Source organism: Pteronotus mesoamericanus, unplaced genomic scaffold (assembly GCF_021234165.1).
Source record: "Pteronotus mesoamericanus isolate MK-2021 breed Mesoamerican mustached bat unplaced genomic scaffold, CSHL_Meso_final contig_52, whole genome shotgun sequence".
NCBI lineage: Eukaryota > Metazoa > Chordata > Mammalia > Chiroptera > Mormoopidae > Pteronotus > Pteronotus mesoamericanus.
Genome location: NW_026555189.1, coordinates 10,599,257 through 10,743,435, shown reverse-complemented (window position 1 = coordinate 10,743,435; position 144,179 = coordinate 10,599,257).

Genomic DNA, 144,179 nt, shown 5'->3' with positions numbered 1-144,179 from the left:
ACTCAGTGTCTTCAAGTAAATCTGAAAGAAATAAGAGAAAAGAGAAATCATGTTAGGAGATCCATGGGGAATCTGGTGATAGTCTTGGAAATACGTAATATGTTTTTCTTAATTGCTCTAGAAAATATTCTAAAGAAATAAACCTACATCACCATTTATTATTTCTCTATTTTTCCATTTTGGGAAAGCCACAATAAGGATACTTCTCATTTGCTTCCTCTTTCTTTGTCTTTCAATAAACTGAGAATCAAATAAAAAAGTAGGGATAACCTCCAAACTTTATTCTCAGCCTATTTCTATGTATTCTAGGACATATTGCTTCCAGTACCTTCTCTCCATATTAAACACTTTTCTTGAAGTCCCAATAACTTTACCTTTTAAAGATAAAATCCTTCTGCTGACCATGAAGTTTATTCTTAGCAGAGCATTAGAATTATTATTGGTTTTTGACATGTAGCATGATATACCTAACATCATGTGCCTCTTTTGCCTGAAATAATTATGAATGGGTTGAGATTAAGCCACTCTTCTAGGATCAGACAATTTCCCATGGGTTTCTTTGCTGCCAGTTAACCTTGGCACATCATGAAGTAACCCATGTCTCTCTGACCTGCATTTCTCTCTTGAGTGATTCATGCTTTAGATAGCCTGCCTGACAATTCTATTTCTATTTACCTTTTTATGCATCCTGAGCTTGCTGAAATTTCCCTCTTTTCCTACCAAACATGTCTGTGCAAAGTTGCAGCTTGCTTCATGATCAAGTTCTTCTTGAATCATGTCAGTTGCTCAGTTCTTGCTTTATTCCCATTAGTACTTGCTAGATTGAGATCCATTGGTGGTGCCAAGAAGCATGAGTGATACTTACAAGGCAGAAATATAGTACAGATATCAGGAGGAGGATGTTACCACTTATGGATGGAGAAGGGTATAGTGGGACTCAAGAGATTTAGTATGTCCTAAAGGCAGTCACCCTGGTGTATTAGCTGAAAAAATAAGAAATTTTAAGTTAGAGTATCTTAAAATAGTGTGTTGGGTTGGCCAAAAAGTTCATTGTTTTATTTTTCTGTAAGATGGCTCTAGTAGCAGTTAGTTGTCTTTAACTTCATTTGAAACAATTTTGTTAGATTGTATTGTGCATTTAAAAACATAAAAATTGGCAAATTTTTGTGTAGCCATTTTAATATTGAAGATGGAAGAAAATAAGTAACATTTTTGGTGTATTATGTTTTATTATTTCAAGAAAGGTAAAAGCACAACTCAAACACACAAAAAAAGATTTGTGTCATGTATGGAGAAGGTGCTGTGACTGATCAAACATGTCAAAACTGGTTTGCAAAGTTTTGTGCTGGAGAGTTCTTGCTGGAAGGTGATCCACGGTTGGGTAGACCAGTTGAAGTTGATAGCAATCAAATCAAGACAATAATTGAAAACAATCAATGTTGTACTGCATGGGAGATAGCTGACATACTTAAAATATCCAAATCAATAAAGTTATTGGTGAAAATGAAAAACGTGGCTTTTATTTTTACAGAAAAAAATAAACAGACTTTTTGGCCAACCCAATACAATGAGCTCACAGTTTTCTGAGGAGAGATATGGGTTTCATTGGAGAAAAAGCTGCTGCTGTGCTGCTGCGTGGTTTTATTTTAGCTAATTTTATAAAACTGAATTTTATTCATGCTGTCACTTTAGGGGACTAAAGTGACATTGAAAGTGAATGCTTTTTCCATAAGAGATTTTCTTAGGCAGTGCAAGATTGGAGGTTTTTTTTTTCAATGTCATATGATGCACTTGTGAGAAGAAATTCTGCTGTAGGGACTAGATAAGTCAGCAGCTTTAATTTTTACTGTTCCATCCAATTTCTAGAAACTTAAACCATATAGAATTGGACTGAGAGAAACCCTAAGGCTTTATTCTAAGCACCATCCATAGGGTTCAGCCACACCAGCCAATTTTATATGACCCTCCTGGCCAGAGCCAGTGTTGTGGTAAGGGGTAGGGGAGAAACATGAACTGTTCTGACCATTCAAGGACCTTGAGTTGGCATTGAACTTCTTTCACAGAGAATTGTACCAAAATTAAAGTCATTATCTTCCATGGAACTTAAACTAGACCTGCTATTTTCTGCTCTATGTGGACCAAATAATTTGGGCAGTGTTTTCCCAACTTAGTTTGAACTGGTAACTGGCCTTGAACCAAAAATGAACTGAATTACTCTGGTCATGATTGAAATGAAAATATAACTGACTCAAGTCCTAGATGCCCTTCCCTGATTGATTTAAAGTCTAAATTAAGGCATTTGGCTCACTAGCCATCATCAAGTGTCCCTCACCCCAAATCCCACAACTCTGCCTTCTACACTTTGTAATCAAGTATGTAAATCACACAGTTGTCTTCATGGGTAGTTATATCAGTATTTAGGATCAGAATTGTTATGTTCTTTACCAATCTGTTATTTCCCCATATATACACATTTCTTTAAAAAAACTGGTAAAGAGATTTTAGAAACTTAGTAAAATGGTTCCCCTTCAAAGAGACACATTTGCATTACAAAAGCTGCTACTACTCTGGCTATAGAGAATCTTTGTCTTTTTAACCCTTCTTTAGTGACTTGGGTTGCTTGGGGAAACCAACAGATAAATTAAAGAATGTGGACCAGGTTTAAAAAAAAAGTTTCCCTGGGAGTAGGAGGAAAAGTCTAGGATAGAAGGGAAACAAAGATGGCTTTTCTGTAACTTTGAGAAGGGATCAAGAGGAAGGAATATCAGTAAAAGGGAAAGAGGACAAAATAAAGAAGGTTTGGGGTAATAACCTGGAGAAAAATGGGGTTTGAAGAAGGGTCTTGAGGATAGAACTGTTTGTGCTTTCTGATTCAAGCATTGAAGTTACCCTAAACTGGCAAGATATTGACGTCTGGTAGACCCAGCAGGTGAATACATCAAGCCTAGCTCTTTTTAAAATAATATATCAGGACATAAGAGCTGTAGATAGGGATTAATTTGGTGAAAAACAGGGTGCCTTAAAGTTCCTGAACCTGAGGACATTCAAGCCACTGAGGTGCTCATTTTAACCTGAATTTAGGTTTGTGTGTATGTGTCTACTGTTTACTTTTCCCAGTTGTTGTGTAGATGCTCCTTCTGCATGTTCCTTTTCACCAAGTATCCTATATGGCAGGGCTGCCTGAGAACATAGAGGATTCTCCTTCCTTCTTATCCTGAGCCAGAGATCATTCCCTTTTGTATTGGCTGTTTTCCTTGGAAGTGTGAAGCATTAGCTTTAATTAGTTTATAGAGCCCCTGACCTAATTTTACATCTGCAGTAAGATCACTATGAATTCTCTGCTTCCCACGGAGGATAAAGCTCTGCTTTTCCCCTCCCCTCTGCAATCTTTCTTTATAATGAACATTAGCCTGGAAGGTTCTGTTCCACACTGCATTGCTCCAAGAGCAAATTTATTTATATATTAATTTTATATAAAAAAGATTTCTCCTAGGGAGCCAAAGATTGAATCATAGGCAGAAATCTGATTTGAGGTTGAAGGCAGGATGGCAGCAAGCGATGTCAAAGAGCAAAAGCTTTGGGGGTGGGAAGTAAGCAGGGCTTAAAATTTTGCTTCCAAAGAGCTCTGCACCTCTCTCTGTCCCTTCAGCACATTGGCACATGTTGAGCATACACATTTTGTATTAGTTTTCTGTTGCTGTATAACAAATCATCACAAATGTAGTGGTTTAAAACAATATCCATTTATTAATGTACAGTGTCAGGAGTCTGGACTTTGCTTAGCTGGGTTCCCCGCTCAGGGTTTCACAAGGCTGAGTTTGAAGTGTTGGCTGGGCTGTGTTCTCATCTGGAAGTTCAACTAGAGATGAATCTGCTTCCAAGCTGTCCCAGGTGGTTTGCAGAATTTTCTTTTTTTAGCTGTAGAATTCATGGCAGCTTGCTTCTTGAGAGAGAGAGAGAGAGAGAGAGAGAGAGAAGAGGAGAGTGTGGGGGAGGGGAGGAGAGAAGAAGAGAGGAGAGAGAGGCTGCTATAGACTTTTACCTCTAGATACTTTTTTAAAGAACTCTGATTAGGTCAGGCCCACCTAGGATAATTTCCCTTTTGGTTAACTTAGTTAACTGCTGAGTGATTTTCATTAAATACATCTGCAAAACCCATTCACTATTGCCATGTTATATTAGTTAGAAGCAAATAATAGATTCCAGACCCACTCGAAGGGAGGGTATTATATGAGAGTGTGGTTCATCAGATGTCATCTAAGGATATGTCCTCCATATCTCATCAATTGTCCAAAATGCCCTGGGTCCTACAAAATCTCATCTTCAACACCACTCTATCATTTTAAGCTAACAATGTGGTCAAAAGAACAGCAAGATGTATCTTTCATAAGGGACGGTATGTCTTTCTTGCCTGGCAGAGTCATTTGTGAGTTTATTTAAATGGGTTCATGTGAATAATAACCAAGAAATGGGAAGGAATTAATTAGGGTGTATTTATAATTATATACCTAACTCAAGCCCATTCAATACACTCTCTGTTTTTTAAAATTGCTTTTATTTTGTGAATGCCTTGGACTTTTAAAGATTTGATAAGATTTGATATCAGCCTTCTCCCAGGCCTAAATCTATGTCAAAAGGGGTAATTTTTTATGTAGTTAAGAAATTATATTTTAAAACCTTGTATCCCGAACATAGAAGACTTCTAATTGTTTTTGTAAAAATTTCTATTTTTAAAGACATTGTATGAAAACTTGAAACAAGGTAAAGAGATTCAGGGGCATTTCTCTTTTAATGTATTTGAGAAGAGGTATTTAGGGGAGGGAAGTCTACTTTCTACTTTTTTTCCTATGAGACTGAGACAAACCCAAATGTCAATTATGCTTTTGGTAATCAAAGTTCTCAAGGTTACTCTGCATCCAGAAAGTGAGCTCTACCTCCCTTTGGTGCTCTTCCTTCAGTCACAAAGCTTGAAGGGCATAACCTAGAGAATTAGACCCACAGTACAGAAAACCATAATATCCTCCATTGAAGGGTTCATGAGAGTCAGGGGTCCCATTCCAGAAATAAGCCCTCAGGAAAGTTTGGAAGACCAAAGTCATTAGAGAGAGCTGGAAGATGGGTTTAGCTTACCTATCTATACTAGTTGATATTTCTGCTTCCTTTTTTTTAACTACTTTCTTTTTCCCCCTTCTACTTCACTATATCTTCTCCCACTCTTATTAATGGGAACTCGTGTATCTTGTATAAGTTGGCCTAACCCATATGGTAGCAAATGTACCACTTCAGAAAAGACGAATCACTAATGGTGTCAGGGGACAACACAGTGGTTGAGAGGAAGGCTCTGGTTATCAGGTGGACCTGGGTTAACCTGCAGTGTCACTCCACCACCCACATCGGAGACTGAGTCCCAATTTTGTCTTTTGTAAAATAGGGATAATAGGAAGTGCCTCACAGAACATCATGTAAAACTAGGGGATAAAGGTTCAAGGGTGTACAAACTAAATATGGTTTCTGCTCTCAGAGAACTCAAGATGCAGATACATAAGTAAACAGATGCATAAATAATGCCAAATTATAAGCAGTGCTGTGGAAGTGCTAAGAAAAATAATGAGCAGGGGATTCCTTAGAGGAGTCCATGAGAAGGGAGCAGCTGTGTGGAGCACATTTCTATTGAATATGGCTACATGTTCAGACCAGTAGGAGATCACTTAACAAAATTGCAATTAAAATACTGGCATTTTGGATTGGGCTGTCCCTAGCAACTAGACTGTATGCCCCACAAGGGCAGTGTGTGTGTTAGGCTTGCTCATTGCTAAAAACATGGGATACCCTGTTATTAACCGAGTGAAGAATGGCTAATGATCATAGCCTGGGTTGCATATTTTCTAAAAGAGACATTCTTATTATTTTCAAAGACAACTGGGTTGGTGCTTGGCTGGCAAGATGTACCTCTGAAAACTCTATGATGAAGTTGTTTTATATAATTAATATTCACACTGAATTCTTAGCACCTAGCACAACACATGACATACAGTAGGTGTTTAATAAATATTTGTTGAATAAACAAATATGTTTCTAGTAACGTTTCAGTTATCATGGTTAGAAATCTCAATCTGTTAAACATTCTAACAACTAGGGCTGTGCAAAAGTTGAATGAGCCCCTTTGGGAATCATTGAGCTCCCTGTTGTTGGACAGTTCAAAAGAATTGTTAAATTTTAGGGGGAAGACATCACACTCTGCACAGAGGGCCACACCTTCTGAGTGCCTGCTAACTCTGAGAGTGCATGCTCCCTAAATGTGTGTGTAGTTCATACCTAAAGTATTTGAAACTTACTCTTAAGGAGTTTTAATCACTTTTATTGAAATAATCTCTGTGCTCCAAAGTTACTTAAAGTCTGAGTTCTCTTTGAGTCAAAAATACTGAGTGGCCTCAAGTTGTCCTGTGCTACTTGGACACACATGGAAACACATGGAAACTGTTGAAAACATATGGAAGCCAGAGTCAATCAAGGTTCATTTCACATGTGTGTGTCCTTCAGGGACACTCTGACTCTGTGTCCAATAACAGTACCCTTTACATATTTTCATCATGAAAGTACTTATTTTCTAGTATTATGATCTCTTTTGGAGTCTGTTTTCACCAGTAAACTGTGACTTCCTGGTGGGCATCTACTCATATTTTTTCTCAATGCCCACCCAACACCATGCCCAGCCTTGATGGGTGCTCAATAACTATTTCTTGAGTTGAAAAAATTCTCTACTATTTTCATGGGAAGAGAAAAGGGGAAATAGTTCTGATTTTCATGGATGAATAAACTAAATTATAGAGAAAGAAGAAATTGCTACAGAACTGACTCTCACAGCTGGCATTCCAGGTATGCCACTTTTCTGGGTAGTTCGCTGTGGATTTCCAATCCACGATGGAAGCTTGTGCATACATGTGAGGGGGAATTCCACAGAACTTATGTGAGATGAAGGTGTGAAACAGATGTATTTTTGTACACTTTTTTCCTGTCCCTGCACTGGCATACCAACTTGTCTCTTATCACTTTCCCTCCTCCTCTTTCCAACAAAGTCCTACCCATCTTTTCTCATTACTAGCTTTCCCACCTGCCCCTGCCCCTCATGGTTTTGGATTCCCACATCTATACTTGGAAAGAGATACTGAAGCACCTGTGAGCCAGCGTTTGTTCCTGCATTTCCTTATCGTGACTAATGGGGAACACCTGTCCTGTGGATTCCCTCTTGCACCCTTACGATTGGATTTATCACTGCAGTAGTTTAACCATAACTAGAAAAATGTAGCTCTCTAAAGTCCCTATAATATGGTGGTTCCTAATGTGGTTTAAGTTATTCCTTGTGTCATAAATAATATAGACGGCACTATTATGGACCAATACCCTGAAAAGAAAAGGCACTAAGATCATAAATAACACGCACAATAGGGGCTTGAGGAGACTCATGGAAATGCTTTAGTTTCTGATGGAGGATGGGGGAGTGGATGACTTCGAGGAAGGCTTTGGATTTCAGGTCTCAGTCTTGGAGGGAAATGTCATTTTATCTGTGATAATCTTTCCAATTCAGCTAACCTAATTGTGCAGTCAAAGAGTCTCACCTGGTCAGAGGCCAAGGTCAGCATGGCTTCCTTTCCTGGGAAGGATGAGAAGAGGATTAATCTGCTTGTGCATATTTCTTGTCCTGTATACCCCCTGTTATAGCCAGGAACGGAGAGAAGGGAAAAGCAAGTCCATGCTGCAAGAGTGACCTCAGTCCCCACAGGGACTAAAGCTGCCTTTTGTGATCACATGTCTTTCCATCTATTCTATCCTGTGTCAGTCATCCTGTTGTGAGTAGCTGCCATTTTTACTGGATTAGGGCTATCAGATTATGCTCTAAAGATGAAAAAAAATGCTGCCTCTCCAACAAAAACTGTTTCCGTTTTACCTCAAAAGCCTCTCATTCGTTTTGCTTTGAGAAAAAGAGAAAGAGAGAGTGAGAGAGTGTATGTGCAATGCCCTTTATTTGGACTTTTATCTTAACCTGGGAATACCTGTTCTTCTGTCTCTTTCCTTCTCATGTAACTCTTCATTGATTTTCTTTAAATCAAACAAGCCACCATCACAGGCTCTTACAAAAGAAAGTCAGCAATGAAGGAGCCCTGGGCTTAGAATAGAAGCCAATCTAATTTTAGTTGCTGGTGAGCCCCTTTAAGTGGTGGACAGTGGTCAGAAGTTCATCTTGGCATGTACTATCTGGACCCAACAGCAGCCTACCATTGTCACCAGACACCCCCTCCTGGGCGGGGGGTAAGGAAGTCCTCACTGATGGCAGTTTCTGCCATAATTTCTTGATGAGGCAGCTTGTCTGCTACAAGTAGGTCTTTCATTCTTTTCTAAAATTAAAATTGTTTCTGATTTATGGATTAATCACTTGCTGATATCATGGGTGGGGAGTGCTGTGACTCATACTGATAAGCAGCTGAGTCCCAAGCTCCTGCTTTTCTTCACTTGAGGTTTGAATCTTTGCCTTTGGCTGAAGTCAGGGGCTTGGGCTGACTGTGAACTGTCAGGAGAATTCCCAGGACATGTCTGAAGGAGCCTCAGCCTTTATAGACCATCCTTTTAAATCTTATTATGAGGATACTGCTTTATTTTTTTTGAAAAATGAATTGTTTGATTTGTTCATACTAATAAGTTCCTAAAGTTCTTGTAGAATTTTTTTTTTTAAAATAAAAGTGTGAAAAATTACTCACACATTATGCTCTGTCTTGAAAAATAGTCCAGGCCCTATCTACTTATTGATATAATTAAAACTGGATTAGTAGAATGAATTACAGTTTCTAAGACCATTAGGGAGTTCGAGCTCAGAATTTTCCTTTTTTCCCTCTTCTCTACTCCTTTTTCTCCAGTTTAAGTTTATATATGTCATTACATCCAACTTAAACAAGCCAGGGCCTTAGACACAGGACCTTGGCTGGGACAAATCTTAGGAAATGGCATAAGAAGTTTGAAAAGGGAGACCTTAGAGATTAATCAAGCAGTATAGACAAATGATTAAACAAGTGAAGATGACTGGATTCAAACCATGACTTTGGTAACTATTTCAGTGTGAATGAATTCATCAGTTGGCCACACACTGCACCTCTGAAGTGCAGCGGCCTCACATGTAAAATGGGGATGGTAGTAGCGTCTCCTTTGTAAAGGTATTTTGGAGATTAAATGAAACTGTGTATGTAAAGTGTCCACATAGTAAACATCTAATGAAAGTTATCAATGCCATCATAGTTATCATCACCATCATCAAGTCAAAACCCCTGGGGTTTTGGGGGACAGGGAAACTGGGTTCTGAAAAGTCTACTAAATTTGTCCAGCAACTCAGAGCTAAAAGCAGAAATGATCACAGGTGAACCTTTTCTTAAGTAAATTACATATACTGTGTAATTTTTAGAAACTCTCACTAATCTTGCCTCACTTTTTTTATCTTGATATCAAATTTACCTGTTCCTTCAACGGAAACAAAACATATGTAGAAACGCATACTCCAAATTCAGATTTATAAAGCCAAAGCTGATCAAAAGTAAGTCTTGTGAAAGCACAAAAGTCAGATCAAGGAAACATTTTCTTGTCTTATATAATACCTCTTTCTTAATACCAACAAGATTCTGGTGCACAGGGCAATGTGTGGCACCTGATTTGGCAAGGTAAGCCAGAGATAAGGTGCCATGATTCGCAGGGGTATCAGAGAGATGTCTGTTCAGCAGCAGTAGCCTGTAACTGCTGGGACATAAAATGGGCAAACCCCTCTCTACCACAGTTGAAGAACTTGGTCTTAGCAGTAAGTTCTCTTACCACTTTCACTCCTCTTTGCCATTAAAATGAAAAATGGTTTGGGGTTGATACCATATTTGAATAGAACTGTAATACACCCAAGAAGGGAGAGCCTATAAACAATGAAATAGTAGATTATGCTCTAGGAATTTTCAAATGGAAACAATTGAATGAGTTGAAATGAATTGATGTCGGTTCTGTAACTGAACAATATATCCATATATCAGTAAGTTTGAAATCCCTACTATGTGCCTTGCTGCATGCAGGGTACATATGGTATGAGTTTAAAGGAGTTTACAGTATGGTTAGAAAAGACAACATACATGAAACATTTGGGGAACATGCCATTTATTCTTGTTATTTGTGGTAACTTTGTCCTTCAAAGTCACTGGAAACACTGAACTAATAAATATTGAACCATTACTTCTGGGAAATACAGGGCTAGGGTCCTGTAAGACGCTGATTACATTTTGTTAACTCATCTATGAATAATCTTGTTTTTTGTGTGTTTCTGTTTAAAAACACCTTATATTATGTATATTGCTGCTTCATTAACATTGAACTCACAGCCAAGAACACTGTGACTTATGCCTGAACCAAGCTTATCTACACATGCATTTTCTTCATAAGGCACATCACAGCCTTTGTAGGCTTAGAACACTAGACAGCACTTCAGCACTGTGCTTGGGGCCATTTTAAAAAGCAAAATCACTAACCAAAAGACCCACAAAATGGCAAAGAAAGAAAGAAAAGAAAGTGGTACTAAATAGTTATAAAAAGGATACTTATTTACAATATGAAAATTGAAACAAGGAGACAGAGCATTGTCTCAGTCGACTACAACTGCAAATATGCATAAAGTCGATTAAAAAATTCTCACCACTCTGCTCATGTCTATGAATGGCCATGAGAGCACCACACGTATTGAGTTTGGACTTACAAATAAATATTAGTGAGTAAGCAAATCCACAAATGAGCATTCACTGTACCTTCAGATGTTATTTGATATCATTGAGGTTCTATGCTGCTATATATGCTGTGGAAAATAAGAGAAGGAAGCCATCTGTGAAGCTTTGCTGGAATAAGAGAAGATTTCATGGAGAAGGAAGGACTGGAATTGAACTTTTAAAGATAAAAGATTTTCAGAGAGGAGAGAATGCCCCAAAATATGCAGAGATCAGAGTGAGTTTGCATTGATTGGGATATAAGGAGACTGCCCTATGGTTCAAAGAATGTCCTTATCAAAGAGTAATGGGGGCCCTGGTCCAATTGGTAGAGTGTCATCTGATATGCTAAGGTTGAGGGTTTGATCCCTGGTTAGGGCACATACAAGAATCAACCAATGAATGCATCAATAAGTGGAACAACAAATTGATATTTCTCTCTCTCCCACACTCTCCTGCCCTCTTTCTCTCACCTCCCCTCTCTCTCTCTAAAGTCAATTTTTAAAAAAAAAAAAGAGTAATGAGGGATGAACTTGGACTGGAGTAGAGGACATATGTTATTTTTTCTCTTCCAGCACCTATCCCACTTTGTTTTGGTATCACCTCAATCTTCCTTTAGGAAACTGTTCCTCCTACTCCACTTATATTGGGTTTGCATGGAGCCAATACTTTCCCCAGCTTCAGGGTGGTCTGTGACCCAGGCTTGGACAATTCAGAATGTTTTGTCACTTTGAGCACAGTGATTATAACTAGGTGTTGGCACATGACCCAGTGTTAGCCAATGGGTGTCGTTTCTGAAAGTGTTTTCCTGCTAAGAGTAATAGTTGCAAAAAAAAAGAAAAAAGAAAGAAAGAAATCAGAGCTGTTGGGGACCACCAGGAAGATAGAGCCTGTGTGAGAATAAAACCAACACAGAGTAAAAAGAAGGAGAGAAAGAAAACAGAGAGAAAATGAAACTGGATTTCTTTTCTAGAAAGAACCTAGATCCATCCATGACTGAATGAAATATAGACTTTTTAGTTGCAGGAGCCAATCTATTTTAATGCATTTTTATTTCCTTGGATATTTTGAGTTGGATTATAAACAGAAGGCCAATATAGTAAATAGGTGTCCATGAAGGGATTTTGAGTGAGGAACAGATACCCTCTAAAATTAGCTTAAATAAATAAGGAGGTGGTTATAAGCAAGAGAATCTCAGGTGGAATCCAAGCACAAGAAATTTAACTGGGCCTCAGGAAAACTGGAATTGGAAACTGAAAACTCAGGAATTAGGGTAATTCCCCTGTGCATCAAGGGCTGCATGGCTCATCATCTTTCTCAATGGATCCTTGACTTTTAACATTGTTCCCAGAGTCTTAACTAGTCCAGGTTTTCAGAATCCTAGTTTGCCTGTTTCATCTTTTCTTTTAAGACTGGCCTATAGATTCTTTCCTCAGATTGGACCTCAGACCCTTCTCAGGTCCAGTTGCTGTAAAGTATCCGAGGTGGCAATTGTATGGATACAGTAATAGAGATCTGTGCTACAGAAGAGACTAGATCAAAGAAAGTTCCCAAAGTCATATGGGGGTATTTGGACTTGAGGCTGTGGCAGGAAGAAGCCAGAGAGCTCAGAAGATAGCTTAATTTTTACTTTTCTCTCAGGACCCCTAAATTCCTATTCTTGAACATGAGTAAATGGGGCTACAAAAATATTCATGTATAGTAATAACATTATTTTATTTTAAAAACATTTAAGTATATATAGACATATATACAATTAAATGTGTATATACACATATATGTTTGTATGTATGTGCATATATATAAAATACACACCCACCCACGCACTCTGCCTATGCCTTTCCTCATATTTCAGTCCCTTTGATTTGTTTTATTTTCTAAATTATTGTTGATGCATCACATAATGTGTGTATGTGTGTGTATGCATTAGTTTGCAATTTTGCAGATGCAAGGGCAGACATTTTGAAAGCTGATATGCAATGTTACCCATTGATTGAAAGTATATATGTATGTTTTTAAAAACCAGAATGAATTTATGATACTGTTGCTTAAAACCCTTCAACGGTTTTCCATTATAGGTTGCTTTTCCTATTCACGACTCTCTAATCTAGCATAAACTATATATTGACATTATTTATTTAAAACACTGTACTCAATGCCGAATACAGTATGGGTGTGCAATACTTGTTCAGTAAACATTTGTTGGATGCAATACTGAATGACTTTGTGTCTCTTGATTCAAGGACCCTCTTACAATAGCTCTTGAGTTCCTCCCAGAGGTTCTCTGTCCACTGATTTTGAAAAATGGTTTTGAGGTATACTTAGCTTCTGGGAACCCAGGTCTGTTTATTATCCATAACTGAGTCCCTGTGCTTCAATTAGATGGATGCAAAATGTTCCTTTCTATTGAGTTTACTAACGGGTGTGATTATAGATATTTCTCAGAACAATGCCCAGACCAGTAGACCTTCAGGCCCTATTTTGGATTTTTACACTCTGTAGATGGTTATCATAGTCCCCTAGGTTGTTATTTAGTCAAATTATGTTCATTTTATCACCTATGCCTTTCCTCATATTTCACTCCCTTTGATTTGTTTTTCCTTCTTTTCTAAATTCCCACTGAGGCATCGCATTACCCCTAATTGCCTGCAATGTTCCAAGTCTGGGCTCATTGCTGACACACAGACACAGACCCTCAGCTGTGGTTTGGGATCCCCCTGTGTGCAGGGCTGAAAATTTTACTAGCTCAGAGAATTGCTGAACTGCAGTATTTGCCTAACCTCCTGATGGCTCTTTACCACTAACTCACTATTTTGTTGTTTGGTCTATTACTGCCATCCAGGAATCCCCTTCAAGTTAAATTCCATCTTTAAGTTTATTCATCCCTAGATAGACCATCTGCGTTTTTCAACCAGTGCCTTATTGTGTTCCTCTTGACATCTATTACTAAGATCCATGTATAGCTTGGTATTGTGTGCCAGTCTTCAACTGCTGTTGGGAACACCTCCCAATTCAGTGTCATCTGCAAGTGTGATTATCATGATAATAGCAATAAGATCTTCCGCTCTCTTTCTTGATTCTTAATAAAGTTGGTAGAGTAAAGCTCTGTATCTTTGCAAATCATACATTCCAGACTTTCTTCTCACAGCTCTGTCATTTCCACTCATTGCTGGGCTTGGTTTGACATCTGTTTTTACTCTTTGTGACAGTGTTGAAGGATCCACCCAGACTTCTCTCTATAAAAGGGATCTTAAAATGCAACTTATCAAAACTAGGGGAAGCTGTCAGCCTTGGCCTCTCTCCCTGATGGGTTCCTTTTTCTCCAGTTCCATCTCAGAGGTAAGATACATCCCCTGACCACCCCCGCAAAGAAAATTGTAGATTTCTAATTGTCAAATGGATGGATGGATGGATGGATGGATGGATGGGTGGATGGATAAATAAGTGAATGAATGAATGAGGCTTTCAGACACTAAGCTGCTTACTGCCCTGAGGTAAGTAGATGAGGCTTGGGAAACCAAGGATATGGTTACTGTTGGCTTGATGTACGCCACAGTGATCTTTGGGTAATCCAGTTTATTTTTGTGTCAGGCTGCCCTTTAAGTAGGAAGATTATGCTATCTTCAAGACCAAACCTTGCATTTCTGCTTTTAACTCAGCCCTTGCGTTTATCCACCATATGAAAAGTCAAACATTGTTATCCTGTAATGCTTTCCAGTGCACATGGCACTGCTACCCTGCCTTAGGATCCTCATCTTTTCCCTGGGACTCTCCCACATAGTCACGCATAGCATAATTGTGTTCCACATGCATTTCAACTGTGTTAGTAAGATTTTATTTCTCACTGGTTGGTCTTTGTTGTGTTAAAATAAATATATTTATTTATTTTAGTGTTTTAAATGTTTTATTATAACTTATGAAAATAAAAGATTTTCATTTTTACTTTCACTTTACTTTCCCTATGCCTTTGTCTTTCCTCATATTTCAGTCCCTTTGATTTTTTTTATTGCAATCTTCCTTTAGGAAACTGTTCCTCCTACTCCACTTATATATGGTTTGCATGGAGCCATATACTTTCAAAAGACGTCCCCTTTTTTAGGGAAGACTCACAGTAAATAGCTGTAACAAATTATGGAAAGCACTACAGATGGGATATGTCTGCAATACTGTGGCTCCAGATGAGCCTTGATGAGATGAGTTGGAGGTGATGGTGGGAAGGGAGTGATATAAACATAAAAAGCTCAGAAACTATCTTTAGAATAAGCCTTGAAAGAAAAGTAGAGTTTCGCCAGGCAGACAAAGCAATAAGGATATTTTGGGCAAATGGGATGGACAGGTAAAAACAGTGCATTTGGAAAGCAGTAAGCGGTCCAATATGGCCAGAATGAGTGTGTTAGGGAGACTGGGAGATTTGAATGAGCAGTTTGGAAAGGAGACTTTGGGACAGATTATTTACATCATTAATGCCAGGGAAAAAAACACATTTTATTCTGTAGGTCCAAGGGCTTTTGAACAGAGGAGGGGATAGGATCATATTTTCATTTTAGAAAGACTAACTAGACAGCAACTTGATTGTGGGTTGGCCTGGAGGCAGAAGCAGCTGATCTTGAAGGATGTAGGTAGAAATGTTGGGAAGAACATACTAAGCAGAAGGAACAGTATGAACATCTGTATAAAGAAGGAGGATAACATGAATTTATATGAAAGAAGTATTTTTTTATCAAGTTCTTATACACTATCAAATTCATAGGCTACCGATATAGCCTATGAATTCACAGTCACTCTACAATGAAGCATGTACATTTTTTGATATAGAATACGGTGCAAGAATTTGTAAGATCTTATGTATTTATGGGACTTCTCTGCTATGCCACATTTGCCCTTGGTTTAAAGCAACTAGTTATCATTACCCATCATTAAAACATTTTAAATAGGGAACTAAAGCAGTAATAGCCTGAAATATTTTTTAAAAAATTCATAGAATGACAATGAATGGATGAGGTTGGAGAGGGATTTTGAAAGCCAGACGAGGAAATCCAAACTTTGTTTATATGGTATCAAAAAACTATTTCAGGTATTTTTTTGTGGTGTTATTTTAAAGATTTTATTTATTATTTATTTATTTATTTATTTATAGAGAGGGGAAGAGATGGAGAAAGAGAGGGAAAGAAACATCAGTATGTAGTTGACTCTCACCCCCCTACTGGAGACCTAGTCTGCAACCCAGTCATGTGCCCTGACTGGGAATTGAACCAGCAACCCTTTGGTTCTCAGGCTGGCCCTCAATCCGCTGAGCCACACCAGCAAGAACTGCTGCTGTTGTTTTTAAGAAAGGATGTCCTGCATAAACTCTAGCTTTAGGAAGATTTAATTTAAATTTATTATTGATGGAAGCAATCAGAGAACAGATGCAGAGAGACCTGACTCATTGTGATTGGCATGTGGTTAGCTTCTGTATTTTGGATTTTTTACTTATATCACAAAATAGACAATAGTTCCACATTGCAAATGATATTATCCTTTTGTACATTGTTATATGTGTCTATCGCTTTCCATTTCATGAAATTAAAAGGTCCTGTGAAATTTCCAAACATTAGATTTTGAATTTTTCCAAGAATATTCTGAAAAAATAATTCTAAGTGATTTCTACAACCCAGTTGATACAATATTATACCTATCTTCTTTTCCTCTTACTGCATGTATCTGTAAACAAAGAATAGGAACCTCCCCAGGAGAGATTTGACAAGTCCCATTCATCTGTATGATACCAAAGTAGACAGTTCATTTGCCAGATTAAGAATCTTGAATTCCAGATTCTTCTCTGAGAAGTCAGTGATTACTACCAGTTTTGGAGGTTGAGCAACTGGGTGATACTGTCATTTAATTAGACGGGAAAACTAACGAAGAAATACTGTGGTATTTACATGTGCACATGTGTGTGGTTGGTGGAAAAGAGGGGATTTTCTTTGGCAATGTTAAATTTAAGATGCCTATTTGCCATCTAGGTGGAAAAATCAAGTTAGAAATGTATATGTGTGTTGTGCGTATAGACGTACATCTCTGTCTATATCATCTTTCTCTTTCTCTATCTATCTATCTATCTATCTATCTATCTATCTATCTATCTATCTATCTATCTGGGGCTGAGGAGCAGCTGGCCTGGAAGATATATTTGGGAATAATTAACATAGGATTTTTTTTTTGTTATTGTTAATCTCATAAGACTTGTTAGATTACCTAGAGTATTAGTCAGGGTATGCTAAGCTCTGCTACAGAAACAAACCTTGGAATTCTTAGTGATTCAACATTGCAAGATTTATTTTTTTCCTTACTAAGAGTCAGATACAAATGACCTGGGAAGGTGGCTCTTCTACAAGCAAAGATTTCAGGAATTTCAGTTTCTGCCACTGTAGCAGTCTACCAGCTGCAGTGTCAGGATCTACCCAGATATACTCATTTGTTTTCTCTTTTTCTTTCTGTTTTCGTGATTTAAAAAAAAAGATTGAATTTTTTAAAATTATATTTTAGAATTTTTTGAAAGGTAATCCAGAACTGAAACTTTTTTGGAAAAGTATGTACTTTGGCAATTTAAAAAAAAGCTTATCTCTTAATAATAAATAAGTTTAGACCCTGGTTAATTGGATATATAATGGATTTTGGTCTCTGTTGTTTTCACATGAATGATTATGTCAGGGCATTTGTTATCTTGCCTATGGAATGATTCATAATGCTAGGTAATTTGGTAAATTTAACTTTGATGTTGGAGGAGCCCAAACAGAATCATGCCAATATCTAGATAACTGCCCCTCCATTTTGTTGGTATTTGAAGAAAATTGACCCTCAAAGTAGGAAATAGTCTCATTGGTGAAATCCCACTCAGCATAGGACATAAATCTCATGAGATTGGAAATAAGCCATGTGTTCTCTGGAGGGACTTGGCCCTAAAAGTTGACTGTATTAATATTCTGTCAAGAGACTACAAAGCACTGTTTTTGCACGTTATACCTGAGAATGGTTTAAAACTAAATGCTATCCACCTGCTTTTGTTCTGCATATAAGAGATTTATAACAGAAATAATAAATAAGAGACAAAGGAAATTTCAAATTTTTTTTGTTCTGCCTACCTTTCCCTGCTCATTGCTAGAACAATTTATGAATCGGATACATCCTCCCCTAGATAATGGTAAGAGTAACATAGTGTTCAGCTAAGTAACTCTAGGCCACTAAAGTTTATTAGACTGTGAAACAACAACAGTAAGATGGATGCAATAATCAAATGACATGCTTGCTTTGGGCGCTCCCTGTCTCTCTCTCCACCTGAGCCCCCGTTTTCCTTCCCTTCCTCCCTTCCTTCTGCCTGTACTCAAGGAAAACTAAGTGGAGGGAATTCGAAATTGAATAGGTTGGCAGGGGTAGACTCCCAATTTCCACAAACAACACTCACTCAGAAAGTATGAGAAGTCTGTGCCAAAAGTTTAAATGAAAACAAGGAACATTGTTGTAAACATGTTTCCACTACATTTTTGGTTTGAATCCTAGTAACCTAAGAGGAAGGAAGAGAGACATATATGTACATATTACCTCACTCTTAAGCCAACCCTGAATTGTTGGGACACCAGAGACATCATCAAAGGACATCAATAACTGAGTTAAACCAACATTGATGGATCAGAGTTGGCAAGAAGGCAGAAATGTAGGCACTGGAAACAAACCCCACTGTGCTTTAAAAACTGTGGACTCCATGGGGTATGTTCACTGTAAAAGCAGATCTTTTAAGAAGGCCTAAACCAGCATTTCAAAATGGCAGCAGAGGGTGAATCTGGCTATACATTTTCTTGGTTTGGACCACACTTTTTTTGTAAAGTTGAATGTTAATGCATTCAGGGCAGATTTTCATAGTCCAGTGCACTATAGGGCTTCACATCTTCCTATTATCTTTTGCTTCTTCTACACATAATGTACCTGAACTCCTAGACCATGAGGCCTTTGTGTTTGAACAATAAATCCAGTCCCCTGCTTTTAATAGGAACATGAGTGACTCCCAATTGGAAAGATGTGAGAATCTTAAACTAGTCTCCTCATACTTTGATCTTAAGAGGATGAAATTTAGTGAACATTGGTAAATGTCACCATTGTTCAGGAGACACTGAAGAAGTTAACATATTAGAAGAAAACCACCAGGACTAATACTCAGTTTACAGACCTTCAGCTTTTTCAAGACAATGAAAGAAAAAGGTCTCTCAAATATCAAGAAACGTACTTTATAACCAGAATAGTCTGTGATGAATGGGGTAATAATATTCTACCCTGACTATAAAGAAAAGTGTTATGGACATTATTGCTTTTTTTTTTTTGGACACTGGAGCAACTGTATCACTCATTTCTGAGAGGTTGTCAAAAAAAATTGAAGGGTTTAAATATATGACCTTTTACAGGAATTACTTCAACAATAGCTTATTGTATGGAGTCTCCTGAAGTTGCAGTTGCAACAATGAATTCCTCTTGTGAGATGCAAATTGTGGGTTAATTGCAAAATTTAATCCAATCTGTTTAGGGCAGTCCTCAAAAAATGGTGTTCCTGCAACAGTCTTTTAAGGGTCAATTCCAAATACTCTGTCATGAAGAAGAAATAACAGAAAGAAATTTTTTAAAAAAGAAATAGTAACATTGGGAATGCAAAAGCTGTCAGAAATATAAACTGATCTTGAAGCAAATGGGTTTTGTGTTGTGAATCAAGGTAGTAATGAGATGAGAGAGCCATCTAGATTGATGCTATTAAAAAAGGGACAGTAAAGATGCTAGCCAGATATTTAGAATAAAGCAAAATAAGGAAAATGAATGTACATTTGTTCTTTGGTTAGTCACTCTCATATGAGACAGTACACTATTATACCTGTCTAGACCATGCACATGATCTAGCAGGAATGAGAGCATTTCAGAAATACCAGGGTGAGTAGCAGAGAATGTTTACTGAAACAGATAATTGAAAGCTCCACTTCTAGCCTGTCACTTTTGCCAGCTGAATAATTGTGTCTGAAGCCCTGAGTAAACTTCATCTATAGATAAGTTGTTTGAATTAAATGGTGTCACTGGTAGTCATTGGCAACTCCCTGGATCTTCTCTGTCAAGCACCGTATGTGCACACCCGAGATGTATCCGAAGGCTATGGGGCAAGCATCTTTAGATAATGAGTGAAAATTAATAACTGCTTTGGCACATCAAATGAGATCATGCCATTTTTAATGTTATGCCCTTTGGGTGAACAAATGGGACAAATATCTTTTAGATACTAATGAATAGTGTCTTATGAGGAATAATTTGCCTAACTTGTTGCTGAGTTGATGTCACATGCAACATGAGTTGATTTGTTGGGTTTGTGGGTTTTGGGGTATGTGGGTGGGTGGGGAGGGTATAGGCTCTGTGGAACTAAGAAAAAAATGAGTTTTGACTTTGAGCTTTAAGACTGTTATTTAAGAGTGATGTCATTATGAATTCTCAATGAAGCAGTTTCTCCTGGGGTTACTGTGTATAGCTGTTCAGGCTGTACCCTCATTCATACACAGTGTAGACTATGTGAATGGTGTCCCCTGGAGTTGTGTCTGAACAGCCAGTTCCACTGTTGGCAGTAGCCCTGATAGCTTCTCATGACTGCCTGTCATTTGTGTCTGGAAGACAGTGTGTACTAGTAATGGTGAGTATGATACTTCCCTGGATTAACAAAAATTTGGTTATCCACAAGGATTTATGGTCATTCTTTTTAGGAATGCAATGGCTCTTGTTTTTGTGTTATATGAGAGTTAGGTATATATGTGTGTGTTTTCTAATAAAAGATAAGATAGAATATTGGAACTATCAAGCTTTCATATATTAAAAGTATAAATAATTGCCATTGTTAGCTAGGGAATAAGGAAGTAGGCAATCTCTTAAATTCTTACTTGGTAGCCTACATCAACAGAGCTTTTTAATTTTTAGGGAAATTTGGAAATAGAGCTGTTATGTAAAAACACACATTTCCTTTGGCCAGTGACTCCCTTAAGGACTCTAACAGAAATACTTTCGCAAGGGTGCAATATGTGTCAATATTGTCTGTTGTAGTTTGTAATGACAAAGACAGACATTCCAACAGTTGGACACATCCCAACATAGAAAGTTGATTAAATCAACTGTGGGCTGTCTGTCTTTGCAGTGTACTACTATAAAATGGTCAGTGAGTGAAGCAGACATGACATTTGCAAACATAAGAACTGACCTAGAAGAGACCCAAGATATATCATTGAATGGAAAAAGCAAGTTGTAGTATGGTATTTAAAGTATGATCCCATTTATATAAAAATTAAGTAAATAAAAGTGAGAGACATACACATATGGAAACAATTCTGTATGAATAGACATGGAATCATTACATGTGATTATCTTTGGTTATAAGGGACTCTCATTTCTTATGACATATATTTCTGAATTTAAAAAATGTAACAGTGACAAAAGAGAGACATTTTTAAAAAAATTGTAATTATACAAAAAAAAAAAAGGCTGTAACATCAAAATTCTCATGATAATGTGTATCCCATCGTCAAGAAGAGACTGGATGCTGAGACCAGCTCAGACCTAATTTCTGGCTCTGCAGAAAGAAAGAAAACAGACTCTTCTGCAATAATCATGGTCATAATCTCTTACAGTTTTATTTGCTGTATATGCTTATACCCAAATTTTGACAAGGTGCTGCTATAGACTATGTTCTGTAAGACAGATATTTCAAATAAATAGTCATGTCTGCTCTTATCCTCCCAGGAAATTCTTGTAGTCTTTGTGTGTCCCTAAAGGATCAAAATGACACAATGTGGAATAATTTTTCCTTGCCCTTACAGAAGGCCAGAACCTATATAGTTGTCAAGGGCTGGTGGTGGTGGGAGAATTCTTAATCATTTTTGGTGGTAGACACTTGTGAACACATAATGGAAGCTGTGGAAACAGTACTCGGTCTACTCACATAAACATCATCTTGTACATAATTTATAGGCTATTTTCCATTTTAGAGACATTCCACTAACACTATTCTTATTGGTGTTTAAAACTGGTGAACTGGAGAAACTATGTTGGCAAGTAATATGTGTTTCTGTTCATATGCATGTTTAAAAGTGGTTGTAACTTCAGTGGGAAGATGGTCCTAGGAAGGTAAAATTCATTATCCAAAAATGTGAATAATGAAACATCAGTCCAGGTAGATGCTTTGAAAATTTGAGTTGGTTATGGATTGGCTATCATGGTATTCTTGATACATATGTGCTAAATGGGGACCCTCTTAATCTCAGCGCCTGGAATTCCTTCACTTCTCCTGGTTTGTATTTCCTTTGTGGATACTGGGGGCTTGGTAATGATTAAGTTTTCCTTTTGTTGGCTTTGTTGCTAGAAAGCCATAGAACCAAATCATAGGTCCATTCAGAACAATACATAAACCTCAGTGACATTTTGCATTCATCTATTTCTGGGTCCAGTTTAGACCCCTTGTGTTTTTCTTTCTTCCCTTTCCCTCCTAATTTCTCACTTAGGTTGCCTTGTGTCATTATGTATCATTGTGAAGCAGGTGTATGTCTTAAGAATAAGGAAGGATGTGAGTAAATATAGAGATAAGCAAATGAGTGCAATAGTTCTGAAAATGGTGGCATTTTGTCTCACTTGAGGCTCAAGGGCCAGATTTCTCCTTTGCTCCCTGGAGTGTCTAGGGCTGTTGTAAGAAACAAAGCTGCCTGCTACCCAAGGCTGCTTGGAGTTGGCTGTGATACAATTGGGAGCAACTGGACAGTTTCTTCCACCTCTTCCATCCACATCATAAATATGCATGGAGCACAAAAGGAAGAAGCTATGGAGACTCTTGCTATCTGTGAGAGGTTATAGACCTGCTTTTGGGGCATGGAAGGACAAGGAGTTTTCAGGATTCGGAGAACTCAAGTCTTGCTATTTCTTTAAATGCCACTTTGGCAATAACAACATTCTAATTTGATTTTAAAAGTGAATATTTTTATAAACCTGATTTTTTTTCCTGTGGTCACTTCTTAAATAACCTGGTGAGACGATGTCCTCTTTTTACTCCCTCATGTCCTACCTGCAAGAGTATTTCAGAAACCAGTATAATGGAAACCCCTTTATAATTTGTTACTTTACAAAAATTGGTTCAACGTCCTAATTACGTAGATACAATAGCCATCTCATCATCAACCATACACACAAGGAGGCAAACTCAGGCTGTCCTTCCAGGGCAAGCTTCTCTCTTCCCAGTGATTTGACTTCTCAACCCCCTTGTATTCCATAATCAGGGACATGATTGAAGGCAGGGGGCTGCTTTTGTCTAGTAATTTTCTGTGTGCTCAGGTTTGCTGGTTCTTTGTCCTTCAAGCACCATATCGCTGGACCTCAGCCTAGAGAAGACCAAAAGAAGTATGTTGTTTAACCTTTAAATATAGTAACCTTTAAAGTATTTTGCATTTATATTTTGCTTTTGTTGGAGGCATTCAAAGCACAATAAAATGACTACTATGTTATTATGGATAACATCTTGCTAAAGGAAGTGAATGGCATTTTAAAAAAAATGATTTGGGAAGTTAAAACCCAAAGAGAGACACAGAACAATTAGCTAGCAATGGATCTGGGCTAGAATAAAACTCTCTCATCTCATTCAAAGCTCTGAGGAACAGCCCCCACTCTAGCATCCAAAGTCCAGTTTAAGGGACATTCATTTTAATGGGGAAAATCTCAACGTTTAGACGCAAGACTTCCCTAGTCTGCCCAGCGAATATCAGTCACTTCACTGTTTTTGACGGTAGTTAGGAAAACAAAGCAAGCCCAGTGCCCAAAGGAATGTGTAGAAGAATGTTAATTCTAAGAGTGACTGTAACTTGATTTTCTTGATTTCCTTGAGTTTAAAGTGTGAGCTACAATATTTCATTGCCAAGTTATCTGCATTTGAAATAGTGTGTGTGTGTGTGTGTGTGTGTGTGTGTGTGTGTGTGTGTGTGTGTGTTTCAGGGGGGCATGTTGACATTTAATTAAATTGCAGGGAACCAGGCTGGCATGCTGAGTTGACAGTGCTGGCAGTACCTTTGTGCCCTGCCTGAAAGAAGGAAACTCCAGTGGTCACCAAGCACACTGGGACCAAGCACACACAGTTGGCTGGTTTGCACTTAAAAACGTGGGATGGAAACTAGACGTGCGAGAGCTCAGGGAGCATGGAGAAGAACGCTATTTTTCTTCATACCTGCAGGCTCTGGTTTCACATTCTCTAAATGTTCTTAAGGAAGGGAAATGGTGAGTGAGAATCCCTTGGCCTTATCACAGCCACAGCCCAGAGTAGGCCAGCATTTCCCCAGTGAGAAAAGAATCCAGTTTTTATTTAGTCTTCTGAGTCAACATGGATCAGGATAACTGGGTTAACTGGTTCTCTTTCTCCCACTCTCTTGGGAATCCATGATGATCATTAGAGAGATGAGGCCACCAAGGGCCTTGCTGATCAGAGCTCCTGACTTCCATGGCCCCAAGTCTCCATTTACTGAGCTGGTGAGGGCAGGAGTAGTCAAGGTATATCACAGAGCTCTAGCCATTGTATTGCCAACAACATCAGTTCTCAAATGGGGGAGATTTTTTCTTTCCCAGGGGACCTTTTGCAATGTCCAGGGACATTTTTGGTTATTATGAGTGGGAAGGTGCTACTGGCATAAGATAGCCTCCTACAACAAAGGATTATCCAGCTCAAAGAGTCAACAGTTCTGAAGTTGAGAGACCCTGTTTGTACAGAAGATGAGATCACAAAATAGTGGATTCCAGCTACTGATTCAGTTGTCTTGACAGAAAATAATCTGTAAAATGCACTGCCCCAGTGTGTCCATCAGGGTTCAACCAGAAAAGTAGAAACCATGTTAGTATTTAAGAGGGAGCAAATTCAATTCAGAGATTCAGTTGTGCAAGGTGTTGGAGAAGCTGGGAAGCAGAGAGAAGAGTGAAGCAAGATTAACAACAGCAGGAAGCTACTACCATTCCTCCACAGAGGAGGTGATGTTGCTGTTTAGGGATAATGGTAGTTAGAACCACAGTAGGCCTCTCTGGGTAGGAGCTAGAGTTATCAAGATGAGGAAGCTCCTGGAGGTATAGCTTGAGAAAGAGGGGGAGAAACACTTTGATTTCCCTTTCCTTCCGTCTTGGAATCTCCCATCAGTGCCTCATAGCAGCTGAGGCCTGGCAAGAAGGCAGCTGACATGGGAACCTGGGAAACAGCAGGGAAGAGGGATGAGCAGAATGGCCTGAACTGGTACACACAACCTCACAGAGCACCAGGAACTTTCCAGAACACCAGAGCTGATGGAACTATGGCATCCTTAAGCAATCATCCTGAGTATAATGATCTGCCCCTGACAATGTTCTACCATGGAACATCATCTTAAAAATAATAAAACATGTCCTTAAGAAAAAGAGGGCAGACTGATGTGAGTGGCCTCACAACATGATGGGGAATTTTGTGTCTGTGCAGACAGCAAGGTTTGTTGCAAATCCATGTGAACATGCAGAGCACAAACTGTTAATTTCACTGTGTCTTTGGCAAACTCATTCCTTCATTGTCAGGCTTTGGCTCATTTTGGTGGCAGTGATCTTGCTTCTTGCTTCTCTCAGATGTATTCTCTCCACAGGTCCTGCCCCTCTCTTAGCTGGAGTCAGGCTGAAAGGAGAAGGTTGTTAGGGAGCTAGAGAACCTGCTGTGATGGGTTTTATTTTTCCTTACAGTGCAATTTTAAGAATCTAGACAAAGCAAAGGAAATTAATTTATTTGTTTTCTGTTTGAACTGCCCAACAGGTTGCCAAACTTACAAGGATAAAAGTGATAGATTTTTAAATGTCTTTAAGAAAGTACTACAGATGCTTAATTATTTTTGCCCCACTTTTGATTATCTGCACCGATGGAGATGTAGAAGGCACAAATCAATAAAAATCCCTTGATGATCCAAAAAAATCTCAATGTTGCCATTAGTTTTGACCTCCTCCCCCACCAAACCTTTTATCAGAGCTACTAAAAAGTGCCTCTGCACCCCCTGGGCTCTCAATATATTCAACTTGTTGACAGGCTGACTGATAAAATTGTCTGATTTGAGTTTTATCTCTTTTTCCCTTCTCCTGCCCACTCTCTGGGGGAGGTGCTAATGAGCAGCACAAGAACAAAACCACAGGAAAAAGAGACAGCAGAAAAGCCAGGGTAACACACAAAATGATTAAATAGCTCCTATATCCCTGAAACTTTACTGTATAATGTCAGCTTTGTGGGAATTCTTTTCTTTTTTCCTAAAGCAAATTGAAATAACTCAAATGAGCCAAATATATGGAGCCTTCACAGAACCTTGCTTTGAATGGCTTTGAATAGTTTTTATGTGGTATTACATTTTCTGGGGAAGATTTTTAATTGTTAATCTTTATAAATATTGTTGATGTTAGTCCTCATACTGGTAAAGTGCCCAGGAATTTTCTTAAAAAACTTCAAGGCAACTGAGAATTGGGTGGTGATGTTTGTCTTAATCCCATTAGGGATGACTATAACAAGAAAGAATTTGGGGACTAGGTTAAATTGATTTAACCTTGTTTTCTTTTGTATTTGCCAAACATTTTTCTCCATTGCCCAAAATGGAGTCACAGGTACCATAGAAGAAGACCAGAGCATAGCGAGCTGCCCACTCTTCCCTCTATCTCCCATCTGGCAGGATTGACAATCAGTAAAGCATATGTTAGTATGAACATGAGATATTTTAAAAACCCCACCTTGTATTATTCTTTAAGATCTACAGTAACACACCTGTTTTCATCTATTGCCTGCTAATGATGACTAATTACCTGTCTTCCCATTGTACCAGAATGAACTCCTAAATGAGTGGTCTGGCTGGTAAAGTATGCAAAGGTGCAATGAGGGGAAAGGTTCTCATAAGGTGGGAAAATTGAACTGGCACCTGATTTGATCCCTGTGACAGAGCCAGAGACCCTGCCCTTTGGTCTTTACTCTTTGTGGATAAATGAAGTTCCTTCTTCCTGAAGGAGAAAATCAGTGCATTTTCTGATTTTCCTTTCTTTATTTCCTTCACTCATTTTTATTTCACTTTGCCAGATATCATTTGAAAGCAATTTCATAAACATCAAAGTGACTATGAAATTCAGTGTTTGTATCTCACAGGTGGCTTATAAAATCAAACTCAGGAACCACCTGGATTTGGAGAATTTGGATGATGTGCCAAGGTTCAATCAGAGAAGCAGAACCATCATGAGCAATTAAAATATGGGATTTGTTATATGGTTTAGACCTTACGTACGTGTAGGAGCTGGTAGATTGATCCATGCAGGCTGTAGCCTCTGAATCTAGTGTTGGAACTGAAGTTACCATTGGTCACACCAGCAGTTAATAAGAAAAGCTCCAAATGGACTGGAGCGAGGATGAGCTAGAAACTCACAAGGGTAATTGAATCCATGAAAATAAACTGAATTCCCTTTCTGTCTCTGACAACTCCCAATCTCAATACTGTGGATGCCTGAAGAGAGAAGATGGTGCCATGAGCTGCACCATGCATCTGGCCAAGGACTGTGAAGTTGAAGGAGCATATCCAGCAGGAGCTGGTGGAATTGTGGGTTCAAGTGCTGTGGCACATCACCTGAAGAAGCCAGGAGATCCCTGACAGCATATATGAGCTGTCACTATGCCCGCTGCCCTGCCAGATGCATTAACCCCCAGAGCATAAAAACAAAACAAAAACAAAATAAAACAAAGGCTGCCCCTTCACTCCTGCCTTAAATCTTGCACAAAATATCATTTGTGGACAATGCTAACTCTTAGCCATGCAGAAAAGGAGATGCTGGGAGAAGCCATAGTTCTTGCTTAGTTAAGTTGACACTGTACAAAGCCACACAATGAAGTAATTCAAAAGGGAATGTCTCCTGGTACACAGACGTATAGTAGAGACCTCATACTTTGGGGAAAGGCATCTTTTCAAGAACCTCATTTCTTAGTTAATAGCAAGGTGTCACTCTTTGATTATATCACTCAAATGTATGTTGATTACATATAATTTGTGTTGCAAATTAGGATATTTTTCAGAGTGAAAGAGAAAGCTATATTGGACATATTTATTGATTGACCAAAAGTTGTTTTATTGTAACTGAATGACTCCACTTATATGAGGTGCCTAGAAGAGTTATACTCATGGAGACAAAAAGTGGAATGATGATTGCCAAGGACTATGGGGATGGGAGAAATGAGAAGTTATTTTTAATTGGTATAGAGTTTCAGTTTTTTAAGATGAAAAGAGTTATCAGAGTACAGTAGTAATGGTTACAGTGCAATGTGAATGAACTTAATGTTACTGAACTGTATACTTAAAAATGGTAAATTTTGTTATTTGTATTTCACCATAATTTAAAAAATAAATATCTTAAAAATTACAGTTTTTTAAAAGAGGAATTGATTATTTTGGTGGTCTCCTAAACAGTTCTACTAAAAATTATGTTTAAAAGTATAAGTCTTAAAATATTGAAATAATGTTATAGCAAAACAAAACTTTTTATATTACTATGTGAACATTAAAAACAAGTATACAGAATAATTATTCTTAGTATATATTCACACGTTGTTGTAAGTATCTTAGCCCTGTTTGTAATAAAGTATCATTAGTATTCTTAAAAATGTACTTTTTCCAGTGTTATTTTTAATTTTTTTCATAAAGTTTCCTACAGCTTTCAAAGTTGCATATATCTCAGCTTGAAACAGTTAAGGCATTTAACTGACTAATCTTTGAAGTATAATACTTTTAAGAGGAAAATCCTTCAAAATGGAGTATATCTTCAATTTTTTTTTCATATAGAAGAATGTAAATATTTCAGCTAAAATATTTTTATGGTACTATCTTATAGCTTTAATTCAGGGACACATTTTGTGATAAAAATTTATAACATTAATCTCATCAAATTATCCCTTTAAAATTCTTTTGAAAGTTTGCCAAATTAAGATGCTTCAAAATCATAGACTTCCTCATTTTTAGTTTATTCCAGTAAAAACATAAACGTATATAATTTTTAAAGAAGAGTTCCATCAGAATATTCTTTGTATAATTTGAAATATTCTAAGGCATATTTATAACATTTAAAAATAAAATGTTATACACCATTTGCATTCTCATCATTTAATATGTTTAAATTCATTTCTTGCTTTTTTGGTATAAATTTTATTAACATTATATACAAATTTTGTTTATAGTAACTGGTATTTTCTGAATTCTTCAGGCTATAGCTTTTGTCTATGTGTGTTTATTTGCTGAATACTTGATTAATAGTGTCTAAGTGATTTTTTGAACAAAACACAACAAAAGCTTAGAGGACTTATTTATTTACAAAATTAATATCACTGTACAACCTAGGTTATTTATAAAATAGTTCTTCAGTGTTCCAGATTGAAAACCTAATTGATAAAAACATTAATGATGAGCAAAAAATAAAGGAAAATCATACAGTCATGGTAAAATGTTTTGTAAAAAGTTAATTTTAGATCAGTTTAGTCATAAAATGTTTGTACTTCAATTAATTTAATTTTGAGTATATAAAATGTAACTTTTAACATCTATTTCAACTAAAATCTATAATGAATGAAGTTAAGAATAGAAATCTAAATGAAATCTAGTTTGATGGAGTGATATGCAGTTGAACCTTCTACAGCTTTATGTATTAAACTATCATTTGCTGATATAGTCTTCTTAGAATAAGTACTAGCTTTTAAAGTAGAAGACAATATTCTTTCAGCTGATCTATGCCTTTTGCTTTTCTTGTAGTCAATGATAAACACTATGATCCTGTCGCTGTGCATGGTAAACATGAACATACATTTTGTGCAACTACAAGCCCTCATCAACTTTTTGAAGTGAAATCCACAGCTTAAATTTCCTTTAAACATATATTTTTGTTTTGTGCTCATTGCTGCCTAAAGAGTTTATTGCAAAATTAAAAAGCATTATCAAATATTAAACTAAATAGTTGTTGATTGTTATCATAAAGTACAAAATCCAGTAGCAAGAGCACACAGACTTTCTGTATGATCCATGACAAGACTGCTATAATTTTCCACAGAAAGTAGCACTCCTTAGAGAATTCTTTTCTTTGTAACAAAGCTTGTGTATTAATAAATAGATGTTGAAATTCTGAGTCAGCCTTCCTTGACATCCTTAAGAGAGTTGATCCCATTTGGTTTTATATTATCAAACTTGAGATTATTCTGAATATTACTTAGTCTGGAAAGCTGTGCATATTTCTCTACACTAACCTAAATGATGAAGATGGTTGTTGAATGGAAATCATTTTATTCAGAGTTAGAATAATTTCTAAAATTTTGCTGCAACTAAAAACATATCAAATCTTGAAAACTTCAACTTAGGGTTCACATTTTTAACAAATCAGCAAGCACTGGAAATGGAGAAACGACTATATTCTGCTAGTCAATTTTACAAATTGTTACAAAATATGCTCAGTTCTCTCTAGTGCATTATTTCAAAAATGTGTGTCTTTAACCCTTTAGTCTTCTTATGAAGAATGGTTCTTCTCTTGCAATTTAAGCCTAAATGATCCTTGCTTACAGGAATATGTTTTGGGTTTAAAAAATCTTGTTTGGCTTTATTTTTAACATAATGCCCCATTTGCAGTTTCTTATTGTAGCCTGTCACTGGTTATTTCAGAAACTTTCCTCGAGGAGTTTGTAGTAGCTTTTTTTCACTCTGAACATCATTGGTTTGTGTGTATAAGCTGCTGTAAAGTGCAGTGACTGCTTAAAAACACTGTAGTTACTTAAAAAAGATGACTTTGATTGTGTGTTTTTTGTTCCCATCACAATAACACGTTGCAGGTGATTATTAAATTAGAGATTTTCTTTGTTTTTCTAACAAAAAAAGCCCCTTTTTATGTCAGTGCCAATTATGAGTGGTAATTTTTCTCATTTTACAAAAGATTTTTCTGTCCTACCTCCACGCCCCTCCCCCAGATAAAGAAGGGCTTTGACATTCTATGACAGGAAGGATTTTTTTTTTGCATACACAGTGCTTTTGACTTTTCTTTTAAAAAAATCTGTTGACTCTATTGAAATGTGACAGGACAATATTTAACCTGAATAGAGGCATGTTGACTCCTCTTATTAAAACTGACAGTTAAGGACGTTTCTCTCTTTATTCCTTCTGATACACGCAGACAAGTCTTCACTGCTAACTAGTATACAAAATCAAAAACAAAAAAATACGGAGCGAAGAGATGACTACCTTATAAACAATATATGAATGACAATCGCAAGTTTAATCTAGCAAAGAAACCTTTTTTTATCCTTTAAGAAAATTAAAGCCCTTTCAAATTAGCTTGATATATGAAGAGAGGCTGACATCATTAATTTTCAAGTATTCACTCTTCTTCCCCAGCTGCCTTTCCTCTCAAAGATATGGAATGTTCCGCTGAGCCCTGGACAGGACCACAGCGACACCTATGGAGAGAGTCTGGGGCCTCATCTGAGTCTTGTGTAGAAGCTCTGTGTCTTGTTTCTTGCAATTCCTTTGCCTCTTTTGCTCACATGGGACACAAATGGTAGCTATGGATATCGTCTTTGAGCTCCCTACTAACTGGCACTTGGTCTCTGTCTAAATAAAAAAAATGGCTGGAAATATCAAGCTTTTGAGTTTTTTCCATCTTGTTGGACCAATAAAGAGTCTCATTAGCATGAATGAAGCTTCAGTTCCTTTGAGTTGTGCATGGAGTTGGCCTCTTGGGAAGAGTACAATTGGGAACTTGTTGCCAACTTTTGGAGATAGACAGAAATGCTATGGAATTGAGATGTCTTTGGATACTTGTCCACTGTCCTCAGCTTCCAGGACTCAAATCTCTTAAAAGGAACTGTTGGTTTCTTTATGTAAAATGCACTTGGATATGCACTGGACATGCACTGGATATTCATGTGACATAAGTAAGCTGCCTACTGAGACTCACTTTTTTTTTTTTGGTAAGGAGGGATATTATACAAAGATTAATGGTGGAGTAATTTTTGTTGTAATTACATTTGAGCTGTATGAGAATCATGAGTGGAAACATTTGATATGGTGCAGGCAAAGTTCTTTCTTATTCTCATTTCCACACTGAGAAGTCTCTTCTTTGCATATCATTAAATAAGGGTCCTTTAAATGGTCATCAAGTTTTCTTTTTAACATTTTTGTTGTGGAGAGTCAGAAAATAGCAATTTGTTCCATGGCAGCCTTCTATGTTAACCATGCAGAAGAGTCAGCCTTTTGTGTGTTGATACTGACCTGTCTAGTTTGTCTCTAGAAATTACCCTATTTTTATTTCTCTGGTTATTCTGAAAGGGGCCATGTGAAACACCTAGTCAAGGCAGCCTATAGATTATACCATGGGAACGATTCTAACCTCCTTCTTTCTTGAGGAGAAGGACCCGATATGGGACCCAATAGTTTCTATAGTAAAGGATAACACCCTCAGGTCTTCAGGTATAAATGTGTCAGAAAACATTAAACACTGGTGTGTGGAATTCAGTTCCTCTTCCTTGGTGTGTCAAAGCTGTGCAAGAGACTACCAAGTCAGTTATGGTGTCTTAGTGGGTTTCCCTCCAAAACAGGCACCAGGACAAGAATGGTTCAGTTGGAATACCAGACAATGACTTATGATCTGGGGGTTTTTCACTTCAGAAAGAACCATAACTCTTTGGTAAACAGTGAAATCCAAGGCTGGAAGAGAGATAGGAAAGCAGATCTCAAGGTTAAAGGTCTAGAGCAGAGCCACTAGCTGAAGTCAGGAACTGAATCCTAGAAGCTGAATGGGAGCAGGAGAAAATCTAAAGTGCAGAGGGTTCTGGATACTTGCCACAACTCTGCTTACAACTGGTCCTATCTCATTCTTGAGCTGCCACCACCCTTGGTTATATTAATTCTCTTTAGGGTAAATATTGTGTTAATGTAGAAGTCAAACATCCTTTCAGGGAGGGTTTTTCCTTCCATTTTAAACTGTCTAATCCTACCATACTTCTATTATCCCAGTAGCTTCTGAGTACAGGGGGAAAATATGTCTTCTCAAAGGAACCAACAGGAGAGGTCCTTGGTCTGTGGGCTATTCTTGAGTCTCTGTGGCATGGGTGGTTTGGTAGGCCCTGGTAGTCAGTGTAGATATTCATTGAGGTTCAGTTGGATCTAGCTGGTCTTTCCAAGTGTTCTGTTGGTCTGGTCATTGCCTCTGGTCCCCTCAATGTGTGGTATCTTCTGGTCTACTATTTTTCTCACCAGTTCCACATCCAGTCCTTTGGAGGCATCTGGTCCTCCTTGGCTTGCTTATATTCTGACACAGGCTCTGATAACTGGGGTGCTACCTCTAGTTCCATGATTCTCAACAGGGAGTTATATTACCTCCTGCGTAGGGGACATTGGCAATATCTGCAGACATTTTTTATTGTTCCACTTGCGGAGGGGGGTTCTGTACTGGCATCTAGCAGGCAGAGGCCAAGGATGCTTTTAAACGTCCTATAATGCGTATGATAACTCCCCATAGCAAAGAAGCATCTAGCCCAAAATGTCATATTGCTGAGTTTGAAAATCTCCTTCTAGTCCATCATTTTAAGCACCTCCTTCAACCATTTCCAACCAATGCTTTGGCAGTAGCAGGTCCTCTTAGCACCATGCTTAAAGTAGGTATTATTGAATACTTCAGGAGACTTGCAATTTGCTTGCCCTATACCCTGAGAATCAAGAAGTAAGCCCCATCATATTGCAAAGACCAGCGCCCTCAGTGAAGGTTTATATCATCCCTGATTCCAATCTTTCTCTGGAGTTTTGACCCCAAAGGGAAATTCAACACACTTATATCTGATCTGTTATTTGCTTCCTCTTTATCATACCATATGTTTACTCTGCTCCATGGCTAATGGATTTGGGTGCCCTAGGCTTAGCTCTGTTAAGAGAAGCTTTTACCTATCTATCCTTCCCTTGATACAATGGAACCCATTTGTTTAATGGATGGTGAGAGGAATCCACTTAATGGAAGAATTAAATGTTTTAATATTTTCAAAATATCACCCCCATTGTGCTATGGCTAATGGGGTTCTACAGAGTTACTGGTGAGCATTTGGTGCAAGGGTATGTCAGGTACAGAAAAGTATGGTGTCTGAGTAGCTGTCCCATTCTGTACCCCAAATCATTTCATTCTCAGCACCACTGCCCATCCCTACTTCCCAGTACTTTGCTTAACTCATATCCTTAATCTTGTTCCTAATAGCTGCTTATTTGGAGAGAATTAGAATAGAGGGTGAAGGGAGAGACTTAAGTAGCTACTCAGTTCTTAACCATTTCTTTCTCTTACCCCGATCCTAAGCAGTCTATACTCTACTTCACTCCCGCTGCTGCCAGCCCAGCACACACACACACACACACACACACACACACACACACACACACACCATGCAGCTATTAGAAACTTGGGGCTCCCTATTGCCACTTTGGCCCCTGTCGTGCTGAGGATCATAGTCAGTACCAAACTTAGCACCTGCTGGGCCATCCTGGGTGCGTTTCCTTTGGCACTGCAATGCAGGAGAGCTGTCAGCCTGCAGGCCTGAGCACACACCTCCTGCGCTGCTGCCTGGAGGAAACAGAGCCTTGTGGCTGGGGCCTGGCAAAGTGTGGAGCCTTAGAAATCAGGCTGGGCAAAGAAATGCAGGTCTAGTTTTCTTTTTATATATAAAAGCTTTTTAAAAATCTTTAAATTTGTTCTTCAAGAAGAAATAAAGCTTTACTAGACCCTATGTATTGCTGTAAATTTGATTGACCAGATGTTTGTCAGATTTAATACACACTGTTGAAAAAGTTGCTTTCTACATCTTGACTGGGGTGCTTTCTGGTGAGAAAGGAGCCAGTTTATAGGAAACAATGAAATCATTTTTTACACCTTACAGATGCTCTAATCCTATTACAGACTGAGGTGTTTAAAATTCTTGGTGTTTCCTTGCTCTGTTTTTATGGTGTGAGCGATTCTGAAGGAGAAAGCCAATGCAAGAAAATATTTAAATGAGTCATCCCCAAGAGGGTAGTGTGGAGCAGAGGTAGGGGAAGAATACCAGGAACAGTTGAGATTTGTTTTTTGCTTTCTATTGCTGGCTATGGGCTACAGCGGAAAGACCACTACTAGAGCTTTGATCACAGAAGCCAAGCTCTAGGACCAAAATCCAAGAAGTTGCTGTGCAGAGAAATTAGGGCTGGTTTCTCCACAGTCCTGCTAAACAGAACATGGTCTCTATAATCCCCTGAAGTTTTCTCCTGCAAACAGACTATTAGTGTGCTTCCTGAAAGGGTGGCAGAGACACGTGTTTGCAAGGACCAGCCAGATAGCAACAGTGCCCACTGTGGCCAACCGGGGGACTCCAGGCCCGGTCAAAGGAACAGTGGGTCCTCAGTTACAGCTCCTTGTTGCCTCATGGGGATGTTAGTCCAGTAAAAGGATATTTATTAGAAATTTTCCAATTGTTAACAAACAATTCATCAATGGGATATATTCCGCCTGAGGACCACAGGTTGACAAATTTTGTTCCAGCAAAATGTGTCCAAATAGAAATGTGCCATTTATAGATAAGTAGTCCCCAAATTTGAATGACCAGGATTAGTAAGAATGGTTTTAAGATTTGGAAGTTGATACAGGAGTTGTTAGCCCTTTTTTCTGTTCTGTAAGGATATTAAACAGACACTATTTATTATTTACTATCACTAACATGTTTTATAAAAAAGGGATATTTAAATAATCTTACCCCTACCCCCCACACTCTCCCAAAAAGAGTTAGGAAGGATACCATCTGAGACTTAATGACAGTTTTTAATGTTTATGGAAAAATCTTCAAATTATCCTTCTGTTACTAGTTTCCTAGTGAACACTTCATCACAGACCAATGGTGACCCATAGACTATTGCCAAAACTGTCCTACTTATTGGTACTAGCATACATTTTTTTCTTCAACACTTACACCATTAAGTTATTCTTAGATTTTATCATCTTCCTTTTCCTTCTTGCTGTCTGTAGCTTCTGTTCGTTAGAAGAAGCATAGCTCATTAGAGTGGGAGGAACCTTAAAGATCATTTAATTCAGCCAGTTTATCCTACATTTGAAAAAAATTGTTTCATGGGTTATATAGCTCATTGACTTAATAACTGGGACTATAATTATTTGCCACACATGGGAGAAGAAAAATTTAATTATAAAAATAATACAAGCAAAAAAGAAGAAAATAACGATTGCCCCAGTTCTATTTCTATGTGATACCACTATACATATTTTAGTGTACATTTTTATCTTTTTTCTAGTCATGTATTTGTTTGGGATCCTACTGTCTGTGTTGTTTTTGTGTTTTCACTTCAACAATAGATTGTGAGCATTTTTCTTTACTCATTAATCTTAAAAAGAAATTTATAAATGGCTAACATACTGTGTAGCACAATTTAGTGTTTGTGGTTATACATTCTATTCTTCCTCATTTTGAATTTTCTGAAGAGCACTAGGATGAATATCATTATAGCTACAGAAACTACTTTCTGAATATCTTATTTTGCTTATTCTATTTTTTAATTCAAGTATAATTGGTATACAATATTATATTGTTTTCGGGTAGACAGTAGTGATTCAATACTTTTATACCTTACAATATGATCACCCTGCTATTTCTAGTAAGCATATATCACCGTGCAAATATATCACAATATTATTGACAATATTTCCCTTCACCTTTTCAAGCATCCCTTTGGTTTCTGTTTCTATGAGACTGTTTTTGTTTTGTTTTGTTTGTTTTTTAGATTCTACATGTAAGTGAAACCATATTGTATTTGTCTTTCTCTGACTTGTTTAATTTAGCATAATAAATGTTGCAAATGGCAACATTTCCTTTTTTATTGCTATGTAATATTGCATCATGTATATATCATATATGTGTGATATATGTATGTATGTATATATCGTATATGTGTGTATGTCTATGTGCATATCTCATCTTTTATATACATTTATCTATCAATGGACACTGAAGTTGCCTTCATGCCTGGACTATTGTAAATAATGCTGCAATGAATATAGATAGGGGTACATATATCTTTCCAAATTAGTGCTTTGGGGTTTTTTTGGATAAATATCCAGAATTGACATGGCTGGGTCATATGGTAGTTTTATTTTTAGCTGTTTGAGGAACATCCATTCTGTTTCCCATAGTGGCTGCACTGATCTGCAGTCCCACCAACAGTGCATGAGGGTTCCCACATCTTTGCCAACATTTGCTGTTTGTTGAATTTTTGCTAATAGTTGTTCTGACTGGTGTGAGGTGGTATCTTATTATGGTTCCAGTAAACTCCTTACACATAAACACAAATTCACTTCATCTCTATTCCCAGTCTAAACCATTTATGAGCTGTTCAGGCAATCAACAGTAAAAGATAAATTCTGTGGCCAGTTGGGGCTGTTTCTTGTAGTGAATGTTATTAGATAATCAGTCAGAACCAACATTGAGCCACTTTCGTAAAGTGGATGACAAGGATTGGTCTCATCAGTGGGAGGGAGAACATTTGCACCATGTCATTTAGCTTCAGCATTTAGCTTTGTGTCAGGAAGTCAGTGAGTATTGACAAGTCCTATACTTGAGACAGTTGGAAATGTAAGTACCACATAGTTCAACCAGTATGTTTGGAAAGAAATGGGAAATACCTGGTTTGGGTTGCATCTTCCTGTATTCTTTAATAGATTTAAAACAGTTATAAAGTGTATCCTTTTTAGAGGTATTTTGTACATCTTCCTTGTGAGACCTTCTTATTCAGGTTTATCGGAGGCAATCATAATTTTTATTGCCCTTTAGGATTTTCTCACCACATGGCCCACCTTTACACTTCAGTTCTTCCTTAGAGAGAAAAAAAACCCCTTTTCTGAAGATTTGAGCATATCTAATTTTCATGCAGTTGTATTTCATTGAGTACTCTGCTTATTGCACTTTGAACTATCTTCTTTGAATAGGAGATGAGAGAGAACAACTTATGCATTGAAAGAAGTTTAATTTTGTGCCAAAGAATCAGAACCAAGTGTGAGAAGATTTTTTTGGTTCACACAGGCAAAGTTAATTTGGGAAAATAATGTTCGTGTCCCAGATAGCTTGAAATTGAATTCTGATGTTTGGAACTTGCTTAATTCACTCTACTTTTTAAAATTCACTCCACTTTTTTTCATAAATTCTAATGGGCAATCTCTAAGACACTGTCACTCAGTTGAGTATGACATCATCCTCCTTGGTTTTTTTGAATTATTATCTCTTAGCAGAATGTGAATATTTGTTTGTTTTCTGTTGCTAAATTAGCATGTAAGTTCCATGAGGGCAGAGACCTTAGTTTTTTTTTGTTAACAGCTATAAGCTTAGTACCTAGTTGAGCCCTAAGCTTATAGGAAGGGCTGAAGAGCTATTGAATGAGTGAATGAGTGAAAGAACCATCAAAACTGGATAATTTACTAGTAGCATTATTTATACCAGCTAATGATAATTTCCTTTGGTTATGCACAGTTTCCAGAATCAAGTTATTTTTCTCATAAAGACTGGAGAACCAAAGAGCATCTTCAAGATCACTAAAGAAATAAAGCCCTGGAAGGAACTAGTGGGAACACCTTGCCACGTGTGGCTTGAAAAAGAGCTATGTTCCAGAAGAAAATGGAAGGCTGTCTAGGTATCCAGAGACACTTATGCAAACAGCTTTAGATACTAGAATAATTCATTGTCTTTATGATTTTGAGGGTATCTTTTATTATTGACTATTTTTATAGTAATAGTAAAATTGTCTTCTTTGATAATTTTGTTCCCTTTCTCAATTCTTTCATGTAGTTAGCAATTATAAAACAAGGAGGGCATAAAAAGAAAAATGGTGTGTTTTCCTTTAGATACTGTCTTACAAAAGGGATTGTATATCCTGCATTTATCCCTAACCCAAATCTGATTCCCCCATCATTCTTCTTAGTTAATATTGTTCCAGACCTATTTAAGAATTACAATAAATTAATAAGTTAATTAGAATTGAATAGAAGTTTATTGAGCCATCCTTGAACGAGGTTACTGTTATTGGGAGAGGTGAAGTGTCATAAAATAAAGGACCTTCTGTGGCAGAGAGCAGTGCGGTACAGAGGAAAGAGCTAGGCTTTCTCACGGTAGACTTTGGCCCAGGGCCTGGACGTAATAGGTGCTCAATAAGTATTTGTCAATTTAAATTATCTAATCTTTTGTGCTTGTTGGACCATTTCCACAATGGAAGTAAAAATAACTTTCTATGGTTTTTAGGAGGACTAAAGATTTTTATAAACACTTAGCATGTTTTCTAGCATATTCTAGACATTCAATAAACAGCAACAGCTGCAAGCTATATGTTATGGATTGAAACCCTATCCCCCAGATGTCATGATATTAGGAGGTGTGGCCTGTGGGAGGTAATTAGGATTAGATGATGTCCTGAGGGTAGAGCCTTTTTGAAGGGGATTGGTGCACTTACAAGATTCATGAGAAAGCTTGCTTCCGCTCCCTGCTCTCTGCCGTGTAAGGATACAAGGAGAAGTAGGCAGGCTGCAAACAGGAAGAAGGTTCTTGCCAGAACTAGTTATAAAGCACAAGAGAGCTTTTTTAAAATCCCTGTAAGGCCTGATTTCAAAGAAACCACTGGTTAAAGAGTATATATAAGTAGGGGGAAGATGGTGTGCATGTGGATGCATCTATTAGGAAGAATGCTAATGGGAACTTCACATTCCAGTTAGGATTTCTGTTCATCACAGATGGCAAACCTAGTTCACTCAACAAGAAAAGTACTTTGGAAAATGGTGAATCCAAGGACTGGGAATTTAACGGCTGATATAGGATTATGTAATACAATATGGAAGAGTGAAGACTGTGGCAAATTTCTAAAGATAGATCCTGCCCAGGAGTATTCAAATTCAAAATTTGAAAACACCATGTTCCAAACAAAACAGATCTGCAGACTATATGTGGCTCTCACACTGTTAGTTAAAAAAACCAAAAAGAAAACCAAAAAAACACGAATCCAATGTCCTATTTTCCTGATGAGAAAGGTAAAAATATTAACTTAGAAGGAAAACGAATAAATTACCTTTTTTTCTCTGAATACTCAGAATAAAAATGAACATTGTACTCTAGATTTCTTATATGTTTCACATTTTTATAATATTAAAAATCATCAGTAAATATTTACAGAAATAAGTGGCTCATTTTAGAAAACTTGAAAAAAAAATGGAAAAGTATGGGAGAAAAGAAAATTACCTATAATAGTATCATATGGAGATAAATCCTCTTTATATTCTATGTGTAGCTTCCTAGAGTTTTTTCATGCAGATATATAGACATCACAGGATTGTACAAAATTGAGATCCTGCCATATAATTTGTTTCGTTTAACTCAATATAACTAGGGTATTTTCCTGTGTCATTAAATGCTACTTTAAAAGCATGGTTTTAAATGGCTACATGACATTTTATCATATGAATGGACCAAATTTTATGTTACCATTTAACATTTAACCACTGAAATGGACATTGAGATTATATATTATTTTTCTCTCTTTTAAATGATATCGTGATAAAAAAATCTTCATATATAACACCTATGTGTGATTCTCCTACATTTAGTATCAATTTTCAAACACTAAAATTTGTAGTCAAACACTATGAATATTTTTAAGAATGTTAATAAGTATTGCCAGATGGTCACCCAGGAAAGCTATACCCTTGCATTCTGCGTGTGCATCCCTTCCCACACTGGAGGCTGCCATTAAAAAATGAAGCTGCCAGTGTGTTAGATAGAAAATGTTATCTTTTTGTCTTATTTTCCATTTCATTGATTATTAGTATTTATTGGTGCATTTATATATTTTTTAGTTATTATATTTCTTCTTTGTGAATCTTATTTTAATGCTCTTGCCCATTACTCTCCGTATTATTTATCAGTTTCACAAATATTTATTATACAGCTACTGTGTCCCAGGCACTGTTCTAGGCATTGGTGAAACAGTGAAGGAAACAGCAAATGTCTGTTGTAAGAACTAAATGAAATTATGTCTCTAATATCCTTAACAGAATAATGTCTGACTCTTACAAGACTTCAGTAAGTTGTCGTCCAGTCATTCTTGGTGTACTTGTAAGAGTCCCTGTGCCAGGAGCATAAGCTATTATTTGGGGAGCAAGATGTTTCTGAAATTTTTCCAATTTTGAGTTGGCTAGCAATGACTTTTGTGCTTATGGACATGACTGTGAACCACGGATAAATATATTTCTCTGAATATATTTATCTAAATTGTAATCAGATTCCAACAATGCTGGTGGCCACTTAGGTGCCATCTGACATGAAAGGACATGTGAAAGCGTCAACGTGGAAAGAGACAGCAGTCTTAACTGATTACCTGGTGTATCTCATTTTTGCATATTTCACAAACACAAATGACTTCACCATGGTCTCTCTCAGGGCCTCAGTTATTCCTTTGGGTATCTAGAGCTTGAATAACAGCACTCAGATCCCATGTTCAGTGGGATAAGTGAAATACAGTTAAAAAGAGAAAGTTCAAAATTGTTAAGATTCTTGTTTCTCCTCTTTGGTACACAAGGATATTTTAATCTGGTGTGCACTGCGATGTTGTAGTTGAGCATGTGGCATCAAGGGTGACAAGGAATCTGGCAGCCACAATCAGAATTACAGGTTTTATGGGACTAATCCCATTCCTTACCCTGATTTCAATGTGTTTTCCATATGGTCTGATACAGGAGGGCTGGTTTTGTTTTTAAACACAATTCAGTTCATGGTCTAGCCACAGAAGGCCAGTGTCCAAGTGGATTCCAGATCTGCCTATTTCAGCTTGACCTCAGTCCCTCTGACTGTGTCTGTTTGCAAATATTCCTGCCACATAGGAGCTGCGAGAGAGCGAGGAAGGAACTTGCATGCTTTTAAGGGTTGGTTCTTGTCCTTGGAGGATGGAGAGGCTGGGGGCTGGGAAGAATGGAGAAAGGATAACATGTTAGGTGTCAAATTTATATCAGAATACGCGTGTCCTTTCAAGAAAGCACCAATTGGAACAAAATGTCACCAGATCCTCACCTTTTACCAAGAGCAAACTGGCCGCTTTTCATTCTGCAGCTTGATGGCTGTTGAGCTACTTAGGTCTGAGCCAGAGTCTGGTGGGCTGTATGCAAAGTGCTGTGTAATTGTGCAGTTTTCTGTGGTCCGCCTTTGGAACAATGTCTCATAAAAATCTTAAGCGGCTATCACTTTTCATGGCTAATGAACTGCAGAACTGGGAATGAGATCCAGAGCCAATTCTTGGATTAAATCTTCTGAGCCTCCAACAAGGCTGTGTGTAAGAGCTGGAGGGAGGGGGAGGCCTGAACCATGGAATGAAGGGCGATAAGCTCTGACCTTTCTCACCGAGCCTAGAGACCTGCTTGAAGAGCACACCAACGACCAATCAAGTCGGGAAACGAATATCAAAAGGCTTGTTTGAGCATCAGCAGTGCATTTAGTGTGATTTTCCCCCCTCTTTGTTTTCCGAGTGGTTTATAAGAGGCTCTTTCTCATTTTAAGAAATATTTGAAGTGAACGCATTTACATTGTGATCAGTAACCAAATGGTTATAGCCTCTGGTGAACCGTGGGTGTGGGTGAGTGCAGAGGGGGCCGGGAGGGGAATAGAAACCTCTGGCACAAAGAAATGAAGCAGAATGGAAGGTGGTGGTCTCTGTTAAAGGTAGGTGTCTACTGAGAAAGGTGGTTCAAGGCAGATTCCTTTCTTCCCTGATGCACCCATGTAGAAAAAAACAACAACAACAAGAAATAAATACAGGCTCACTTTCCCTTTACTCCCCACAAAACACAATGTCTGCAGGTGCCTTAGCTCCCTGAGGAGCCCAGGTATAACTGCATTAAAAATATTTCAAATAGGTCCCAACTAGATTGCCTTGTCTTTCATCTGCTTTTCTTTTTGAGATACTGCACATTTCCTTTCCCTTTAAAAAAAAAATTTCTGCAGGTCTATGGTGCTTGCACTCATTTCCAATGAAGGACGTGAACATTCTTTGGTATGGCAAGGTGAAAATAATTTTATTTTCATCACTTCCCTCACCTCCCCCCACCCCAACCTTGTGATGGATTTACTTGAAAAAAAATAATGACGGGGCTTCACAAACTGGCCTGACAGTTGTGATGCGAGAGCGAGCCGACTGAGTAGGGACGGTGAGGCATCTCTGTACCTATTATGGCAAAAATCGATAATGCTTTCTGTAAATTGCTCCTCCCAAAGGAGCCGAACAAATGCAGGAGACAGGGGAAGTCATCATTCTGTGTGAAGGCTCCGCACACTTGGACCAGTGCAATTATGAACAGGAGGGTGGTTTGTTTGGTCTCTGTGTGTGTGTGCATTCAGAGCAGGAATTCTGGGGGAGGAGGGAACTTATTCATCATAAAATTTTAATTGTCCGCTTCTCTTAGGTGCATCTGTCCATCTGTCCTTTGTAGGTGAGAGAGCCTGGAGTCCAGTTACCCCAGTAAAACCCTTGGAAGTTGCAATAGGTGGATTAAATAGCCAGCCTATTTAATTGTTGATTTCCTGGCTGGGGACTTATTTTTCTGGCTCTTTTCTGGAAATTCTCTTGCTTTGGGAATTCTGTATTGGATCTGTGACTGTAAACAATCTTGTATGCTTGGCTGTTTCAAAATTTTCTTTAAAATCTAAGTCTCTCATCTTAGTGATCTTTGAAGAGGTAATATATCACAAGTTTCTTCAGGGACTATTTGTTCTGTAAGATTATGACTCTCTCCTACCCCATCCCACCCTGTTTCATATGACTCCCATTTTCATAGTGATGATTCTTGTGGACCACTCCTAGGTTTACTTTTTTTTCTTGCAGGAGGAGCCTAAAAATTAATTACTGCTATGAAACTCAAGTTGATATCAATACAATCATTTTTTCAGCAGATAGGTTGGAGATGTGGAGTACCTGAATACAAAAGTATTTATGCAGGCTGTTGTTTAAATAATTAGGATCGAGAGGAAATGTACTCTGTTGGAAAGACCACTGGATTTGGAGACCAGAAAACCTACATGTAAGGATCAGCTATGCCACTTATTAACATGACCCATCACATATTTTAACCTCTATGTATTCATCCATAAAATGGGGATGGTGATATCTCCTGAAGCTCTCTCGCAGGTTGTAAGAAAGTTGCATGAAAATTTATTGCTGTTAGGGTCATATAAATTATTATTAGCATTAAAGAAGATAAGGTCAGGCCTTGGTATATTTATATGGGGAGGCCAGGTGGGTTGGTCTGCCAGCATGCTTGATAGCATTTGGTCTTGGACACTATTCATTAAGGTCAGTTTCCTATGGAATATAATACTGTAAGAAAACTAGGTTTCAACCCATGTTAGAACTGAGCCATGTATGTGAGTGGGAAGTGAAACTGTGGATATTCAAGTAGCTAGAATTTTAGCTGAATACCACCATCTGACAAAACCACATTTTCCATGGCATTCTGCTTGAGTCAAGCAGGTAGATTGGGGGTTGATGCTGTATCCTCAATTAAGAAGTAGTTGCAGTTTCAGTGAGGAGGCAGGCAGCAGAGAAACAGAAGGCACTATTAGAAGGAAATGAAAGATGCCGGGTAGGGGTAGGGGAGAGGCACTTGGATTTTATCTGAGGAGATGAGACTGTCAGAGTTTCCAATTGTTTTGTTAAATTGTTTCATTTAAATTAGTGGGAAGAGGACTAATGGATTAGTGAGTGAGAGGAATCTGTATTAATCATGAATAAGATAGTAAGAAACAGGAAAGGGCAGATGGTGAGATAAGAGGAAAAAAGGAGACTACTCAAAGACTAAAGTTTTAGAAATAAGGGAAGTAGACACGTTGGAAAGAATGAAAAATACCCACAATCATCATGACCCACGGAAATACTGGTTTAACACTTGTTCCAGTTGATTGGGAAGTTGGGAAGAGAAGGCAGCACACATGTCAGAATGGATCAGGCAGACATCTCCATGCCATGAAGAATTTGCACAAGCAGTAGGTGACTCAGAAAAATGGGGTGACTCAGAAAGTGGGGTGATTCAGAGGGCATTTGGGGACATACTTGAGAAACAGAGTCACGAATACCCCAGGAAGGAGTGAAGGTAATGAAATCACACCAGACTGGAAGAACTATAAGATTTAACCCATATCTATAGGAAATGAGTAGAGAGAGTTGAGGCAAATGGGGTCACCTAACCCATCACCATCAGTAAGTAAAGGCACATCTTTTCAAAAGGAAATGTCTGATGTCTGCCCCCTGCTGGAAGCAGCTGCCTTGATTCCTAAAGGTGGGAACAGGGAACAACTGCAGGGGGTAGAAAATTGACCTATTATAGTCAATAATCCCAGGATCCTAATGGATCCAACTGCATCTGAATAGCATATTAAAATTACCAAAATTGTCTTTTAAAACCTACTGATGTGGGTCACCCAAGCAGCATGCTCCCAGTTGTTAATAATTAATACTGAGCATCCTGGGGAGAAATCACTGTGGATAATTGTAGCCAGTAAGTACAGTCTGGCAGCCCAGTGTGCTGCGGGTCAGAAAAGGGCAGCGAGGAAGGAATCGTACATCACGCTGGTGCCAGTCGCTGGGTAACGGTGGTCTGCTTCCTTTGGCTGTACTTATTCTTCTGATGGGAAAGCCTTCTAAACAAGGCTGTGAATTGGTTTTCATGCTCGCATTGACAGATTGGGAAAGCAGTTTGTTCTACCAAATTTAACAATGATATATCATTATCACAACTTTGGGGGAAATCTATAAAATCAATAAGTTTGTAGCCTGAACAGGATTTGTATCGCTTGCTTGCTGTGCTGGTGTCAAAGCGTGAGCATATGGATTGAGTCACAGCCTGAGATCAATGGAATTTGTGGACAGTGAGCTCAATAACAAGCCCTTCTGAAAAGAAATAGATGTAAAAAGCAAATTTACTAGAGTATAAAAAAAAAAAAAGCTAATATCTTTTCCGCGCCTGGCTGTAAGTGCTGTTTGGCTGCCTTTGGCTGCGGGTACTTTGAAAGCTGTCTAGGGTATGTGCTTGCAATGCTGAATGCTCCTGAGCCAGCTTCATGCATTGCATGTACAGTTGGGTGCTTCTATTTGCAGGGTTTGTGCTAGAAAACTCGCCAAGAATAGGAGGGGGAAAAATAGCCCTTTATATTGTAAACTGAATAAAGAATAAAAACAGTCAGTGTGTCTGCTGGGGAAAGACCACGGTGGCTTTATTTACTTTGTGCTGGTAGGACTTGCTAATGGAGAAAAATAAAAAGGCATAATTAAATAGTTTAATGAATTCGCAGCTCTTTTGTTTGAGTGGGATGGGAATGCATGTTCCAGAGAGGCCTCACAAAGAGCTTGGCTGGCAGTGAGTTAAAAGTAGGAAATCAGTTCTTTGAAGGCATTTTTATACTTCATTATCCCAGCATGTAAAATGACTTGTACTAAACAATTGAGGATTTTATTTTTCACTCTCTCTCTTTCTCTCCTTTTTCCCAAACAATAGAGAGCAAGGGGTGGCTGGTGTCTAATTCCCCTTTGGGTCCTGGAGCCGGGACATCAGCCAGGCTGATCACCAGGCTGGTGGCCAGTCCCCACTGAGGTGTAAAGTCCAGGGCTCTGAACCACTACGGGGCCTCCCAAGCAGCCAGCCAGCCCTCCGTCTCCGCCACACACAAGACCCAACAGCTGGCACCAGTGGCCCCTAATCTCTTCCCCATTGCTGGGCTGTGAATTGGGGTGTCCTTTATGTTATGTTTTTGAGCAGCCAAGATTACTTCTCTCTTCACATAAAAACAAAGGGAAAAAATGCCCGTGGGAGATGAAGCAAAGCGTGGGGAACACTGATTCTGGGTATCTGACCTGGTTTTCCGTCTATTCCATGCAGAAAGTATGCTTGGGAGGCCTGGTCCTTCAGAGAAGCTAGCCGTCCCCCAGCACCCAGCTGTACCCCTCTGGCCGGCTGCTCAAATTGGTCAGCTGGCCACTGAGAGGCTGATGAGACATAGGCAGGTTCCCAACAGTCAAGAATCAAACAGGGCTTGTGCTACCTGTGCAGATAGGTAGGTTGAGCCCACAAAAGATAATAACTTCAGATGGCAACCTGGGCTGAGAGATTTCAGTGCTCTGGGTTTGAGCTGAGACTGTTCCTGATGACATACCGAGGAGGGGACCAAAAGGAGGGGAACCTTTGACACCAGAGGTAGTGGGGCAGCTTGGACTTTCGACCCTGACCAGGGAGCATCCCACAGGACCTCTGCGCAGGCACAGACCTCTCATTTTAAAACCATGGCTCAATCTCACTAACTTGGGCGTAGCAAAGTTCATGTGAATTGAGGCCCCAGATGAACCAGTGCTGACCACTCTTCAATTTCCACATGAGCCTTATGTATAAAGAGAGTAAGCAGACTGATTTTTTTTTCCATAACTCAATTATTTTAAGTGCCTGACAGATTCCTGCCTTCTCTCTACCCACCTTCTTTCCCTTCTCACACTGTTTGAGCACATGGTTTCCCAGAGGGTGGTGGCCACTGACAGAGCCACAGGGGATGTCCCCTGGACACGGCAGCTACCAGAGAGCCTCTCTATAGATTTGTTATTTCTTCCTTCCGGCCAATGTAAGGGCTCTCTCCTGAGCCTTCTGCGGCAGCACTTGAAAAGCAACAGAAAAACCACCTGGCTGAGGTGGTTCTAGGTGACACACCTAATCCATCTTTGGGAGAGAAGGGCCCTCTTGGGTCTGAAAATGATTGCTTCTTTCTGTCAGCCCCTTATTTTCTCTCTCTCTCTCTCTCTCTCGCTCACTCTTGCTCTCACTCTCGCTCTTTCTGCTGTATTCACTTTAGTCTTGCCTCCAAATTGAGAGCCCAGCGCATGGTCGCTGGGCTTAGCCTTTCCCCAGCTCAGTGGTGTGCCCCTATGACCCCTCAATAATGTACCTCTGCACCCCCTCTTTGTATGGCAGATTCGTGGTGGCCTTTTTGCTCTGTCACCTCCAACGTGTCCAAATCAGCTGGCAGCAGCAGGGAATTTCCATGTAGTTATTTGCCAGGTTCTGAGATTTGCATTTATAAAGCCTCTATGCCTTTAAACAGCTCACATTTGCTTATAAACAACACTCACTGTTTTTTTTTCTTGTTAAATTTTACCTCATAAACAAATATTGCTATGTGAGCCCTAGCCAATAATTGCTTAATCCTGAATTTTTTAATACCTATAATGCATTGACTATAAACCTAAGACTTAAACTTTATAGGATGATCCGCCCACCCCTACCCCTCTGGAGAGCTGATTGTTTGTTATTGGGAATAGTCAGACCCTTATCCATAAAGACAAATAGAGAATGCATCTTCAGGGGTGCATGCAGTTAAGCAGTTTACCAAAACCAACAGCCCCCAAATGGACAAGCTCCACATTCTCTCACCTTCTTTGATTCGGGTACTGAAACGCGTGAAAGAAATTATTTTCACAATTAGCCCTAACTTTTGAATTACAGCATTTCTTTGGGCATAATGACCAGGCTATGTGGTAATTTACAGCCAGTCCCCAGCCTTGCTGAGTAGCAGGGAAATGCTGTGAAAGTGACTGTTAATATTGATCAATGAGGGCTAGAGAGAGTTGCAGACCCTCAGCACTGCCACTTAAAGTGGGCAGGAAACCCAAATTGACCAGTAATAAAGTGTTTGAGGTTGTACAAGGCGGCTCCTGGGGAAACTGCCTGCTCCAAGAGGGGAGGCTGGAGGAGAGAAGCTGTCAATTACTCTTGTTTGATGCCCAGTTACTGAGCAGGGCTGAGCAGGGCTGAGCAGGGCTGGGGCCCATGGCAGGCAAAGGACAGACTGGAGGCAGGCCTGGCCGGGATCTCTCTAGAAAGCCAGTCTTTGTCAGTGTAGGAAACCAGACACATTCCTTATGGATCCAGAGGCCTGGAACTCACTTGCAATGGCCCGTTTTGTTTTTTGTTTGTTTGTTTTTGGGGTTTTGTTGTTTTTTTTTTTTTTTTGCAGTCTTTCCTCTGCTTCTCTGCTGGATACTAATTGATGATCAGACTTTGGTTTCAGCAATTATTGAAGTTATGTGGGTGAAAGACAGGAAATCTAAAAAGATAGATTTGGGAATAAAAATCAGCTTTTGTTGTGGGCTTTGGGTATAAATCTCATTTTAAAGTGATCACATTGTCATTACCAGTTTTGGATAATTAATAATACTAACAATATTAACTGTATGCACTGATGTCAGTGCTTAATGTATTAAGTCATTTAATCCTAAAAACATCCCCATAGAGGGAAGCACTATTATTTTACTGAGGGAATAATATACGATTGCAGTTTTGATAGTAATTCTACTACTTAGGAGAGATGGATTAGAACATTCTTGGAATAAGACAATGTTCTAGATGAAGAGCTTGTGAAAAATCTTTCTTTTACCCCCACTAGTTGTTGCTAAAGTAATAGATTTTCTTTAGTGACCAATTCATTGGGATCTTTTGTTGCTTTACATCAGCTACATATTCTTAAATGAGAAGTGAGGGATTTAGTTAAAGCAAAAAATTGAGTAATCAGTCAAAAATAGATGATTGTAATCAATTTTGTTAGATTAAAAGATCAAAAATTATTGATAAAACTGAGACTTCAAATACTTGTACAGTCATTCTACTTTTCATAAGTCTTTCCCTGTTCCATGCAAGAGTTTTTCGTTAAGTTACAAATCTCTGTAAAACCATTTGATAACTCTTCCAGTACAAGAAAATACATTTTTTTCAAATTATGAAATATTTCTACTGTACAGAAAAACATAGAGAGATTAATATCTACCTTACCCACCCAGCTTTGTCAAATATGAACATTTGCCACATTTATTATTTGAGGTTATGTTTTTCAATGTATAAAATGTTCTGAAACCTTTAGAAGATTTCTCTGTGTGTCTCTTTAATCTCATTGCTCTGTCTTTTCCCTTCTCTGCCTGTACGAATTAACCATTCTCCTGAGTTTTTTCTTATGTTCACGCATGTTCCATTGTAAATGGCATATAGTTTTGATTTGCTTCTTTTTAAATTTTACATAAATGTTATCATATGGTATGCTTGCTGTTTTTACTCCTCATTACACTTTAAAAATAGCTCCATTGTTGGTATGTTTAGGACTTTAACTACTGTAGAGTATTCCAAAGGTCTGTTTTCTAACTAAATTCACTGTTGTGCCCTCTGGAGTATGGGTTACATTTGTTTTGATTGGCTTTCAGCAAAGGGGTTACACTGAGTGGAGTGGTTATAGCTTAAATCACAAGGGAAAAGCAAATCCTAAGAAAACTGGGCAGAAAGGTTTTCGTTGTTGTTGTTGTTGTTGTTATTTAATCAGCCTGACAACTTATAGTAAGTTGAGTTAAAAATTTTTAAATCTTTGAATTAATAATATACGTGAGATATAGGGTATATTGGCGGCTGAATTAAGTTTTTCCAATTCAGTTTTACCTGACTTATTTAGATTAAATGGACACAACATGTTAATTCAACAAATATTAAACTCCTATTATATGCAATACACAGTTATAGGTGCCCTCTGGGAGGAACAAATTGTAAAGTAAGAATAGCAGAAGACAAGTAACTAAAATACCAGTTAGCATAAGCCGCATAAAGGTGGGATGACAAAGCATTCCGATCTTTAAAAAGGGGAAAGATTCTGGGTTGGCATTGGGGGAACAGATGGTATATTGAAAATCTGGTATATGGAATAACTTTTGAAGGATCAAGAACTATGTTGCTTAAGAAGACAATACCTTGAGCAAAGGAACAGAGACAGAAAAACTCTAGGTATTGTTACAGGATCAACAAGCAATTTAGTTTGTCAGACCTTCCAGGGTATGGAGAAGTGTATGTGGAATAGGGCTGTAACGGGAGGTTGGCCTAAACTATCCAGAGCCTTTAATGCTTGTTTAAGGTCTCTCCTTGGTAGCCATGGTGATGCTCTTGAAGGTATGTGGGAACCATCCCCCTATAATGTGATTTCCAGGTGATTTCTAGGTGCCTTAGAACCACAGGAGACTGGAAGTTGTGGATAGACTTAGAATGCATTTGGCAGAGTTTCTGTGAGTTACAACATGGGCCTGGACCATTATACTGTCAAAGGAACTGTAGCAAGAAGTTGAGAGAGATGTTCTTGGGGGCTGACTGAATAGGACACCTGATTGGCTGCATGTTCAAGAGAGAGTCAAAAGTTGAGGGACAGGGCAGGCTCACTAGGAGAAGAGCAGTTCCTCAACAAAACCGTGATGGCAGGAGGAGGAGTAATTTGTGAGATGGGGAGAGCAGAGTAGATGGAATTGCTTTGGACACACTCAATTTTAAAGCACAAACAGGATATCTCAGTGAAGAATATGGATTTAGAACTTAGTAATCACAGAGGAGGAGAATGTTTGGCAAAGTCTTCAGTTTCTCCAGGTGAAAAGAAGCAACACCACAGAAAGCTATAAAGAAGTACTTCCAGGAAATATGGTCAGTCTGTGAGTCAGTGGGGTAGCAGGCTGTTGGTGCCTGCTCATCTCCTCTCAACTGTCCTACTTCAGTGTATGCTGGCCAAAAATCCAACTGCTGGCACCTGCTTTGTCTGGTCTTTGGGGTCCACTTTGCTGCCCATACCCCAAACCTGAAGTACCAGGAATTTAATTCCCCATTGGGAGCGTCCTTGAACTAATGGCTGAGGGGAAATCTGTACAATGGTGAGTTGGAGTTGGCTCATACTGTCTGTTGGTTAAATTTTAAGGAATTTTGCAAGTCTCTTGTTAAAAAGCAGCTGTTATTAAAAATTAAATTGCATATACTTATAATTAAGTAAATTATATTAAAAGTAAAGGTAATTAACTACCACTTTCTAATTACTTTACTACATTTTATGATTCCCAACCTTGTGTCTTACATATCTGTAGTCAACAATACTATGTAGTAGTGGCTGCTATTCTTCTGTTCCCCACTTCCTGTGTTCGACGATGTTATGTTTATAGCTTGAAATCAGCCTTGGTGGGAGAATATGCCATGGAAATTAGCAAATGCTACAAGTCACTCAACCCCACTCCTGCCCCTGCTGGAGAACTGCTTTTAAAGATTTACCAGCACGTGAGTGAATTGGTAAATAAACACTAAATCTCCTTCACCCCTCATGTGGAACATCTCTGAGAGGCAAATCTACACTGGCTAAGTTCTCCAGAAGGAGTGGATCTAGTTTCTCACCTTGGTAACTTCCTTGGTAACACATTATTTTTGGCTGCTTCTCTCTCTCTGTCTCACTGTCCCATTCCCTTCCCAATAATTCTTGGACCACTTCTAAAATAAACTACATATGAATTAAATTCTTTGTTTCAAGTTCTGTTTCTGGAGCATTCAAAACTAAGACAAAAACAAAATGATTCCTCTTTTTGATAAGGATAAATGGCAAGATAGGTCAACAGATGCCTGTGACCCAGCTGGTGACAGCACCTTGGCATGTGGAGGACGTGCACTATGTATGACCCACTAGTGACTGGCATCAACAGATTTCTTCTCTCAATGGAGGATAGTCATTATAACTTTAAAACAATTGGCTTCCAACCTCATTTTATTTTTTTGATCTTGCATGCCTCTTTTCTGTGTTAGGGAGCACTTTGTAAGTGCAATTTCTTGTACATTCCTTAAAGAATAGTATGGTGAATAAATGATTGTTCACTCTTTAGGAGCTGTGAGTTCCAATCTCCCAATATGTGTTACTATGGGGAGAAAGTCAGTTAATAACTGCATGAGCCTTTTTTCCTTTAAATATCGGGATTTATGTTTTTTAAGTGACCAAAGGGCAAAGGGTTGTCACTTTTTCAGTGTGGAATTGTGTAACTTGAAATTATATAATTTACATTTCTCTGTGGCAGCGAATAAGTAGATAAATTTGCATGTACTCAACTCACATCTCACAGATATTTACCACTTTGTAGGAAGGACTTAATTCCATTGCATACTTTTAAATATAGGTGGAAGTGATGAGAGTTAGCCTGTGAAGATAGAATTGGCTGGCTTGGTGTAGCCACTGAATGCTCAACTTGATCTTGCTTTTTATTTTCCTACTTTTAACTCACTCTGCCTTGTTACAACTGGGGTCCCTTGAAAACTTACCACAGTGAAGCAGAAAAATTTTAGTGCATCTTAAACCTGAAGATTGCCTGTCTGTGCTCTCCTATTCATCTACCTGTGTGTCCACCTTAATGTACTTTTGTTTAGTTATTGGAATGTCCACTCCAGTGTCTGCCTTGAACCTCTTGAGACTCTTAAATCTTTGTTACTAGTGAAATGATTCAGGTCGGCACAGTCTACCAATCTCTGCACACTTCTTTATTACTAGTTCGTTATGGATACCATTTCATGGCTCTCTCTGCTACTGCTATTGGAAATTATAGACCTCCTTCCTATAAACTTCCCTCTTCTCTTCCCCGTGTCATTTTTTTCTGCCTTCTCTTGAATTCTGCATTTCAATTCCTAATTGAACCTACAGAACCTATTTTTAATATCATTGGATAATTAATATATATCTTTTTAAAAGGATGACTTTTTTCTCCCTTAGGTGGGTTGTTATTTTTAATGATTGCTTTAATGGTAGTCGAGGATGTCCCCGCCTGGGGAAGCCCTTTCTTTCTCTCCATAATGAGGAATAACTCATTTGCACTGTCCTGAGATTTATGGAGAGACTGTGGGTGGTGGTGGGGAAGTAGCTTTCCAATTTATTACATCTTAAATGAACTGCTCCCAAAGCAAAAACAAAACAAAACAAAAGGGCAGTAAAGCTGTGCCTACTGTTTAGTTTGATGTTTATTGAGCTGTATAGGGGTTTGCTGACTAGTCTAAGATTGGTAGGCAAGAGTTATCATTTCATTTGGATTGCCTTTTTGTATTCTGTTTATCCTTAGCTCCTTCTCCTTTTGTACCATCACGCCACTATCACTACCTGTACCTCCTTACCAAGCAACCAAAATGTTCCACATACAACTATACCCATGTCTTTAGATAGTTATGATGGGCCCACTTTGCTGCCCATGTCCCAGACCTGAAGTACCAGGAATTTAATTACCCATTGGGAGCGTCCTTGAACCACTGACTGAGGGGTGAGTTTGTACAGTGGTGGGTTGGAGTTGGCTCATACTGCCTTCCAAGACCCAGTTGGTTAAATTTTCAGAAATTCTGTAAGTCTGTTGTTAAAACACAGCATTTATTAAAAATTAAATTTCTTCATACTTGAATTTGGGAGGGGACAAGGTGAGAGAGAGGCCTCTTTATTTCAGTCAGTGAGACCCAGTGGACTGAACTCTTAGATAATTTGATCTCAAGGACATTTGTAATTATTAGAAGCCCTTTGTCTTTCCCCCTTTTTGTGGAAAGCTAATAGAGCATTGGATTCCATTTGCCACTAAAGCGCCACTTAATTTCATCTATGGGATTCACTCCCCAAATTCTGTGCTGCCCCATATTTTCAGGTCACATAATAACAGGACTCTCCCACCAACACATTGACTTTTCACTTGTGCCATTGAGGCACATTGTCGGGGGGCTGATACCTGCACACCTGGGACAGTTGTCATTTCTTGAGCACCAACTGAATGAGATTTATATTCCTGCTATTGGGAGTTAAAGAGCAGGCCAATTCTGAGAAGGGTTCAGCAAACCTACTGTTACCTGTTCTTTGTTGTTGGTTTATCTCTGTGTGAATTCTGGAAGGAGAGAGAAAAACCCCAGCATTCAGCACAGTTTTCAAATATTTCTGGGGAAGCCAAGTTGTTTTGGTGTATATCCCAGTCAGACTTCGGGGATGCTCTCAATAAAATGTTCCCAAGAAGCCCTCTCTCTGTGCTACGTTCTGACGTTCCGCCTCAGGACTCTTCTACTTGGCCATTTTGGTTCATTCTTTTTCCTTGTTTTTTGCAGCCCTTCCCCACCCAAATCCTCCTATTTAAACTGTGAAAAGAGGGTACCATTTTTATTATCCCAGTGCTAAAGCAGGCTCCAAACTTAAAGAAAGTGTCCCTCACAGCAACATTGCTCTCTCTGCTCCCTTGATTTGAGAAATGAGGCGTTTCATTTCTAACCATGGTTTGAAGACTATACAAATACATTTCACACAATACAAAACACCAGCTGTATATAGATGGTAATATATTTTTTTTATTAAAAACCCTTTTACTTCTTTCCTCTTGCTTCTCTTGGTAGGTGTAGTGATAGAAAGCTTCCACATACCTAAGACTTCCCTTTTTTTTTTTTTGGCTCAAACTTCAGAATATTTTCAATATCTGCAACATTATCTTTTGAATAATAATTATCTCTTATATTAAATTATAATACAGCTGGATTCAGGATTAGATCTCCCCATATTATTCTAGTGAAGGAAATTATGACAGGGGTCATTTTTTAGAATTATGTAGCAGGGTAAAAGGTCCCAGGCAGCATTAGAAGGCAAAGGCGTTTATAATTAAATTGTAATTTAGACCAGTGATTTATCGTTTTCTCAATGAAAAATTTGGTGCTGCCGAGAGATCCTAAGAGGAACTTTAGTGAGATACAACTTAATGAAATAATAAAAAGAAAAATTATTCTGGAATAGATTGTATTACAGTGGTGGAACAATTGCAGCCTGCCTTCTGTGGGTATTTCCATTATCAATCCTATTTTTCAAGGATTTCTAATTTCACTATCTTTTTTTTTTTCAGCATAAAACATGGCATGGAAATTTTGAGTTTTATATCTAGAACATTTTGAAGACCTTAAAAAATATAATTAAAATCTTTTGTGGGGTTTTTTTCATGTTCACAAATACATTTTAAAACATTTGGGAATTTGCTTAACTTCTATTGGAACTGAAGAAATGTTGTCTCTGTAACAACAATTAAGGAAACCCTGATTTATTTATTGTGGAATAAGAGGTGATTTTCCATTGTTTGTTTATCATGGAGGTTTATTTCCACAAAGGTGGGCCTCTGGTATTTGTTTGTATTTTCCTTTCTATCTACAATTCTGCATCTCCCGTGGGTGAGATATGAGATCTGATCTATGGGATAGATATATACAGTCCAAATGAGAGTCTGCAAAATGTGAATCATTTTTCTGTTGCAAAATAAAAAAAAATGAGGGCAAGTTTAAAAGAGAAAGAGTGGCATTCTTTGCTTAAAAAATTCTTTCACAAGCTTTCATGTGAAGTCAGCAATTTCACAGAACTGCAACTAAAGATTTGTCTCATGATAAGGCCAATTCAGTTGGTGTTTTGAGCTGAGAGATTAAGCAGTTGAGTTGTTTAAAAAAAAGTACATCTTACACTTGGGTGACACATGCATTTATTATAATTCCAATTGTTCTCTTATTGCTATATTTCAATTGTCTCCATAATACCTTGATTGCTTTAATGATATTGGTGGTGATTCTTTAAAAATAAGCATACTAATAAACTTTTAATGATATGTGTCTTAAATAATAGATTGAAAATGGTCTAAATATCTGTTTATCCAATAGTCTGTAATAGCTTCTTCACTGAACACCCAATCTATTGGGTAAATAATGTGTGTTTCAAAAAAAAAATGCACTGTGCATTTACATAATAGACTTCAGGTATATTGAGAAAACAACATGTGTCTTACAAATTCTTTAAATATGTGTTTTTCAATAGCAGAAATCATTACTATTCATTGAGTAAAGAAAACACATGAGGAGTTACCTAAAAACATGTTAATATGAAAGATCATAATGTCTTGCAAAGATCTGTTAAGATTTATCTTATCGGTCTCTGATCACATAGTGAATTTTGTCATTTTTACTTCTTAAAACATCTATAGTAGGCTTTGAAATGAAACTTTTACGTGCATAGAACTGTAACATTTCAGAAGAGAGGAAGGTTTTTTCATTTTCAACATATGCTATATAACGATATCAGGATATTGACCTGAAGTTTCTCATATTATGGTCTTCCTCTGTCCTTCAAATGAGAGGCAGAAGTGACCTGGTATGATGGCCTTGATGTTGCTCTACAGGCAAAGTCCAGTGGTGATTAAAAGAACAGGTGAGCAGTATGACCTTGGGCAAATGACTTACCTGTTTCTCATTTGCAAAAATAGGAATAATAATAGTATCTGCCATAGAGTTATTGAGTGCATTAAATGAGTTAATGCATACAAAGAACTTAGAGCATTTTTAAGTATATTTTATTGATTGTACTATTACAGTTGTCCCATTTTTTTCCTCCCCTTTATTTCCCTCTGCCCTGTACCACCTCTCCCTCCAGCATTCCCCCCCAACCCGTAGTTCATGTCCATGGGTCTTGTATATAAGTTCTTTGGCTTCTCCATTTCCTATACTATTCTTACCCTCCTTCTATTTTGTGCCTACTAACTATGCTTCTTATTCTCTGTACCTTTTTGCCCCATTCTCTCCCCACCTTCTCTCTGCTGATAACTCTCCATGTGATCTCCATTTCTGTGATTCTGTTCCTGTTCTAGTTGTTTGCTTGGTTTGTTTCTGTTTTTGTTTTTAAGATTCAGTTGTTGATAGTTGTGAGTTTGTTGTCATTTTACTGTTCTTTCTTCTTTTTCTTAGATAAGGCCCTTTAATGTTTCATATAATAAGGGCTTGGTGATGATGAACTCCTGTAACTTTGCCTTATCTGGGAAGCACTTTATCTGCCCTTCCATTCTAAATAATAACTTTGCTGGATAGAGTAATCTTGGATATAGGTGCTTGCCTTTCGTGACTGAATACTTCTTGCCAGCCCCTTCTTGCCTGCAAAGTTCCTTTTGAGAAATCAGCTGACAGTCTTATGGGAACTCCTTTGTAGGTAACTGTATCCTTTTCTCTTGCTGCTTTTAAGAGTCTCTCTTTATCTTTAATCTTGGGTAATTTAATTATGGTAGGTCTTGTTGTGTTTCTCCTTGGATCCAACTTCTTTGGGACTCTCTGTGCTTCCTGGACTTGCATGTCTAATTCCTTTGCCAGATTGGGGAAGTTTTCCTTCATTAATTTTTCAAGTAAGTTTCAAGTTTTTGGTCTTCTTCTTCTCCTTTTGGCACCCCTGTGATTCAGATGTTGGAACTTTTAAAGTTGTCCCAGATGTTCCTCAGCCTCTCCTCATGTTTTTGAATTCTTGTTTCTTCATTCTGTTCTGTTTGAATGTTTATTTCTTCCTTCCATTCCAAATCTTTGATTCAAGTCCTGGTTTCCTTCCCTACATTGTTGGTTCCTGGTATGTTTTTCTTTTCATAGCCTTCACTCCTTCCTCTATTTTGTGAACTTAATCGTTTCTGCGAGCCCCCTCATTACCAGTGTTTTGAACTGTGCATCCGATAGGTTGACTATCTCTTCATTGCTTAGTTGTATTTTTTCTGGAGTTTTGATCTGTTCTTTCATTTGGGCCATATTTCTTTGTCTTGTTGCACCTGTTACATTGTAAGGGGTGGAGCCTTAGGTATTTGCCAGGGCAGGGCAACCTACTTCGCTGAGTTGTGGCACTGTGTGTTGGGGAGGGATCAGAGAGGGAACAGTGCTGCTGGCTTGACTCTCCCCCTGCTTTCAGTTATTTCCTTTGCTTCCCACAAGCAGCTTGTGCCCTTTCAGGTACTAATTCCTGGGTGTGTGGACTTGTGTATGTTCTAGTCCCTCCAGTAGACTCTTCTATGAGACTGAAAGTTTCTCCCACATCGCAACCGCCACAGGTTTTTATAGACTGCGATTTGGGGGCTTTATTTCCCTGAGCTGGAACCCTAGGTTGTGTGGTCTGTCTTCCTCCCCAGTTTTTCCTCCTAGTTTATCGGCACATGAATATGGGACCACCTGGTGCAGTAGCTGCCACCTTATCATTCGTCCTCTCCACCCCAGCTTCCTGTCTCCACCCCTCCTACCAGTCACGACGAATGTTTCTTTAACTCCTTGGTTGTTAGACTTCCATACAGTTTGATTTTCTGGCAGTTCTGGTAGTTTTTTGTTTTTAAATTGGTTGTTATCCTTTTGGTTGTGTGAGGAAGCGAAGCATATCTTCCTACCTACCTACGCCTCCATCGTGGCCAGAAGCAGTCACTCCACTTACAGCATTTTTTTGGCAAGCACTTAATAAATAGTAGCTGGTGTGTCTGATTACTTGTAATTATAAAGTAGTACCATCTTCACTAGACAGATTTTGACAGAAATATTCTATTAAAGACCTGTAATAAAAATATAGCAATCTAAATTTTTACCTACCTATGAAAAGCTTTTGAAAGTGAAGCCAGTAAAGAAACACAAACCACTTAGGAAAGTGACTAATCCAGAAGGCAATCCACAAAACATTGTTCTTTTATTCATGTGAAATACGTTAATCTGTCATTTTATATTCAATGCTCATTTCTTTTTTATTTTACTTTTTATTTTCAAATAATTTTAGACTTAGAGGAAAGGTATAAGATAGTAGAGAAAGTTCCTGTATACTTACAACTCAGCACGCCGTAATAGTTAAATTTTTGCCTGACTATGGCACAATCTCCAAAACTGAGAAATTAACATTGATAGTTAAATTAACAATGAACTAAACTTAGGACTTTATTTGCATTTCACCTCCCCCCCCCCGCCCCCGCTAATGTCCTCATTTGCTCTGGGACCAAATTTAGGGCCACACATTGCATTTGGTTATCAAATCTCTTTAGTCTTCTCCAATTTCTGACAGTTCCTTCATCTTTCTTTGACTTCCAAGACCTTAGCAGTTTTGAAGAGTACTGGTCAATTACTTTATAGAATGTCCCTCAATTTGGGTTTTTCTAATTTTTATGATTAGATTGAGGACATATAATGTTGGTAAGAATAGTGCACGTATGATGCAAACTGAGTTTACCGTATCGTTGATATGTATTAACTTTCATATTAACTTTGATAATATTAACTGATGATATTAACTTTGGTTACTTGGTTATAATTGTAACTACTGGCTTTCTTCACTGTGAATTTACTGTTTTACCCTTGGTGATACCAAGATAAATATCTTAAGGGAACTGCTTTGAAATTATGGAAATACCCTATTTCTTCTCAAATTTTCACCTACTAATTTTAGCATCCATCAGTGGATCCTACCTGCAACAGTTATTACTTAGATGTTCTAATGTGATTTTCTGTTTTCCTTATTTCTTTCACATTGAATATAGGAATTCTTCTGAAAGTAAGAGTTGTCCTTACTATTTTTTATTTATTCCATTATTTATACCCAAATAAATTCATGGATATTTATTTTATCCTATAGATGGTAAACAAATGCTATCATTTCTTTTCTTTTCTTTTTTTATGCCAGTTTTGGCCATTGAGAGCTCTTTCAGGTTGGTTCTTATGTTCTCTCAACATACCCATCATTCCTATTTTAGAACTTTCTTACTCTCTGGCACCACTAGATGTTCCAGACTCGTGTTGAACCTAAGGAGCCCTGGTTACTTTTAATGGCTACTGTTATTTAGACATCAAGATAATTGTGCTCACTACTTCTATGTAATCATTGCTTCTAGGCCATCTCAGCAAATAGAGCATGGTCATGTATATATCCACATCTATATTTGTTTATGGATTCTTAAGTAACTAAAAATTGTCTGTCATTTTTGCTTGTTTGTAATGACAGACAGAAGAGCATGGTGAAAGCTTTTTAAGAAGGTACTTTGTATGTTTGTATAGGTAGAAAAAATTTTAAGCGGAATTCAGCACATATCCAGGTAGGATTTTAGTATGTGACCGTATTGTAGGATTTTAGGTACAGTCTTGATCCTTTGGCATATGAAACATAACAAGGAGTTTCTCACAATCTTTGCACATCAGTGACTTAGAGACCTGGTGATGACTTACTTTGAATTCCATTGTCAGGTATTTGTCAACTTGGGAACAATATCAAATTATTTATCTAATAAAAATGTAATAAGTAATTGGGAGGCTATTTTAATAATCAGGTGATTGTTTAATGTTTATATGTGCTAAACAAAACATTTTGCATCTGTCTTCTGAAGCTGTGATTCATTTCTATTCAAATGCACATGAATTTGTGAAAACATCAGTAATTTCTGAAACGTCATTCAATTTAAACACCTATGTGCCTCAAGGGGTTTACATGTTGAAAGTCAAGTTGGTTCCTATGGCAGACCCTGATGCTGCCCCATCTATCTATTTTTCTTATTTTTTTCTTAGTATTTAAATTTTAAAAGTTTAAAATTCTGAAACAGACATTTTTATCTAAACTCACAAAATAATTCTCTTTTGCAATAACAGAAACAGGTGATCTCAGGGTTTGTTTTTCTAAGAGTTAATTTAATTAAAGTAGTTTTTTCTATTCCTTATTTCTCCAACGAAAACTTTATAAGTCATTAAACCTCCTTTTTTTTTTCTTTTTTCCTACCTGTTTTTCTTTCTCCTTTAGTTTTATATATTAACTATTCTGTTCTTCGTTGATGGTCTGTAAGCAAATAGCTGCTATTAGCATTAATTACTGCATGCTAGATATAATGGTCACTATTGATTATCATACAATTTAAGCTTGGAGTTTACCAACACTTTATTTCTCCCTTACAGCTTAGGTTTAAATAGTCTTTTCATTATTTCCAGAAATCTCTGGAAAGATTGAAGATATGAAAGCCACAACCCAAATGGATAAATGGAAATTAAGGAAGAGCTTTTGTGTGGGATTACTGTGGGAGAAGGAAAGTGGCTAGAGGATAAATCAGACTGTCACTTGCCATGTTCACAAACTGATAGTTTTGATAGAGCTGACATTACACACAAACCCACACAAAGGGAACCAACGAAGTTAGAGTTGAGCTGAGCAGTGTGTTACTTTCAGTTCCTGTTGGCAAAACCAAATCATTTGAGGAGGTTTCCAGGTGCAAGAATTAAAGATAACTTAACACATCTTTTATCAATGACTCTTTGATTCCGATTCCTTGACTCAACATACTTTTTCCTTGGCTAATGGCAATCCCAACACCTATCATAGAAGTGGCAAGTATCACAATGTCAAGCTCAGGAAGAATCTCAAGATGCTACTCTTTATATCAGCCTCTCTACTAGCTGAAGGTCAAGTTAGTCACTATGGCAGATCCTGATGTTGCCACATCCACATCCTATGGAAACTGACCTCTTGACATTAAGGCTGCTCACTGAGGACACCTGTGATTCTCTGCCAGAGGATATTTTTTTTTTTTCTGATGGCATGCTCTCCCTGGCCAGCATGTAGTATAAGCCAGAATTGTCAGAGTTGATGTTACCAGAAGCAACCATCAACAAATGACAATTGAGGACTTGGTGGATACACCCTACTTCTTCCTTTATTTTGCATAACTGTAGGGCAAAAATGCATTATCTCCAGAGTCTGCAGTGGGTTTCAACTCCAACTGCCCACTTGCTTGATAATGTGCCTTTATTGGCCTCCTTCCCTTCCATGTCTTACTCTCTAATTGCCTACTGGTTTTTCCCAGGGTCACATCATCAATAAACTACTTGTAATCTAATCTTTGTTTTAAGGATTAGTTTCTGGGAGAAACTAAACTATAGCCAGACCAAGTCTAAGTTATCTCTTGGCATAAGATAGTTTCTAAATCCTTTCCCTCTTCTTTCTTGCTGTTCCTGTAAGTCTACTTTGTTTTTCTGGCCTCTTGTCCAGCTGACTCTTTCCTATAGAGATTGGGGATGAGCAAATGAGCAGAATAAAAGGCAAAGAGGATGCTGAGACAAATAGGTATAGAACAAGGGCAGGGAAAAAAGAATCATGTATTTATTGAGCACCTTCTGTGAACCAGGCATTGGACTGTATTCAGTGTTCTACAAAGGTTATCTTGTCTCATTCTCCTGACATCACTGGGAGGACGGGGGTGGGTAGTTTTATCCCTTTTTTGGAGATAAAGGAAGCTGATATGCAGAGGGATAAAGAGATTTGCATAGAGTTGCAGACCTGCTAATGAATAGAACTAGGTTTGGAACCTAAGCTTCTGCCATTTCCTACCTGCTCTGTCAACCTGCTGGAGAAAGACTTGGATCAGAAACAAAGAAGGAAACCTTGGGTTTGAATAGAAGAAATTTTGTTTTTAACCAATTGTATGGTCATCAGCAAGTAGTTTATATTCTCTGGACTTGTTTTCTCATCAATCAAATGAGAAGTGACAAGTAAGGGGAGATTATCATTATAAAACATTCTATTTAGTCTTAGCTGGTTGTGTGCACTGAGATCATTTTGAGACAGAGAAAAAATTAGTATAGATATACTTGGCTGAAAGGGCTCTTGAAAACTATTTACCAGCTGGGACCAATCCATGGGTGGGAGGGAATGGAGCTGGGTGGAGAAAAGTAGTTTATTCTTAAATATATGGCTTTTTAATAATCACTTGTGGAAATGACTCTGCAGTAATGAGGCAGAGTTGTGGATCTGAGCAAGATGCCTTTGCCTCTCATAGTGGCCACACCATAGATCTGAACTGCCGCAGCTTAGTGAAATACTTGGCTTTTTCACCTCATGGGTCAGCCATGGCTGTTTTTCCCACTGGCCAGTAAATGACTTAATCATCATATGGTTTTCCATTTCATACTGGTTACTGTCAAGTTGGCTTTGTAGTCTGGAAAGCTTCCAGCATTAATTACCATAAGAGAAAAGAGAAATGCAGTGGGTGATTGGGTCAATTTCCATTGAGAGAAGTTTGTATTCCCAGGACAAAGACTTGGAAAACTTCTCAGAGGGGCCATCCTTGCTCTCAGCATTTATCCCTCTAAGAAAAAGAAACTGCATCCCTGGCTGGTGTGGCTTAGTGGATTGAGTACCAGCCTGTGAACCAAAGGGTTGCCAGTTTGATTCCCAGTCTAGGGCACATGACTGGGTTGCAGGTCAGGTACCTGGTGGAGTGTGCTTGAGAGGCAACCACACACTGATGTTTCTCTCCCTCTCTTTCTTCGTCCCTTCCTCTCTCTCTAAAAAATAAATAAATAACATTTTTTTTTAAAAAAGAAAAAGAACCTGAAAACATGGATATGTATTAAAAATATTAATTGTTATATGAGTCTGCAGAATTGGAGCCATAACCTTGTCCAGAATTGGCCTGTGAGATAGACACAGTTGATAACAGAACTCCCATCGGCACTGATTCATTTACAGTTTTGTTTCTTTATACCTTGGGAGTCATGTGTAAGTGTTTTGTAATAAGTCATGAGACTTGCAAACTCATAGGTTTCTTCCTCAAGTAGCTGTAAAACAGACAAAAGATTTCTTACAAAATCTCATAAATGAAAGACCAGCATTTTATTTTGTTTACTGTAACTCAGATCCTTACTTAAGAGGAGAACATTTGGCCCTGACTTGTAAGGTTCTCTTTTATGCGACTCTAAGAATCTGAGTTTGCACTTATAGACAGAGGCCAGTGTGGCCTTTGTGAGGAGGGGTGAGCCCAACTTTCATCTTTCCCTTTATAATGCGAGATATAAGGCCGGTCTATATTCTCACTCGTCATTTTCTTGCCTGCTTTGGTGTTGGGAGCTATCCAGGAACATTTCATGATGCAGTTCAAGCACAAATGTCTTGCAAAGCCCTAATCCAAAGTGAATCTTCTATAAATAATAAACAGCAAGTAGGCTCCATTTAGTTATATTAATCCCAAAATAGTTCAGGCACATTGCTTAAAAATGCAAACATCACAATAAAAAAGATTCCCTAGATTCAGAATTTGATGTGTATGTACAGATTTTATGGATGTGGTATGGAAAAAATAGCATACACCTATGCTTCACTACTTAAAAATTTTATATATTATCTTTGAAAAGTGCTACTTTTGAAATGCTATTTATTATAAACTGATAGTGCTCCAGGGCTCTCCATCCTTGTAGCACTTCTTATGTTTCTTGATCGTAGACTAGTTACTGCTAATTTTACTTTCTGAGACCTGTGGAGTCCTCAAGAGTATTGTAGCTCTTGCTATTTGTGTGTGTGTGTGTGTGTGTGTGTGTGTGTGTGAGAGAGAGAGAGAGAAAGAGAGAGAAAGAGAGAAATTTCTTGCTGAACAACTTGGCATTCATCTGCAATCCTCTTTAGTTTCTTCAATGGGTCTAATTTCACATGGCAAGAATCTTATTGTTTGCCAGCCAAAATAAAATATCATAGTTCAAAACTATTTATACAAATCAAAACATTTTTTCATTTGGAGCTCAGTCAGCTTGCCTTTCTACCTTGATCACATGTTAACTGTGTTTCTTTTATGCCAGGAATAATTAGACAATTAAGTGCTGATGCTCTAGAAATGAAATGGCATAATTTTATTGAAATTCTCACCTACAAAAATACCTAGTCTAATTCCCATCCCCCCTTAAAATTAGATGGATAAAGCATTTCATTGTGAACTCTAATGTGTAGATCCCAAAGTATTTGCACCTGGACAAAGATATGACACTGTAATTCAATTGAGAAATGGTAGTAATTACTTTTTTTTCCCAGGGAAGAGTGATTCCTCCAATTAACAATATCCAGAAGTTGGATGAGACATTTTTGTCTCAATTTGCTTATGGACACAGTCATTATTCGTTACAATCTGTGATTCTGTTGTAATGATTTCAAAAGTAAAGCTGCATGATGTCCCACTAATATTTATGTATAGAGAGGAGACCTTCATTACTGTGTTGAAATCTTCTGACCCTTTAAAACTAGCTACCTCCTTTAAATCTTTATTTAGTTCCTTCCCTTCTCCTCTATACATCCTCAGAATTGCCATTATTAAGAGATGAAATAAAAGCCAAGTTAAGTTGGGATCTGGCTATACATGTGACTGAATTCATTCATATAAAAAGAATGTAATGCAACACCCAGCCTTATCCATGGGGCCTTCCAGTTTGAAGATTGCACTGATCTCTGACAATCTCTTAAAAAATGAAACTCCTTAAGTTGCAGGAACGAGTTGTTATCTCCTCTCCCCCACCTGTGTCTTCTTTACACAGTCACTTTTACCACATTCTGTTCATTAGAAGTGAGTCGGTAAGTTCAGGCCACACTCAAAAGAAGAGATTTAACCTCTACTTTTCGAAGGGACAAATGCCAAATACTTTGTATGTTTATTTTAAAACTGCCAGGATCCTGGAGGATTCTAGGCAAAGGAGTGATATGGATCATCAATAAAAAACAAAAAAAGGTTGATGTAAAAATTGGGTCCAGAGTATGCTGGTACAAGGAGAGTCTGCTATTTGATTATAATCTCCTTTACCCATTAAACCTGAAACCCTGTTAAGGCCAAGACCACATCACCATCAATTCCCCAGCACTTGCATGTAAGAGGTGGGGATCACTCTTGGCATGTAAGAGATGCTCCTTAAATATTTTTAGAATGGCTGAATCAATAAATCTGTAACTCAATAAATGAAAAATTTATGAAGAATGAGTGACTTGGTTACATAACTTAAGAGATAGCATGTCAAAATGATGAAGATGTTCTTTGGAATCATACTTCCTGGGTTCAGATCCAGGCTTTACCACATACCAGGGATGTTTTCTCAGGAAGTCAGTCTCTGTAAACCTCAGTGTAAAAATGGAAATATTAATAGAATCATCCCATACGCTATTATTAGGATTACATGATACTGATTATTAGGTATAATACTTGGTGCACAATAAATGTTAGCTATTATTATAATTATTTCAATACTCAAGTCTTCAGCTATTAAGTAGTAGATCTAAGAATTATATCGGTATCTGTCTTATTCAAAAGCCCATAGCCCTAACTTTTGCACCTTCAAAATTGCAAGTAATATTACTGTTTCATAGGTAGAAAAATTTAAACTCAGTTTGCCTCTTCAGTCACTATTTTGATAGGAGTACTCTAATACTTGGTTTTAATTCAAGTTTGGGACTTTTTAATTCATTTGTGGAAGAAGATAACAGAGCCTTTTGGGTTTGCTGGTGGAAGAGGATAACAGAGCCTCTTGGGTTTGCTGATGCAGCAGATTTCTTTTTTTTTAGGCTAACTCCTAGAAAATAGCAGGTAATACCACGAGGACCACCTTTAGAGAACACTCGTTTTGATTGTCTAAGCTAAATAACAAGAACAGTAGCAGCAGCAGGAACCTATTCCAATTCATGTTTGATAACTGAGAGACCCCATGTAACCTAGGTTGGCAAACAAGTGAGAAACCTTTAATTGCTTATGGAGAACAGATTCTTGGGTACTTTTCATTTTACAATGTTTAGTCTAACACAGGAAGAAAGATGGGTCTATGTGTCAGTTATATATTTGTGATTAATAAACCACTCCAAACCATGGAAGCTTAAAACAACCATTTAATTTGTTCACCAATCTTTAAGTCAGTGATTTAGGCTGAGTCCACTGGGCAGTGCTGCTGGCCACATCAGGGGCTGGATGACTGGAGAGGAAGCAGAGAGAGTTCTAAGATGGCCTTACTTCCATGTCCGGCGAACTGTCAGCTTGACCACATGTTGCCAGCATCCAGCGGGGTCATTATTCGTACCACACCAGCCAAAAGAGGAAAAGTTCCAATGCACAAGTTTTTTTCAAGACTGCTTATATCACATTTATAAATATCCCTTAGCCATGTGGCTAAGAAAGTCACATGGCCAAGCCCAGATTCAAGGAGTGGAGAAATAAAAACTACTTTTTTAAAAAAATTATTTTTAATTACAATTTATATGTGGTATTATTTTGTAATAGTTTTAGTAATACAGCATGGTGGTTAGACAATCATAAACTTTACAAAGTGATCATTCTGATATTTCAATTACCTATCTGACACTATACTTCATTATTACAATACTGTTGACTATATTCCCTATACTTCTTAACAGGGGAGCTAGAGAGTGGCATTGCAAAGGGGCGTGTGTTGGAAAGGGATGGGAGGTATCATTGCAGCCGTCTTTGCCAATAATTACCATTCTGTGGAAGATAGTTGCAAGTTCACATTTGCAAGGTGTGAAGCAAGTCCTTAAAAATCTTTTGAAGGGTTTGCCACTCAAAATTATATCTGGCACAGAGTTTATTTGAAATGTTCTGCTTATGCAGCTGCTTCAAGAAGGTTACTAGCAGACCACATGGTGCTTGTTGGTGCTAACTGAATCCTTAATGCACATACCCTACATTTGGATGCTAAGATGCAAATAGACTGAAGAGTTTGCAGTTCCAGCCTGGGACTGTTGAGTGGATACAAGTGTCTTGTTTATGCCTCTTAAATACTGAATGTCTCCAGGTCTGGGTAAGCTTTGCTGACGAAACTCCATAGTCATGTTTTCCATGGTTCCTTAAGAAAATTAAAAACCCCAGGAAACTCTCAGAAATTTTATTTATTCCATTTCATTTGTACCATACAACTCCTGATACAGCCTTGCCAGGGAGCTGCCATGCTGAGGCAAGACTTTCTCTCTGACTCCCTACCCTCTTAGCTCCACGTCTAAGTGAGGCAGCTAGTTAGATGCTGAGCAAGTCAGAGAGAAGTGGGAGGGAGATGGGAACACAAGCCTAATTCTGCCACAGCCAACAAAGCATCTGTATGACACCTAGCCTGCTCCCTTACTTGGTATCAGAAAATGTGCATACTGCATCCCCTCTCACTCCTTAACTTGACCTTGCAGCTCAGACATGCTGCAAAATCAGTGACCCCAGGAAATCAACATGTATGATCACGTGGCTGCTCCCCTGGGATGTTTTGAGTGAATTTAGAAATTTGAGAGTGTCCTAAAATCATCCTGTTTCATGGCATAGAGTGTGAAATCACAGTATTATGTATAACAGTGAAATAGAACCTTAAAGTATTCAAGTAACTAGATCTTATTTTGAAATTTTGAATAAAAAGAAATGCAGTATCATCAAGATAACCTCTCCTAAATTTGAGCCTCTAGGTTTAATTTAGTATGTCTTGGAACAACCCACAAACATTTGGCAAATATTTCTTGGATTGTTTTAAATGGGTTGATTTGTGTTAAATTCACTGAACTTTGTTTGCCATAGTGTCACATGTCCTGTGAAATGTACATGTTATGTTCTCTTGTGGATTTGGGGTTTTAATTGGGGAAGAAACCCATTGTCTTAAAGACAAAACTGCACATTGTAGGAATTTTGGGGGCTAACAGAAGAATAATCTTTACTATTAACAGTAACTAAATCTTTAGAGGATGCTAATAATGGTATTTCCCTTTCTGGTGTACATGAACAGTAAATACACTATAGAGTCACTTTGTAGCTTAGATTTCATTTCTTGACATTAAATAACAAAGTATAAATTAATTAAATATTCAGAATTTTGGAAACCCATAAAAATAAAAAAAATACAGCTTAAAGGAAAACATATAGTATGTCTCTTGTAACATCCCACTTTTTTTTCTCTGAATAAAGATGCTAAAAATTGAGCTCCTCCTTTCTGGACATGTACAAAAAAGCCCTTTTCTGGCAAGAGTGATGAACAGAGAGGGTGGGCCAAGGCCAAGACCCCCATGAACAAATTGATTGTTTTATATTCCTTTCCTTTGTGGTAAGGCTATAGATTTTGGGACTCGCCTAAAGAAAGTGATTTGAATCCAGAAATATGTGCTACAAACTTACTAGTTATTTCAGTGGGTATCCCATGAATATGGGCATGCCCACTTGTATGGCTACAGTGAGTTAGTATATCAGTGAGTACAGTGAGTTAATATATCAGACATACTCTGTTGAGGGGGGACCCTGAAGCTCATCCTAAATAGAGGGAAGGCTCAGCCTGGATGCTTGCAGCATGGATGGATAAGAGGCTGAGACCCTTGTGTATTGATCACACTGGGCAGCTCTAGAGAACAATCACTTAAGTGCATGAGGCATTAGTTTCCTTAACACCTGGAGAACATGCAAGAATTCCTCCCTAAGAGTCTGTTAGGTTTGCTATCACTGTAGGTCAGTTTTCAAAAATGGGTTATGCAGGACACAACACCCATGATACTCCTGGAAAAGAAACAAGATTCATAACTAGGATGGTTTGAATATATAATATTATTATTCTCTTGGAGATTCAAATAAGATTCAGAGACATTTGACATAAAGACAACTTTAATCTTATTTAAGCTATCTTTTCCTACAATATGTGAACACAGATTTTCTCTTGACACATAATATCTCAGTCTTCAAAGAACATTTCTTTAGGTATTGTAAGTTTGATTTTCACATTAAGCCAGACTCTTAGAGAATGACGTACCTGGATCTTGTGGCACTGGCTTCTTGTAGAAGAGTATTTGCTTTGCTGTGACTTGCTACTACTGCCCATCATCCTATTTGAGGGTCATTTCAGGAAAGAGATACAGGGAACTTGTCATTTTATTCATTGTGAGCATCTCATTGAGTGTGTAACCCACATTATTACATAATATATCCATTATAAAGACGCACAAAGGAATTTCCACTTTATATTATGGGCCCATGTGTTAATTAATTAATGTTCTAACAAATTACCGCAAAGTTAGTGGATTAAAACAACACATTTATTATCTTACCATTGTAGGGGTCAGAAGTCTGAGATAGACCTCACATGACTAAAGTTAAGATGATGGCAGGGCTGCATTACTTTCTTGAGGCTCTAAGGAAGAATTAATAATAATAATAATAATAATAATAATAGTAAATGTTATGATTGCCTTTTCCAGCTTCTAGAGGCTGCCTGCATTCCTTGGCTCTTGGCCCCCCTTCATATTCAAAGCCAGCAACAGCTAGTCCAGTCCTTTTCATGATTCCAACTCTTCGATCTTGCTCTTCCGTTCTCCTCTTCTATGTTGAAAGGACCTTTGTGATTACATAGGGCAGCCAGATCCTGTTCTAGATACTCAGAGGCTTAATGGTGTGCTGCTCTCTTTCTTTGAGGCAGAAGTAGAAGTCGAGTGCTTAAGATCCCTGAAACATGTTGCACATTTAGCTCTATTGTCATTTTTAGGTTTTGGCTTTAGCAAAGGGTTGTAAAATTACGAAGGGAAGTTGGGACAGCGTGACTATAATGTAAGTCACTTGAGAAAATAAAATGACCTGTTTCCTTTATTAAGTCAGATTCTATATATATAATTTCAAAAGGTTATACAGTGGCTTCAGATTCTGATTAGGTTTTATTTATGGGTGGTTAGTGCCTTGGCCACACACAAGTACATGCATCCATATACCCTGCTGTCCTTCTGCTCAACCACTAGAAGCCTGAGAGGGAAGTTCCTGTGCATTGGACTCCTCTTAACATTTTGCAAGTCTAATGGTAATCACTCACCCATGGTTTCAAAACGGAACAACAACATTTTAATAAATACCATTTGTTTACTAGACAAAATTATAATAAGAGACACCTATGAGAATAAAAATGTTGGAAGTATAGTCTGTTTCTAAAAATCATGCAGCTGTTACTTACCTTTTTAAAAAACCAGTGTATAGAACATAAATTATGAACTATGTAGATGACATTCTTTATGGCTATTCCAAATGAAGTAGATTTGAATTTTTGATTAAAGGATTTCTGCATTTTGAGTAATCTTTCTTTACAGCAACCTCCTTTGTGCCTTATAACTAAAAACCTTAATTTTAAATGCAATTTGTACATGGAGGGAAGCATTGGATGCTAAATCTCAAGACCAAGATTAGTTACCTCTCATAGAGCACCTCCTATCTGAGAATACCTAAATTGGATAATACTAACTAGGCTTGGCATTTAGCAAGGTGTTTAATTGTTAAGTTTTTATTGAGATATTGATACACAAAAATGCACACATTTAACGTATACATCTTGACGAATTTGGACATATGCATACACTTGTGGGAGCATCACTACAACCAAGGAACTAAATATATCCATCCCTTCCAAAACTTTCCCTGGTTATTTTGTATTTTCTCTTCATAAAAATATTTAACATGACATCTATCCTTGTAATATATTCTAAAGTGCACAATCCCAACACTGTATTGTTAGCTATAGGTACTATGTTGTACAGTAGAGCTCTAGAATTTCTTCGTATTGCATACCCACTGAAAAAAAAATTCCCCAATTCCTCCTCTCCTTAGTCCCTGGCCTACACCAGTTGATGCTTCCGTGAGTTTGATTATGTTACATAACTCATACAAGTAGAATCATGTAGTATCTGTTCTTCTGTGAGTAGCTTATTTCACAGAGTATGTTTTCTAGGTTCATGAATGGTGTCACAAATGGCAGGATTTCCTTTTTTTTCTAAGAGGCTGAATAATATTCTACAAGGTGTTTTTATCTTTACAATGACTTAGAAACACTAACCAGAGGCCAAGGCTCGGTTTACTCCAGAATTCTGACTATTCTGAATTAAATTTCATTCTCTACCTCTTGGCTCTCTCTCTTTCCATTTTGGTTAGCCCCATCTTTTTTAATTTAATTCTCCCCATGTTTCTAGTAACTGTAACTTAAGGTTCATGTTTTAGTTTATAAATTGACTCTAGCCCTGCTTCATTCATTTGGCAAGACACTTCTCCCTTGATTCTTAATCATTGTCTAAACTATCACTCTTCTAAAACAAGTTACTTCAAATTAAAATATTTTTTTCCTTCCATACTCTCCTAATTTAACATACCCATTTTAGTCAGGGCATAATGGCAAGACTGTTGTGGAACCATTTTCTACCATCTTTGAGCATCTCAACTTTCATTTTTCTATTTAAATATAATTAATAGATTATTCTTTCCAAGACTAGAGATCCACTGAGAGGTAGTCTAATTCTGGACTAACATTGTGTGGAATAAGTAAAATATTTGCAGCCACTTTTTCTTTTGCTATTCTTGCTTGATTTCTGGACTTTTTATTTTTTTTCCTTGGCAGTCACTCTTTGGCAGTCACTCTCTGCATACTATGTTTTTTACCTATGCTTCATGTGGTCCCATTTGCACAATGCTGGTGACAACATACGAGCCATGTTAGTTTCCACACAATATATAGGGCACTTATTCTCCCACAGACACATGAATTGAGGCAAAAGTACACTTAAATGTAAATATTTTGCCTAAAAAATGATACAGTTTTAGATTGCCTATTTTTATATTGAAACTTTTTGTTATGGTTAGGCAAATTTACACAAACTCCTATCAATGAATTTCATCCTCAACCTAGAACATCCCTCTAAATTTTTTTTGGAGAAGAAATTTTCTGTTACTTACTTTGTGTTTTATCCAGAGAGAGAATTCTGAGAAAATCACAAATTGTGTGTGTGTGTGTGTGTGTGTGTGTGTGTTCATTGATCTTTCTTCCCCTTTTAAATAAAATCTTTTTCTTCTTAAAAAGAAATTTGGGGGTATTGATTTCCATGAAAGTTTGTTACTGACCTATGTTCTTGAACTATGGAACGTGAACATTTTGGCTAAGGAGTAGTTTCTATTAATAAATAAACAATTTAACAAATTAAAAAAGAAATCCTCTCCTCTGCAACATAATTTTTTTATTTTTATATATATTTTATTGATTATACTATTACAGTTGTCCAATGTTTTCTCCCCTTTCTTCCCCGCTCCACCCCTCCCCCCAGCATTCCCTCTCCTCTTAGTTCATGTCCGTGGGTTGCACATATAAGTTCTTTGGCTTCTCCATTTCCTATGCTATTCTTAACTTCCCTCTGTATATTTTGTACCTACTATTTATGCTTCTTATTCCCTGTACCTTTTCCTCCATACTTCCCCCTCTCCCTCTCCTCTGATCTACACTTCTGTGATTCTGTTCCTGATCTAGTGTTTGCTTAGTTTGTTTTTTTTTTCTTTTGTAGGTTCAGTTGTTGATAGTTGTGAGTTTGTTGTCATTTTACTGTTCATAGTTTTGATATTTTTCTTTTTCTTAGATAAGTTCCTTTAACATTTCATATAATAAGAGCTTGGTGATGATGAACTCCTTTAACTTTACCTTATCTGGGAAGCACTTTATCTGCCCTTCCATTCTAAATAATAGCTTTGCTGGATAGAGTAATCTTGGACATAGGTCCTTGCTTTTCAAGACTTTGAATACTTCTTGCCAGCCTCTTCTTGCCTGCAAGGTTTCTTTTGAGAAATCAGCTGATAGTCTTATGGGAACTCCTTTGTAGGTAACTGTCTCCTTTTTTCTTGCTGCTTTTAAGATTCTTTCCATATCTTTAATCTTGGGTAATATAACTATGATGTGCCTTGGTGGGTGCTTCCTTGGGTCCAACTTCTTTGGGAGACTCTGAGCTATCTGAACTTCCTGGAAGTCTATTTTCTTCATCAGGCTAGGGAATTTCCCCTTCATGATTTTTTTCAAATAAGACTTCAATTTCTTGCTCTTCCTTTTCTCCATCTGGTCCCCCTATGATTCAGATGTTGGAATGTTTAAAGTTGTCCCAGAAGTTCCTAAGCCTCTCCTCATGTTTTTGAATTCTTGTTTCTTCATTCTGTTCTGGTTGAATGTTCATCTCTTCCTTCTGCTCTAAATCGTAGATTTGAGTCCCAATTTCCTTCTCTTTACTCTTGTTTCCCTGTGTATTTTTCTTCATTTCACTTTGCATAGCCTTCACTTTTTCCTCTATCTTGTGACCATACTCAACCATTTCTGCGAGCCTCCTGATTACCATTGTTTTGAACTGTGCATCTTATAGGTTGGCTTTCTCTTCATTGCTTAGTTCTGTTTTTGGAGCTTTGATCTGTTCTTTCATTTGGGCCATATTTCTTTGTCTGAGCACTCCTGTTATGCTGTAAGGGTCAGAGCCTTAGGTATTTGCCAGGGCAGGGCAACCCGGGTCATTGTGTTGTGACGCTGTATGTGAGAGAAGAGTCAGAGAGGGACAGTGCTGCTTTTTCTGCTCTGGGCCGATGTTCAGTAACTTCTCCTGCCACCCACAAGCAAATTGGGCCCTTCTAATGATGATTCCTGGGTGGGTGGGTTTGTGTACGTTCTCAGACCCTGTAGGTCTCACTAACTAACTGTCCTGTGAGGCTGGGAGTTTCTCCTGCTACTGCATCCCCCACATATTTTACAGCCAGAGGTCTTGAGGCTTTCTTTTCCAGCATTGGAACCCTGGATTGTATGGTCTGTCTTGCTCCCCAGCTGTTCCTCCCAGTTTATCCACATGCAAATATGGGACCACCCAGTCCCCCAGCTGCTGCCTTGCCCATCTGGTCCTCCAGCTGCAGCCTTGCTGTGCCTTCTCTCTGCCCTGGCTGCCCATCTCTGCCCCTCTTACTGGTCTGGATGAATGTTTCTTCTTTAATTTGCTGGTTGTTAGACTTCCATACAGTTCAATTTTCTGGCAATTCTGGTTATTTTTTGTTATTAAATTTCTTGTTGTCCTTCTTTTGGTTGCACAAGGGGACAAAGTATATTATCTGCCTGTGCCTCCATCTTGGCCAGAAGTCCAAGAATGAAAATCACAAATTCATTTCAGTCTTTTCCTACATAAATACTTAAACTATAAATAAAATATACTCAAAATTAGTAATTTATTATTTAATGTGAAATTTCTATTACCATCATTTTTGAAGGCCAATAAATAATGCTTGACAGGCTTTCTTTTCCATTGAAAACAGTGCTTCCATTTTGAGATGTGGTGAAGCAGCTGATGTTCACTCTGGCCATGACCTCTGTGGCCTGCAGAATTTTACAATGTCCCACTCAGAATGCCTCATTTCTAGCTGAGCACACCAGAAGAACTGTCAGTTCCTCTTGATCATTTTGGTTGCTAATTTCTAGATATTTTTCTTAAAACAAACTTTTTTTTTTAATTTACAGGCTTCTGGATTTCTTGAATTCTTCTGTGAACAAAGAACAAATCAAAGAAGAACACTTAGCTTGGTATGTACACACATCCCAATTGGGATGCCCTAGAATTACTCATGTAGTCTTCTTCAGAGCACTTTGTTCTACTCAAAGTAGTTGAAGGTTGATCCCAACAGGGAGGGTGTTCTCCTGTCTGATTTCTTAGACTAACTGATTTGGAATATATGTGACATAAAAACAAGCAACTTAACCATTAATGGCTTCACTTCCCAAACTGTTATTTTTGTTATTGTTGTTGTTATTCTGTTACTAGAGCTTTGATGCCCTCTGCACACTAAGATGTACTCAGCAGCTAAACTTTTCTTCCTGAAAAAATGAGTCCAGTTGCTAAAGACTGTGTTGGTATGTAGGCAGGGACAATCAGTAATTTCTAAGGAAGATGTTGCCATTTTAAGGCACAAACTTTGATATTTTCTATGGTTAGTTATGACTGGTTGTGGTGAGTTCCTTGTGGATGGCCCATAGAAACATTCTTTGTTGAGACTGAATATTATTCTGGATCCACATTGTTCTAGAAATGAATGAAACACAATGATGGAAAAGTCCATAGAGTAGTGAAATAGAATGTTGTTTGGAATGCATTGGATATTTCTTGGAATTCATTTTCATGGCTATAGCTAGACTTGAAGATATGGCAAATGAGCTCATGAGAAAATTGTGGTTTGAATTTTTCTGCATTGGGAAAAAGAAGGGAAGAGAAGGAGAGTTTGAGTGTCAAGGTGTGTTGGAAGCCAAACCAAGTTGACCTTTGTTATTTCTATGCCTCTTTGCTATCCCTGAACATATTTGACCCTGGGAGCATTTTATTATACAGGAAAACAGCTTTCTCTTTGGCCTGAAGTATACAAGGCAAGATTTTGTATTGCTGGGAAAACATACTCCTCCATGCTATTATCTGAAAATAACAATACTGTTAAGAAAGAGCAGGGACTTAGGCAAATGGATCAGACATTCATTTGATGAGGTGTTGAGTAAACCAGATGGTTCATATCAAATGCCTTGATAAAATATTTTAGACATCAAAGCTGGTTCCCATTTAAAAAAAAAAACCCTTCTGGAAGGATTGCTTATGATTTTCACCATTTTGTTTTCATTTATTTCAAGTAGTTTTTAAAATTAAGTATATTTATGAGCACAAACTAAACTTGGACTACAGATTTTTAAGTCCATGTACTTCACCAGGGATATTTGATCCCAACTGTGGTGGCTGGTCACCTGGTGCCCTCATTCTAGTTATCAGAGCAACATGTGCTTAGATGGAGTATTGATATTTGTATACAGTGAAGCCCCAAACACTTGAATTTTCCGAAAATAAGAACATTGGGTGATTCTCTTTGTGTGTGCTAATGGTATGGACTGATTTTGCAGAATCACTGCAGCAAGTTGTAAATGATGTATGAAATGAAAAATTCCTGTCCAGTGCACAGAGCGAATATATACAATTCTATGCAATCACTGCAGTGCTGGGCTATTTGTTTTAATATTTCCTTCAGACATATAGTAATTTTTTTTGGTGAGTCATATCCAGATGCTTGCCATTGGCAAAGAACACAGATTTCCTTTGTATATATTTCAAATGAATTTCAATCATGTATATTTAAATTAATAGAATGCGGGTTTTAGAGGATTTGACCTTTAAAAAATATTTTAAGAAAACAATAGTGATATATTTGTTTTTTAAAAACTGGGGAAATATTGAAGATAGCAAAAAGTAAAATGAGAAATTATTTCATTCAATTATGGAAAAATATCCTTTGTTTACCCCTGTGATATTTTTCTGCCAACTTAATTATAAAGTTTTACTCCCAGTTACCAATAAGTCTTGAGCATCTTTCTGTGCTCTTCTACAATGTCACTTTTAATTACTGTGTACTATTCAGTTACATGGGAATAGCATAAAGTTTTAACCATTCCCATTGAACAGTGAATATGTAGGTTGTTTATAATTTTGTTAATGTAAATAATTTCCTATATCAAAGCTGTGATGTTTATGTGATTTTTGTAATTTTAGTATATTATTTGGTGATGTCGAATATGCCTATGTTCTTCTCTTTCAGAATTTTCTTGGCTATTGTTTTTCTGTGTTGGATTTTGGTGATGATTGGATAATATTCATAAATTATTGGAGTAGTCTTGGCATCTTTGTAATTGTCATTCCGTTGCTGAGCATATTGCATCTTTCCATTTATTGATAGATTCATTGGTAGGTTTTCTGACGGATTCATCTTTGAATACCAGAAATAAGTCTTCCTAAATCATGATAATATTTTAATGCCTACATTGTATCTGTGAAGTTCTTTTTGTGCCATTTTAGTTAATTTTTTGAACAAGGGGTGATGGTAGTCTCATAATATTAATTAACAAGATTCCCCCATCTTCCCTAGGCCTCCTACCTCCACATCATGCCCTGGAGCAGTTTAAAGAGCAAGGAGTGGGAACGGCCCCTCCTCTTCCTTAAATGTGATAGAATTCATGTTTGTGTCTGTGGAGATAAATTCTTTGAAACCTCTAATTTCCTTTCAAGTTTACCAAATGTTTAGGTTGTTTTTTTTATCCTGTATTATGTCAACTTTGGTCATTTATATTTCCCTACTGAAATATCAATTCATCTAGAGGTTAAACTTGTTAATATAGATGCATATAAAATATTCTGTTGCAATTTTAAAATAATCATATAAATATATTGTTAAATCATTTCCCTTATTCTTAATATGAGATATCTTTTTCTTGATTTGCTTTGCCATGGGTAGTTTTTAAGAACTAGCTATTAAATTTGCATACAATTTCCATAGTTTTTCTATTTTCTTAATAGTTTAAATTGCATCTTTATTTCATTTATTTATGTTTGTTTACTGAAAAAATATTTAAAACTATGTGTTTTCCTATGACTTTTGGTTTAGCTACATCATACAATTTTTGTTATGTGTATTCTCATTTTATTCATTGTACAATAAGCTAAAGTACCATTTTGATATTCTCTATGACTCAAAATTCTTTTAAAAGAATAATTTAAAATTTTAAAGTGGTTCAATTTTAAGATTTCATTTGTTAATATTAATTTCCAGTTTAATGTAATTGTTTATGAAATATACCTGCTATGACTTTTACTTAAATTTTATTGACATTTTGGAAGGGTATATAAGATCATCTTTGGAAAGGAGTCCATGGGCACTGAGATGAAAGTTATTTTATTTAGAGCAGGGAATTTAATCTTACTAATTACATTATCAAGGTCTTCTACATCATAGTTCCTTTGCTGCCTTCTTTGATCTTCTTTGACCAACTGTGAGAGATGTTGAAGTCCTTTATTAATTTGTTCTTATCTTTCTTTAATTCTTATTCATAGAGCTATGTGCATTCTGACAGTGAAGAATTATTTGACAAGTAAACATTGTCGCTTTGCTTTGAGTTGTACTTCCTTAATATAAAAGCTCTCTTTGAGCATTTAATGTGTTTTACCTTGAATATTTCTTTGTCTAATATTACTATTAAAAATTATATTTTTATTTTTATCTCTTTACGTTTGCTTACCTTTTTACTCATCCTGTTGGTATTCATTTGTCTGAGGTGTATCTCTTATAATAAGCATATAACTGGATTTTATTTTGTGACTCTACTTTTTGTCTTCTCACAGAGAAGTTTAAGCCATTTGCAAATATTGTTATAAACAAAATATTATCCTTACCTCTTTCATTATGTTTTCCTATTAGTTCTTTGGGTGATTCTTTTTCCCAATCTTTTCTCTCTTTGGTCATTACAGACTATACTGTTCTTTGTTAATATTTCAGAGTAAATGTTTGGTATTAAATTCTATTTTCATTTAAGTTTCTCAAAAGCATTCATTAACCTATATATCTCTGTGAAATTTAAGGGCAAAGAGCATTTTTACATCCTCTAATTAAATGGAAGAACTTAGCATACTCCCTACCCCCACACACTTAACACTGCTCTTCTCCAGCCCTCTGTCTCAGCCTTTGTTAATATAATCTCAGATTTTAGAAGAGGTGTTGATTTAAAAAAATCGTTATTCTTATAGACTATGCTTTATTTTTGAAGAATAATGTTTATGACTTCTATTTAGCTTTTAAATAAATTGTTATAATTATTTTGCTATTTCTATATTTAACTGATTTCATTATTTCCAACTAGATTATTATACTTTATCTTTCTTATTTTATAAATATTTTATTTATTTATTTATTTATTGGGGGGGGGGGAGAAAGAGAGGGAGAGAAACATTGATGTGAGAAAGAAACATCGATGAGTGGTCCCTTTTACATGCCCCAGCTGGGGACTGAACCTGCAAGCCAGGCATGTGCCCGGACTGGGAATCGAAATGGTGACCTTTGCAGGATGGCACCCAGCCAACTGAGCCACACCAGTCAGGACTTATATTTCTTATTTTTGAGCTCTTAATTTTTCTTAATTTTTCAGTGAGTTTGAGTACGGCTGTAGATAATTTTTCAAGAAGGATGCATGGTTGGTATGTTTTCTCAGTTGATAGACTTCTGAAGATATTTTCCTGTTCTTTGCTTAGGTATACAATTTTTGAGTTGTCCCATTTACCCTAAAAATTATATAATTTTGTTACATTGATTTCTGCATCAAAGGAGAAGTCTGAGGCAGGACTGACTTTTTTTATAATGTGGTTAATTGATTAATGGATTGTGTGCGTATGTGTATTTTCCCCATGCATGGATGTTTGTGAGACTTTATCCTTACAACTCAAAAATTTTGACAGAATGCATGTAGGCATGGGTTTGCCTTGATAAACCCATCCTTTTCATCTGTATTCACTGGAATTTTTTCAGTTTTTGAGTGTTGCCATTTATTATAGCTTAAATTATTAGTTTTGTCCCATTTATCCTGACCTTTTTAAGAATCCCAGTGATACAGATGTTGAAGCAGTAAGTTCTATGAAGCAGAGTTCCTCTCAGTTTTGTTCAGTATCCTAAACTTAGCTATATAGGTCCAGAGCCTGGTGCTCAGCCAATATATTTTTAATGGATAGATGAATGAATGAATGAATGAATGAATGATAAATCCCATGTCTAACTTTCATATGTACTTTTTCCTCTCTGATAATTTTCATCTTATTTCTTCCCCTCAAATTTTTAGGAAGTTTTGGTAAATAGGCTTTCCAGGATATCATAAAGGTGAAGGTTGTACTTCAAGGTTACTTGGTATTCATTTTGCTTTCCTTGTTCACCTTTTCTGCCTTCTCGTGAGGACATTGTTTTAATGGAACTGTCTTTGGCTTCAGAACCAGCAAAGTCTCATAAGTCTCATACATTCCCTCTTAACACATAATCACGTCAAGTTCTCCCTAAGTGAGGATTAAATCTATGTATGAGGAGGAGGTAGTGCAGGCTGAGCTGAGATCCAAAGGCCTCCTTTGGGGCAGCATGTATCACTGACAGCTGGCTGCCTCTGTGGCAGGTAGTTTTTGCTGTATAACAAACCATCTCCACAGGTGGTGGCTTAAAAAATATGCTATTTATTACCTCAGGGTTCTGTAGGCCAGTAGTTTGGGCGGAGCTTAGCTGGGCAGTTATTCTGTGAGTCTCATCTGTGTATACTCATGTCACTGCAGCCAGCTGGTTGGTCAACCAGAGATGGCCCTGATGGCCTCGTGCATGTGTCTGGTGTTGGAACCACACGTTTGAGAGTTACTAAACAGCAAGCAAGAACAAACCCCAACATGCAATCACTCTTCAAGCCTCTGATTTTATCACTAAGGTGATGCTAAGGTTCCACTGGCCAAAGAAAGTCATCTGACCTTCCCAGATTCAAGAGAATTAGAGAAATAGACTCTAACTCTTAATTGGAGGAGCTGTCATGTCATATTGCAATGTCATAGGTGCAGGTAGTGGGCAAATTTGTGGCCATTTTTACAATGCATTATGTTCCCATTAGGGGCTATGGAAACCAAGGGAATGCTCAGCCAAATCTATTTTTTACAGTGTCACTCTCTTGCCCAGTTAAATTGGAATTTATTGTAACCTTGCATTGTGTGTTTGGTCTCTTGCAATCGATTTGTAATCCCCCTTGAAATGTTACATTGTGTTCTTTCTACTTTGTTTTTCTGGTATCTATTGTCTTTAGTGTGAATTTGAATTCTGCCAAGTGTGTTTTTGGGTACAATGTATTTTTGGTTTATTATTTTATTCTGTCACTTTTTCATATTTTATTTCTCCTTATAATTTTCTGCGCCTTTTACAATGAGGTCTGTTTTTTCTCTTTGTTGTAGATGCTAATTGGTTTAATTTATTTAAAAATAGTCATTATTTGTTTACTTCATGCCAGGCACTGCTTTAATGCCAAAAACACAGCAGTTGACAAGACTTGGCCTCTGTCTTCTGAATTTACAGTTGAATAAGACTTGCGATTTCCTCCAGGATAATATTTTCAGAGGCAGTGATTTTCCTCTAAGTTTGTGGAGTGTTTTAGTTCCCTCTTTCTGCAATAGTTTTTTTATAGATGTTTTGTTTGATGTTTGTCAACAGATTTCGGGGTTTGTTCTTATGTCTATCCTCCTGTGTGATGGTCAGATTTGTTTCTTGCATGTATTTATAGAGGATGTGTAAATGTGCATACTTCCTTGTTTAATTCCCACTTTTAATAGAGCACCATCTAGAAATCTAAATCCTGAAAGTCCAGATCTTTCAAATGGAATTTATTTAAAAAACTCAAACTCCCAACATGCACTCCTGTTCCTGTTCTACCCCAGCTTCAGTACTTCAATTTTGAAGGTAGTATTTCCTTTACTCCTTTTTTCTTTCTGTCCTTATTGTGTTTAAGTATACTGAAATTGGATGGCAGATGGGTTAGTGGACAGAGTTTTGTGGAAAAAAATATTCAAGCTCCTTATAACACAGCTTTTGGTTGGTTTAAAGACAGCAGCTAGTCTTCTGATCTTCTTGGTCTATAGACTATGGGCCCTGAGAAGTCTCACTTGTTGATGATGAGAATGGGAGGGGTTATTGGACAGAAGGAGAAATGTGAGATCACTTCCTCTCTACTCTGATTGTGTGGGTGATTTACTGATTTTTTAGGCCATTTTTATTAGTAATATTTTATACATACAAAAATGTGTAATATGTGTGTACATTATAAAGCATAATAATAAAATGAATAGCCATAACCTTAATACCCAGCATGAGAATCAGAACCCTAGAGCGGTCATGGCCTCTACCTGTCTGCATCTTCCCTAGTCCTTACCCCACCTTCTCCCTTCCAAGAGATGACCACTACTCTGAATATTGTGCTCACTACTCCCTTGCCTTTCAAAAAAGTTTTATTTTATACATGTTTATTTTTTATTTTATTTTAAAGTATATTTTATTGATTATGCTGTTACAGTTGTCCCCTTTTTCTCCTTTTTGTTCCCCTCTGCACCCCTGTACCACACCTCCCACCAGCATTCCCGCCAACCCCTTAGTTTATGTCCATGAGTTGTACATGTAAGTTTTTTGACTTCTCCATTTCCTATACTATTCTTCACCACCCCTGCCTATTTTGTACCTACTATTGATGCTGCTTATTTCCTGTACCTTTTTCCCCATTCTTCCCCCTCCCCCTCACCTCTGTTTAACTATTCATAGTTTTTGCTCTTCTTTTTCTTAGATAAATTCCTTTAACATTTCATATAATAAGAGCTTGGTGATGATGAACTCCTTTAACTTTATCTTATCTGGGAAGCACTTTATCTGCCCTTCCATGCTAAATAATAGCTTTGCTGGATAGAGTAATCTTGGACATAGGTCCTTGCTTTTCAAGACTTTGAATACTTCTTGCCAGCCTCTTCTTGCCTGCAAGGTTTCTTTTGAGAAATCAGCTGATAGTCTTATGGGAACTCCTTTGTAGGTAACTGTCTCCTTTTTTCTTGCTGCTTTTAAGATTCTTTCCATATCTTTAATCTTGGGTAATATAACTATGATGTGCCTTGGTGGGTGCTTCCTTGGGTCCAACCTCTTTGGGAGACTCTGAGCTATCTGAACTTCCTGGAAGTCTATTTTCTTCATCAGACTAGGGAATTTCCCCTTCATTATTTTTTTCAAATAAGACTTCAATTTCTTGCTCTTCCTTTTCTCCATCTGGTCCCCCTATGATTCAGATGTTGGAATGTTTAAAGTTGTCCCAGAAGTTCCGAAGCCTCTCCTCATGTTTTTGAATTCTTGTTTCTTCATTCTGTTCTGGTTGAATGTTCATCTCTTCCTTCTGCTCCAAATCGTAGATTTGAGTCCCAATTTCCTTCTCTTTACTCTTGTTTCCCTGTGTATTTTTCTTCATTTCACTTTGCATAGCCTTCACTTTTTCCTCTATCTTGTGACCATACTCAACCATTTCTGCGAGCCTCCTGATTACCATTGTTTTGAACTGTGCATCTTATAGTTTGGCTTTCTCTTCATTGCTTAGTTCTATTTTTTTCTGGAGCTTTGATCTGTTCTTTCATTTGGGCCATATTTCTTTGTCTGAGCACTCCTGTTATGCTGTAAGGGACAGAGCCTTAGGTATTTGTCACGGTGGGACAACCCAGGTCACTGTTGTGATGCTGTATGTGGGAGATGGGTCAGAGAGAGGACAAGAGATGGGTCATGAGGAGAGGCTTCGGAACCTCTGGGACAACTTTAAACATTCCAACATCTGAATCATAGCAGGGCCAGAGGAGAAGTGGAAGAGCAAGAAATTGAAGTCTTATTTGAAAAGATAATGAAGAACTTCCCCAGTCTGATGAAGGAAATAGACTTCCAGGAAGTCCAGATAGCTCAGAGAGTCCCAAAGAAGTTGGAAGCACACACCAAGGCACAGAGAGAGCCGCTTGCTAGGCTCCCAGCTGACTTTTAGTCACTTCCCCAGCTACCCACAAGCAAATTAGGCCTTTCTGGTGCTGATTCCCAGATGGGTGGTTTTGTGTATGATCAAGGACCCCGGGGGTCTCTTCACTGAACTCTCTTGTGAGGCTGAGAGTTTCTTCTGCTGCTGCATTCCCCTACAGGTTTTTACAGCCAGAGGTCTTGAGGCGTTCTTTTTCCGCACTGGGACCCTGGATCGTGCTGTCTGTCTCACTCCCCAATTGTTCCACCCGGATTATCCACTTGCAAATGTGGGACTGCCCGGTCTGCCAGCCACTGCCTTGCTGAGCATCCTCTCCACCCCCAGATGCCTGTCTCCTCCCCTCCTACCCATCTAGATGAATGTTTCTTCTTTAGCTCCTTGGTTGTTGGACTTCTATACAGTTCAATTTTCTGGCAGTACTGATTGTTTTTGTTTTTAAATCTGTTGTTTTCCTTCTTTTGGTTATGCAAGGAGGCAAAGTGTATCTACCTACACCTCCATCCTCATATTTTGTATATATGTTTAATTGAACAGTATAGATTGTTTAGGTTTTTTAAATTTTTGAGTGTTATAAGAATTGTATCATACTGAATGTAGACTGATACAAGTAATGAATTTTTACGCAATTATTATGTTTAAGATTCATGTGAATGTATTTTATTCATTTCCACAGCTGTACAGTAGGCCTTTGTAAGAATACTTCATTTTTTAAAAAATCTATAAATTAAATTTAAAACATTGTTTTTCATTTAATTTATATAACACTGCTTTGAGTATTTTGGTATTTTTCTCCTAGGTTTTTTTTATTTTTAAAAGGTATTTTATTTATTTATTTTTAGAGAGGGGAAAGGAGGGGGAAAGAGAGGAACAGAAACATCAGTGTGTGGTTGCCTCTTGAGAGCCCCCCACTGGGGACTGGCTGGCAACCCAGGCATGCGCCCTGACTGGGAATCAAACCCACAACCCTTTGTTTTGCAGGTCAACGCTCAGTCCATTGATTCACACCAGCCAGGGCTACTTCTCCTAGTTTTTATGTGAAACAGTTTCTTTTGGATACATAGATTCTCATACTCATAGAACTATGTCACTATAAATGTATAAAAGTATAAAATATAAATAATTATAAGATTTTTCTTATGATCATTTTAATGTCTGCAATATCTTATTACTGATTATATATACTTTTTCTTTTTTATTATTCTATCTCATCATGTGTTTGTCTCTTTGATGCTTCTTTTCAAAAACATCTTTTGGCTTTGTTTATCATTTTCTATGATATTTTTCATTTTACTAATTTCTGCTCTTATCTTTATTACTGATGTTGGTACTCTGTTTGGAAGGGCAAGGTAAAATTTGGCTAATTTAAGAACATGAAATACTTAAATATTTGTCAGACATAAAATGTTCTTGATAGCACTCACAAGAGTATAGGAAATACTGTTTTAATGTGTATTGTTAAAGTAGTTGGTTCTATCTGATATGCTGAAGTTCAGAAATGTTAAAATTGAAGTCTTCTACATGTAGAATCACTTAATTTCATTTAAGCATGACTAATCATGTCTGAGATATTGATGATATTTTAGGCCTTTTATCTATCTCCTAGGTTTACCACACTTACCTTATTCCCAGAATGTTCTTGTTCCTTTCTCTTTTTCTAACTCTTGATAAAATTAAATTCTAAAATGGAAATATGCCTCTTCTGGGATGCCACGTTATAAATTTTGTGATACATAGTGTTTTTCTAATAGATTTTATCGGTTACATGAGCCTGCTTATATATACAACACTGTTCTGAAACAATGTCGTTGACTTTTATTTGTTTTGGTCACCCATACTTGTTATCATACACCCCCCCCCACCAAATCTATCTCCCGTTCTGGAAGAGCAACAATTTTCTTCACCTAATATTTCTGCCTTTGAAAATAGCAGAAGGATGACACTGTTAAATGGGCCATTTAACTGAAGAATGGCATGTCAGACGTTCTTTTTCCATATACATAATGAGAGAGATGTATATAGGTTAATGTATGTATTTATAGAGATGAATATTATAGCTATTTTATGATATTTAAGACTAAATGCCACAGTTGTATTTTTTAAGTAAGTCTAAGCTCCCCTTAAAGGAAAGCTGAGAAAAGTAGTAATTTGGAACTAGTTGGCTTAACTTAAAAAGCTCCCCTGTGACATTGGAGTGTGTTTCATGCAATTGCTTAGACTTCCTCATTAAAATATTGACTATTCTTTTTCTTCAGTAAATGCTAATCCTGGCTCCTATGTACATGTATTTACATTTCACTGCAGGCAGCCTGCCAGATTAGAAATAAAACCAATTTGTTAATATCCCTATTTCCTTTTCAGCAAAGAAAATATGCATTAAATTAAAGGCTTTTTCAAAAAATAATAAAAAAACAGCTCCTGTTGATACCCACCATTTATTTGTCTCTCTGGCTTACGTTGTGATGGCTCATCTTTCTCAGCCTGCGTTTCTCTGCCCCCCTCAGCTTTGACCATTTCTATGTAAAACTCTGGATTCTCAAAGACCCATCCCAGGCCCCCTCCTCCTCACCTTTCCCACTATTGCGCTGTTCCTACTCCCTGTCAGCACCTACTTGAGAGTGCAAAACACTATTTTTTTAAAGAATGTGAGTGAAATGTGGTTAATCCTGGCTGATAACATGCTGCTTTGCTGGAGCATTCTCCCCAGAAATCTTGAAAATCTTTGAACTGCAAGAAGGTTCTCATTTGATTTATGATTCATTAGTGGATCAGTGTTATTAAAATCCACAGGAGCCCTTTGTTCATTTAGTCATTCTGAGGGCCACCCATCATGCACTTCCAAATACTATTTTGCACAAGATCATCTTTCTAGAGCCCATAGCTATTTCTCAAATAATCCTTCTGTAGAGAGCAACTAATTATGTAACTGAACATTAAGTCATATTAGTAACCATATAATGTTTGTATACATTGGGTTATCTAAACTTGCAAAGTCAAGTGAATTTTCAATAAAACCAATAAGTTATTAACCTTATTAGCATACTTTGCCTGGCTGGATGCTACTCTTTAATTTGTTGAATATTTTATTTATAAAATGGATTAATTGATATTTACTATTGTTCTCTTAACACATAAGGAAAAAAGAGTCATTTATAAATGCCACTGTATAGTTGGTGCTGGGAGAAGTGAAATCTGACATCTAAAAATTGGTGCACATATTTTGTTAGTTTCTCTTGACTTTTCTCCTTATTTCATCATGTTTTCCCTTTTGTTTTCCTCTCTAGTCAAATGCTGACCTTTGCTCTAGCAAGGTTCAAAGGATAAGGTCTTGTTAATAATTTCATATCCATTTCTCCTTTGGAGAAAATATTAAAGAAAGAAAAGATTTAGCCTAAGTAGTTGACTGATTATTTCCTTTCCTGTTCTGTCTTAAGTTTAAGATTTAGCATCCTCAGTTCTTTACTGCAAAGATTCCGTAATGGCCATCACAATAAGAAATTGTGTCTGCTCTTGCACCCTTTTTTCTTATATAATTGCATTACATCTTATTCGTATTTGGTCTGAATGGAACTGTTGGCCTCTCTCGTGTATCATTGCTTTTGTGTTTTAGATTGGTGTAGTATCCTGTCCATTTCCTAAAATCCTGAACAACCTTGAGCTGGGTGCACACCAAGAGCTTAATTGTCCTTCTGCTCTAGTCTTTGGTCCTTACAGTGGTCAGCACTGAGATACTTCTGAAGAAGACATGTTTAGCAGAGCAGTGCTGTTCTGTGAGGAAAACTGCCTCATCCACTGGTAAGCAATTTATGCCCTGAAGCATGAAGATTTCATAGTCCTTGTAATTTTATCCTTCCTGGTGTCGCTGCAGGTGCTATTTTTATTCATATAAATATTTAATCTTCTATAAAACTTATTAAGCTGTTGGCCTCAATAATATTTCTTTTGGCAGTGAGTTCCCTAGGTTAAAGGGACACAGTCAAGTACAACAGCTTAGCTCAAGATCACAGTTTTAAATAAAGGTGGAAAAGGTGATTTTCTCAGGTTTAAAAAATACAGCTAGCAAAACTATTTGGGGTTTGGCTATGACACTTCCCAGTAATGCTGCCATGGACCCAGTAGCAGTGAGTTGGCATCTGAGAGACCAACAAGCAAGCTCAGTTGAGACTAATGTGAAAGTAGCTAATGTGTCTTTTTCTAGACCTAGTGAAGAAGAAATGCAGAGAAAACATACTAATGATGTTCTTCACTTTCTTAGCATTTTGTCTTTCACATTAAGACTTTTTTTCCTGCTGGCAAGGTTGTGGAGAAAAGGGAACCCTAGTACACTGTTGATGGGAATGCAGACTGGTACAGCCACTGTGGAAAAGTTTGGAATTTCCTCAAAAAGCTAAAAATGGAACTGTCTTTTGAACCAGCAATTCAGCTGGTGGCATTATACCCTAAGAGCACTGAAACACCAGTTCGAAAGGACCTGTGCACCCCAATGTTCATAGCAACACAATTTACAATAGGCAAATGCTGGAAGCAGCCTAAATGGCCATCAATAAATGAGTTGATCAAAAAACTATGGTACATTTACACAATGTAATACTATGTAGCAGAAAGAAAGAAAGAGCTACTACCCTTCATGACAGCATGGATGGAACTGGAGAGCATTAAGCTAAGCGAAATAAGCCAGGGGGCAAAAGACAAATACCATATGATCTCACCTATAAGTGGAACCTAATCAACAAAACAAGCAAGCAAGAAAAATATAACCAGCAACATTGAAAGAGAAAACAAACCAACAGTAAACAGAGGAGAGGAGAGTAGGGGGTAACGGGGAAAAGAAGGGGAAGGGTCAAGTCAAAGAACATGTGTAAAGGACCCATGGACCAAGCCAAAGTGGTGAAGAAAGTGGGGAAGGATTGAGGGCAGGAGGTGGGGGTGGGTGGGGCAGAAGAAAGTGCTAGTGGGAAAAGGGAGGCAAATGTATTTGAACAATAAAAAAATAAATAATTAATTAACTTTCACTGGGGAAAAAAAAGATTTTTTTCCAGACTTTTCATGGAATTATTTTTTTTCTGTTAGTTTTCCCTAGCACTTTTTAAGTAGTTGGCTTCTTTTGATGGAGATTTCTTTGCTTGTTAAAACAGATGAGCATTCCTGAGTCTCTTGATGACGTACCAACTGGCAATATGTGGTAGCATCTTCTAATTTCTTTTAGACAATTATCTGAAGATGGAGTGGAAATTTCTCTAGTTGAATTCAGTTAAGCCAGATCCTATAAACATTAGCAGCTTGCCTTATGTTCATTGACTGTTGAAATCTATGTGAATTAACTCTGGAGTTACTTCTTTGTCTTCCTGGATATTTAGTGTGGCTAGTGCATTTGACCTTGAGCATGATGGACACTCGTACTGCAAAATAGTCTGGCATATATATATATACCTTTGTAGATTTAGAGGATTTTAGAGACGAGTTGACATTTTTTGGCAGCCTTAATATAGGAAGCTATGACTCTCAAGAGGGAAAAACGACCATACATCTTATTAACAGAACACAAGCAATGGGATATATAATGAAGTTATAAATTATGAGAGATTATAAGGACTGTAGAAATTCAGAGAATGAATTGGTTATTGTTGCCCTGCATGCTTCAACAGAAGGTGGTATTTGAGCTGGGTCTTCAGGGTTCCTGAGATTTGGACAAGTGGAGCAGAAGTGAGAGGGGAGGAGGGAGCAAGCAATGCAAGCGAAAGCAAGTCTACCCATTCAAAAAAAACTCCAGTGTAAAAGATTTTGTGACTCTAAAATAAATTCTCACCCAAAGAATCATTAATGGGATTAAGCATTGGCTCTGTCCGTGTTACGTGGAACTAAATTTAGTGCTAATCTTTCTTTTGCTGATTGTTTTCCTTCGTATTGTTTTAATTCTTTGCGTCCAAATATCAGGGCCCAGTATTTTCTTAAATACCTTTAACTCATCTTACTTAGTAGTTCCTTAGCTTCTTACATTCACTAAGTGAATAAACTGTTATATATGCTGGTGGAATGCAAAATAGTGCAGCCACTTTGGAAAACTGTTTAGCAGCTTCTTGTAAAGTTAAGTACACATGTACCATGTAATTCAGAAAAGCCACTCCTAACTGTTTGCTCAAGAGAAATAAAAACTTCAGTTTACACAAATGCCTGTTTATGAAAGTTTATAATGGCTTTATTCATAGTGGCCCAAACTTGGAAATAGTCCAAATATCCTTCAATTGGTGATTGCATAAATAGTGCTACATCCATACAATGGAATACTACTCAGCAATAAAAGGGAATGAACTAGTGATGCACACAACATTATGCATTATGCTAAGTGAAAGAAGCCAGACTTAAAAATCTCCATGGTGTTGATTTCATTTACATTGCATCCTGATAAAAGCAAAACTATAGGAATAGAGGACAGATCAGTGGTTGTCAAGGACTGGGGCTGGAGAGGACTGAAAGTAGAAGGAGATTTTGGGGGAATAATGAAACTTCTGGGTATCCTAGTTGTGGTGATGGTTACCTGACTATACATTTGGCAAAATTCTTAACATTACACACTAAAAAGCGTGGATGTTATTTCCTGTAAATTATACTTCAGTAAGCCTGACTTTAAAAAAGAAGTGACCAGCAGTCTGATGCTCACATATCTGACATTATGACTTCCTCACTTTGGTGCCCTGTGGTAGAATCTATAGTTCTTCACATAATAGCATCTTCTTTATCTTAAGAGATTTTCTTTATAAACTTCATCATCCCTTGAAGGAATTTTTAAAACTCAAGATTTTGAAAGTAAGAGATCTCTTTGAAACACAAGTATTTTGTATGTAAATAAAGGAGGTCTCCTTTAAGAGGATTGACTAACTGGTAGCTCTTTCAAGGTATGAGTATGGTATGATGGAAGCTCATGTAACTTCTTTGTATTCTGAGTAACAAATCTACAGCCTTATAGGGTGTGGAGGTTTGAAAACTTTAAACCAATCTGCATAGCCACTTTTCCAGATATGAATCAACTCTCTAGTTTACTGTCCCCACACTTTCATTCAGGATGCTTAAAGGTTGTTGGGAAAAAAAAAACAAAAAACTTTTGATGGAGATTTCTTTGCTTGTTAAAGCAGATGAGCATTCCTGAGGCTCTTGATGACATACCAACTGGCAATATGTGGTAGCACCATGTGGTACAATAAAACATCATTTGTTTTTTAATGATGCTAAACCACCCCTGTATTTATCTATGGTTTAAAAATCTCATTTGCTCCTAAAATGGATTTGAGGTGGCTCCTCTTCAATAAGCAGATATTCTGAAATACATCCGTTTTGCTGGGCTACCTTCCCACCTCCATACGAGTATTCTTCACTTTGTTGACACCATCTCTCTGTATTACTTTGGGAAACTGCCTGCCCCCTTTCTGGGTCTCAGCTTCTCTTCTCAAAAGTTAAGGGGGGAAATGATGATCTGAGAGATCATCTGTTTGGTCCCTAAGCACTCATGTCCCCTTTCATTATATCTGAATTCATTAATATAAATACTAATTAATTAATTAATTGTTCATCTCCTACATTAGACTATAAGCTCTGTGGGATCATGCTTCTCTTATTTGCTATGGTATTTTCAGCAGACAGGGAGCACTAGCAAAATATTTGTTGAATAAATGAATAAATTAAGGGCATCCGCCATCCCTAATGGGCCCCAATTGTGTTACTGACTACACGTTTATACCATTCTACATTTTAAGTAAAATACCTGTGGAAATTGTTTAACTATGCATCATCTACCTGCAGAATATTATTGGTGAAGAAAAGCGAAGTTATCGCTATTACAATTTTTTTTGTTTTTGATGTATCTGAATATTTGGTTAAAATTCCCTCTCTGGTATATGATTTGTGGTTCCATCCATTTCTGTTGTCTGGGATGTAACCAGGTAGCTGCTCCTCCACATGAGGGTTTTTTCACAGTTTGGGCTGTGTCTCTTCTTAGTACTGAGTTTTTAGTTGGTGGGTAGTTTTGGACATGTGAATGAACATGAATGCTCCTTAGGAAAGTAAGTCCAAGATGGCAAATACTATGGAATTTCAGGCTTCAATATCGATCTGAGGCTAGTTATGGATATTGATTGATTTGTTTAACCAATCACTGAATCAGGGACTAGCATTTTAAAAAGTAGGTTTCTGCAAAGATGTCAATATGTGGCCATTACATAGCCACTTATGTCTACTATCTATGTAGTAGTGTTCTGTATTTAAAGCCTTTAACTTTAAAATTAAACATCTTAGATCTTTGTATTATACACTGATGTAATTGTCAAACCTAGTTTCTCCATTTACCATAGTTCTTTGTTCTTAATGGGAATTTAGGTCAGCACTGAACAGTGCCAGGGCACCCCAAGAATTCCCCCCAGAAGGCAAGGTTGCCAGACATGCAGAAGAAGGTCAGAAACACTGGCCATGTTACGTTCTCTCCTAGTTGGCAGCAGTACCTGGTTCAGTTTGGAAAACAGGGACTTGCCAAGGGATTTTCTTTCTCTCCTATTGTTTGTTTTTCTTTTAAAACCACTTTCCCTTCCCAAAGTAAAATTATTTCTGTCCACTTCTCTCTGAAAACAGTGTATCTATTTAGAGAGTAATGCAAAATCACTATGCCACATTTCAAATGGGTCATTCTCTCTGTAGTCCTACTAGGCCCTGCAGTCTTTTGAGTACAGATGATAACTTGTAAGGGCATGAGACTGGGGTGGGAAATGGGTACAGCTAAAAGAGCTTAATTTCTCGAATGAGACAGGAACACCTGCTATATCCTAAGCCTGTCTGGTGCCCTCTTAGAGATAGCAGGCTCCTTCATTGATTACACTTTAGTGTCCACTATTACAGCTTTACTCCGCATTTCATGGCTTGTGCTTTCCAAATGGCATTCATTCTTTTGTTAAGAAATATTTACTCACCACCTTCTCTGTCCCAGACATTTTCTGGGTCTTGAGGAGGCATTAGTATTTAAAATAAATAAAGTGCTTTCCCCTTGCTGTTTTTTGTTATCCTTACAACCTTAGGAAGCTGGTAGGACTTACTTATTATCCCCACTAGGAAATGAGAGCAAGTATGCAGCTTTCTTCCACGATCACCCTCAAGTTACTGACAAGATTAAAACCAGAAACCTTACCTTTGTGCTCCCAGCTAACTAACCCCACCCTTTATTATGCCAGACAAGACCTGAGGGTGGGGAGTGGAAGTAGTCAAGGTTCCCTTTGGGTCTTGGCTATTGCATTTGTCCTTGGACTGTGACCTTTCAAAGAACCACCTAACAGCTCATCTTTGAGAAATGACTTGCCAGTTTCAAAAAGCATCAAGGAGACTCCAATTAGACAACAAGATGGGAAGCAAAATATTGAATTAAAAAATTGTTTTTTGTTTATTTGGAAACAAAAAATAGATAAAATTCAAGGAGAAGGTATAGAATGAAACAGTTTTTTAAAACTCATGTCTGTCGAGACACTGCTAATCAGAATGGCTTTTTCTCTCCCGACTTCTTTTATTTTTTTATTTTTGGAAGGGGAGAGATGACCCTGCTGAGTTTTGGAGTATGCCTATAGCAGCTTTTAGCAAATCACAATCCCAGCAGCAGGTTCAGCTTTGAAGAAAGATTTACAAATCTCTCACTGCTTTATAAATATCTGCATTTATATCTTAAAGAAGGAGAAGAAAAAGCCCCTCACAGTTGGTCTCAGCCTCCTCACCCTCTCTCCCCAGCACTTCCCCTCTTCTTGCTTTCCTCTTTCAGAAATTAAAGATTGTGATGTGTGCAGGAAATGAGGGCCTATAAAATTGTGATAAAATGTTCCTGCAAAATTGCCTTTGAATTTTCGCCTTGAATTGCAGGCAAAATGAAATTGTTCGCTTTCAGCATTGCTTTGTTTTTGACCCCTTTTTGTGAATTCTCAAAGGAAAGAAACATATTCCCATCTTTTATAGTAATCAAATTTATCTGGCATCTCTCAGCCTCTTGAATTACTTATGCTAGAGTTGGCCAGCCTCAGGAAGGCTGTGGCTGGTTTATTTATTTATTGTTCTAAAGTGAGGGTTTTTGACATGAGGTTCCCTACATCATCCTAGGGGAGTATAGGAGAAAAATCGAACGTGTTTTCTGACATTGCATATGTATGTTAGTTATACATGTGCATATGTATTGTAAATGTAAAAGATATTATCTAATGAGAAATAATAGGGGACTTCATGATCATAGGTCATAACTGTTTAATATTTTCACATGAGGGAAAGCATTTCATGTCACTGATACAAACTTGTAGGTAAAAAACAAACATACATCTTGGAAAAGGCTTTGCATTTGAACAAAAGTGCTAGCAATAGTCGTTGTAAACCTGTTTAGTAACTAGTTGGTTTTAACAAGTATTATTTCTGTAACAGGTGATTATATCACAATATAATTTTTTGACATTTAATATGACTTTTTCACGTGAGCGTGCAGGATCAGAAAGTGAACACTGGCCGTCACCTGCAGCCGCTCTGCCCAGCCCAGCCTTGTGTGTTAACTCCAGGTTCTCCTGTAATGTGATTCATTCCTTTCTTTTTATTTCTGGTCTCTTGTGTCTATACTCAAGAAAACCTAGGCTACCATTGCAAACCTGCAGAAATCAAATTTGGATCTCTAAACCAAATCACTCTTATGTTGAAAAACAACATAATACACAATTATCAAGAAGAATACATAAATAGTACTTCTTTGTGTGGCCTTAACCTCCACTGGGCTCAAATTAAAAATTATCTAGGAGAAATTATTTTTTGAAACCACTGTAAGTCTCTCACATATCCTTTATTCAAAACAATCCTTAGAAAACTATGTTACGTACAGCTGTTGAGCTTCTTTCATGACTATACATTTCTAAATTATAAGTTAACTGTGAAACACTCTAAATAGTTACCTCATTTTTTTCAGTTATTTTTTACAATATAAGCAAAATATGTTTATGCTACAACCTACTCTCTTCATACTAATTTTTCAAAGGTTTTCAGTGTGTGTCTCTGGTTTATTACTTATATATTTCTTAAATAGGACCTCACATAAAAACCAAGACCCCTTCTGTAAAACAATTCCTGTTTAGGTCAGTAAGAGGTGCATATAAGTTTAAGAAAATATAAAATAAATATCCTTAGGGAAAGGTATGATATGTGCAGTTTGAGCATCTCCCACATACACTACTGCGATATGGTGAGATTTCAGAATCTTTGGAATACGGGATGGTATGCAAGGTACTTTAACAGGTCATCTCTCTGTATGTCAGCATCTAAGTAGAACAAATCTTAGTATTCAGGAAAAGTCAGCAAGTTCAGCTTAAGTAGACAGGTTTGCATTAAGTTAATTAATAATAGTAAATTTATTTTAGAGATAATTATTTTAATAATAATTACCTGTGACTAAATGTCTGATTAATTTATACAGTCAAAGGAGTTAACTAACCCAACCACACATTTTATTTTTTAATGAAAAAGAGAAGAGAATTTAGGACGATTTAAATGGGAAAAAAAAGTAAGTTCTCACAGCATTTCTCGTGGGGCTACAGATTTCAACAGGATGTAGCATCCTTTTGAGTTGTATACAGTAGATCAGCAACTTGCATTTCAGTTTCTTTTTCCTTGATGAAAAAACTCTTAATGTTTACATAAATAGTTTAATCCACAGAAGAGTAGATTAACATGATTCTTAATTGTGGCCGTTAAGGAAATAGCAGGATCAATGTTTATTTGAAATAATTTTTTAAACAGTTCTCTTCTATTCCTCTCAAAGAAGGCAGCACAGACACTTCTCTGGTTTGGACACAGTAATTTAAATGTGTCCAGTTTTGCAGTTGTGCCTACGAATCAATTTAGTGTGGGTTTGTTCACATCTAAAGGAAAGTTAAATGCTGACTTTGAAAGTAGGGAAACATTCCATAGATATCCTTTGCTTTCACAAAGCACGCGTTTGACTGTGATCCTTAAAAGCTTTTATTGAACCATTTTCTTTTTCTGTTTGCAAAATTCACAAAGGGCTGTTCTGTAAGCCCTCTTCATATTTTCCCCAGTTTGTCCTAAATTTTGCCTCAGGGGAATAAACAGCAACAGTGTTCAATTTCCCATTCTGAATGTGTATGCCAACACAGAGAGCTTTTATTACAAGGGAAGAAATCAAATCATTGTCACCTAAAGTGCTAATTATGTCTGATAAATGTATGGCATACACTTAATGCAAAGAGAGCTTAGGAAATGATACACCTTCCGTAATTACAGTGACCAACCTAGCTCCATCAATCTAACTTTTTTTTTCAATCCATGTTCATTTGGGTGGCTTTATTCTTATTAAATGGCTTTCTTAAGCTTGAACAGACCCACTTGCTGCTAATAAGGAAGCTCGCATTAAGTATTTGGAACTGCCTACAATAAGAAGGCGTGTTACATGATACACACCCAGATGAGTATACACAGATAAACAGAAACTGAAGGCGAATACAGTTACATTCTTCTCCCTTTGGGTCATAGAACTGCAAACTGAGGGTAAAATTTACCATTCTTTGCTTGCCTAATGAATTTGTGTATTCAGTTAACTAAGGATAACATATTTCTATTCCAGGAGAGCCTGAAATCCTTCCATACAGCTGACAACCAACCCTTTAGCCCACTCCCTGGGGACATTAATGACCTCGTGAGTAGGCATGCTGCCCTCAGAACTTCTGATGATAACATTTAGGAATTATTTCTCTTCCCCTGTTTCTCTTCATGAAAGAAAGCCACCATTCTTCTCAGAGCAAAATGTATGTATGTGGCCTCAGATCGAACCTGACACCCTCATACAAATGACATAGAAGTAGGTTTTAATTAGACTGAAGGATGCTGATTTTCTTTAAAGCTCCTTCAGAGCCCCTCTTCTCCCTGTATCCTCTCTCTAGCAGACCCCTTTGGTTGTTTCACACATGTATCCATATTTAGCTGTAGAAATGTTGCTCTGGAGTGTATGTGAATTCATGTCTGTCATTGGGGCCAATTGGCCAAATATGATGTTCAGTTTTTTGTTTTGCCATATGACTATTCTGAGTTTTTGTCAATTGTCAAAATTGCAGTTCCAGCTCCAGTGGGATCCATGCATATTTGGGCAGACTTTCTCATCATCAGTGAAATCCAACTAAACCTTTTTGTTGTTTTTTGCCTTTATTTGTCCTTCGCACTGTTTCTTTCCCCTTAACTCCTAATCTCCTTAATACTTCTTAACCTCTCATTTCTCTTTCTTTCTAGTCATAGTTGCTTTCTTTTTCACTCTGAATTTTTAGCTGATAGCTACTAGTTCTAAAGTCTTTATTTTTGAAGGCAAGCAGAGAGATTTAAATAGTATCTGCTATTTTCAAAAGGTTGAAAATCTATTGAATTATTCATTTATTTTTACTTTTTATCATAATTATAATGCCAGAATTCAGTTTTGGTTGTTATACAAATATGTAAATCTGAACAAAGATATAGTTTCATGTAATACTTTTTTCTTAGTCTTAGTTAATAGTTTCATACTAAATTGTCTAATTGTCAATTTGTTTTTGCCTATTTTTAAAAATATTTCTAAATTGCAGAACATTATAAATGGTAAACTTCTTTAGACTTATTCAGTTGGATTCTGATTAAATAGGTGGGATGATTGCCTGGAAAATTCTCAGTGTGAGATATATTTTGAAGAACTTTCCATGAGTTAAAAGACTAATATTTCCTGAAATTTATTTATTATAGCTGAACATATTTAATTATAATGGTCAAAGAATAAATGTGATATTAATTGTAACACTGTATTATCACAGTAAAATTAATATGTACTTCTCAGCTTTAGAAAACTAAATAAAAGTTTATTTCACAAATCAACTTCTCAGAAGTAATAAGGAGGTGCTATGATTTAACTTCTTAATTATACAGTTTGTTGTAGTCGAGTATAAGTCAAGTATTAAAATAGGACTAAGTCCATTTATCAGTGTACACCTAAGAGAAATAAAAATGTATTCACTCAAAAATTTGTACTCAAATCTTCATAGCAGTATTATTTATAACAACCCAAATGTCTATTGACTGATGAGTGAATAAACAAAATGTGGTATATCCATACAATAGATGATTATTTGATCACATAAAGGAATGAAGTACTGATACACGGCATAATGTGGATGAGCCTTGTAAACATTACACTAAGTGAAAGAAGCCAAGCACAGAAGATCACATATTTTATGATCCCATTTATATGATGTGTTCAGAATACGCAAATATATATAGACAGAAAGTAAACTAGAAGTTGCCTATGGCTGCGGGAAGGAAGAAATGGAATATTTGGTGGTGATAGCTAAGGATACTGAGTTTCTTTTTGGGATGATGAAAGTTTTTTCATATACTCTGAATATGGTAAAATCTACTGAATCTTCATTTTAAATTGGGTAAATTATATGGTGAATGAATTATAGCTTAATAAAGCTGTGATAAAAATATTAGGACTTGTATTTGTCTATTTATATCTTAAATGCTAATGAGCAAAAAATAATTCAGTTACCTTTGAAAAAGAAAACTATCATTTGCTTAGCTATTTTAACTGTAGTGAAATTACCAAATTCACATTCTAGCTAATATACTATACACATTGCCGTTCTATTCTAGGATTCGTATTTCTATTGTAACAGAAATAATTTCTTTTGTGAGTGAAACTTTGCAAATAATTTCTTCATATTGGCTGTTTTGAATATTTTGATATAAATCACTTTGAAAGTTAGGAAGAGTAAGAAAAGAGTAATCAGAACTTGAATCAATTGTTACTTCTAGGGGGATTAGTAGGTGGAGGCATTGAGCAAAAAAGAAAAAGGACTCATGGACATGGACAACAGTTTGGTGATTGTCTGGGAGAGGGGATATAATGGGAATAAATGGTAATGGGGAAAAAATACCATAAAAAATAAAAAAGGAAAAATAAACATGCATGTAGTACTAAGCCTTTCATATTTAAATTTGAATATATTAGAATATTATACTTTAAATTTTGTTTTTAAAATTGCAAAGTAGGTAATGGCAGCAGTACTTTTTTTTTGTTGTTGCTTTTTTGAGTATAAAATTTAGCATCCATTCAGAAAATTATATAAAACATGTATATGTATTTGGTTTACTGTATAAGTGAACCTCCTAAGTATCTACCATCCACATTAAGACATTGTCAGCTCCCTGAAAGCCCCCTTTGTGCCCGCTCCAGTCTTAACGCCCCCATCTTCCCCAAAGATAACTCTGTTTGAGATAATTATTTCCTTGCATTGCTTTAAAATTTTACCACATATGTATATGCATCTCTAAGCAATATAATTTAGTTTTGCCAGGTTCTTAACTTTATATAAATGGAATAATTTAGCATATATTTGTTGCTACTTGTTTCTTTTAGTCAACACTAATCTTACAAGATTCATTTAAGACAAAATGTTTTAATAAAGACATCTTATTCTGTCAAGGGCCAGATAGTAAAGATTTTTGTTCTCATGGTTTCTGCCACAGCCCTTTGTCTCTGCTGTTGTAGCAGGAAAGCAATCATGCACAATACGAAGATGAACGAAAGTGGTTATACTCCAGTAAATTTTATTTACAAAACAGACTAGATTTGAGGCTACAGATTGCCAACCCCTGCTTTTAGTGATTGCAAAGCCACAGTTTATTCATTTCCATTATTGCATAGTATTCCAAAGTTATACCAAAATTTATCTAATTCCATTCTTGATAGACATTTGGGTTTCTTCTAGTTTGGGGTATTACAAACTATGATTCTGTAAACATTATTTTATATGTATTTTGGTGCAAAAAAGCGCAACAATTTCTCTAGGGCATATATTCCTAGGAGTAAGAATAATGGGTTAATGGATATGACATCTTTAGCTTGGCTATTGAATGTCAATTTATTTTTCAAAGTGGGTTTTTTTTCAAATTATAACCTCACTAGAAGATTTTTAGAATTTCCATTATTTAACAACTTCCTCAACACTTGGTAATGTCATATTTTAAATTGTAGCCAATTTAGTGATTATGGTATCATTTTGTGGTTTTTGTTTTCATAACTGTGATTATTAATGAGATTGTGCTTTTCATATATATCATGTATTTTATACATGTTCTTTTCATATATTAGATTTTGAAATACACTTTTTGTTAGATTTATTTCTAGTTATCTGACATTATTTGATATTATTATGAATGGGATCGTTTGTATTTACTAACATGTTTTTGGTGATATATCAAATACAGTTGATTTTGGAAGACTGATTTTGTATCAGGAAACTGGCCAGAATCGACTGTTAATTCTAATATGTCACTAGATTACTTTGGATTTTCAACATGTATAATTATTTAATCTGGGAATAATGACTACTTAATTTCCTTCTTTCTAATCCTTATGTATTTTTTTTCTTATCTAATTATGTTGGCTATAACCTCTACTACAATGCTGAGTTTAAGTGCTAATGAATATCTTCATTTTTTTCTGATCTCAAAGGGGAAAGTAGTATTCAGTATTTCAACATTAAATAAAGTGTAATTACTGCAGTTTTGAGATAGATAACCTATGTCTTACTTTTTAAAAATCCTTTCAATTCATAGATTGCTCAGATTTTTTTTTTAGCATGAATGGGTTGTTAAACTTTATCAATATTTTGCATATTATTTAAATGATAACATACTTTCTGTTTTAATCTATAAATATAGTAAAATATATCAGTTTCACTAATATTAAATTAATCTTGTGTTACTTGTACTAATTAATCATAGCTTTTTGTGTGTGTGTATTGCTAGAGTTGATTAGATAATAATTTTTTTAGAACCTTTGTATCTATGTTCATGAGTGAAATTTACCTATAATTAGTCATTATTAGGAGTTGCTATCAAGGTAAAATTAGCCTCATAAAAAGGATTGGAGAATATTCCCATTTTTCTACTTTTTGGATTGTGTGAGATTGTTTTGTTTTTGTGTTATATATGCTTCAGCTTCCTGGTGAAGCTACCTGGGCCTGAAACTTTTCTGTTTCTCATACAATCCTAGCTTAATTAGTAATAGTACTGTTTTGCACTTCGCAAAGTGTCCCATTTTAGGTGATAAATTATATAGTCCCCCGGAGAAGAGCTCACTTATAAAACCAGCTGATCCTGAGGCACATGGTGGGGCAAATGTAGGTTTACCATCATTTATAGGGAAAATAATGTAGGTTTACCATCATTTATAGGGAAAATAATACAATAATTAAGAAATAATACCACAAGAGTAAACTGTTTCACATACTTACACTGTAAACCTGTGTTTGCTCCACCCTGTATTTTGGAGGGCACAGATCTTCTGTAACATTTTCAATTTCTTGCATAGTTATTGTATATTCAAAAATTTTGCTTAATTTCTTTTTGAGCCACTTTGGTAATTTATATATTTTTCTAGAAAATCATCTGTTTCACTTAGATTTTGAAATTTATTGGTATACAATTGTATGAGTATCTGTTTTCAAGTACCTTATAAGTATCATCTCATTTCAGCTTTGCATATATGAAAATGTGTCCCTTTTCTATTTCCTTATATTAACCATTTTTCTTCTTTTTTGAAAGTATTTGTAAGTTTTATAGATCTTTTCATTTCTTATATCAAATTTAATGTATTTTTGTTTTCTAATGCATCCAATTCTGTTTTCATTGAATCTGTTATTTTTATCTTCTAAATTTTTAAATGGAATGCTCAGTTAATTTATCATTCTTATTTTCTAGGAAATTCAGTATAAACTATAAATTTTGAGCTGTGTACCACTTTGGCCATATCTCTGAGACTTTGAGGTGGGATCTCTTATCATCTCATCTCTAATTAGTTTGTAATTTCAGTTTTGTTTTTATAAATATATTTATATTGTCATAAGTGTATATCCACATTATTTAAAATTTCCTGATAACATTCCATTATAAAGACATGCCCTACTTTCTTTAATTTGTCACCTAATTTTGGAAATTTATACAGTTTTCTATTTTTCACTATGTTATTACAATAACTATATCTACTAACTAGTTCACTTGTTTCTTTAGGATAAAATTTTAGGAATGGAATTTTGGCCATTTTTTTTTTAATAAGAGAGAGGAAGGGAGAGAGAGACAGAGACGGAGACTACAATTGGTTGTGTTCTCATACACACCCCGACTGAGGCTTGAACCCACAACCTGTGTATGTGACCTGACAGGGAATCGAACCCATGAACTTTCGGTCTACAGGACAGTGCTCCAACAGAGCCACACTAGCTAATCCAGGGCCCGTTTTTTTTCATTTCTTGATACACATTTCAAATTTCCCATTAAAATTCCTCATCATTGCTTCCAAGACTGATAGGGTTAGAAGAGGGAGTATTGATACTAGGGGACCAAAATATTGGATCTGAAAGGTACCTGAAAAATAGATCATTTTCTGTTAAAAATGATCAAATAAATGTTCTCAAAGCATCATTATCAAATGCTATTTGTGCTAGCTTTTTTATTTATTTTTATAAATAAAGTAAAACATGTCATGTATACATCCTCAATCATCAACATGTATTTACTGAGTGCTAACTAGGTAAAAGATATAAATGCCTAGAATAAAGGTATATGGTTAAAGATGATCATTTAATGCCACATGTGGAATCCTAAGAAAATATTTTTATTTGTTGTTAGTGGAAAAACTAATAGAATTTTAGCACAGAAAAGCCTTTCTGTTCACCAGAGTCCCTAGTATTACCTGATTGTTTGACTAAAATTCATCATCTTAGGCTTCTGGCCAAGATGGAAGCAAAGGTAGACACTCTTTGCCTTCTTGCACAACCGTAAGAATGATCACAACTAACTTGAAAACTAACACAACCAGAACTACCAGAAAATTGAACTGTATGGAAGTCGACAACCAAGGATTTAAAGAAGAAATATTCACCCAGATGGGTAGGAGGGGCAGAGATGGGGAGCTGGGGCAGAGAAGATGTGGTATGGCAGCAGCGGTGGCAAGGCAGTGGTGGCGGCAGCCAGTGGAACAGCCAGTCCCACATTCATGTATAGTAGATAAAAACCAGCAGGGACACTTGAGGAGCAAGCTATCCCAGCCCCAGGCCAGACCACACAGCCCAGGGTTCCAGCGCTAGGAAATAAAACCTCATAACTTCTGGCTGTAAAATCCAGTGGGTGTTGGGGAGGCAAAAGAAACCTACCGTCTCTCAGGAGAGTCAGTTTAAAGGGCCTGCATAGTCCTAGAATGTATGCAAACCCACCCACTCTGGGATTTAGCACCAGGACATCAGCTAGAAGGCTTCCAGTTGCACATGGAAAGTGGGGGAAGTGATTGGAAATGGGGAGAGAGCTGAACAAGCAGCATTGTTCCCTCTCTGAACCCTCACCCATGAACAGCACCACAAAGCATCAAAGTGGGTTGCCTCACCCCAAAGAATACCTAAGATTCAACCCCTTACAAAATAACAGGTGTGCCAATACAGGGAGTCAAAACAGCTCTACCTAATACACAGAAACAAATACAGGGAGGCCACCAAAATGAGGAGACAAAGAAATATGGCCCAAATGAAAGGACAGATCAAAACTCCAGGAAAAAAACTAAGCAAAATGGAGATAGCCAACCCATCAGATGCAGAGTTCAAAACACTGGTGATAAGGATGCTCAGAGAACTTGTTGAGTGTTGCAAATGCATAAGGGAGGAAATGAAGGCTACACTAAGTGAAATAAGAAAAAAAATTCAGGGAACCAGCAGAGAAGGGAAGGAGGCCAGGGTTCGAATCAACAATTTGGAACATAAGGAAAAAATAAACAGTGAACCAGTACAGAATAAAGAAACAAGAATTTAAGAAAAATAAAGAGAGAATAAGAAAACTCTGGGACACCTCCAAATATGCCAACATCTGAATCATAGGGATGCCAGAAAGAGAAGAGGAAGAGCAAGAAATTGAAAACTTATTTGAAAAAATAATGAAAGTAAACTTCCCTAATTTGATGAAGGAAATAGACATACAAGTCCAGGAAACACAGAGAATCCCAAACAAATTGGACCCAAAGAGAGGCATATCAAGACACATCATAATTAAAATGCCGAAGGTTAAAGATAAAGAGATAATCTTAAAAGCAGCAAGAGAAAAGCAGAGGGTTGCCTACAAAGGAGTTCCCATAAGACTACGAGCTTATTTCTCAAAAGAAACTTTGCAGATGGGAAGGGACTGGCAAGAATTATTTAAAGTGATGAAAGGCAAAGACCTATAACCAAGATTACTCAATCCAGCAAAACTATCATTTAGAATGGAAGGGCAGATAAAGTGCTTCCCAGGCAAGGGGAAGCTAAAGGAGTTGATCATCACCAAACCATTATTACATGAAATGTTAAAAGGACTTATTTAATAAACAGAAGAAGTTCAAAACTATGAACATAAAATGACAACTGACTCACAACTATCAACAACTGCATCTAAAAGACAAAAGCAAACTAGCAAACAACTAGGACAGGAACAGAATCATAGATATGAAGATCATTTGTAGGGTTATTGGTGGGGAAGGGGAAGGAGGAAAATGAGGGAAAAGATACAGGATTAAGAAGCATAATTGGTAGGTACAAAATAGACAGGGGATGTTAAGACTAGTGTAGGAAATGGAGAATCCAAAGAACTTATATACACAACCCATGGACATGAACTAAGGGGGATTGCTGGAGGGAATGAGGGTACTAGGGGGAGGAGGGTAAAAGGGAAAAATTGGGACAACTGTAATAGCATAATTAATAAAATGTACTTAAAAACATTCATCATCTTAGCCACATGGAATGTCAAGTCAAGTTTACCAGTTGCCCCTGCTTCCCATCTCTACTTCCCCTAAACTGCGGTCAACTGATTTATCACACCAGTAAGTCAGTGATTCTGTCATCAATCCACTCATTCCTTTATCAAATAGGTCTTCATGCCAAGCCCTGCTGTGGGTCCTTCAGAGGAAAATTCTACTTATATTGTGGCTTTGAGGAAAGAGTCACACACATGTAAACACTACTTCCAGTGGCATGAGAAACATGCTATTATACAAGTTTATGTGAAGTGCATTGAACACATAGAAGGGAGTCTCTAACTACTTTGGAGAACTGTGGGTGTTTTTACAGAGATGGTCAGGGGAAATAAAGCATGCAGAGTCATGGAGATGTGGAAGGGCATGCCCTCTGTAGGGAACTGTTCTCCTTTCAAATGATTGTGTTAAGTTTTCAGTATCTGTGAGATAATCAAAGATGGGAAATGCAGAGTTGGGAATGTGCTCCAGAGTTTCAGTCAAGGAATAGAAGGTTTGGGAGTTATCAACATGTGTTTGCAGTTCAACATCTTAAAAAAGAGAGAGTATACAGAGTAAGAGATGGGGATTGAACCAGAACTTCAGAACCACCCATGTCAAGGATCAAGCAGAATAAGAATGTTATTTGTTGGTGAGTTTTAGGAAAGAACAATGTAATGAATGGACTCAAGGTGTGGTATGACCTATAGAAAGGTCTATTTACCCATTTCAATACAGCTTATTGAATTTGGCTATTAAGAGTGTTATTTAGACAGTGTTGATAAGGATATAAGCTAGACAGCACAACAATTTTGGGTAGAATATTTGCAGGGAAACAAATGTGGATAATCCTTTCAAGAAGCATGAAGGTGAAGAGAGAAGGGGAATATGGGGCGCAACTCAACAGAGAGGTAGAACCAAGGAAGGGCTTCTGTTTTAGGGGAAACTTCTGCCTTGTAGGCAAAAGGCGAGAGGGAAAAGAGGTGATGAAGAGATGCAGCAGGGAGACAGGACTTTGGGGCTCTGGACATTCTGTTGCCAAATGCATGAAACATTCCCTCAACTTAGCCAGGACCCCATGTTAATGGAAAAACTGGAACTGTTGGAAGGGAACACTAGGATAACTTTTCAGATTGAGTTTTGAAACAGTCTTCAGCAGGTCAGAAAAGGTAACCTCGCCTTAATGGAACGTGAATTTATAGCATAATTCAAATTGTCGCTGGCTACAAATGAATGGCATTTAAGAAAATTGTGTTGTGCTTTGCATCATAGCCAAAGCAGTAGGCAAAATAATTTTATGCATCAGAGTCTGGTTCATTTGTTAAGTTGATGGTCGACTTTGGGTACTGGTTATAAAGTCTCTCAGCGTAAATACTGTTACAATTGAGCAGAGGGAAACCATTACCTTTAAAAATATCTCCAGAAAAGGATTCATTTGTATTTGTAATCTTGAAGGACTGATCTCATTTACAATTTTAACTAATAGTCATTTCCAAAAAATTATATAAAATACTAAATCTCTTGTTGATGTCTTCACTTACTGATAAAGACTTTTAGTATGTGCTACAGTGCAAATGTCTTAAAACGATTTTGTCTGAAATAATGTTTTTAGTTCTTTCACAGAAGGTGCTTGCCGAACCTCCGGATAGCAAACACTGTGTGCCAAGCGCTCCTTTTACATGACCCTAAGAGTTAAACTGCTACACTGGGGGATTTTTCTTTAAAATTAATTTAACTGAAAATCTCTTCAAATTGTATTGTTGGCTTTGGTGCAGGGCATGAAATAATTTTCCATCCTACCCCACCATTCCTCGAAGGTCAGACTTTGAATTGGGCTGTTACTGTCTTGCCGCAGAGTTTCCAAGCTGCGTTAATTTTGGTTCTGCTGTTGATGGATGGAGCAGTTTGAATTCTGACATGTAGCAGGCTGACTTGAATGACCTGCAGAGGCAGATGTCAGCCTGTTATTTCATGCCCGTTTGTCAGGAAGGAAAAACAGCATCTGTTCAGGCTATTCTATTCTGGGGTGCCTACACGGAAGGGTGCGAATATGTTCTACACTTAATATAGGTTCTGGGGGGCAAGGTATATGTGGTATTTATAGAATATATTGACACATAAAGAAACACGGGAATGGTTTGTATGTTATGTTTTTATTTAGCATTTAATATTTTGGTATATATAAATATTTTGTGTGGATGCAAATAGAGCTTTCTATCTCCGAACACATACACTACAAAATCCCTTGATGTGTGGAGGAGTAAGTATATCCATTGATTGTATACTCACACATCTTTCTAGGGACATATATTCTTCCCATTGAGATCATTGAGCATATCAATATGGCATAGGTAAAAAGAGGGCACAGAAAGAAACATCATGGAGTTAGGAGGGTGAAGCTGGGAAGGAGGAAGTGGAAACCAGAAGATGTATATAATAAGGCTCTGGCTACACATATATCCTGGCAGAGTTTTAGAGCGGAACTGAAGGCAAAGGACCAAGCATAAGGTAGGAATTGTCTGATGAAAGAGCTGATAAAATAAAAGAAAATGGAGTGTCATTGGGGATCAGAACTGCTTGCATGAGTGACTTGAAATTACCTCTAGTTCATGAATCAGAAACCTGTGACCATCCAAACCCAAAGACCCCCCTTCCCTCCTTAAGCAGCTGTCCTGACAAGGAAGAATCATTAGGCAGAAGGGTTCTCTGAAACTTCCTGTATTCAATGTTCTCTGAAGAGGAGTTGGAGGGAGGTGTGGGCTAGCCTTCTTAATCCCAGCCCAGAACTAGTTTTACCAATTTCATTTACATCTGGGAACTTTGCAGAGAGACCAGTTTGCAGAAACTGACTTTTGTTTATCAGTTTTTATCTTTGTGAAGTAATGCATGCATATAGTTTTGGAAAGTCAAATAATACTAAAAGGCTTATGAATACAAATTGCAGATCCATAATCCACCTCCCACCCCTAATCCTATTCCCCACAGGATGCTACTTTCCATTCATTTATCTGTCTCTTTCAGTGTTTATACACTTCTACATAATGCTGCTACGTAGTTGCTTAATTTATCCATTTTATCCATCTATGGACTTCTCTTTTAGTAGATGAAGTTTCAGTCTCCCTGCTCCCCCTCTCCCATCCCCCCTAAATCAGTATTCAGGTTTTTATATTTATGCCAAGTACAATGTGTTCTTTAGTTACATTACTTTGCTTATACAACATTTTTTCACTCATTTAATTTTCTTAATTCTCTCGGTAATTTTTCCACATGCTCTAACACATTCCCAATTAAATCTTCCATCCAGGTGTACCTATCAGATACACTTTAGTTGTGTTTTCTCAGGAGCCCTGTGTATTTCCCTCCAGTGTGGGCAGGCAGTCTCTAGGCCTGCTTCCACGCCACTTAATTTAATTCTCAGTCTTTTATTGTCACTTTGAGAACACCATTGCCTGCTTTTCTGTTTTGGGTCACTTTTCCTGGATTTTATGTCTTCTTCATTTTCAATTTTGTCCCTCGTATTACTAGGGTACCTTCCTCAGAAAACATGTATTGAGGAGTAAATGTTTCGAGAACTTAAATATTTGGAAATATCTTTATGCTATCCTCAAACTTGATTTATACTTCGGGTATAAAATTATACTTTTAAAATAATTTTATCTCATTGGTTAGGGCATGGCCCCGTTGTCTAGCCTCCAGTGCTGCTGCTGAGAATATAGATGCCATTCTTGTTCCTGTTGCTTTTATGACTTGCCTGTCCCCTTCTGGAAACATCTAGAATTTTCTCTATGTTCCCAATGTTTTGGTAATTTTACAAAGATGTGCCTTAACATCTTTGTGTCTGTTTGAATTTACTGATCAGGGCATTTAATTGGAATTCCTTAATATGAAGGTTTTTTGTCTTTTAATTCTGGGAAATTATCCTGAAATATTTCCCTGGTCATTTTTTACCTCTGTTTTCATTTTTTTCTTAGTCACTTTTTTAATCAGAAGTTATACCCTTCTGGATGTATTCTCTCATTTTCTTATCTTTTCTATTTTTTTAATTCTACTTTCATGGCAATTTCCTAATCTCATCTTCCTATTATTTAATTGAATTAAAAATTTCTGTTAACATGGTATTCTAGGTTTTTGACTGTTCATATCTATATAACATTTTGTTTTTGTTTCATAGATATAATACTTTCTCTTACCATTCTGACAATATTACTTCGTTTTAAGATTTTCTTTTGTTCCCTACATTTTTTGTTTCCTTAGAGTTCTTTTTTAGCCATTTATTCCAGTCCCTGTCATTCAGTTTCCTAAAACATCTGTGTTCTTTGACTTCCTGAATTCAAGAGTGAGGCACTAAAATATTGATTGCCTGGCTTTGTCTACAGTAGGGAGAGGCAGGGATGAGCATTTTTATTGGGGGACTCCTAAGTGATAGTTATCTTTCTTAGTGCTGTTCAGTTTCTCTAGAGAAACCTCTAATTCTTTGCTCAGTGTTTCTGTTTCATTCCAAGGCCCAGAATCTCTGGGTCTAGAGCCATTTCAGTTTAAATACTCCCTAAATAAACCTTCCATCTTCTGCAGAAATGAAATTGGAGTTATGTCCTGGCTCTGCAGGATTGAGGAGGGAACAAAGAGTTCTAAATGCTCCATCCACAAAATTTCAACCAATCCAGCTATTTTTAGTCTTTTTAGGGTTCTACAAGAACTGTCAGCTTTCTTCTCATTCCCCTGCAGAAATTCATTCCAGCTTCATCTGCTCTGCTAAGGCAATTACTGCTCTTCCCATGGCTTGCTTTCTTCCAAATATTTGTTGATATTTCTGATCCACATGTTGTATTCTTTCTCGTTGTCCTTTTCCTTGTGAGATTATACCATTTCTTATTTCTTCTTCTTCTTATTATTATTAATTCTAATTATTTTGGTAGGATTGGGAGGGGAAGCAGAGATAAACACATGTTTAGTCTCCCATGCTTAACTGGAAGTGTGAAGCTTTTCTTTTAAGCCTGTCTTCAATGCTACTGGATTTGCACAGGGAAACTCCTGTGTTAAGAGAAGAGAGAAATCCTCATTTCTCATTCTGACCTTGCTGCTGACTCTAAATACAGCCTAGTAACACAGCATGTTAGTGTTTTAATATTAACTTTCATGAAAGGATATGATTAGAACTACTCTGCTCTCAAGACTGTGCCAATAAAGACTCTTCAATGACTGATGAGTCTCATGGGGCTACTGCAAACCCATGGGTTTTGAGATTATTGGTTTGGAATTTTCTATTTGTGAACAAATGGGTTCTAAAACATATTAGTGACTCTTCTTGCATTAGCGAGAATGAAAAAAAAAATAAAAAAATACTTCAGTGTAAAATATCCAAGCATGGGATTTGGTATTTGCAGATTTTGCTAAGACTGTAGAAGGAAATGCTACTGTGAACTTGACTGGGCTATTGATAGAGGTTCTAAGATGTCCTGGAGTAGGTTCTTGCATACAAAGGAGGAGTAAGAGTAAACAAAGTATGATAATTTTGCTCTTTCACTTACTATAAAAAGACCATGACATGGTATCTTTTCTTCCTGGCTTCTATTAGACGGACTACAAGCTTACCTATTTGTGTGCCTGGAAGTCTAACTAATTGCTATTATACAACTCTTTCTTCTTTTTCCTCTTTCTTCCCCTCTTGTCTTTTCAACAGGACTTAATGAAGCCTTGGTAGCTCTCATCAAAGTTAAAGCCCATACTCTAAGATCTATGTTCAGGTGCCTTCATTTTTATACCAGTGTTTTAGAACATAGATATAAAAAGTCCATGTTAGGAGAAATAAATTGCGTTTCTACTTCAGTCGTTCATTTAACAAACTTTTGTAGAATCTCTCTTATGTATCTGGCACTGTGCTTTGTGATAGAGATATAGAGATGAGTAAATCATTGGCCCCTGCTCTCAGAGAGCGGTTGGGTGGAAAACACAATATAGCAGTTGCTATAGTGGATATTTATTAATGTATTCAACAAAGATTTATTAAAGGCATATTATGTTTAAGGTATACTAGATGCTAACATGCAAAATAGAACCCTTTCAAGGGCTTGTAGCCATTTAAGTCACTGGAAGGATTTACGGGAAGAGTACAAATAAAAGCCTTCAGACCACATGTCTAAAGATTAAAAAGTCACGAGTAAAAACCAACCTGTTAAATAAGAAACAGTATTCGAAATTTCAGTGCCTAACTGGTCTGATTTTATTCTTGCTTCTTGCCATTACATTCTGTATAAAGCAATCAGGACTTCTAATAAATATATATCAGGTTAAATCAGTTACCTGCCTAAAATCAAATCAATTCTTTGTTACTTTCCAGTTTGAGAAAAATTAAAATCAAACTGTCATTAAGCATTCTTATACATATATTTACTTCGCATTCGTGATTATTCCCATGAATAAATTTCTCTAAGAGTGTGATAATTTTATAGTACTTGAAGGATATTGCTACCCTTTGCTCAGGATGTCGTGTATAAGTTTATACTCACACTAACAGGGTGTGAGGGCAGTGTCTGAGGAGGTCAGTTCCCCTGTGCCCTCTCTGGGTACTCAGAGTTCTTAGTTATCCTTAGATCTTAAAAAACGCTTGTCAATTTGACAGATAAAAATGGCATGTCAATGTTTTATTTTCAAGCCTCTGTTTACCAGAGAAGCTGGTAACAATTTCATATGTTTTCTAGGCCTGTAATTAACATTCTTTTACCAAATTGCCTAAGCCAGTTCTTTTCTTATTTTCTATTGGTGTTCATCATTTCATACTATGTTTAAGCACTGTTCATACTTTGCAGATTTTTGGTTTTTATGTAGTATGCTTAATATGTGTTCGATTTGTTTTAATTGTATTTTTAGTGTGTAAATTTTACATCTTAGGCTAATTTATAAATCTTGCTTGATGGAATCCTCTATTTTTTCTTTCTAAATCATGATATATTTTAAATATTCAAAAAGTCATGTAATAGATACCCACGTGCCCAATACCTAACTTTAACTCTCTCTCCTTTCCCTCTCTCTTTCTCTTCTTCCTCCCCATCCTTCTCCTCCTTCTTGTCTCCCAACCCCCATCGCCCCCCTCCACCAACCTCTCTTTGTGAAGACAGAAGATATGGCTTTAACTTCATCCTTCAAATAGCCAGTGATATCCATGTATATATTTTGTACTGGCTACATTTCCTATTGATTTGAAATGCCACAGAAAACTATACACATTTTTATATATTTAAGTATGTTTTTACAGGTTATTTGGTTCCATTAATATGCCTATTTCAAGCCAGAACTTTATTGCTTTAATTACTATAGCTGTATGAATTTTAATATCTGCTAGGGCAATCTTTCTTTACTCCATTTCTCCCCCAAACTTTCTAGCTAAGCTCCAATTTTTATTTTTTCAAAGGAACTTTAGAATTATTTTATCAAATTCTACCCCCTCCAAAGGGGGATTAGAATTATAATTGTGTCAGATTTATAGATTCATTTAGGTGAGTTTAATAGCTTTATAGTTGTATATTTTTCTCCATATGCCTAACAAACATGACTTTGTCTCTATATCGGTTTATAACTTTCTTCATGTTTCACTGTAAAATGTTACAGTTTTTACTGTACAATTACCATGCAATTCTTAATAAATATAATTCTAATAATTATATTTTCTTATTCCCATTGTGAATGTAATGTTACCATTATTTTTTCTAACTGATTATTGCTGACATATAGGAAAGCTATTGATTTTTTTTTAATTAACTGAGTTTTACAATTTGCTACCTTGTTGAATAGTTTAGTTTTCATACTTTTTCCATTGATTCTCTTAAATTTATCAGGTGGACAATTATAATATTGGCAAAAAATGATGCTTCTGCTTCTGCCTTTCCAATAAACACACTCCCTATTTATTTTTCTCATCTTATTTCTTTGGCTTGAACTTCCAAAACATGGTCAAATACTAATAATTACAATGATGGAATCAGGCAACTTTGCCCTATTTTCATTTCCAGGGTTTCACCGTTACAATTCTATGCATAGATTTGTAATTATTTATAGATAGAAATGATATTTAGGTACATGTCTATATATAGACATGTATATGTATATATACATACATGTCTATATATACATTTACATACACACTGCATGATGGTAATAGTGTTAAAAAGGAAATGCATATATTATATGAAATTGGGAAATGATGCTGCATGAGTGAACTAAAATATGAATGTTATTTTCTCTTCTCCTAAAAAGGGACCAATTCTACTCTTTTTCCTCAGAGAACTTTTCACTTCAAAGAGCGGATAAATTTAAGAACTGAGTTTGTCACTTTGTATTGGGGAAAAATACAGTCATAGGGAAGGCAATTCAGCTCATTACATTTATATGTATATAATTATGAAAGTCATAATCTCATTAACACTAATATTTAAAATGTTAGTATATTAATATTTAAAATAAACATTGAGATACTTTTCCAGATTTTTTGCAGATATAGCTCCTACAATTATAGATACAGTGTTCATAGAATTTGATATCAATGAGCTATTTAATTCATTTTACAGTATGGGTCCTACAAGTGAGAAGGACACACAGTGGTGTTTTTCCTAATGTGTCTTGAGGACAACCCACCAAAGGTCCCACAGGCAGGTTCAACATGCTCTTTGAATGTTAACGAATGAGATTTCTAAAGGAAGCAAGTCCTCCTGCGTCACTCAAAGCAGAATAGTGACTAAGAAGGTAGACAAGAAATCAGAAAGGGACTGATTTCTCCTTTATAAAATCTTAAACTTTTATTCTAGACTTTCAGATATATTTAATGATGTCAATAAAGATCATTTTCACCATAAAAGTAATAATTTAAGGTGCTGGGTGGAGGTGGAAGAGGTCGGGGAGAAAATGCAAATTTGCAAACAACAGTGTTTTATTCCTTTGTAATCTTGTCAAAGTTTCCTCACTAAAACAGAAATTCAGAGAAATAGAAGTTAGAGACCTCCAAAGGAATTTTACTGGTGGTAATGGTCATACATTATGCTCTTGGAAAGTACTATATAATTAATGGATGTACCTTCTTTCCTAAAGTCAGTTCAAGCTATTGGATGAGTGGATTGTTTAGCTGTTGAGAAACTACTCAACTTCCTGCTAGAGGTACAGGGAACTGATGCTGCTCAAGTTTGTAGGCCTGAAAGTGGCCCCTTTCGCACACATTCACACACAGCACTCTTACACATGCATCCCTACACACATATGAACACATACAGGGCCCGCTGTTCTATTAGATTGTGTGTAGCGAGCTCTTATCCTCAGCTTGTGATAAGTTTACAATGGTGGATTGAAAATAAAGGGACCTATTATATTCTTATCTCAGAAGAATAGTCCCTTCTTTCTCCCTTCCTCCTTTCCAAAGCTAACCTTTCATTCTATGAATTGTCTCCTACTGACCAATGACCATCCCATCACTTGCACTGACTATCCATACTTATCAACTATTCCCCTTCTCCTGTGTCTTCAAATCTTTTACCCTTCTGTCAACAATTTCCGTTCTCTCCTTTGACTCTATTTCTGCTGAAACTACAAGCCTATCTCCTTTACCATGAAACTATTTGAAGGAGTTGTTTATATTGCCTCCTGCATTTTCTGGATATATACTCTGAATTCTCTTCTGTCCTTAAGATGCATAGCACTTGATCTATTTTCAATAGTTCCTCTTGTCATCACCAATAACTGCAGAATAATGACAATAAATAGCTTATTTTCACTCCTCATCCTATTTTATCTTTCTTTACTATTTTTATATACTTTCCATGGGTGAGCTTATCTGCTCCCGTAACTTCACATCTACTCTCATAATTTCAGTTCTCATATATGATAATGAAAGTCCTGACCAGATCTCTTTCCTTAGCTTGACACCTCCCACTGGATATTCCCAGATGCCTCAAACTCATTATCTTCAAAACTAAACATATTAAAATAAACTGGAAGAGAATATATACTCAACATAATAAAAAATTAGATTATTTCTGGGGTTCAAATTCATGAATATATTTATTTTAAGAGAAAGCCTGCACTCATAAAGCATCCCTATTTTTCAAGTTGAAACAAACAGTCTGCCAAAAAGGGCTCTGGCCCAAATGAGCTTGTATTTGACCCTAAACAAGATTTTTTTCCATCAACAATCAGGGGGTCCTGGGGGGAAGAGAAGGAAGTTTTACCATTTAAATCCTGGGAAGTTAAATTTTCTCATTTCTAGAAACACTTCTTTGCTCCTTATAATACCATTTTGTAGGCCTGCCTTACCTGTAGTAGATACTCAATAAATGAACACTTGATTTGCCTAAACTTACAGCTTTAGAGAATATTTGCGTCTATTTTAATTATTCTGAATCATACCAGTGAACCTCTCAATTTCTTGTCGTATTGTGAGTCTCCCTATTTCTTTCCGTTGATTTTCTTGCTAAATGTAAACTGTTTCAAAGAAGGTTGAAATTAGACTAACATTTTCCAAAGTGTCTGCCTTTCACTCTCACTGAAGAAAACCTCTGGATTTTTTTTTCACTTCTGCTGAAATATCATGACACCTGTCTAGACCAATTAGAGAGAGAGAGTGGTTGAGTCTCTGCAATAGAAATGATGGATGTGCTGGGGATGGTTTTAGTGACTCATTAGCCAAATGCTACAAAGATATAAAAGTTTTTGTGGTTTTTATTTTCATTTACATCAAGAGCCTGCTTAAGCCTGTACCATTCTCTCCATTACTTCTTTCTTGTGCAGTTGAAAGAAACTATCTCTTCAAACCACCCTGTGTACCTTGCATTTAGTATGCAACCTGTCTTGTTGCCAGTGCCTTTTTAGTTATCCCAATCATATTTCTAACTAGTAGGATTTCCAAGCTGGAGGAGGAAAGTGGCAGGAATTTAAGTATGCCTTAAATTCACCTCTTTATGTCCATCTCCCTAGCAGAAGTGACGGACACAGTAGTGCTTTTTTATCTTTTCATTCCTTTTTCTACTTCATATCAATTCATGGTGTTTGGATTTGCTTTTGTCTTTTATTACCCCCACCCAGTCTCTGTATTGCCATTCCCTCCTGTGATTAGGCCTGTGGCAGGTGCATCTTTCTTTGATGCCTTGGAAAACAGTAGGCCTTTATTCATATTAAGTCCACAATATCATAAATGAAATTTCGATTTGGGTGTAGAGGTTGCCCTGCTTGTAATATGAATCATAAACACCAGCAATGCAATTTTAAGAAGCTGATCTTTTTTTTCACAAGGGAAAGAAAATAAAATCTCAGAATCTGCTAGAGTCCGACCTCACCCTCCCCCACCCCGCCTCCTACTTCCTCTGAACAAAGAGGCTGGGCAATCTCAATCCTTCTGAATACTGTATGAAATTTAAGGCAACATACAGAGCATGTATGGAAACAGAATGTGCAGCAGGAGATGGATTGCATCTCTTGCAGTATTTACGTATCGGCAGCCTTGTTTGTGCGCACGCATACGGCACATGGGAGGTGGGAGGAATGGCTGGCTATTGGTACAGATTTATATTTCCCATCACTGTTCTCTATCCTTTGGGATCAACTTTGTTATGGGAACACCAGTGGGGGTTTATTACAGTGTGTGACAGCAGGTGTGGGGCTGTATGTGCATTGTCGATTCATTGTCCTCCTGGATCAGAATTTATACAGTCACACAGCCCTTCTTTCCAAGAGCTTACCTGGTGCGTGGACATTCATATATCTGTGGGACTGGGTGCTGCACAATGTCCTCTGAGTCAGTGACAGGATCCTACATGTCAGGCAGAGCTGGGAGTGCATTCAGAAAGATTTGGTTCTACAGGCTGATAGATACCAGAGAGGCTGGATGAAAAAGGGGAAGGGATTAGAAGTGCTAATTGTTAGTTACAAAATTGTCATGGAGATAGAAAATAAAGTGCAGAACATATAGTCAATACTATTGTAATAACTATATATGGTACCAGGTGGGTATCGGGGCTATCAGGGGGAACACTTTGTGAAGTATATGTGACTCTCTAACCATTATGCATGTACCTGAAATAAATACAAAATAATATTCAATGTAAACTGTAATTGAAAAATAAAATTTAAAAAAGATCCAGTGAAATGCTTACTGCTTTTCATTTTTAGATTTAGATCATTTAAGAGACGCAAATACAAGTGAAATAGGGAGACTCACCATACAACAAGAAATTCACAGGTTCACTGGTATGATTCTGAACAATTAAAATAGACACAAATATTCTCTAAAAGTATAAATTTAGTCAAATCAAGTATTCATTTATTGGGTATCTACTACAGGTAAGGCAGGCCTACAAAATGGTATTATAAGGAACACAGAAGTGTTTCTAGAAATGAGAAAATTTAGCTTCCCAGGATTCAAATGGTACAACTTCTTCTCTTCCCCAAGGACCCCTTGTTTGTTTGTGGAAAAAAAATCTTGTTTAGGGTCAAATACAAGCTCATTTGGTCCAGAGTCCTTTTTGTCAGACTTTTTCTCAACTTGAAAGATAGCGATGCTTTATAAATGGAGGCTCAAAATAAATACATCCATGAATTTTAACCTGAGAAATCATCTAATTTTTATAGCTGTTTGAGAGAAGTAAAAATATGTATTTTGGGGGAAATTAAAATAACAAGTTTTTAAAAATTATAATATAATGATAAGTTTATAAATTGTTTTCTTCATTCCCAGATATGGCATAAAAGGAGTAATAGGTTGGTATATATTTTGGATAGTTTTTAGGTAGAATGAGTAAAAAATATTGCCCATTTCTAGGCACTGTATTAGGTACTAGAGATCAACAGCTACAAGATAAAAAACTCTTGACCTCAAAAAACCCATAATTCTGGGGTACTTTGTACTAGCCCTTTAGCTAATTCTACTTCATTGTACTCCTCTTAATATACTTCCTATTAACAGCTGTTTTCTTAAAGTATATCAAGTATTTCCCAGATGTGATCATGAATATGAACAAATGGTTTAGGAAGACATGCACTTATGCAAGATTCTTCATTCAAAGGATCTGGTCATAAAAATCAAAAGTCCCGTTTCTCTTGATTAGTAAAGTTTTGAGTTATCCCCTTACCTCAAACTCTCCAGCTTGAAAAGGATGCCAAGGAGTTTATGATATTCTATACTTTATCAACAGGCTGATCTTGCTGAAACACAAATCTGATCTTATCTTTCCTTAGCATAGCATATAAGACCCTGCATACATACCTCTTTATCTTTGTCTCCCCTTCCTTCTGCCTTTCCCCAAAATTTCACCATCATGAACTGTTTGGAGCCCCTGTATTCACCTTGCCATTGAGTACATCTCTGTCTTTGTATGTTTTGCTCCCATATACCCTTTAGAGAAATCTCCTCTGCACAATTGTTCTTCCCACCTGGCAAAATCCACTGTCTCCTTCAAAACTTTGTATGCACTTCTATTTTATAATCATAACATTGTTATTTTTGTTTTCCTGTCAATATTCTCTATAATATGATGATGAACTTTTTGATGTAGGGAACAAAGATATTTACAGCTAACATCCTAAATATATGATAAAGTCCTTCTTTATTCCTTTATCTCCTATATCAGGCACAGAACCTGGCACAAAATAGGTTCTAAATTAATATTCACTGGGTTGAATGTAGGGGGAGATTGTACAAACTAGATGAAACAACTGGAAAACAAAACAAAGCAATAGTATATAACGATGAAAAGTCCCAAACAGAGGTGCCATCACAGTTTAGGGGAGTGCAAAGGAGGTGCAGGATCGGAGGGCTGCTAAGCGTTCCGGGAAGGTAGAAAGCCTGAGGTGGACATTAAAGGTGGGAATGGTGCTTGGCAGGTAGAAAGAAGAGGTGACATTCCAGGGGGAGAACAGGCCTCTCAACAAAGGTCAGTGGACCATTCCTTGGTGATCATATAGCCTAGATTTTGTAGGTGGTTCTTATTTTACGTCACTTAATTCTTTTTAATGAAAGCTATTTATCAAATGAATGTCTAAATGTAATTTAATCTGTATATCTTTGTAAGCCTTTTCCCATAACTCGATTTATGAAATGGAATATATATCCTGGTTTTAGATTGGAAAATATGGGTACAATTTCCTATGTAAATTTGCATTCAAGGGTGAAAATCTGCTTTGGGGCACAGAGTCAAGGAAACCAAAGCGACGGCATTTTCTGTTTTTCTTGGTTGATGATTCCTGTTAAACTGCTTCTGTCCTGGATATAGGCAATGTATAGATAATGCTGCCCAAGATGAAGTGAAACCCAACAAATTTTTTATATGACATGTCAAATAATTATTTAGTCTTACACTGTTGTTTAATAATTATTTCATGAAGAACAGGGAGCTTTTAGAGCTTTGCTAGCCAGTGGTTCCAGGACCACTAGAATTCCTTGGGAGGTTGTTACAAATGCCAAGTCCTAATCTCCACCTTGGACCTACTGAATCAGAATCTGCAGTTTAACGCCCTCCCTCTGTGACATGAATGCTACTGGTCTTCAGGCTGTACTTTGAGTGGTGAGCCTTGCGGGCTTTTTTTAACTGGGGCTCTGCATTTGAGCCACAAAATCACAGAAAATGATTTGAAAGGCTATTTTCTCAATCTTCCAAAATTGGTACGTAAGTAGTACATTCTAGATGCAGAGGTAAGAAGTTAATTCATTACATACAACGGATGCCTTGAAGGATTAGGACTTAATTAATTTTCTTATGGATCCCCAATCAGGAAAGCCCTCCAGAATCCTGAACTTGATGGAGAATTCAAGACAATTCTATTACATTTAAACTTCATTAAGTGTGAACACATTGAAGTAGGCAGGTGTGAGCTATAATCTTGTGAGATACGTGCCTTCCCATTGGTGAAATGTTTGTTTTTATTCTGAACTATCAGAAAACATAACCAGCTTCCTACAAACTGCAGTTTTCTACAAATTTAGCAGACTTTTCAATGCCTGATTTACGAACCCACATGGTGCAGATCTAGCCATGAGTGCATAAAGTAAATAAAAGCATGGTACATGTTTTTCAGAGTCATGTCTGTCTGTCTGTCTGTCTGTCTGCCCGGAAAATGTCCAGCCATTGTTAATATAATGAGAATGGTTTGCGCAACATCCCTGTAACCTGGCAGCCAAGGAGAGTGGACTGGAATGTGCATGTGTGAACAATGACGACTTCGCGGTAATAGTCAGTGGTGGGGGAGGGCAACAGATGCCACTGAGTGAGCATGTGCACTGTGTGGCCATGGCATTCAAAATGACTGAGTAGGTAGAGCAACAGATCTGCATCAAATGTTGCATTAAGCCTGAACATTCCTCCTCAGAAACTATTTGGATGATTCAGAAGGCTGCAGCTATGGGCAACCGGTGATTGGCAACTTCATCATGACAACACGCTCGCTTATGCATCACGTCTCATCCAGAGGTTTTTGGCAAAACATTAAATCACCCAGATGATTCAGTCCCCCTAAAGCCCAGATTTGGCACCCTGTGACTTCTGGATTTTCCCAAAACTGAAATCACATTTGAAAGGGAAGAGATTTCAGACCATTGATGATATTCAGGAAAATACGACAAGGAAGCTTATGGCGATTGGGAGAACTGTATGAGGTCCCAAGGTGTCTACTTTGAAGGGGACTGAGGCATCATTGTCCTATGCACAATGTTACTTGTATCTTCTTCAAAAAATGTATCTCTTTTTCATATAATATGGCTGGATACCTTCTGGACATATAATTTAAATGACTTTGGAAGTTAAAGACATTTTTCTCAGATACCTAAACTAAAAATCACTCCCTCACAGAGTGTATAGAACAGCCACTGAAAATGTGGTAAAAGGAAAGATGAAATTTCCCATGCTCTGGGCCCATGAAAATGGGGCCATAATTGACATTATTTGGCAAGTTTCTCCATTAACATTCATTATGACAGTCACATCTGTCCTGGGCATGTAAGTGTGTATGAGATTGGATCTGGGAAAAGAAGAAAATGTCTTTGAGCATGAGGCAGCATTTGGCCTCACTACCTGGAGTAAGAAATCAGGGAATGCTGAGGCACATTAACAGCCAGGGACTTCTGACGGTGACCTCCTACAAAATTGGATCAGGCTTTTCTCTGGCAGTTGTATTAAGCTCACATTTGATGAAATGTGCTTATGAAGCCAGCATATTTGACTGCTTTCTTTCTTCCCCTCTTTTTTTTCTGGGGCATAGATTCTTTATTATCTGCTGAATTCATTTCACTCTGTCAATATTCCATAGAAAAATGATGGACATTCTATAATTTTGACTTATATATTAATTCATAATTTTGATGGCTCTACCTTAGGGCTGCTTTCTCTCTCATAGCCTTCTCTTCTTTTCCTCCCTCCTGCCCCTGAGTTGGGTCTCTGGTTGTTCTATCCAGCAGTTCAGCTTATGACAGCTGTGTCTCTCCTTATTGCCTTAGCGTACTGCAGGTCTTTTTTCATATTAAACCCACAATAACGGCAATGAAATTCAGATTTATAGCTGGAAATCAGCCTATTTGTAATATGAAACATAAACATAGGGGCATTTGAAAAAGCAAACAAGTTTTTTTTTCCTGCTTTGTATTTTTCCTTTCTTGGAACTTCATGACTTGAGTCCCAAGCAAGTGCTATTTTAAAATTTTCTGGCACCATGTAACATAATTGATAATAGTGTTTAAGCAGCATCTAATATCATCCAGCATAGTGCAAAGTGAGCCATCCCAGGATATGAGCTTAAAAAATCGCATTAACACTTAGACAAAATGAAATTTTTATACTTGATTTGCTCATGGTTGGACGGATGCAACTAAACACAATTTGAGCTGTCACTTTGCAAAGGGGAAAAAATATGCAACTTTGGAATATTTCAAATGAGCCCAATATTAGATTCTATAACTCAAAGTGACACAGGAAATACTATTTGCAACATGATTGGTTCATTAATATTTGGTAATTGTAGTACATCATTTTAAGGGGGAAATAAAATGCAAACAAATGTTTGCAGCTCCCAGTCAGTCACTGCTTCTCAACTGCCACCACCGGAAAAGGTTTGGGAGCTAAAGGATACGTGTATTGGAGAGGTTATATTTGCCCCTCCCCATTTTTATTTTGGAAGAATAATTTTCATCATAAACCAACATGTCAGACAAAGCATCTACATTTTAAAAAAATATTATTTCATGATTTTCCACATGCGCATTTGATGTAAACCCTGGAGGTGTATTCCCTGAGTACCTATTAGCTCCATTTTAGGGAAATTACATTAAATTATTAGTGACAAATTTACTTGTCTGCCAATGTATTTTTCTGGAATTTTACTACAACATCAATACTTGGCTGTTTTATATGGGCCCTCATTTACCTGTCTTTGAAGGCAGCAACCCCTTGGGGAGCCCTGTCTGTCACTAACAGAAGCTGGAGAGAGTCTTTAAGTTTAACATTCACAGTTTTGAATTAGATGGAAAAATATGTTGCACTTTAAAAGTGTAATGCGCCCCTCTGAATTTTACAATTAGGCAGCTTTTTTTTTTTTTGTAATCTATTGTCTCTCTTTTTGGACAGAAATGAAACAACACAGATCATCACCAGCTAGTAGATTATGAATAATAGCTATTATATTTAGGTGTAAAATATGTCTTTCAGGGACCAGCAGCAAAATGGGGGATAGTCACATTTCTTGTGTTTATTTTAGGGAAATTAGTGTGGAGAAGTTTTTACGGAAGTTTACTGTCCTGTGAACAGAGCCCCTCATACATGGTGCCCTTGTCCCAGTTGCTGTGGGGAGCTGTAGAGAACTCCGGGTTTGGAGAGGGGTGGGAAGCCAGGTATCCTCAGGCTGCTGGCACAAGCCTCACGAGAGAGGGATCTGAATGATCAAGATCCCAGCCCTTTGTTGTGATCTGTTTTTTCATTTTAAGTAAATATTAATGTCGGAACATAACTTCATATTCCTTTCTTATAAGAAACGCTCCAAATTCTATAAGCTTTAGACCCCACAAAACCTGGATCTTTTGTTAAAATAGGATGCTATTTTTCTTTGCATCCCAGTTTGTGAACAGAGTTCTGGTAAGCACGTGTAAGGCACAGAACGAACGTTACATCTCAGACTGTAGAGTCCTGTTGAGGGACTAAGTCTAGGAGAGCGCGGAGTATAAGAAAGAGAAGCTTGAAACAGAAACAAAGGGGAAATGAAGAATAATAAGGGAGAATGTAAGTCCTGGGGTGAGGGGTATATTCATCTCTGCAGTTTCCCTTCTATGTAGAATTCTTCTTCATGAGAGTTTACTAAAGCAATATTTGATTCTGATGAAATTTAAAATCCTCCTACCTGTACTGTGTGTCTGGTTCTCTGGTTTGTATGCTATTTTTTCCTTTGAGACTGTTAAGTTGTTTAGTGGAAGATTTCAGTTCATTCTTAGTTGACGATCTGGGGTCTTCAAGCTGATGAAGACCCTTCTGTGTCTTGGATTTACCAAAACTATGAAATAATTTTTTATTGTAGATACTTGACTTGGAGTTAAGAACTGTGCATATATATATACTTTTTCAGGAAAATATTTCAGGAATTATTTTCTTATGATGTGTACTGCTCTGTATGGTTTAAACATTGGCTATTACCTATTTTTTCCCCATTCTCTATTAGCCAGGAGTCTCCATCTTTTAAGAGCCTTTTCCTTCCCTCCCCAAATAAACACAACCATTTAGATCAAATTAACTAGAATATCTGTTTCAACAGACCTAAAGTCATCCTCCACTATGGTTTGCGAGGCTTGACCTTAATTAAACCTCTATTTTGCCAGAAAATGAGACTGCTGGAGGGGAAGACCATGTGAATTTCTACTTTCATTTCAGGTAGAACATTTGTAGCACCTGGGAACAGATTGTTAATGAAATATTTGTTTTATACAGACATGTGTTGTTGAGACCTGAGAATTTGGCAGTTTGGCAAGTCTAAATGGGGAAGAATAGTAGCTAATTCCACAAAAGGGAGACAAAAGGTCAGTATTGTTAAAGGAGATAAAAGAGATAATGACTTAGGACAAAATGCAGGGGACCTATGGACCACATGGAAGCAGTATTTCCTTTCTAACTGCCTTCCCAATTTTTCTTCCTCACTTAATCATGACTTTTGGTGCTAGGCAAATAAAATTAATTATTATATTTAGTAATCACAGCCATCCTATAGGATAGATACTAAGATCCCCATTTTTCCCAAGAGTATATCAATGTGCAGGGTGATATAACAATTTGCTTAAGGTCATCTAAGTGCCTGGCTGGGATTCTCACCAACTTGTGCCTCATTCAAAGGTCAAGTTCATCTCTTCTCTGTTTAGTCATCTTCTTTCCATTCATCTACTAATTCTGGATGTTGAACTGTTTTGAAATGTTTACTCTTAAACGTTTGGCTAATTTTAGAATCTCTTCAATAGTGCCTTATGTAGTCTTTGAATATATTGTCAAAAGTTGGATAAAGAGCTGTTAATAAATAAAGATGCAGATCAGCTAATTTCGGTTCCTAAAGCATTGCCTTCACTAAGGGGAAAGGGATCAATGATGAACTTGGAAAGGAAAGAGGAACCTGCAGAAAGTTGGACAAACCAATACACTCTGTCTTAAACTGCCCCAACTCTAGTAGTAGAGCACTATGTGTTCATGTTCATTCAAAGCAGAGACTCTTCACTTAAAAAAAACAAACAAACAACTTTTAGAAATTGTTGGGCTGTCCTAAATGTTTAGACATTATTGTTACCATTTATACTTCCATCCCTGATGACTACTGAAGCTTCATGATTACTTTAAACCAAACAAAAAACTTGTGAAGAAGATTGGGGTTGGTGACTGACAGCCACTCAGTAGAAATGTCATCAAAGCCTTTTGGTTTTGTTTTCCATTTATTGCCCTAAGAGCAATATTTATTTTTCTTTGACACTTGAAATCAATGCTTCCATTGGTAAGTCTCAACCCGAGAAACAGATGAGTGCTATATTACACTTGTGATTTTGTTCTTAGGATGCAACCAAGATAGAACATTCTTTTTCTGTACCCTCCAATATCTTGGCTGACCCCACCCATTGAATGCAATTGTAGCTCTAGTACTTTAAAGGCAGCTTGTAGGTTAAATTAATTAATTGGATAATGTCTATTTATTAAACCCTACTAGTGTGCTAGGTATTTTGGAGGTACAGAAGAAATATAGCCCTGAAACTAAGTGTAGTCAGAGAAACAACTAAGAGTAAAAGCTATAGGGCATCACATGATGAAAAACTGAATTGTAGGATAGGAACTGTTGTGGATGCTCATAGAAGCAGTGTGTGAGGACCAGGAGCAGTTTAATGGGTGTGGGTGGGGTTTGGTAAGCAGGAAATGGCACAGAGCATTCCTGGCGGGGCGGGGGGCACAGGTGAGGCAGGAGGTAGAGATGTCTTGCAGTCCACAACTGAAGCTGAATATCAGAAATAAGTGGAAATAAACTTGGAGAGGAAAGCAGAGGACTCAATAAACTTTGTAGGGCATTCATCATGAACCATTGGAAGAACATTGGCTATATGAGTTCAAAAAAGGTAAAACTATTGATAGAAATGCCAAGATTTTTACAGACCTATAGTTTTATTTTCCCCATGCTGCCCATTTTTATTAATTTTTGTATTGCTTTGGGTAGAATTTTAAAGGTGCCCTTGTCTTGAACCTTCTCATAAGATAGCTTTTATATTTAATTTTTCTTAGCTTCCCATCTTAAACACCCATTGATATAGAACTGGTCAATGTCTTCATAGACTAGGGTATTCCTGATTTAAAATATGTTCTTCTTCTCCACCCATAAGCATCCTCTAAGTTATCCATGGTAGTCAGCTGTGACAGGTTATAGTCCCATCACCCTCATGCCTCATGTACATCCCAGGCCAGTATTCTGGTTCAGAAAATGTGATCTTCTAAACCACAGAAAGCAAGCAACAGAGAATGAGTAGGGGTCCAGGACTGAATCAGTTGGCAACAAAGATGTGATGCATCAACCTGGCATCACTGGGGACAACCTTAGTTTGGGGCACTGCTTCCCTTTTAAATATTTAACAGAGTTCATTTTGCATTTTTTAAAAATTGAAAACCATTTCCATTGAGAGGAGTCTGTTTCAGGTTTAAAGCATGGGAGGTAGAGTCTTAACATCTGTTATGATTTTTTTTTAAGTACACAAAAAAATTTAAAGAAACTGGCAGAGTGCTTGGCACATAGAAGATCCCCTGTACCTTCTCTATCTTTGTGTTTGCAACTGGATAGAATTTTCCAATCCCACAATGTGGTAGAATTTAATCTGGTAGCAAATCACCAGTGGGCATTTAAGAGCATCAGCGGACAGTGATGGTGATCTTGCCACTGACGGCCTGGGATTCTTGGATAATTCAGCTATTAGGAACAGCCCTAAATGCAGAATGCTATAATGATGATCATTATTGACTGAAGTGTAGATGCCAGATAGCACTTCTTGTGTCCAGTTGTAACAAATTCATTTGCCAACCAAAAGGAGGCCCTGTGGGTTGCATGGATTTTCCGTTATGAGAGATCTGACAGTACCTGAACATTAGTTAATGACGTAGAAAGAAGTGGCTGAATTGCCTTGTAGGCTAGTGTGCATGCAGAGCCAAGGGAAGTTCATGGGCAGCACTGCCTTGGGAGCCAAAGAGAAAAGACAAGGACATTATTTAAGATACCCAAGTGAGATTGTATAAATGGAAGGGGGAGCATCAGGGTAGCTAAAGGAAGGCACTGCCATCCTCCTATCCAGAAAGTATGTCAGTTCTAAAGATCTAAATGATATTTTAAAAATTTAAAGCAGTGTAACATTTTTAGAGCTTTCCTATGGTATATTCTTTTATAAAATGATTTCCTGTAAATGAGGGTCTTTTTTCATGATTTTCTTCTGCAAAAAAAAAAAAAAAGAGTTCTAAACAAAAACAATGCATTTGACTAATAACAGCTCAGATGATTGCATCTATTTTTCTAGGAATATTAATAAAGAAACAAATTTTCAGGCACCTCCATGTAATATATAAATCTGTTAAGTAAATTGTACAAATCTATCTTCTTAGTTTAAAGGATTGAAGTAGATGGTCAGTTATCTTGGTATTGCTTTTCATGTTTTTAATATGTTGTGTCCTTTATAACTCAAAAATGATTGAGGGCAATTTATTTAGAATACAAATAATTGTATTGTATGTTTGCATACAGCCGTATTTACCTGCATCATCCCTAGTGTGTATTTCAGCCAATTCTCACAGAAGAATTCACATCTTGTATTTGTCTTAAATATTCGATGCCTTTTATTTGCCCTTTGCTATTTCCTTCGCCTCACTGTCAGTGCTTGATGAGGACTCAGCTGCCCCAGTGGTCGCCAGCTAGATTCCACATTACAAGCAGCCCATCATATAAATTATAGCTGATGTTAGAGCACCTTTTTCCCACCTGCAAGGGTTACTTACATTTCAGAATGGTGGGTAAATAAGGGGTTGGTTTTGAAAAGAAAGAATTTCTCTGCATATTTGCTGTGTACAAACTCATCTGCTCCTGAATCTTTCATTTTGGCTCAAGATGGAGGGTTTATGATTAATACAGTTGACGCAGAAAATGGCCGAGTGCTTGGCTTCTTTTAAATATATCATGCTCAGTGCACACAGACTCTGAGCATCAGTTAGAGAGAAGTGACAGCCGACTTGACCTTTCTTTCTGAATTGTACGTGGGAAAAGAGAATTAGCTTGCTACAGTAGTACTTGAACTTGCTTTAACTTATCGCTTTCCTCTTTAGAAGGAGAAATGCACATTAGAAATGCAAAATCACCTTCAGGCCTCATGTTGTCTAAAATGAAATTAAACTTCCTTATAATATTAAATCAGAGATGTCTTTCAAAAGAATTTACTAAGGTCTTCATAATAGATAATATTCAAGTTTCCTCCCCCCTCTCACTTTAAACAAACCAATATTTACATTTAGTGTTGAGATGCATTGTATGTGTGTGGTGTGTATTGAATTTTGCAATGGCTATTGCACTTCCCCAGGAGAACATATGAACAATAGGTCCACTAGTGAGGTACGAGTTATAAAAGCTTTTAAATTGGTTTCCATGTAACTGGAAACCAAATAAATGGCTATGGAAAATGCAAAAGGAGACCTAGCAGGGTTTTTCCATAGTTGCCAATTATTGCTATTAGAAGATCTAGTATGCTCTGCTTATACCCAAAACAACTATGATTGACACAGACCTCGTCCAATCATAGTATTTCCTTGTCAGCTGTCATTAGCCTGTGATCAATTACCATGATTTTAGACTAACTTGAATGGAAAGTAAAAACACAGTGTTACCCAAAGCTCATCAGGTAAATATGCCACATAAATAAATAAATAAATATCTATCTATCTATCTATCTATCTATCTATCTATCTATCTTCTCTGACCTCTCTGACATTTTCAAACTGTTTAAAAACTGATGTTAATTCTTTCTGATGGCCTTTCATCTTTACTTGACAACAGAGAGCCCAAGAGTGGTGACAGCTCTTGTCAAGTGGTACCGTCTTATCAAAAACAATACCCTCCAGATCTTTCAATCCAAATATTCTAATCTAAAATAATTGCATTTAAAATTTCATGTAGCTTTTATGTTTCTCCTGAACCGTCCTGGTATGAAACCACAGGAATCTCTTCTGCAGTCCACTTTAAGCTTCAAATTTTCAATACTGCTAGTTTAAAATGTATTATAAAGGTAACATGTGGGCACTGAGATTTTAAACCTATAGCTGGAGTGAACAGCTGCAATTTGTTCTGCTATGTCCTTTATTTGTATCTACATGCTTGAAAGGTGTTTCTGCAAGCGTCAGTCCCTGTTCTGTTTTTATATCACTGTACTTCTTGTGCTCAACCGAAAGCAGCATAAAATTTTGGCCCTCTAAGGCAGCAAAGATCCTGGATTTGGCTCTGAGGTGATGTGAATCATCTGTTGAATATTTAGGTTTTTAACACCATTTTTTAATTATATCTTCCAAACTCAATTCAATTTATGATTTGAAGGAACCTTGTAATTGACGTGTAATTATAAGAAGCTATGTCTGCGCTGGATCCCAGGGCATTTGTAAGATGACTTTGCTGGTTTATAGATTTGAAGGCAACTACCTGTTACCAGCCCTCTTGAGACAGGTACTGATTTTCAAGAAACTAGTTTATATTTAGAGTTTGGAAACATGTTTTTTGGCAGAATTTACCATAGACCTGTGCTTTTCTTACCCTTATGAAATCTGGAATCTCTTCTTATGGTCACTGACCAAGCCTTAACCCAAGTATCATCTCTGACAATTCTGGCATTCCTTCCCTTTCCTCCACCTTTTCTCTGCATCCAACTCCAACACTGTACCCCTAGTTGTGCCAAGGTTTTTTTGTTTTGTTTTGTTTTGTTTTGTTTTTTAGCTTTGCCCTCTTTGAATGAGTTATTTAGTTGGGCTTGTCCTAAGAGAGGATCACATTACAGAGTGGAGGGGAAAAGTTATCCTACTCAAACAAGTTTTCACTGCTAAGGCACAGCAGACCCACTTCCCATTCACACAGGTGAGGCAGGGCTGCCCACCTTTCTCCTGTAGATTCGAGGTTCCAGGTGGTAAGCCAAAGAGCAGAGAAATAAGATCCTTTAAAATCTTCGCTGATTTAAGGCCTGAGAGAAAGCAATAAAAGTGAAAATGTGTATTCCCTTCAGTGTTAGCTTTTCTTAGATATATGGAACCTATAGAATCTTTTTATTTTTCATTTTAAGCTTTTACTCAAGAAAAAAAAAGGAGGAAAATGGTGTTTAGATCTTTCAAAAAACCGACATGAAAAAGAAATAGCATGTTTTAAATAAGAGGATCTGTTTCAGGGTGGCAAGTCTGTGCATTCCCAGGAAAATTTTGTTCAGAATCTGAGCTGTGTTTCCACATTGCATAACCTCTTACTTTTATTTTTAACATGACTGAAGGACCAGAACCAGTCGGAATGACAGAGGCCCTATTGCCAACTTTACTCTCATTATTCCATGCGCATCACAGATGTTCAGATGTGAAATGTTGCTTTACGTCTTCTCTCTTTTCACACCCATTCTTTTTCCTTTCTTTGGTTAGAAAGTATGTTTAATCTTTTCTTGTCAGACATAGATATTACTAAGGATATTATATAAGCCCTAAAATTTAGTTATTTATTTCAGGCAGTGTAAGATGGAAGTAGCAGGAAGTCCAGACTCATTGTATAGCCTGATCTTTGGATCTGAAGAAAAGTTCTAATGGAAAACAGCAGTGTGCCAAGGGTGTCAAATAGGTTAGGGTTCAGATCCCAGAGGCTGATTTTATTAGGACATTAGTAGTTCTGTGATGGCTCCCTTTCCCTGCTACAGGGACAAGATGGAGTTCTGCACTTTTCTGCAATACCACCCACAAGATGATGCACAAATGCAGGCAGTCCTGAATACCATGCCCAGTTAAACCAAGCACGAAATCCCCTAGCTGGGCTCTACAGAAACATGTCAAAGTAGCTACCCTCCCCCATTCAGGGTCATCATATGGTTCTGAGAAGTTATTTTTAGAGAGGACAAAGTCTCACTAGTCCTGTATCAGGGCAATTTGTATCAACTTTACTCCCTATAACTGAAAAGTCACTTTTGTCCCCCAAAGCAGCAAATCACAACCACCCCACTTCTAGAACCTTTCACCCACTTCCCTAAAAATTGCACGACTTTGTATTGATCCTGCACCAGGATCATTGTGAATCTCAGAATCCTGCCTCACTTCCAGAGAACAAAAGCAAAAACTAAAAACACGTTTGCTTTTTCTTATGTAAATGAAAATAAATAAGGAGTCAGCATCTTTTTATTATTGTTTTATCCAGATGCTTATCTCTCTTTTGAACAGTAAGAAAAATCCTGGGGTTAGGGAAAGGAATTCCTAATGTGCCACAGGAGCTTCACCTTCCCCAAATGGAGATGCAGTTCAGCAAATTCTGGAGAAATTGTTCTGACCCACAGACAATTCTGAAAGTTTGATTTGACTGTCTACATAATAGTAAACCAGTATTAATCTTCTGAACTAGATTTTAATTTTTACTAATATAAGTGAAAGCTTACTCTCTATTTCATCTGTTTCTCATATTCTAATATAATGAAATCCTCTATTTTGATACTGATTAGTCTTTCATCTTAGAGAATTTTCTACTTAAATTTTTTCTTGTATAACATTAAAATATTAAAAGTTGCATGAAAATACCCCCTATTCTGTCTTTAACTGTCTTAAATCTTTATTCCCTTTTTTTACTTTATTTAATTTTGCTTCCTTTTTTTTTTGGCTAATGCCATTCTTTGCATTTTCTCTTTAGCAATACTTTTTTTTACTCCTTCCCTCTCTCCCTTCCTTTCTTCCTTCTTTCCTTTTTTTTTTTAAAGATTCAGATATACTGTTCTTATATTTCCATTTAGCTCTTAGAAAATTATTCCAAAATGAATTTACTATTTTTAATTATATCAAATGCAAGTTGTTGTATTATGTTTAAAGTGTGTGTTTCTTTGCTTTCAGAAGGCAATTCATATCATTTAACATTTGCAAATGTTAGAACTATTTTGTGAGTTACACTGTAGGTTGAAAATCCCTAAGTAGCCAAGCAGTACTTATTTACTAATCAATGACAAGATGCCTCTCACACCTTCTCAAACTCCTTTTTGTCCCCAATAGAAATACATGGTTTTATTTTGTTTTGTTTTGTTTTTAAACAGCTTTATTGAGATATAATTTACATGTCATACAATTCACCCATTTTAAGTGTTTTGAGGAAACAGAAGCTTCCTTCTCATTCAACTACATAAGTTTATTATTTGAAACTGGAAAAGCTACAAAATATGATCAAATAGAAATCTTAAAGCACTCTGTGAACCCCATTCTGTTTTAATGCATAATTTTCCTATTACGGCTGCCTGTTTGCACCTCTGGAGTTAAGGTCACAGCAGCGTTCGCATTATAAACCCTTTTTTCAAGGGTTTATAAATGCAGCTGCTTTTGTTTGCTCAGGACTGAAGCTTGCCTCATGAGGGTTCCATGCAACAGAGCAGCTTTTTGGGGTTGAGTTTTCTTTAACTAAATTAAAATTTTAAAACACCACATTGCCCTTTTAAAAAATCATTGTAAGTGTTAAAAAGCCTCGTTAGGAATTTCTCCCCAAATAACTTTTTTAATATATATGCAGTTTTTAATTGCCTTTAGCTTCCAAAAATTCTCCACCGTGCTCAGTTTGTGATTGAACTTATTTGCCTCAAATATTTACAAACCTAAATCCAACTCAGTTTATAAACTAAAAAACATGTTATATGCAATTTCTGTCTTTCAGCATTGTTAATAGAATTATTTTACAGTGCATAATAAAGCCCAAAGATGGCATGAAAAGATAGAAAACCTGTCATACCTTGAGAAGTTATACATATATATGTATTCATTTGAGAGGATGTGTTCCCTAGGAGAGTTAAATATTGAGAAAGAAAACCATTTACATTTTTAGGATCAGTGGGTGGTAGGGGATGCAGAAACAACCATAAATTATTAAATGAGTTTTAATAATAAAGAGAAAACATATATATATGATCATTAAACAAAATACAATATTAGAATGTCAGTGTAAATGAAGTATAATTGAGAACCCTTACTTTGTTTGGGCCACAATTGCCAGAAATTTCTAATCTGACCTTCACTTGGTAATTTTAGGAGATGTTTGTTTTTCAATCACAGACCAGTAAGTATGTGGCTGCTGAAATATCACCTTGTTTCAGAAGCTGGTTTCATTTTTGTTCACTTTTAATTTTTAAAAAATATTTAATTATTATGCAAATTTATATTTGGTATGGAAAAGATAAATAAAATCAAAGGCATAAGATTATTAATGGAAATTATGTTCTGACATGTACAAGTTGATGGGAAACGGCTCTTTCTTCCTTAGAACATATACAGTTTTAAGGAAGAAAGACAAAATCATTTTTCAGACAAGTGGGTTTCAGGGTACACTACAATCCTCCAGAAGTGAGGGGCTCCCTTTTCTCCCACATCTGCGTCTTACCCATCCTGGCACAGTCCATGCCTCAAAAGGTTTGTTGAATGAAGAAATGACTGTTTTGCCCACCCAGGAGTTTACAGACAGCAATTAAAACTCAAAAACCAAAACGGTTTTTCTAACCTTCCTCCCACCTCCTGACTTCCTAAAACAAAACAAAACCAGCAAACAAACAGAAAGGTTAAGTCTGGATTTATGAGACCTAGCATGAGGGTGACAGCTTGAGCCGATGTTTCAGCTGTTGCAGCCTGAGTTGAGGTTCGTGCGGCAGCTGACAAAGGCTACAGCAGGTGCCAGAGAAAGGTTGTCTCAGAATCTCTCTGTCGTCAGAGGCTGTGAGAGCTGTCCTGAGCCCTGAAATACAGTCGCTGGGCTCCCCAATCTCATGGCCTTTGACAGTCCTTTGAATTCAGAATATATTTATCTAAGCCAAAATTTTTATAACCAAATAAATGCAATTCTAAACTAGTATTAAGAACACAACTGTTTTTGTTTCCTGCTAAGATACTTAATAATCCTCCTTGTCTCTCCCATTCTGATATTTTTTACTGGGAGATTCTAGTTATCATCCTGTTTCTTTAACAAAGAATTATTTAATTGAATTACACTATAAATTCAGGAACATTAAAGGTATGAGAAAAATAATTTTTTTAATTCATTGCTAACAATCTTTCAATGTGGTGTTTCAGTTAACAGACTGTTTTTCCTGTGGGTAAACAACAACAAAAAGGTGCCTTTGTGTGCTTTTATCCCCCAGCACAGTGAAGCATTGTCAGAGTAAGAAATGCAGAAATCGGCAGGAGGGGCGGGGGGGGGGCTGGATATAGTCATATCTCTCAAACAAACATGCTCTGCTCTCTTCTACATTCACACGTGTGTAAAGAAAAAGGGGCACACCACACCCATAAAGAAAATACAATGATGGAGGTGTGAAATCATCTCCTTTTGTCAGTGAATGCGTCAGATTTTCATTCTGGAGTGAAAATGAATCCATCATGTCTAGCCCCCCCAACCATTTCCCATTAATCCCTGAACAGCGCGCTCTCTGTCTCTCTCTCAAGTTAATGCTATTAAATGTGGGCACTTCAGCCCCAGGAAGAAATTCAGAGTACAGGGCTCCCTAAAAAAAATTAAAATACCTGTTTCTGTTTTCTTTCATGCGGTGGGGTCGGATCTTTTCAGGCCTGGATGAAATGGTGAGGAGTGAGGGTCACTGCCAGTTGGACTTGTCCACCCTGGAGTGTCAAGAACAGCCAGGAGCCCACTGCCTGACCATTTCCCTACACACGCCTGGTCTAAATACATATTTACAAATTTTAAATGCATATGTACACATCTGAGAATGAGCAATTCAAGTAATGACTGGAGTTTTCACAGCCTAAGGGATTTAATAGCATTGTCTCTTTTTTCTATACAATTTGCTAGAATGAAATTAGGATTTGACTTGATTGGGTTTGAATTTATAGATGTAGCCATTTTCATCTGGCATGACTAGAAAGTTCTCTTCAATCAGTATACATATCTCCATCTTTTTGATATTCCTGATAGAGGCAACAGTGCCCTTAAACAGCGCCCCCACTCTCCTCTTTCCTCCAAGATGCCCTTTTCCCTCCCTCCTTCCCTCTCTCTCCCTTCCTCCCTCCGCCCCTCCTCCCTCCCTCCCTCTCCTCCTTCCTTCCTTGTTTTCTTATCAAAATACCTAGCTTTTCCTGTTAAGTAGCCCCCCAGTAGCTGAGGGTAAGTTTGAATCCTTAAAAGTTTTCATTAAAAAATAAAAATGCAGTGCTTCCAATTGTGTCTACTTATGCCCTCTATTTAAATCAGGGCGTTCTAAAGGAAAACTTCTTTTCATTGTTGGCAGCACATTCAATTTCCCTTCTGCTCCTCATAAGGACAGTAATGAAGGGCTTAAAATCGATCCTTTTATTTTTTGAAATGGAGGATGTGTCCAATTTTGAATTTGTCTTGATCATTTATTTTCCAGAGGCGGGGAGTAAACACTGTGCAAGCGACGCATGCACATTCTGTAGGTGGTTATGAGGAGTAAATAGGTTGCATGATATGAAGAAATCCACTGATGGTGGGATGATGACGATGAGCAAATCAAATGTCGTTGCCTGCCTTCTCACTTCTGAAAGGGCATGAAGTCAGAGATTTTGCAAGAGTGATTTCCAATGTCTGCCTGCTTTTCTACCAGAATGAAAGTGGCAGTTTGTGCATATCCAGGCTGGAAAAGCAGAGGGGTTTGTGCCAATTTAGAGAGGAGGGAAACATCGGGTTGATAGAAAGTTTATGGACAATTAAAAACATGGTGGTTATTGCTGCAATTTATGAAATTTGGGCATCTGTAAGTATGAAGGAGAAAATACATGGAAAATGAAACCTAAACAGTAAGAAAGAATAATTAAGAAATACTATTGATAGCCCTGGCCAGTGTGGCTTGGTTGGTTAGAGAATTGTCCTGGGCACCAAAAATGCTGCCCATTCAATTCCTGGTCTGGGCGCAGACCTTGGATGCAGGTTTGATCCCTGGTCGGGGTGCATGTGGGAGGCAGCCAATCCATGTTTCTCTCTCACATTGATGTTTCTCTCTCTCCCTTCCGCTCTCTCTAAAAGCAATGAAAAAATGTCCTTGGGTGACGATAAAAAGAAAAGAAATACTAACAATAAATCTAGTTATATGTGTATTCAGTGGGCAGTTTTCATGGCCAAACTCTCTATTTTGTTCACTTTTTTTTTTGCAAAATACTTTTTAATGCTTATTAAATCTTAAATTAGAAGCCATAAAGCAAGAATTCTGCGTATAGACTGAAGTTGACAAACAAACCAGGTATTATATCCTTTTCAAGACGGGGCATGACTCTATTGGAGAGTAATTGCCATGTATTTAATTATTACTTAATATTGTAACATTTTGACTAGAGGAAAAGCTACAAGAAAACATTTCACCTGGAAAATGTTGTTGTTGCCTGTTTCGGAATATTAGCATTAACAAATATTTAGCTCTGGAGAAATTTTTTCAATTTCATCAAAATGAAAAGCAGTATTGTTTTTTCCAGCACTTTTCAATAATCTCAGAACCTGAACAAATAGGTGATCTCACCTAGCCTGTATTTATAATGTTTCTTTGAAGCAAAGAGAGTCAGCAGAATTAAATTGAAGACACATGGATTTAGTGCTTACTATGCCCAAGTTTTAATAGGCCAAGCACAACTTTGAATATTCTGTGTACACTGAGCTGCCACGATGGGAAACTTTGTGCCATCCCGTGTTTTGGATTCACAGGTGGATACAGGGCTACCTGCAAGAAAAAGCACACAGGAAAATAGGGGACTATGTGGGGTTCTTGGACAAAAAGAAGTTTTTGAGGCCTCAAGCTGATTCCCCTATCTCTGTTCCTTGGAATAGGTGAGGATTGCAATGCCATTTCTCCAGTGTCATCTCTATGAAACGTGCCATTTATGAAATTCCCCTTTTTCTTATTCTAGGTCATAGTATTCAGCCTATACTCTAATCCTTTGGGGCCTTACCCAGTGAAATAACCAATGTCAGATTTCTCACAATGGCACCCGGTTGTAAGTTTCCTAAAGAGTAATGCTCACAATGATGATACCTTCTGTTGGTATAGAAATTTTAAATTATTCATAGCTCTTTTACATTCGTGTCTCCTTGGATCTTCAAAAACAATTGTGTTGGATAATTAGGGATGCCAGGTATTTTTTCCATTTTATAGAAGAAAAAATGATTTACATTAAAATTGCATGGAGATGTCTGGAACTGAGGTTCTCACTCTTAGCCCGGGGCTCTGTCTACTGTGCTAACTAGAGGCCCACAAACTAAGGCCCAAGGGCCAAGACCAGTCTGTTTTTATTAATGGCCTTTTGAGAAAATAATGGTTTATACATTTTTATTTTTACTTTTTTGAACTTTTGGACAATTTAATTGTGTTCCCAAAAAGCAAACTAATAAATCCTATTGTGATCTTGACAGTAATACAAGAAATACATCACACATATATTAATTCAAGAAGGATCAATATTATTATAACATGAAAGTTTTCCCATTCAAAAACATAGTATATCTCTTTTATTCAAGGCTTTTTTGTACATTTTTAAATGATTACATTTTAAATAGTTTTGTAAGTAGTTACATAATAGCCTACATTTTTACCTCTTGGCCCACAAAGCCTAAACTATTTACACTCTGGTTCTTTATGAAAATGGTTTCCAAGGCCTGTATCATTCTCTATAGCCCCCCAATTCTGCTCCCTAGACCATCCTTCCTCCATATCCTACCCCAGACTACTGCACTCCCCGGTTAGATTATTAACTCTGTAAGCAGATACCAATTTTTTTTTCTTATATATTTGGCACACCAGTTGAGAAGCTCTATGTATGTAGGAATTTGGCTAATACTATTTGACCATTTAACTCACAAGACAAACCAGTTATGACTGGAATCCTGCCTTAATTTGGAATAAAGTTTAGCAACAGGGATACTATGGAAGTTGAAAATGTATTGCTGATTTAACCTTTATTGTCTGATTGCCAGCATAAAATTGGTTTCCGTCAAACCAAGGACCCTGATGATAGAATTTTCTCTCATATCCTTATATCTTAAAATAAAAGGAGAGTATCTATCAGGTTTAATTCCTTACCCCCTCCACAATGAGTAATTCAGTGTGTTTCTTTTTAACTCTTTTGCATTTTTTTAAAAATTCTCACACAAGGTCATTTTTTTTTCATTACTTTTAGAAAGAGAAGAAGGGAGTGAGGAAGGGAGAGAGAGAAACATGCAAGAGAGAAGCATCTGTTGGTTGCCTCCTATACATGTCCAAAGTGGAGATTGTATGCACCCTGACCAGGGATCTAATACAATCTAGGCATGTGCTCTGACTGGGAATCAAACCCACAACCCTCTGGTTACAGGACAATGCTCCACCAACTGAGCCACGCCGATGAGTCAATAGGGCTATGACTATTTTATTAAAAATACAATACAAGGGACTGTGTTTGCTAGACGTGAGTTTCATTTTAAGAGCATCTTAACCCTGGCCAGTGTGGCTCAAGTTGTTGGAGCGTCCTCCTGTAACTGAAGGGTTGTGGGTTCAATTCCCAGTCAGGGCACATACCTGCATTGCAGGTTTAATCCTGGTCTGGATGCCTATGATCCCCTGTCATCGTGCATAGGGGAGGCAACCAATTCATGTTTCTCTGTCACATTAATGGTTCTCTTTCTCTCTTCCTCTCTCCCTTCTTCTCTCTCTAAAAACAATGAAAACATGTTCTTGGGTCAGGATAAAATTTTTTTTAAAATTAAAAGTCTCTGAATGGTTTAGTGGTTTGAGTGACCACTTTTGCCACCGGAAGATGTTTCTAAAGATGAAACTCTCAGACCTAAGTCACTGTTTTACTTAAAGCAGAGCCAGAGCAGCCATTAGAGTGTGACATTGTTGGGCTAATACAGGTAGGAAGAGAAGTCACTCCAGGTTCAGCAGTGTTCAGAAGGGTAGGTCCAAAAAATCACATTAAAATGAATGGGATTTTAAAATATGAAACGAAGAGGTGAAAAATGGCTTTTCTAATGCCTCAGCTTACCGTAAGCGAGAATTTAGAAATTGTCCACATGGTAGCCAAAACTGGCATGGCTGTAGGCAGAGGTCACACACTCTTCCTGCCCTGCTTAGCAGGAAGTGGAGAGAAGCCAGGGCCCCCGGCCATGGGAGGGTTTAACAGGAGAACTTGAGAAGCTGAGGCACACATGACTAGCTAACCTGTGTTTCCAGTGCATTAGATATGAAATCACCTGCACAGATGTTTTGGGGGGCAATAGTGACTTCTCTTTTTCTTTAACAGATTGTGTTTATTTGCTATGCCCCTTCCTGAAATATTAAATGTAATCTAATGTAGAAAACTTAGAAAATATTTTAAAAATCTGAGAATATCCATAATCATTCTACTCAGAGCCACCCACAGGTACTATTTCAGTGCATTTAATTTTAGTTTTTATTTTATGTTAGTATGTATAATTTTAAACAATGCTGAGATTATACGATATTTGGTTTCTATTCTGGTATTTATTATAATGAATGTTATAGCATGATTTTTATTCCCTGAGTATTTTTAATTGAGCATGTTGATGGTATAATATTATATCCATAATTATATAATAATTTTTATATTAATTCTCCTAGTACTGGCCATGTAATTTGTTTTATTCATTTGTTATAATAAAGTGTGATCAAATTTTTTAAGAGACATTTCTTAAGGTAGGATTACTAGGTTAAGGGGTAAAACCCATTTGAAAATCAGGAAGTTTGTATTACCTTATATTAGTTTCAGCTCTCTGAGAGCAATCCTCACTAACTTTCAAATATTCATTTACTTTTAACCTATGCCAATCTACCTATTTAAAGAACACCTTGGTGATTTAATTAAATTCATTTTTTATGGGTTTATTTACCAGTTGTTTTACCTTTGAGAGTTATTGGTTCAGTTTTGGTCCCTTTTGCATGGGGCAGTTATTCATCTATTTTTCTTATTGACGTGCATGACATCTTAAGGTCAACAGATGACTATAATTTTAAGTTATTTTGCCAAGGAAAGTGAAGGGAGCCAAATAGGACCAGTCAAAATTAGGAATTCATAGAGGTTGTGGTTTTACAGGAAAGATTTAAATAAATGTAGATGGTTTTTAAAAGCTTTTGGGGTATGGTATGAAAGATGAGGGCAGCACTCTCTGCTGGAAAAAGGCCTTGATTCTCCTCCCTCCCCTTTAGGAGTATAACTGCTTTTCATAATGGGAAGGTTGCTTCTTTGTCTCTACCTCATCACATCTCATTTAAAATCAGAAACTCATAGTTTTGTTAGATTTGAATGTATAAACAAAATGCAACCTGGGCATTCCAAGAGTTTGTCTCTATGCCCAAACTTTTTTCTGGTCTCCCAGTTTAAAACAATTAAAACATTATTTTAGAATAAAATATGTTACATATTAAAACCCACCAGCCAGAGTTTAAAATGTTAACATTTTGCCATAGTTGCCTCAGACCATTTTTTTCCTGGTTTTCCTTTCTTTATTATGAAATAAGGAGTCCCCGGCTCCTAATCCCTTTCCCCTCCCTCTCTCCTGAAGTAGAAGTGTTTTGTTCCTGATCATTTTACGCTTTTACTACCCATAGATATTTCTTCCGGTATTTTTTATTCTGTGTTTTAACATGTTAAATTAAGCATCTACTTTAGCAACTTGCTTTCCATTCACTTAATATTATTTTGAAGATAGCATTACTTTTTAAAATATTAAAGTGTACATTTTAAAATGTTGCATATGTCAAGGAATAGCTGGTGAGGTAAATTAAATGTGGTGAAAGCGACACAATTGGACAAAGAACAGTAGGGTGCAACTGAACCAGAAATCAAAGCAAACGTCTATTAAATGTCTGTTCTGTTGGGTTACTGTGCGGGATGTACGAAATCATAAACCTGTTCTCTGCCCTCAACAAGTTTTATTTTAATTGAAGAAGAAGGAAAGTAAAAATAAACACAGTATGCCAAACAATTGTGAAGTAATGGTAAGATAAAACTCTTAAATTTTCTCAAGGCAATATATGCTTAAGAGTCAAGAGATTATTTGAGTTTTCTAATACTTAAAAGCCAGAATGGAAATATATTTGTTAGTAAAACACTAAATGTTTTCTGGTAAAAGAAAGGCTATCTATCACTCATGGTATCGAGGTTTTCCTGAAGTATTTATTGATACTAACTCTGGGTAGGGCATTACGATGGATATTAAGTAGCTGGCAGGTCTGGAGTTAGGCTGGGCCCTGATCCCTAGGTCCAGAGTAGTAGAGCTTGACAATGAACCAGATTTGGGTTATGTGCTTACATCTTGTCAACCCTAAAAAAAAGGGGGAAAAAAAGGCAGTTATCTGCAAAATGAATTTATTCAGGAATAGCTGAGAAATTGAAGTCTGGGGCATGCAAACTATGGTAAACCACAGGCAAGTCCAGAGGACAGAGAAGAACATTATTTTGTAGAGAAAAAAGGAGGATGTTGGGAGGGGGCAGTTATGAGCCAAAGTCCATTAGAGGAGAGGGAGAATTTAGGCTTGTGGCTGCTTCTCGTGCCTGAGTTCTGGTAACTTCTTGTTTTCTGGGAATGAAAAACAAAAATATATGAATGGGACTATATCAAACTAAAAAGCTTTTGCACAAAGAAACCATCAACAAAACAAAAAGGCAACCAAAAAAATGACAGAAGATATTTGTGAACAATACTGCCAATAAGGAGCTACTATTCAAAATATATAAAGAACTCATAAAACTCAGCAACAAAAAAACCTAAACAATCTAATGAAAAATTAATCAGAGGACCTGGGTACTTTTCTAAGGAAGACATACAGATGACCAACAGATAAATGAAAGGATGTTCAACATCACTAGTTATAAGGGAAATGAGAATCAAAACCATAATGAGATACCATCTCATACCTGTTAGAATGACTATTATCAATATGACAAGAAATAACAAGTGGTGGAGAGGATATGGAGAAAAGGGAACCCTTGAACACTGCTGGTAAGAATTTAAACTGGCGCAGCCTCTATGAAAAATAGTCTGGAGGTTTCTTAACAAATTGAGAGTAGAACTGCTCTCTTCCGGGTATTTAGCCTGAAAATTAGAGAACATATTCATGAAGATACATGTACCCAATTTCATTGCAGCATTATTCACAACAGTCAAGGCATGGAAACGACTTAAATGTCCATTGACAGATAATTGGATAAAAAAGATGTAGTATATAGTGTGTACACTATACTCACACTGTATACTATATACTATATATAGTACACACATACATACATATACACACACAATGGAATATTACTCAGCCATAAAAAGGTGAAATATTGCCATGTGCCAGAATATGGATGAATCTTAAGAGTATCATACTAAGTGAAATAAGTCAGACAGAAGAGGACAAGAACCATATGATTTCACTCATATGTGAGATATATAACAAAAAGCAACAAATGACCAAACAAAACAAAATCAGAGCTACAGAATGACGGTTACCAGAGGGGATGGGAGTTGGGGGGGTTTGGGAGGGAAAGGAGGGTCAAATGTACGGTATGGAAGGAGAGTAGACTTTGGGTGGTGAGCACATAATGGAGTATACAGATGTTATAAAGTTGTACATCTAAAATTTATATAATGTTATGAAACAATGTTACCCCAACAAATTGAATTTAAAGAAAAGGCAACTGAGTGTAATAATGAAATGTACTATAATGGGTTCTACAAGTACATATAGGAGAAACACTCATCCTTGTCATGGAAAGCTTTTAAAAGAGAGCGATATGAAAGCTGAGATGGGAGGACAGGTGGTAAGGAGGACACTCAAGAGTGTCCTGGGCAAAGTGTTTGAAGGCCTGGAGGCTAGGGCCACTACAGGGAAGCTGCAAGAATTTCTCTGCAGGAGGAAGGATGGTAGTTGCAGATGTTCAGCACAGTGTGGGCAAAAGCAAGGGAGGAAGTAAAAAATGAAGCTATAGGGAGAGGCAGAAGCAGGTTGAAACTCCATCCTGAAGTCAGTGACATAGCTAGACCTGAGTTTTAGAAAGGCTTCCAAGGGCTGTTTGGTGGAGAAACATTGGGAAGTGGTGGTCAGGGAGAGATAAAATGGTGGCCTGGCCTAGGTCAGTGGCTGTGAAAAGAGAGAGAAAAATGATCTGAGAGCTATTGGAGCAATATAATCTACTGGACTCCAGGGTGATAGGATGTAATGTTGAGGAAGAGGAAGGAGATACAGATGACACTCAGGCATAGACAACAGAATGAGCAGTTCTGTAAGTTAGAGACCAGAAGGGGGGTACATCTGGGGGAGAAAGTGAGTTCAATTTAGGTGAATTTAGGGCTCTTGGGAGATATTTAAGATGAGATATCTAGTAAAGAAATATAAATCTGAATATCAGTCAAAATACCTGGGCTCAGATAACAGCATCAAAGCTATCACTATATTAATGGTAATTGAATGTGAATAGAGTCAAAATAAAAGATAACCTAGTCAGAACCATAGGAGCATGAGCAGTTAAGAAATGGGCAGGCAGAGGAGACTAAGGGATGTGGTCAAGAGAGTATCAATAGAATGAAAAATGAAAAAAAAAAGTCATGGAACTCAAGGGAGGATATTGTTTCAGGAAGAGAATTGTTGATTCTTTTGAATGCAGCTGAGAGGTCAAGTAAGATGAGGACTGAACATTGTCCATTGGATTTAGCAACCAAGCAGTTCTTGGTGCTTTTTGCAAAAGGACATTAGAGGCCATCATCTGGCCCGTGCAATGTGCTGACCTGAAAGAGGAGTGGAGGCAGAAACAAATGCGATTACTCATCATAAAGAGGTGATGGTGATGCTACTGACAAAAAGAAGGACACGGGAGCTATTAATATGTGGGGAAGGGGAGCTAATGAGCTCCATTACTTGTGGTGAAAGCATCCTGAGGAAATCTCCTGCCTGTACAGAGAACCCTAACACAGGCATCATCAGCCATGTTCCCTTGGAGACCTGTGCAAGAGCTTCTCTGGAGTATTGACGAGTAATGACACTGCTGAGGTGTACTTAAGGTATAAGGATATTTAGTGCCAATGAAGACTCATGGGTAGCTCTTCAGAAAGGTTCTCCCATTCTGTACTCCCACCAGCAGTGTGTGAGAGTTCATATCTTTGCTAATGCTTGGTATGATTCCACTTTCTAATGTTTGCCA